Source organism: Bufo bufo, chromosome 3 (assembly GCF_905171765.1).
Source record: "Bufo bufo chromosome 3, aBufBuf1.1, whole genome shotgun sequence".
Taxonomy (NCBI): domain Eukaryota; kingdom Metazoa; phylum Chordata; class Amphibia; order Anura; family Bufonidae; genus Bufo; species Bufo bufo.
Window position 1 is genome coordinate 491,140,641 of NC_053391.1, and position 103,329 is coordinate 491,243,969.

A 103,329-nucleotide genomic window follows, 5' to 3' on the forward strand; every position below is an offset into this window, starting at 1 on the left:
AGGAATCTCAGGCAGTTCCATAGAGCAGAGGTCAGGTATGTACACTGCCACTCCAAAGTCTATGAGACTGCCAGAGATAGCCAACTGCTGTGCTGAGCAATCTCTGCCAGTTCCATAGAGATGTATGGAGCAGAGGTCAGGTATGTACACTGCCACTCCAAAGTCTATGGGACCAGTGATAGCTGACTGCTGTGCTCAGGAATCACCGGCAGTTCCATAGAAATGAATGGAACAGAGGTGAGGTATGTACACTGCCACTCCAAAGTCTATGAGACCAGAGATAGCCGACTGCTGTGCCCAGGAATCTCCGCCAGTTCCATAGAGATGAATGAAGCAGAGGTCAGGTATGTACACCGCCACTCCAAAGTCTATGAGACTGCCAGAGATAGCCGACTGCTGTGCTGAGCAATCTCCACCAGTTCCATAGAGATGAATAGAGCAGAGGTCAGGTATGTACACCACCACTCAAAAGTCTATGGGACCAGTGATAGCCGACTGCTGTGCCCAGGAATCTCCGCCAGTTCCATAGAGATGAATGGAGCAGAGGTCAGGTATGCACACCACCACTCAAAAGTCTATGGGACCAGTGATAGCTGACTGCTGTGCCCAGGAATCTCCGCCAGTTCCATAGAGATGAATGGAGCAGAGGTCAGGTATGTACACCGCCACTCCAAAGTCTATGGGACCAGTGATAGCTGACTGCTGTGCCCAGGAATCTCCGGCAGTTCCATAGAGATGAATAGAGCAGAGGTCAAGTATGTACACCGCCACTCCAAAGTCTATGGGACCAGAGATAGCCGACTGCTGTGCCCAGGAATCGCTGGCAGAGCAGAGGTCAGGTATGCACACTGCCACTCCAAAGTCTATGAGACCAGAGATAGCCGACTGCTGTGCCCAGGAATCTCCGCCAGTTCCATAGAGATGAATGGAGCAGAGGTCAGGTATGCACACCACCACTCAAAAGTCTATGGGACCAGTGATAGCTGACTGCTGTGCCCAGGAATCTCCGCCAGTTCCATAGAGATGAATGGAGCAGAGGTCAGGTATGTACACCGCCACTCCAAAGTCTATGGGACCAGTGATAGCTGACTGCTGTGCCCAGGAATCTCTGGCAGTTCCATAGAGATGAATAGAGCAGAGGTCAAGTATGTACACCGCCACTCCAAAGTCTATGGGACCAGAGATAGCCGACTGCTGTGCCCAGGAATCGCTGGCAGAGCAGAGGTCAGGTATGCACACTGCCACTCCAAAGTCTATGGGACCAGTGATAGCTGACTGCTGTGCCCAGAAATCTCCGGCAGTTCCATAGAGATGAATGGAGCAGGTCAGGTATGTACACTGCCACTCCAAAGTCTATGGGACCAGTGATAGCTGACTGCTGTGCCCAGGAATCTCTGGCAGTTCCATAGAGATGAATAGAGCAGAGGTCAGGTATGTACACCGCCACTCCAAAGTCTATGGGACCAGTGATAGCGACTGCTGTTCTCAGGAATCTCCGACAGTTCCATAGAGATGAAGGGAGCAGAGGTCAGGTATGTACACCGCCACTCCAAAGTCTATGGGACCAGAGATAGCCGACTGCTGTGCCCAGGAATCGCTGGCAGAGCAGAGGTCAGGTATGCACACTGCCACTCCAAAGTCTATGGGACCAGTGATAGCTGACTGCTGTGCCCAGGAATCTCCGGCAGTTCCATAGAGATGAATAGAGCAGAGGTCAGGTATGTACACCGCCACTCCAAAGTCTGTGGGACCAGTGATAGCCGACTGCTGTGCCCAGCAATCTCCGACATTTACATAGAGATGAATAGAGCAGAGGTCAGGTATGTACACCGCCACTCCAAATTCTATGTGACCAGTGATAGCTGACTGCTGTGCCCAGGAATCTCTGACAGTTCATAGAGATGAATAGAGCAGAGGTCAGGTATGTACACCGCCACTCCAAAGTCTATGAGACCAGTGATAGCCGACTGCTGTGCCCAGGAATCTCCGCCAGTTCCATAGAGATGAATGGAGCAGAGGTCAGGTATGCACACCACCACTCAAAAGTATATGGGACCAGTGATAGCCGACTGCTGTGCCCAGGAATCTCCGCCAGTTCCATAGAGATGAATGGAGCAGAGGTCAGGTATGTACACTGCCACTCCAAAGTCTATGGGACCAGTGATAGCTGACTGCTGTGCCCAGGAATCGCTGGCAGAGCAGAGGTCAGGTATGCACACCGCCACTCCAAAGTTTATGGGACCAGTGATAGCTGACTGCTGTGCCCAGGAATCTCCGCCAGTTCCATAGAGATGAATGGAGCAGAGGTCAGGTATGTACACCGCCACTCCAAAGTCTATGTGACCAGTGATAGCTGACTGCTGTGCCCAGGAATTTCTGACAGTTTATAGAGATGAATAGAGCAGAGGTCAGGTATGTACACCGCCACTCCAAAGTCTATGAGACCAGTGATAGCTGACTGCTGTGCCCAGGAATCTTCGGCAGTTCCATGGAAATGAATGGAACAGAGGTGAGGTATGTACACCGCCACTCCAAAGTCTATGGGACCAGTGATAGCCGACTGCTGTTCTCAGGAATCTCCGGCAGTTCCATAGAGATGAATGGAGCAGAGGTCAGGTATGTACACCGCCACTCCAAAGTCTATGAGACTGCCAGAGATAGCCGACTGCTGTGCTGAGCAATCTCCACCAGTTCCATAGAGATGAATAGAGCAGAGGTCAGGTATGCACACCACCACTCAAAAGTCTATGGGACCAGTGATAGCTGACTGCTGTGCTCAGGAATCTCAGGCAGTTCCATAGAAATGAATGGAGCAGAGGTCAGGTATGTACACTGCCACTCCAAAGTCTATGGGACCAGTGATAGCTGACTGCTGTGCCCAGGAATCGCTGGCAGAGCAGAGGTCAGGTATGCACACCACCACTCCAAAGTTTATGGGACCAGTGATAGCTGACTGCTGTGCCCAGGAATCTCTGGCAGTTCCATAGAGATGAATGGAGCAGAGGTCAGGTATGCACACCACCACTCCAAAGTCTATGGGACCAGAGATAGCCGACTGCTGTGCCCAGGAATCTCCGCCAGTTCCATAGAGATGAATGGAGCAGAGGTCAGGTATGTACACCACCACTCCAAAGTCTATGGACCAGTGATAGCTAACTGCTGTGCTCAGGAATCTCCGGCAGTTCCATATAAATGAATGGAGCAGAGGTCAGGTATGTACACCACCACTCCAAAGTCTATGGACCAGTGATAGCTAACTGCTGTGCTCAGGAATCTCCGGCAGTTCCATAGAAATGAATGGAGCAGAGGTCAGGTATGTACACCACCACTCCAAAGTCTATGGGACCAGAGATAGCCGACTGCTGTGCCCAGGAATCGCTGGCAGAGCAGAGGTCAGGTATGTACACCACCACTCCAAAGTCTATGGGACCAGTGATAGCCGACTGCTGTTCTCAGGAATCTCCGGCAGTTCCATAGAGATGAATGGAGCAGAGGTCAGGTATGTACACTGCCACTCCAAGGTCTATGGGACCAATGATAGCTAACTGCTGTGCCCAGGAATCTCCGGCAGTTCAATAGAGATGAATGGAGCAGGTCAGGTATGTACACTGCCACTCCAAGGTCTATGGGACCAGAGATAGCTGACTGCTGTGCCCAGCAATCTCCGCCAGTTCCATAGAGATGAATGGAGCAGAGGTCAGGTATGTACACCGCCACTCCAAAGTCTATGGGACCAGTGATAGCTGACTGCTGTGCCCAGGGATCTTCGGCAGTTCCATGGAAATGAATGGAACAGAGGTGAGGTATGTACACTGCCACTCCAAAGTCTATGAGACCAGAGATAGCCGACTGCTGTGCCCAGGAATCTCCGCCAGTTCCATAGAGATGAATGGAGCAGAGGTCAGGTATGTACACCGCCACTCCAAAGTCTATGAGACTGCCAGAGATAGCCGACTGCTGTGCTGAGCAATCTCCACCAGTTCCATAGAGATGAATAGAGCAGAGGTCAGGTATGTACACTGCCACTCCAAAGTCTATGGGACCAGAGATAGCCGACTGCTGTGCCCAGGAATCGCTGGCAGAGCAGAGGTCAGGTATGTACACCACCACTCCAAAGTCTATGGGACCAGTGATAGCCGACTGCTGTGCCCAGCAATCTCCGGCAGTTCCATAGAGATGAATGGAACCGCAGTGCACCTGCTTAACCTGTCACTCCATTTATTTGGGAGCACAGGACCTCCCTGTTCTTGTGATCAGTTGGGGTTCCAGCAGTTGAAGCCCCACCAATGTCCTGTCCTGTCTCCTGTCCAATGGATAGGGGATAACTTGTTCTACGTTCAGCTACTGCTTTGGGATCATAATCTGTTTTAAATCTGGGCCAATTTTTTTGTTTGCACTTTTTTCCATTTACAGATCTATATGACGGCTTATTTTTTTGCAAGACAAGTTGTATTTTTAATGGCGAGATTTAATTTACCTTGTCTTGTATTGGAAAATGGGAAAAAAATTCTGATGGGGTAAAAATGAAAATTTCTGTCATTTTTTTCTGGTTTTGTGTTTACGCCGTTCTCTGTGCACGAAGAAAACGACATGCCATTGTTATTCTGTGGGTCAGTATGATTGCGGCGATACAAAATTTATATAGTTCCTATTTTTTTTATTTTTTATAAATACAGTTAAAAAATGTTTCTTTGCATCATCATATTCTGACAGCCATAACTTTTTTCTATTTCCGCTGCAGAACTATGTGGATAGGGGATACGTTGCTGTCATGGGGCAATTCCTTTTAGGATCGGATAATTTTACACACGTGATGTTTCTATCCGATAGTGGTCCGTTTTGGACTCTGACAAGTCACTGGAGTCATTCACAAACCATGTACGCCATTTTTCTGCTCTACAAAAGGCACACATTTTTGTACATATGCCATTTTGCAGAAAAACTTGTGACTTCTTGAGTTTCTCTGCAGCTTTTGCCACTTTCTTATTACAATAATTTACATCAGAAATCAGGCGTAAATTATAACCGGATTGTCTCCATTTTTTTTCTGATGTTAACAGCTATAAAAAGAAAACTGAAAAAAGACACATCGTCTCCTAGCAGCCACATGTGGGTGCTGTCAATGTGCTGACAGTTTTTTCACTGACCAATCACTGTTATTTTTCCTTTCTTCTGATCCATCAAAAGAACGGGAAAAAAAAACAGGATCCTGTGCATCAGTTATGGACATTTAGCATCCGTTTGAGCCATTTCCATAAGAGACCCGTAATTTTAGACGGATAAAAAAAGTACAGCTAGCAGGGCTTTTTTTCTGTCAAAAAAACGGATATCTGACGAAATAGCTCAAATGGATGCCAAATGTGCCTAACTGATGCACAGGATCCTGTTTTTTTTTTTCTGTTCTTATGACAGATCATAAGAAAGGAAAAATAATGGTGATATGAACTCTCCCTAAGGGCTCATTCACACGGCCATTGCCCCTCTGTTGTCGTATTGCGGCCCGCATACGGCAGGTCTGCAATACACGGGGCACTGGCCGTGTGCATTCCGCATCACGGATGTGGACCCATTCACTTGAATGGGTCCGCAAATCCGGAGTTGCGGTGTGAAATATAGAACTTAGGCCTCATGCACACGGCCGTTGTTTTGGTCCGCGCCCGAGCCGCAGTTTTGGCGGCTCAGATGCGAACCCATTCAGTTTAATGGGGCCGCAGAAGATGTGGACAGCACTCCGTGTGCTGTCCGCATCCGTTACATGGTCTGCAAAAAAAATATAACCTGTCCTATTCTTGTCTGCGCTTTGCGGACAAGAATAAGCAGTTATATTAAAGGCTGTCCGTGCCGTTTCACAAATTGCGGAACGCACGCGGATGCCATCCGTGTTTTGCGGATCCGCGGTTTGCCAACCGCAAAACACACAATGGTCGTGTGCATGTAGCCTTACTCTATCTTTTTGCGGAACGGACGGATCGCAGACCCATGCGGCTGCCCCACGGTTGGTGCCCATGCATTGTGGACCGCAATGTGCTGTCCACAGCACGGGCAGCACACGGATGTGTGAACAAGCACTAACTCTGTTGGTTTTTACTAAGACTGGCGAGTACAATACCAGTCTTTAGTAAATGACCCCAATCATTTCTGTTCCAGTTTCCGATTCCTATGTCAGTTTTTTTTTTTTCACTGACCTTCTGTCCGTTCAGGGAAAATCACATCATGTTCTATCTTCATCAGTTTTTTTTTTACACAGGAGTTGCCTATTCAAGTCAATGGGTCAGTGAAAAAAACTGAAGCACACTGAAGGACAGTCCATCTTTCACTGCTGGCTGATAGGAGATGATCTGCTTTAGTGCTCATGCTCACGACCATTGTTGTTTTGCAGTCCGCAAATTTCGGATCCGTAAAACATGAATACTGGCCGCGTGCATTCTGTATTTTGCGGAACGGAAGGACCTTCCACTAATAGAACGGTCCTATCCTTGCCAGTAATGCGGACAATAATAGGACACGTTCTATTATTTTATTTTTTGCAGAACGGACATGCAGACACGTACTGCACACTGAGTCATTTCCGTTTTTTTGGCGCCCCATTGAAGTAAATGGTTCCACATATGGGCTGCAAAAAACAAATGCTATGGACATGGGAAAAAAATACGTTCTTGTGCATGAGCCCTTAGGCCTCATGCACACGGCCGTTGTTTTGGTCCGCATCCGAGCCGCCGTTTTGGCGGCTCGGATGCGGACCCATTCACTTCAATGGGGCCACAAAAGATGCAGACAGCACTCCGTGTGCTGTCCGCATCCGTTGCTCCGTTCCATGGCCCCGCTACCCCGCTAAAAAAATATAACCTGTCCTATTCTTGTCTGCGCTTTGCGGACAAGAATAGGCATTTATATTGAAGGTTGTCCGTGACGTTTCGCAAATTGCAGAACGTGCACAGATGCCATCCGTGTTTTGCGGATTCGCGATTTGCGGACCGCAAAACACACCACGGTCGTGTGCATGCGGCCTTAGAGTATGTTCACACGGAACATACAATCCTTTAGAAAATCCTATGCAAATTTCAACAGGGATCCACTGCTAAATCTGTGATGAAGTCTGCAAGAGATCCATCAGGAGTTTTCGACTGCAGTAAATCTGCTCGATGTGGCGGTACACTAGTAGTGCAGTTCTCAACCTGCGCACTACACCGTAAGGGGTTTGTACTGTTTCAGAGTACGTGCTATCATAGAGTATCTGAATGCCGGTTACTTCCAACCGGTCTACAAGGCACATTCCCTGTAGCATTTCTTCTTATTGTAATATTCTTGAGGTTGCTGATGAATCTGAACGTTCACGTGTCTAATGAAGCGAGTATCTCAGTTAATGTTCAGAAACGGCACATTCCAGCTTATTATGGCGCTATTGATGTCAGCCACTCATGGGTACTAATCCCTGTGGTATAATCTGCTTCATGGATACGTTGATTGCCCACAATCTGCTATGAAGTGACTTTGCCGAGGTTGGCTGAAGCACAAGACCCTGCTCAGCTGGGCGGCCATAATTGTTTTATGCTTATGGAATTTCGAATATCATCTGACCCGATATCTTCAAGCATATTTTTTATTTTTTTTCATCAAGATGTAGGTGTTTTAAGAAACAGACACAATAGATTTGAAAAGTGTTAAATCTCCCCTAAAAAAATAAATACTTCTCAGCGTTTTAAAACTATAAGCTTATGTTCACTAGTGTTGGGGCGCGAATATTCGAATCGCGAATATAGGCACTTTGAGAATTCGCGAATATTTAGAATATAGTGGTATATATTCGTAATTTTGAATATTGTAGATTTTGTTTTCATTAGTAACCTCCCTTCTTGCTTGTGGGCCAATGAGAAGGCTGCAATGTCTTTGTCAGAGCTTAGCAACATCCCTAGCAACCAATAGGAAAGTTGCCTACCCCTTACTATATAAGATCCTCCCCAGCAGCCATTTTCTACAGTTTTATGGAGTTCTGAGAGAGAGAGCAGTGTCATTGCTGTGCTCTGTGCTTTCCACACTACAGTAGATAGTTAGATAGCTTATATATATAAAAGGCCTCATGCACACGGCCGTTGTTTTGATCCGCATCCGAGCTGCAGTTTTGGCGGCTCCGATGCAGACCCATTCACTTCAATGGGGACGCAAAAGATGCGGACAGCACTCCGTGTGCTATCTGCATCCGTTGCTCCGTTCCGTGGCCCAGCAAAAAATTATAACCTGTCCTATTCTTGTCCGTTTTGTGGAGAAGAATAGGCAGTTATATCAATGGCTGTCCGCAAAACACACAACGGTCGTGTGCATGAGGCCTTATACAGATAGTTAGTGGGAGATAGTCAGTGTTATATCCTGATATAGTGTAGCTGATAGGTTCTGCTGTCCATACATACATGCAGACCTGCTAAAATGTGAAGTTTTATGTATTGCGACAAAATATTTGCATCATTAGTGCCGATTAGCGCAATTGCGACTATATTGGAGCACTCTAACTGCATATAAAGCCATTTTTAATGTTCTGCCCTGACAACCATTTTCTCCAGTCTCAGGAAACTTCTAGCAGCTTGGAAAATTTAGCAAAAGTGACCCACGCCTGTATTTCGCGCGCATTTCGCAAATATTACATTGACGATTTTTCGCAATCAGGAAAATAATCTCGAATTTGTGAATATATGACAAATATTTGTAAATTATAGCGACTTCGAATATAGCCCCTGCCGCTCATCACTAATGTTCACATAGAGCTTTTGCGACGTAGATTTTGGCGTGGATTTCGCTCCTAAAATTCACACCCACCTCCCATTAATTTCAATGGGAAAATGCCATGGAGATTTACATGCCATGTTTTTTTTTTTTGCACTTGCAATTTTAAAAACTACAACGTGGAAAAAAGAAGCAACGTGTTCATTCTTGGTGCGAACGCCCTCAGTCAATGCTTGCTGCAGTTGTGACGTGTGACAATGGGGAAAGAGGAAGTTTACCAGTGGGGAGCGAAGGAGCTGAAACCCAGTATGTCTAAGGTTCAGCAACATGGGTGGGAAAGGAGAGGGGGGAGTCTGCTTGAAATGTCCCCTGAAGGTGGACAACCCCTTTAAGCCATGTATAAATATACACCGACAGACATCAAAGCTGGAGCACTATGAGGCCTCCGGTATGTGCAGATTTCTGTGCGTTTCTGCACCAAAAACTATATGTGTTTGTTGCGTTTTTTTGTGCGGATTTGATTTTCCGCAGATCTCATCCTTCCATTGAAAAGTGTGAACACCACACAAAAGCATTGCACAAAGAATTGACATCCTGCAGATTTCAAAGTCCTCACAGCAGGACAAGAAAAATAGCAAAGTGTACACGAGATTTCTCTAGTCTCATACAAGTTGCTGGTACTGAATTAGGCCTCATGCGCTAAGCCGTAGGACCGTAAGCGTATGCACTCTGTATTACGGATGTGGACCCATTCACCCGAATGGGTCCGCAATCCGCCAGATACAGTGTGTAGCGGAGCCACAGAATCGAAGCACTATGGAGCACTTCTGTGGGCTTTCTGTCAGTGTCTCCGCACCGCAAAAAAATAGTGCATGTCCTATTTTTTTTGTGGTGTGAATGGATTACTGACCCATTCAAGGGACTGGGTCCGCAGACAGCGGGCACACTGACGCCCTATGACCGTGTGCATGAGGCCTTTCGCTGTGGGTTTTCTGCATGAGAATCTGCACAGATAAAATGCACATAATCCACAGTGTGTGCAGGTACCCTGAGGGGGTATGCTATAGAAAATTCTGTATTTAGCCGAGTGGAACTGGTAGAAAACCATGTGCTTATTGCAAAAATAACCCTTTTTAAGACACACCCCATAGTGGTAACAACCAGTAGTACCTTTACTGCAGACTGCTGGCAATGTACAGTCAGGTCCATAAATATTGGGACATGGACACAATTCTAACATTTTTGGCTCTATACACCACCACAATGGATTTGAAATGAAACGAACAAGATGTGCTTTACTGCAGACTGTCAGCTTTAGACCTCTTTCACATGGGCGTGTGCGCCCCGTTGCCGTATTGCGGACCGCATTTGCGGATCGCAATACACGGGCGCCGTTCCTTGGGGATTCCGCATCATGGATGCGGACCTATTCACTTCAATGGGTCCGCAAATCCGGAGACTACGGAGTCCCGTACTTCCGTTCCGCAAAAAGATAGAAAATGTCCTATCTTTTTGCGGAACAGCCGGATCAAGTGAATGGGTCCACGATCCGCTGCGGCTGCCCCACGGACTGTGCTCGTGCATTGCGGCCCGCATTTTGCGGGCCGCACACGCCCGTGTGAAAGAGGCCTTAATTTGAGGGTATTTACATCCAAATCAGCTGAACGTTGCAGGAATTACAACAGTTTGCATATGTGCCTCCCACTTGTTAAGGGGCCAAAAGTAATGGGACATAATAATAATCATAAATCAAACTTTCACTTTTTAATACTTGGTTGCAAATCCTTTGCAGTCAATTACAGCCTGAAGTCTGGAACGCATAGACATCACCAGACGCTGGGTTTCATCCCTGGTGATGCTCTGCCAGGCCTCTACTGCAACTGTCTTCAGTTCCTGCTTGTTCTTGGGGCATTTTCCCTTCAGTTTTGTCTTCAGCAAGTGAAATGCATGCTCAATCGGATTCAGGTCAGGTGATTGACTTGGCCATTGCATAACATTCCACTTCTTTCCCTTAAAAACTCTTTGGTTGCTTTTGCAGTATGCTTTGTGTCATTGTCCATCTGCACTGTGAAGCGCCGTCCAATGAGTTCTGAAGCATTTGGCTGAATATGAGCAGATAATATTGCCCGAAACACTTCAGAATTCATCCTGCTGCTTTTGTCAGCAGTCACATCATCAATAAATACAAGAGAACCAGTTCCATTGGCAGCCATACATGCCCACGCCATGACACTACCACCACCATGCTTCACTGATGAGGTGGTATGCTTAGGATCATGAGCAGTTCCTTTCCTTCTCCATACTCTTCTCTTCCCATCACTCTGGTACAAGTTGATCTTGGTCTCATCTGTCCATAGGATGTTGTTCCAGAACTGTGAAGGCTTTTTTAGATGTCGTTTGGCAAACTCTAATCTGGCCTTCCTGTTTTTGAGGCTCACCAATGGTTTACATCTTGTGGTGAACTCTCTGTATTCACTCTGGTGAAGTCTTCTCCTGATTGTTGACTTTGACACACATACACCTACCTCCTGGAGAGTGTTCTTGATCTGGCCAACTGTTTTGAAGGGTGTTTTATTCACCAGGGAAAGAATTCTTCGGTCATCCACCACAGTTGTTTTCCATGGTCTTCCGGGTCTTTTGGTGTTGCTGAGCTCACCTATGCGTTTCTTCTTTTTAAGAATGTTCTAAACAGTTGTTTTGGCCACGCCTATTGTTTTTGCCATCTCTGATGGGTTTGTTTTGTTTTTTCAGCCTAATGATGGCTTGCTTCACTAATAGTGACAGCTCTTTGGATCTCATCTTGAAAGTTGACAGCAACAGATTCCAGATGCAAATAGCACACTTGAAATGAACTCTGGACCTTTTATCTGCTCATTGTAATTGGGATAATGAGGGAATAACACACACCTGGCCATGGAAGAGCTGATAGAAAATTGTCCCATTACTTTTGGTTCCTTAACAAGTGGGAGGCACATATGGAAACTGTTGTAATTCCTACACCGTTCACCTGATTTGGATGTAAATACCCTCAAATTAAAGCTGACAGTCTGTAAATAAAGCACATCTTGTTTGTTTCATTTCAAATCCTTTGTGGTGGTGTATAGAGCCAAAAATGTTAGAATTGTGTCGCTGTCCCAATATTTATGGACCTGGCTGTATTTGTAAACTTCTAGCAGGAATAATACAGGAATGGCACATCATAGAGCCATAAGAATAGATGCTCCAGAATTGTTATTACAAGGGGAACGCAAGTCGTTACTAAAACTGACATGACAGGAGAGGTGACAGGTCCACTTTAAGGCCCCATTCACACAATGGTATTTTCAGTCCACATCCTATTCACAGTTTTTGTGTATTAGATGCGACCCATTCATTTAAATAGGGCCAGAAAATATGTGGACAGCACACTGTTTGTGTTCCGCATCCGTATGTCCGTTCCCCGACACCCGGAAAAAAATAGAACATATCCTATTCTTGTATTATTGCCTGTTTTGCCGTCTTGGCCGAATGTTCTGATCCGCAAAATGCAGAGCGCACAAGACCGGTATCCGTGTTTTGTGTATCCGTAATTTGTGGTCCGCAGAAACGCATACAGTCTTGTGAATAGGGCCTAAGATCAAGTCCTGTTTTTGGTTTACAAATACTGATGCCAAGCACTTACTAAGCCTACAATATGTGGATAATGCCTTAGTACATATATGGAAAATAGATTTTTCCACGCTTTTTCTAGTCAAAGTTAGCTCGCTGCATGACACACAACAAAGTCTGCAATTTTAACTGCACAAACTGTATCCAAGAGAGGTCCAGGCAGATAGACGGACATGGCGTGATGTTAGTATAGGCACTCCGTTCTCCCGTTATGTCCTCCGGTATGTTCGGGGACTTGGTTATAGTAGGCGGAGTCTGCCCTTGTTCTGCTGGCGTCTCCTTCTCCTAGGCTGTAGCGCTGGCCAATCGCATCGCAGAGCTCACAGCCTGGGAGAAAAAAACAAGACTCCACCTACTATAACCAAGTCCCCTAAGTCTCTGCCTACTATAACCAAGTCCCCGAACATACCGGAGGACATAACTGGAGAACGGCGCGGCGCCCAGGGATAATAGTAAGTGCAGTGAGATCCCTGGGCACCGCTGTATATGTCATGATACTTGGTTCACAATGTCAGGATCGGTGAAAGGTCCTCTTTAAATCAAACCGGAAAGGAAATCGCAAGTGTGAAAGTAGCCTTAGTGAGTCACAGTGCTGGCGCCATTAGACAGGATTATTAACACTGTCAATCTCAGAGGAAGGGGAAGTGTAAGGAGCACCAGGGGCGTAGCTGTACTCAAAGTGCTTACAGCCTGCCCCATGGTGCTCCAACTGCCAGATTTGCATAAAGATAAAAATCCTCATATCTCCACAATGTTGCAACCTACAAAGATAAATAAGGCATCGTTTTAACCACCTCCGGACCGCTGTACGCACAGACGCGTCCTGGAGGTGGTTGATTCATTCCGCCTGGACGCATATACGCGTCATCTCGCGAGACGCGAGATTTCCTGTGAACGCGCGCACACAGGCGCGCGCGCTCACAGGAACGGAAGGTAAGAGAGTTGATCTCCAGCCTGCCAGCGGCGATCGTTCGCTGGCAGGCTGGAGATGTGTTTTTTTTTAACCCCTAACAGGTATATTAGACGCTGTTTTGAGAGAAATATCTTGGCAAAAGACAACTTTTCCCATTTTTTTATACAAAGTTGGCATTTGACCAAGATATTTATCTCACCTAGCATGGGTATATGTAAAAAGACACCCCAAAACACATTCCTCAACTTCTCCTGAATACAGAGATACCAGATGTGTGACACTTTTTTGCAGCCTAGGTGGGCAAAGGGGCCCATATTCCAAAGAGCACCTTTTGGATTTCACAGGTCATTTTTTACAGAATTTGATTTCAAACTCCTTACCACACATTTGGGCCCCTAGAATGCCAGAGCAGTATAACTACCCCACAAGTGACCCCATTTTGGAAAGAAGAGACCCCAAGGTATTCGCTGATGGGCATAGTGAGTTCATGGAAGTTTTTATTTTTTGTCACAAGTTAGTGGAATATGAGACTTTGTATGAAAAAAAATAAAATAAAAAAATCATCATTTTCCACTAACTTGTGACAAAAAATAAAAAATTCTAGGAACTTGCCATGCCCCTCACGGAATACCTTGGGGTGTCTTCTTTCCAAAATGGGGTCACTTGTGGGGTAGTTATACTGCCCTGGCATTCTAGGGGCCCAAATGTGTGGTAAGGAGTTTGAAATCAAATTCTGTAAAAAATGACCTGTGAAATCCGAAAGGTGCTCTTTGGAATATGGGCCCCTTTGCCCACCTAGGCTGCAAAAAAGTGTCACACATCTGGTATCTCCGTACTCAGGAGAACTTGGGGAATGTGTTTTGGGGTGTCATTTTACATATACCCATGCTGGGTGAGAGAAATATCTTGGCAAAAGACAACTTTTCCCATTTTTTTATACAAAGTTGGCATTTGACCAAGATATTTCTCTCACCCAGCATGGGTATATATAAAATGACACCCCAAAACACATTCCCCACCTTCTTCTGAGTACGGAGATATCAGATGTGTGACACTTTTTTGCAGCCTAGGTGGGCAAAGGGGCCCATATTCCAAAGAGCACCTTTCGGATTTCACAGGTCATTTTTTACAGAATTTGATTTCAAACTCCTTACCACACATTTGGGCCCCTAGAATGCCAGGGCAGTATAACCACCCCACAAGTGACCCCATTTTGGAAAGAAGAGACCCCAAGGTATTTCGTGATGGGCATAGTGAGTTCATAGAAGTTTTTATTTTTTGTCACAAGTTAGTGGAATATGAGACTTTGTAAGAAAAAAAAAATAAAAATCATCATTTTCCGCTAACTTGTGACAAAAAATAAAAAGTTCTATGAACTCACTATGCCCATCAGCGAATACCTTAGGGTGTGTACTTTCCGAAATGGGGTCATTTGTGGGGTGTTTGTACTGTCTGGGCATTGTAGAACCTCAGGAAACATGACAGGTGCTCAGAAAGTCAGAGCTGCTTCAAAAAGCGGAAATTCACATTTTTGTACCATAGTTTGTAAACGCTATAACTTTTACCCAAACCATTTTTTTTTACCCAAACATTTTTTTTTTATCAAAGACATGTAGAACAATAAATTTAGAGCAAAATTTATATATGGATGTCGTTTTTTTTGCAAAATTTTACAACTGAAAGTGAAAAATGTCATTTTTTTGCAAAAAAAATCGTTAAATTTCGATTAATAACAAAAAAAGTAAAAATGTCAGCAGCAATGAAATACCACCAAATGAAAGCTCTATTAGTGAGAAGAAAAGGAGGTAAAATTCATTTGGGTGGTAAGTTGCATGACCGAGCAATAAACGGTGAAAGTAGTGTAGGTCAGAAGTGTAAAAAGTGGCCTGGTCTTTCAGGGTGTTTAAGCACTGGGGGCTGAGGTGGTTAATCAGCACGATCAATTATACCAGACAATATGCCTGGTTTAATAGGGTTGATCATGCTGACAGAGGTTCTTAGTAGAAGTTGTTATAAGACGCTTCTAAAATACTAATCATTTTTTAACATATTTATTTTAGCAGATCTCTGTTCTTTCCCACTGGAGGTTCTGTAATTTGAGCTCTTTAACAGTACTCTGTCTTCCATTCATTGACCTCGTATTGACTCTTGCTCTATAAGCCACTAGAGGAATTGCAGGTAGCTATTTCCGAGCTACAATCTAAATACACACTTATTTATCCTAACATGCACATCCAGGTTATAAAAAGGATTCCAGTATGTGGCCTACGCAATATTCCTGAGAGTTATGCTCTACCTCATCATAATAAAATTACCCTGTTTCTCCTTTTATGAGCTATAAATGTGCTATATATACAACACAAGCATAAGCCATGTAAAGCCTATAAATATTAACCTAAAGAAGACAACTATTTAATTCACTGCTGGAAACCTCCAGATCTCTAGGTGCTGACATCATTTCTACCGATTACTGGAATCTTACTATTTACACACAATGGCCCACATTCACTATTCTGGCTGCGCCTAAACTACGGAGTCTTTTGTGCCAAAATTTGGCTCAAAAAGGATAATCTACTGTGCCTTGCCCATGGCATTTGAGGGGTTAAAAGTCTGTGACTGCCGTTCTCAGTGGGTGTCTGCTGTGTCTTCTTCTAAATGGGCACCATCTTTACAGACCCAACATCGCGGATGTCAGAAAAGGGTTAAAGTTTAGAAAAAAAAAAAAAAAAACAAGACCACCCAGTACAATAAAACATGTCAATTGGTTTTTGTTCAGCCATTTTTTCCCTATAGAGAAGGAAATGGAAAATGCCTGAAAAATGCCATTGCTTCAACCTGCTGCGTTGAAAAAACAACAACTCCAAATTGAAATAGACGCTAAAAAAATGTCCTGACTTTCATCATTTCTCTAGACTGGAGTTGGTGTTTTTTCAGCAATAAAGCAAAAAGAACACGTCCAGAAACTAGTTAAAGGGAATCTGTCACCTAGAAAATGCATATTAAACCGCCAGCAGTACCTTATTGCAGCCTGTAGCATGATTATAAAGGTGTCTGTGCAATGCGGCAAAAGTCTGTAAAAAGACTTTTATTCAACGGGCCACGCTATGTAAGGGTCCATTCACACCATTCATTTCTATGGGGCAGCACGATGTGCTGCCCGTATCCGGAATTGCGGATTCGCACTTCCGGGTCTGCAATTCCGATCCCGAGAAATATAGAACATATCCTATTCTTGTCCGCAATTGCGGACAAGATTAGGCATTTTCTGTTAAGTGCCGGCGATGTGCGGTCCGCAAAATGCGGAACGTACATCGCCGATGTCCGTGTTTTGCGTATCCGCAAAACACACACGGACGTGTGAATGGACCCTAAAGGATAGTCTTGAAGTCAAGTCCAAAGCAAACACAGACGGCACTCCGTTGTTCTCAGTGGCGTGGTGCACGTGTCAGGGGTCGACTTCCCCTACGCATACCAAGAGATAAGACCGGCACTCACTGAATAGCATTGCTATTGCTATTCAGTGAGTGTCGGTCTTATCTCTTAGGGCTGTTTCACACGAGCGGATGCCGTGCGTGACATCCGCTCCGTGAATGACAGCCAAGACCCGATGCAGACTGCAGAGGCACGGAGCATTAACATGACTGATAATGCTCCGTGCCTCTCTGTGATCTCTTTACTACGAAATCACAGTGAGATAAAGTTGTCACTGTGATTTCGTAGTAAAGAGATCACAGAGAGGCACGGAGCATTATCAGTCATGTTAATGCTCCGTGCTTCTGCTGTCCGCATCGGGTCTTGGCTGTCATTCACGGAGCGGATGTCACACACGGCATCCGCTCGTGTGAAACAGCCCTTAGTCATGAAGTCAAGGGGGCAGCGGCTTTCTCGCCTAAAGTCAAGCGCGCTCCTCCCCCTTTACCTCCCCATAGCGTTTGATTGATAGGATGCCCGATTCCTTCACTGCCGGTTGCTTGAATGTAGTCTCGCGCATGCGCGGGCTCGCGAGTGCCTGAGCATTGAGCTTCTGAACAATACCTCAAAGCGGAATGGAACAGTGCGCAGGCGCCGGTATTGCAGGGACACAGCGCAGGCGCAAGACTACTTTCAAGCGTCCAGTAGTGAAATCATTCGCAAGGCATCCGGACCTAATCCGCGCACGCTCGTCTGTAAGGGGCCTTAACGGAGAGACAACGATGCAGATGGGAAGTCAGCTGGACTTTATATAGCTTTTATCTCTTCATATGTGTATTACGTCACTGAACATGATTATTATGTTCTCAATCTAACTTTACAACCAGAACCCTATGGTCTTACCCTGTCAGCAGCTTCAGTGTGAGGTAGGTAAGGATCAGCATTGTCACACAGTCACCTAGGAATGCAGGCTGATCCGCACTTCCTATCTTGCTGACATTTATACCTAGTAAAACTTGTGAATCAGATTTGATGATTTTTAGAGCTGTCAGGTATTCTTGTGTGGTAATTGGTAGGGATGGGTTCTCCCTCTGTGTGTTTCATAGTGAGGTAATGTGGTTGTGATCACGCAGGGACTATGGAGTGCAGCCGCGAGGCGATCCAACCCCTGCACACGTATCCTTGTCTTTACAGACTCGCGTTCTGTCATTATGGTGTTATACATGTGGATGTTACATAGAACCATACGGCACCTTTGTGTGTCTCCAGTTTCCTTACTTTTCATACATTTCTTACGTTTCATATATCAATGCTATGCCATGTAACTGGGAACCGGTGCTTACCTAACAGCGGCCATCCACGTAACAGATCCACTTCATTCATCTTCCTCTTTAGGCTAGGTCTACTCGACGACATGTGTCGCACGACAGATAGGGTACAACTACACTGCAACATTTGTCGCACGACATTTTGTCACACCAACGCGACAGTCGCAGAAAAATCCATCTCGAATTGATTTTTTGCGACTGTCGCGTTTCGACACTATAAACTATCATTATAAAAATTGTCGCACGACATTGGTGCGACAAATGTCGTCGTGTAGACCTAGCCTTACATATGTCCAGGCATCTGGTTTTGTTTCACCCTTAGGCCCCATTCACACTCCGTGTGCTGTCCACATCCGTATGTCCGTTCCGTATTCCCGCAGAAGAGACAGAACATGTCCTATTCTAGTCCATTTTGCGGAATTTTTTTTTTTTTTTTTTTTATTTATATATAAAAAAGATTTTTAGAAAAAATTTCTTATTTATACAATTTTATTTTTATTTTTATATTTATTTGTAATTGTAGCCATATATAAATGACAGGGGACTGTAGGGAATGATTGTTATTTAATCTGTAAGGGCTCTTTCACACTTGCGTTATTGTCTTCCGGCATAGAGTTCCGTCGTCGGGGCTCTATGCCGGAAGAATCCTGATCAGGATTATCCTAATGCATTCTGAATGGAGAGTAATCCGTTCAGGATGCATCAGGATGTCTTCAGTTCCGGTACGGAACGTTTGTTGGCCGGAGAAAATACCGCAGCATGCTGCGCTTTTTGCTCCGGCCAAAAATCCGGAACACTTGCCGCAAGGCCGGATCCGGAATTAATGCCCATTGGAAGGCATTGATCCGGATCCGGCCTTAAGCTAAACGTCGTTTCGGCGCATTGCCGGAGCCGACATTTAGCTTTTTCAGAGTGGTTACCATGGCTGCCGGGACGCTAAAGTCCTGACAGCCATGGTAAGTGTAGCGGGGAGCGGGGGAGCAGTGTACTTACCGTCCGTGCGGCTCCCCGGGCGCTCCAGAGTGACGTCAGGGCGCCCCAAGCGCATGGATCACGTGATCGCATGGATCACGTCATCCATGCGCATGGGGCGCTCTGACGTCATTCTGGAGCGCCCCGGGAGCCGCACGGACTGTAAGTATACCGCTCCCCCGCTCCCCGCTCCTACTATGGCAACCAGGACTTTAATAGCGTCCTGGGTGCCATAGTAACACTGAAAGCATTTGGAAGACGGTTCCGTCTTCAAATGCTTTCAGTACACTTGCGTTTTTCCGGATCCGGAGTGTAATTCCGGCAAGTGGAGTACACGCCGGATCCGGACAACGCAAGTGTGAAAGAGGCCTTAGCTATAACCCTGTGATTAATAACCAAAACCGCATAGATACCGCAAGGGATTTTCTGTAGACGAATAAAACCATTGAAGTGTATAAATAAATTTATTTGATGGAGAAAGAAATGAAATCAACATAACATGTAGGGTTAGGAATGGATTGTATTAGTACCTATAGGAATCGGATTATTATGATGTGTATTAAACAGTAGGTTATTTGAAATTTAAGTCTTTTTTGTGGATAATTGGGTGGATCTGAATGGAATGGACTCTTCTACTCCGTGCCAGCTTTTGAGCCAAATGAGGAGGCTCATCATGTGTTTGAACAATTACCATTTGTAAGACACTATAAAAGTAGGCAGTTGTGGGGGAACCTGTACCACTGAAGAAGGGGCAAGTACCCCGAAACGCGTTTGGTGAGGAGCCCCCCGGAACAACCTCAAGGAGTACAGTACGTGCTTGAACTATCCAGAGCCGTGCGGCAATTCAAAGTCTTTGGAAACTCCGTGCCTTACTAAACCCCTGATACGCCGGGACCTACAAGCGCAAACACACGAGGAGTGTGTCGCATAACATACCGACGAGGGGAAAAGCATCTTGAGTCCCAGCGCTGACCGGCTTCCTGCTACTACGGAGCGGCAGCCAGAGGACCGCAAGGGCACAGAGAAAAGACACAGTATCTTTCAGTTGCTACAGCAGCAGCTGATAACGACAATTTGTTTCCAAGTTTACCTACATAAGGAACCGCACAGCACAGGGAGTATTAGCGGGACGCCGCAAGTATACTCACTTAAGTGAATTCTGCTGTACCACAGTTACATTATCCTCTTGCAGTGAATCAGGACTGTGAACTTTATAGTACTTGGTTAAGCTAGCCACTACATTAGCTCAAGCCACCAGCTGGGCTTTACTTCTATTTGTTCTGACTTTCATATGGACTGATTTTTTACCATCCCCAGCCTATCCACCATTGGTCCTAGTATTTATTCTATATCTATATATTTTATTGTATCCATGTGTTCTTATATTGCTTGACTGTATTTTATATGTGTTTTTTAAAATAATTGATTTTACTTTACCTTACATGTCCTTGAATAAAATATATGACTCTACATAAGTGAGTGTGCCCAGTATACTTTTTAACAAGAATAAGAATTGTTGCAATGGGTCCGCAAAAAAAACTTATGCAACACGGACGTTACACAGACGGCATCAGTATTTTTTACGGACCCCCGCAGACCGCAAAATACATACGGTCGTGTGAATGCACCCTTAGGGAGTCTTCACATGCTGCAGATTTTGTTGGCGAAATTTCTACAATTAAAAATTAGTTCCAATTATCTGAATGGGGTTGTTTTGGTGGCAAGCACATGGATTTCTGCAAGCCCTATTCAGATGAATGTACTGTATTTTTTGCCCCATAAGACGCACTTTTTCCCCCCCAAAGGCACTCTTAGGCCTAGGGGTGCACCACCAATGAGGCCAGGTGAAGCGATGTCAGGCAGCACAAGAAGGGGACAGCAGAAGGGCCATGGGCAATGAGCGCTTTCATTGTGGCAAAGGGGTCAGGTTAAGAAATTGGCATGGGGGGGGGGGGCGTTTCAGTTTTCGCCTCAGGCGGCAGAAAGGCCTCAGGCGGCAACCTAGGACATGTTCTATCTTTTTGCGGAATGGAAGTACGGGACAAAACCCCATGGAAGCACTCCGTAGTGCTTCCGTAGGGTTCCGTTCCGCATCTCCAGATTTGCTGACCCATTCAAGTGAATGGGTCCGCGTCCGTGAGCGGAATGCCCACGGAACAGCACCCGTGTATTGCGGATCCACAAATGCGGTCCGCAATACGGCAACGGGAAGCACACGTCCGTGTGCAGGGGGCCTTAGGTTGAGAATTTGGTATGAGGGGTTATGCCTCATGCAGACGTCAGTGTTTCACGGACGTGTGCTGTACGTGTTCTCCACGGACAGCACACGTCCCTATTCATTTTAATGTGTGTATTCACACATCAGTGTTTCAGCACGGTCCGTGGGTCCGTTTTTTAACCACGGATGCATGCTCTATTTTGTCCATCACGCCCATTATACTCTATTGGTCCGTGAAAACCATGGATGCCATCCGTGTTTCACGGATCATTAACAAGAGATTCTTTGAAAATTATTTTTCAGCTGTTGAGTGTTAGTGAAACACGGGTGCAACACGGACAGCAAAAAACGGATCCACGGATCTGTCACGGGAGAAAACACGGATTTAACACGGTGTTACCACTGATCCAAAACGGACACGGACGTCTGCATGAGGCATTAGGGCGCGGTTTCAATTTTTGCCTCAGGCAGCAGAAAGGCTAGGTGCCCCCCCTGCTCGGGCCCTGGATCTTTTAGGCTGGGTTCAGACCTGAGCATATTCGATATGCACGTTTAACGCGCGTTTGTGTCGCGCGTTTTTGTCCATAGTCAATGCGCGTATTACGCGCGTTTGTGTGATTAACAGTAGTGTCCTATGGCTGCAAACGCGCGACAAAACGCCCCAAAGAAGCTCAAGAACTTGTTTGAGCGTAGGGCGTTTTTCAGCGCGTTCAAACGCGCTGTAAAATGCTCAAGTGAGAACCAGGGCCATAGGGAAGCATTGGTTTTCATGTGTTGAGCGCTTTACAGCGCGTCTGAACGCGCTGTAAAACGCTCAAGTGTGAACCCAGCCTTAGGGCACACGTTCAGGTTTCCTAATGCAGGTTTGGAAGCCAAAACCAGGAAGGAATTCAAAAAAGGAGACGTCATATCTGTCCTTTCTACTTTCTCTCCTTTTATCATCTACTCCTGATCATGAAACCTGAGCTTATGGCCGTAGGTTTGTGTGCCTAGCGGACCAACTGTGGACCGGGCACGAACATCTCATCAGTTGTGTCTATATACACGGGCGGAACTACAGGGGGCGCAGAGGTAGCGGTCGCTACGTGGCCTAGGAGCCCCAAAGACCCCTGTGCCACATAAAAAGACACAGGTATTATACACAGTGCATGCTGGGAGGGCCCCGAATCTTCAAGTTACACCTCTGGCTGGAGGGAAGATCAAGTATTTGGCATGGGGGTGCACAAAGCACTGACAGAAGGGGGGCCCAAGCTGAACTCTTGCACCAGGGCCCATGATTAGTGTTGAGCGAACTTCTGTTTTAAGTTCGGCGCCTAAAGTTTGGCTTCCAGTTAGCGGAGAATCCCGATATGGATTCCGAATTCCGTTGTGGTCCGTGGTAGCGGAATCAATAATTGGCCATTATTGATTCCGCTACCACGGACCACAACGGAATTCGGAATCCATATCGGGATTCTCCGCTAACCGGAAGCCGAACTTTAGACGCCGAACTTAAAACAGAAGTTCGCTCAACACTACCCATGAGCCTTTGGCTACCATCCTGACTAGACTGTCCTTCCTGTAACATCAGTGAGACCCCTAAGTACCTGAGAACCGCGTGGTCCTCACAGCTGAAGGCACATTATCCTGGCCACACAATGTGGACATTCTTCCTATAGGTCTGTCAGATGTCATCACATGAACGCTGCTGGCAGCAATAATCCCAATAGGAAAGCTGGGGCATCTGAGGCTTTCTGCTGAATGAACAAAAGCCTGGGAAAGGCTTGTCCTCCGGGATCACGTGGAGCATCCGGGGGGATTAGAGGAAATCCTTCTGACACATGAGGCACGTTCTTCAGCTGAGAGTCATGGGCAGGCTGGTAATTAGCCCGTCCATTCATCAGCCCAGTCCTCCCAGCTGACGACAACCTCCACCATCTGCTGAGTATAAGTGAGTGGCTCCTCCAGTACTACTACCCCAGCCATCATGGCGTCTTCTCTGTGGGCTGTGGTGCTAGCCGTGGTCTGCGCACAGGTGGCCCGCGCTCAGTTCCCCAGGGCTTGTACCACGGTGGAGGCGCTGCTCAGTAAACGCTGCTGCCCAGCGCTCGGTTCAGACCCGGCCAATGCCTGCGGCTTCCTGCAGTCCCGCGGCCGCTGCGCGTCTGTAGTCGTGGACGAGCGCCCGTGGAGCGGACCGTATACCTTACGGAATGTGGACGACCGGGAGCGCTGGCCTCTCAAGTTCTACAACGCCACGTGCCAGTGCACAGGTAGGTGCCCCCACTACTCGCCCCTGCAACCAACTGCTCAGCCCCCAGACCAAAAGTCCGCAGGTCCCTGCCCATTGTGATCGGTGGTTTCCAGGGACCGGGAATGTATCCGTATTCTGACTCCATGGAGGTTACTAAACACGGGTATAATACGGGGCTCGCACGTGGATTTCTGTGTAGATGCTTGTTTTAGTTAAAAGATCCCTTTTTCATTCATTGTGATGGGTTTTGACAAATGTTCTTAATGAGATGAATTGGTATTATAATAATATTATTATTAGAATTACTACTGGGGGGGCGTCACACTGCAGAATTACTACTGGGGGGCGTCACACACTGCAGAATTACTACTGGGGGGGCGTCACACTGCAGAATTACTACTGGGGGGGCGTCACACTGCAGAATTACTACTGGGGGGGCGTCACACTGCAGAATTACTACTGGGGGGGCGTCACACTGCAGAATTACTACTGGGGGGGCGTCACACTGCAGAATTACTACTGGGGGGCGTCACACACTGCAGAATTACTACTGGGGGGCGTCACACACTGCAGAATTACTACTGGGGGGCGTCACACACTGCAGAATTACTACTGGGGGGCGTCACACACTGCAGAATTACTACTGGGGGGCGTCACACACTGCAGAATTACTACTGGGGGGCGTCACACACTGCAGAATTACTACTGGGGGGCGTCACACACTGCAGAATTACTACTGGGGGGCGTCACACACTGCAGAATTACTACTGGGGGGCGTCACACACTGCAGAATTACTACTGGGGGGCGTCACACACTGCAGAATTACTACTGGGGGGCGTCACACACTAAAGCCAGTTCCATCCATCCGCATGGGCTGTTCCGGCAGCAGTGAGGAGCTGGAGTTCTGCAAGCTCCGTTTAGGTAAATGGAAATGACTTTAACTTGCAGAAAACTTCTGCACCACAATCTGCAGAGGGTGATGGCAGCCATCCTTCTGAGGAGCCAGCCTACAATCGGGGTCTGAGGCTTAGTCCCAAGCGGTGCATTCGCGTGTCTCGTCTGGCATCTGTAAGGCTACTTTCACACTGGCGTTTCTGGGTCTGCTTGTGAGATCCGTTTGAGGGCTCTCAGAAGCGGCCCAAAACGGATCAGTCCTGACTTAGGCCTCCTGCACACGGGCGTTTTTTTCCCCCGTTTACTGGCCGTTTTTTGCGTTCCGTATACGGAACCATTCATTTCAATAGTTCCGCAAAAAAAAACGGAATGTACTCCGTATGCATTCCGTTTTTCCGTTCCAAGATAGAACATGTCCTATTATTGCCCGCAAATCACGTTCCGTGGCTCCATTCAAGTCAATGGGTACGCAAAAAAACGGAACACATACGGAAATGCATCCGTATGTCTTCCGTTCCCGTTCCGTTTTTCGCTGAACCATCAATTGAAAATGTTATGCCCAGCCCAATTTTATCTATGTAATTACTGTATACTGTATGTCATACGGAAAAACGGAACGGAAAAGCGGAACAGAAACAGAAACACAACAGAAACAAAAAACGGAACAAAAGATCCGTGAAAAACGGACCGCAAAACACTGAAAAAGCCATACGTATTTCCGTTTTTCCGTTCCGTTTTAACATAGACCATGTCCTATTATTGCCCACAAATCACGTTCAGTGGCTCCATTCAAGTCAATGGGTCCGCAGAAAAACGGAACACATACGGAAATGCATCCGTATGTCTTCCGTTTCCGTTCCGTTTTTTACTGAACTATCTATTAAAAAATGTTATGCCCAGCCCAATTTTATCTATGTAATTACTGTATATCCCATACGGAAAAACAGAATGGAAAAACGAAACGGAAACACAACGGAAACAAAAAACGGAACAACAGATTTGTGAAAAACGGACCGCAAAACACCTAAAAAGCCATACGGTCGTGTGCAATAGGCCTTACAATGTAATCAATGGGGACGGATCCGTTTTTCACTGACACAATATGGTGCAATTGAAAACGGATCCATCCCCCATTGACTTTCAATGTAAGTCAGGACGGATCCGTTTGGACTTAGACTTTTTTTTAATGAATAATGCAAACGGATCCGTTCTGAACGTATACAATTGTTTGCATTATCGGTGCGGATCCGTCTGTACAGATACAAGACGGATCCGCACGGAACGCCAGTGTGAAAGTAGCCTATGTCGTCATTTCTGAAATGGACGAAAACTGTTCAGTTTCTCCTAGCGAAGCTTCCAGGGCAGATACGCGTCTAACTGGTCCGTTTCACATGATCAGCATTTTGCGTCCGTATTTGTAAGTAATGGAAATATTTGTGCCTCTTCTGTTCCTACTCCTGGTTTTGGCTCCAATACTGATGGCAGATACTGACCGTGTAAGGCTCCATTCACACGTTTGCAAATGGGTCCGCATCCGTTCCGCAATTTTGCGGAACGGGTGCGGACCCAGTCATTTTCTATGGGGACAGAATGGATGCGGACAGCATACAATGTGCTGTCAGCATCCGCGGAGCGCGGCCCCGATCTTCAGCTCCGCAGAAGATAGAACATGTCCTATTTTTGTCCGCAGCTTGCGGACAAAAATAGGCATTTCTATAGGGGTGCCGGGCGGGTGTGTTGCGGGTCCGCAACACACCACAGACGTTTCACAGGTTCTGATCAGAAATGGAGATGCTATTTTTGTGTTTGGGGAACAGGATCCAGACAGATCTGTGTTGAATGTATTTTCTTTCTGTGTCCGTTCCGTGTGTGTTTTTATTTTTTTTTATTTTATTTCTTTCGACCCGTAAGGGTCGATTCACACGTCCGCATTCGTTCCGCAATTTTCGGACCCATTCACTTTCAATGGGGCTGGAACAGATGCGAATCCACATTTCTGGGATCCACATCTGCAACTCTGTTCCTAAAAAAATCAGAACATGTCCTATTCTTGTCCGCAATTACGGACCAGAAAAGACATTTTCTATTAGTGTCTGTGATGTGCGGTCAACAAATTGCGGATCGCACATTTCAGGTGTCCGTGTTTTGCGGATCCGCAAAACACTTACAGACGTGTGAATGGACCCTAAAGGGAACCCTTCATTTCAATGGTTTTAAAAAAAAAAAAAAAAGTAGGTACGGAAGGTACTCCTTGTGCATTCTGTTCTGCAAAAAAATAGAACATGTCCTATTATTCTCCGCATTACGGACAAGGATAGGACTGTTCTATTAGGGGCCGGCCGTTCTGTTCCACAGAATACACACTGATGTCGTCCGTGTTTTTTGCGGACCGCAAAATACATACGGTTGTGTGCATGATCCCTAAGGGTGATGGCACATAGTGCCGCTCGGATATGCATTCAGGATGCAGCCTCGTTAACCCCTGGTATTCTGCATTGTGGGAATGATTTCATTCATTTTGGCTAGCTACAATAAAATACTGTCAGAATTGCCCCGTGTACCAGCACCATTAGGCCCCTTTCACACGAGCAAGTGTTTTTTTTTTTTTGTTTTTTTTACGCATCAGTTCTGCGTTGCGTGAAAAACGCAGCATGTTCTATATTCTGCGTTTTTCACGCAGCCTTGGCCCCGTAGAAGTGAATAAGTGTTTCAGTGAAAAACGCATTGCATCCGGAAGCAAGTGCGGGTGCGATGCGTTTTTCACGGATGGTTGCTAAGAGATGTTGTTTGGAAACCTTCAGTTATTATCACGCACGCGCTGCACCCGTGCGGAAACAACTGAACGCAATTGCAGACAAAACTGACTGAACTTGCTGGCAAAATGGTGCGAGTTTCCCTGAACGCACCCGAAGCTAATCCGTCACGCTCCTGTGAAAGGGCCCTTAGTCTATGAAAACTAGAGGCTAATACAAGTCTGCATCCTAGCTAGGACAGACGCCCCATTGAAGACTTACGGATCTGTTATCAGATTTGAGGGGAAACAAATCAAATGGCTATTAACACTAAAGTGTGATCTGTGATCAAGGCGTGAAGGGAATTTACTGCATCTTATGAGAAGTATCAGGAGATGTTTCTACGGACATGCTGAAGTCGCTGCTCAATCAGCTCAAAATCCTAACCATTAATTGGCTCAAATTTGTCAAACTTGCCTGATTTGAGGTGTAAAATTTGACTGGTGCATTTGATTCTTGTCGTCTTTATTGCTCTGGTGGTTGTTCTTCAGTTATAGCGTGAAAATAGAAAGAGGGGGCGGCACTCGCCCCTGCCGAATAAAAGCATCCAGGCAGGAGCGTACAAAAATAGACTTCACGGACACAGGAGCGGCGACCGCCTTTTTTCGCGCTGGCTTGCGCTTCGTCTGGCCACTGACCTCACTGCGCTAATGTGTGTCAGTATTTATTGACCTAGCGTCTAGTTGTTATGACAACCTATGCGGCAATCAAAAAAATGACTCCTACATAAAATGAAGAAATTGCAACAAAACAAAGTATACTTGTAATTTTGACCGATAATGACAGAAACCAACATTAGGCCTCATGCACACGACCGTTGTGTCCCGTTCCGCAAAATGGGGTTCCGTGATCCGGAGGCCCACCAGACATAAAGGAATGTAAAAAAAAAAAAAGTCTAAGACAGGTTTGCCATGCAAATGATAGGAAAAAAAACGGATGCGGACGACAATCTTGTGTGCCTCCGCGTCTTTTAGCGGTCCCATTGACTTGAATGGGTCCGCGAACCGTTTTCCGCAAAAATAGGACAGGTTTTTTTTAATTCCCCCCCCCCCCCCCCCCCCCCAAATGGACCGCTTGAAAGTCATGTTATAATGGAAAATAATATCTATACAAACCCGAACTACAGTGAAGAAGGTCGGGTCTGGGTACCACATTCAGTTTATCACTCACGTGCAAAACGCATTTCACCTGCACGATAAAAACTGAGCAACGCAATCCTCAGTCTGATTGAAATTGTGTGCGCACTCGCGCGGGTTTCCTGCAATGTATCTGGGACACATCCAGAGCAAATCCAGGACGCCCGTGTGAAAGAGGCCTTAAGTAGACGCCAGAGCAGCAATCGGCAGGTCCGCAATACACGGGACACCGGCCGTGTGCATTCCGCATCACAGATGCGGACCCATTCACTTGAATGGGTCCGCAAATCTGGAGATGCAGAACGGAAGCACTACGGAGTTCCGTTCCGTGCTTCCGTTCCGCAAAAAGATAGAACCTTTTTGCGGCACGGACGGATCTTTTTGCGGCACGGACGGATGGATCGCGGACCCCATTCAAGTGAATGTGTCTGTGATCCACATGCAGCTGGCCCACGGTCGGTGACCGTGCATTGTGAACTGCAATTTCCTCAGTCTCAGAAATTTTCTGCAACAAAATCTGCCCTGTGTAAAGGCACCCTTAGGCCGCTTTCACATGGGCGTCATGTTTTTTGCCCGGTTAAGATGCGGGTGCGTTGCGGGAAAATGTGTGATTTTTTTTTTTTTTTCCGCGCGTGCGCAAAACATTGTAACATTCACAGGCGTTCGGGTTTGGGTTAGGTGTTGTGTAGATTGTATTATTTTCCCTTATAACATGGTTATAAGGGAAAATAATAGCATTCTGAATGCATAGTTAAATAGGGCTGGAGGGGTTAAAAAATAAATAAAAATAATTTACTCGCCTTAATCCACTTGATCGCGCATCCGGCATCTCTTCTGTCTTCTTTGCTGTGCACAGGAATAGGACCTTTGACGTCACTGCTCATCACATGGTGAGGGACCATGTGATTGGATCATGTGATGTCACCACAGGTCCTTAGCCGGCAGCTCAACATTAGGCCTATTGCACACGGACGTTTTTTTTTCCCGTTTACTGGACGTTTTTTGCGTTCCGTATACGGTCCGTATACGGAACCATTCATTTCAATGGGTCCGCAAAAAAACCGGAATGTACTCCGTATGCATTCCGTTTCCGTATTTCCGTTTTTCCGTTCCGTTTTAACATAGAACATGTCCTATTATTGCCCGCAAATCACAGTCCGTGGCTCCATTCAAGTCAATGGGTCCGCAAAAAAACGGAACACATACGGAAATGCATCCGTATGTCTTCCGTTTCCGTTCCGTTTTTTGCTGAACCATCTATTGAAAATGTTATGCCCAGCCCAATTTTATCTGTAATTACTGTATACTGTATATGCCATACGGAAAAATGGAACGGAAAAACGGAACAGAAACGGAAACACAACGGAAACAAAAAACGGAACAACGGATCCGTGAAAAACGGATCGCAAAACACTGAAAAAGCCATACGGTCGTGTGCAATAGGCCTTACAGTAGAAGACAGAGATCCGCAACTACGCGATCAAGTGGACTCGGTGAGTTATTTTTAACCCCTCCATCACTATTTTACTTTGCATTCTGTATTCAGAATGCTATTATTTTCCCTTATAACCATGTTATAAGGGAAAATACAGATCGGGTCCCCAGCCCGATCGTCACCTAGCAACCACTTCTATGGGGCCTGCGTTGCATGAAAAACGCAGATTATAGAGCTTGCTGCGATTTTCACGCAACGCACAAGTGATGCGTGAAAATCACAGCTCATGTGCACAGCCCCATAGAAATGAATGGGTCAGGATTCAGTGCGGGTGCAATGCGTTCAACTCACGCATTGCACCGTAAAAGGGGCCTTAGGCATCACTTGTGCATTGCATGAAAATCGCAGCATGTTTTATATTCTGCGTTTTTCACGCAACGCAGGCAACCATAGAAGTGAATGGGGCCGCGTGAAAATCGCAAGCAAGTGCGGATGCGGTGCGATTTTTCACGCATGGTTGCTAGGTGACTATCGGGCTGGGGACCCGATCTGTATTTTTCCCCTCCCCCACGACAGCACCACTGAGAGATGGCTCCGCCTCCAAGGAAAGGAAACCTGTAGCATAAAAAAGGTGGAGCCACTCTCCCACCTCAGTGAGGTTTCCTGTCCCTGGAGCAGGAGACTTGTAGTTTTTATTTCTAGGAGGCCCATGGCTTGGAAGTCCTAGGAAAGCCTAGAGAGTCATGGGTCTTACCAGCCTGAGACCGGGTGCCGGGTCTGTTTAGGGACGATGGAGGTCGGTCCGGGGCCGATTCTTCATTCCAGAGGCTGAGGACACCGGTCCCTCAAAGGAGTGAGACCGCGTGGGGCCGCACGAGCGGCTCGCATGGAACACGCCAGAGGGCGATAGTTCCGGGTGCGCACGTGTGTGCTGCAGACTGCCGACGCAGGAGCAGTGGAACGCACCGGAGCAGGAACCGGAAGTCGCGGAATGACGTCACAGAGGTGAGACGTGCGTTCCAGATACAAGTTCCGGTCAGATGACCGGAAATAAAAGGGGAGACCAGGCGGTGCAGCGTTCTCAGTGTTGGCAGGCACCATTGAACCTGCAGAGATTTCTCCTAACGCTGGGCTGCTAGTCATTTTTCCTTTCAGAAAGCACTCTGCATCCGGACCAGGTTGGTGACTTCTGGCACAAGAAAGCTCCCAGGGAACATGTGGAACTCTCCAAGGAGAGGTGCTGTTCCCTGCTTCATATTTTTCCTAAAAACCTCTATGCCTCTAGGTATATTATGGAGGAGGACAAGAGGTCAGAAGAAGTGGACGCTGAAAAGCAGATGCCGGTATAGAATCTTCTGAAGGGGTAAGAGGCAACGGTTGATGTAAATACTGATGGTGTTCTTTGTATCTGCTGTCATTTCTTAGGTACCACCTAAAAAGGTCGCATCAAAGAGAAAGAATAAGGAATGTGCACTATGTAGATGCCCCTTGTCCTCATCTTATTCTAAAAAACTATGCCAGGAATGTATTGACAGAACACTGGCAGAAGAGTCCCCGAATTTTATGAAGGGTATTAGAGCACTCATTAGATCGGAGGTTAAAGAGTCCCTTAAAACCTCAAAAAAACCTAAAAAAGCAGCGGAAAGAATAGATTCAGAGGTGGAGTCAGTAGATGATAGTGAGGAGGATAAGGATGAAGAGTCTGAGCATTTGGGTCACAAACATTATGATGGAAGGTTTAAGACTGCAATTCAAGAGACATTACCCACAAAGATTTGTGGTCACCAGAGAATCCAAAAGATTGACAGAAGAGGTAGATCAATTAATAGTCAAGAAGGTGTTGATACCAGTACCAGAAATGGAGTGGGGGAGAGGTTTTTACTCGACTCTGTTTTTGGTGAGAAAACCGGACGGTTCATTTCGGACTATAATAAATTTAAGACAATTAAACAAATCCCTAGTCATAAAAAAATTCAAAATGGAGACCATAAAATCGGCAATTCATTTAGTCTTCCAAGGGTGTTTCATGGCAGTGTTAGACCTAAAAGATGCATATCTGCATATTCCGGTGCATCCTTTCTTCCAGAAATTCCTGAGGGTGGCGGTAGTCAGGAAGGGCAGGACCAGACATCTACAGTTCCAGGCTATGCCTTTCGGACTATCAAGCGCACCAAGAACCTTCACCAAGGTAATGGCAGAAGTGGCCTCATTTATCCGCAAGGAGGATATTCTTTTCCTGCCGTATCTAGACGATTTTTTAATAATAGCAGAATCACAAGAGAAGTGTCAGAAATCTGTCCAGAGAGTGATTCGGATTCTAGAGCATCTGGGGTGGATGATCAATATGAAAAAATCGAGATTAGAACCCAGCACAGTACAGACCTTTTTGGGATTGCGGCTAGATTCCCTGCGACAGAGGACCTTTCTTCCAGTAGAGAAAATAGAGAAAATTCGGAACGAGGCCCGGAAAGCTCAGAAAAATCCGGGAATGTCGGTCCGGAAGGCCATGTCTCTACTAGGCTTGATGACAGCTTGTATACCAGCGGTCCAGTGGGCACAGTTCCATTCAAGACAGTTGCAGGAGAATATTTTGCAGGTAACTGGACGGAAGGAGATTACCTTGGACTCCCAGATGAATCTGTGCAGGAGGACTCTTATCTCCCTCAACTGGTGGTTGGAGGTAAAGAATTTAGATCAGGGTATCCCATGGAATTACCCAGATCCGGTAGTCATTACGACAGATGCCAGCCCATGGGGGTGGGGGGGGCACTTCCAAGATCAGTTAAGGCAGGGAAGGTGGTCCCCGTTACAGAGACTATTCTCTTCAAACAGGAAGGAGTTGAGAGCAGTGTTTTTGGCCCTAAGAGCAGCCCTTCCAGAGATTCATCACCAGCATGTCAGGATCATGTCAGACAACAGGACGGTAGTGGCATACCTGAACCGTCAGGGAGGTACGAGATCCCGATCTTTAATGAGGGAGACAGAGTTGATATTTTGGGAGATAAGAAGTCAGGTGACACACATATCCGCTCTTCATATAAAAGGAAGGGAGAATGTCCAGGCCGACTTTCTGAGTCGCCACCGATTAAGACAAGGAGAATGGTCTCTAGATCCCTTGATATTTGCAAAAATTGTAAGATTATGGGGGGTCCCAGAGATAGACCTCTTTGCCACCAGAGAGAACAGGCAGGTGGAGAAATTTTGCTCTCTCAACCCTTACGAATCTCCGGTTTCGGTGGATGCCTTCCTTTTGGAATGGAAGTTTCATCTAGGGTATGCCTTTCCCCCTCTTCAGCTCCTTCCCAGAGTGCTCAGGAAAATCAGAGAGGAGAGGTCGGACATGATAGTGGTCGCCCCCTTTTGGCCAAAGAGGGCATGGTTCTCCCTCCTCAGGTCCATGTCAGTAGTGGAACCTTGGGTTCTCCCCGAGATCCCGAATCTCCTAAGGCAGGGCCCAGTAATGCATCCGGAGGTAGAGTCCCTCCATCTCACTGCTTGGAGATTGAAAGGGCACACTTAATCAGGGAAGGTTTTTCAGAGGCTCTCGTTTCCACAATTCTGAAAAGCAGGAAAAAAGTGACCAACACGATTTATGCTAGAATTTGGAGAAAATTCTTATCCTTTGCAGGCCTCGACATTAATGTTTGGCCAGAAAGGATTTCCACTAGACAGGTGTTGGAATTTTTACAACAGGGATTAACCTTAGGTTTAGCGAAAAGCACCCTAAAGGTTCAAGTTTCAGCCCTCTCGGGATTAAGTGGTAGAAGTCTGGCCATGGATCCCTGGATAGTCAGATTTTTCAGGGCAGTAGATAGGATTGTTCCAGTGAGGGGGCCTAGGTTTCCTCCCTGGGATCTGAATTTAGTTCTGAAAGCCTTAACTTGTCATCCATTTGAGCCTATCGAGGATAGCTCCATAAAAAATCTAACTCTGAAACTGGTGATTCTGATAGCCCTCACTTCAGCACGAAGAGTTAGTGAGATCCAGGCCCTGTCCATTAATCCACCGTTTATGACTATACGAGAGGATAGGGTAGTGTTAAGGCCAGACCCAAAATTCGTTCCTAAAGTCCCTTCTAAGACCAACAGGTTACAGGAGATAGTTCTCCCAGTTTTTTTTCCAGATCCAAAGAATGAGGATGAAGAGAAATGGCATCTCCTAGATGTAAGAAGGTGCCTGATCCAGTACCTAGAAAGATCCAGGGACTGGAGAAAGTCCTCATCTTTGTTGATCCTACATGCGGGGGTTAGGAGAGGTAATGCTGCCTCTAAGAGTACCATCGCTAGATGGATTCGAGAGCTGATTTCTCTAGCATACTCTTGTTCTGGGGTTTCTCCTCCACTATCCTTGAAGGCTCACTCTACCAGAGCGGTATCTACCTCCTGGGCAGAAAGGTCCAGTGTGTCAGTTGATCAGATCTGTAGAGCTGCCACCTGGGCTTCTCCATCTACCTTTTATAGGCACTATAGATTACAACTTGATTCTATATCTGACCTCCTTTTCGGCACAAAGGTGTTAGAAGTTGGTACCCACCCTTAGATTCTATGAAATCTCTCTCAGTGGTGCTGTCGTGGGGGAGGGGAAAAATGATGATTACACTTACCGGTAATCGGATTTTCCTGACCCCACGACAGCACCCATCTAATTCCCTCCCTAAGGTGGTGGTTGGTGTTAAGTTTTCACGTGGTGATATGCAAAAAAAAAAAAAAAAAAAAAGGATTTAGATATTGTATTAACCAAAAGGGGAGTCCCTCTCATACTCTGTAAACCCACTGAGGTGGGAGAGTGGCTCCACCTTTTTTATGCTACAGGTTTCCTGTCCTTGGAGGCGGAGCCATCTCTCAGTGGTGCTGTCGTGGGGTCAGGAAAATCCGATTACCGGTAAGTGTAATCATCATTTTCCCTTATAACATGGTTATAAGGGAAAATAATAGCATTCTGAATACAGAATGCATAGTAAAATAGCGCTGGAGGGGTTAAAAATAAAAATAACTCACCGAGTCCACTTGATCGCGTAGTTGCGGATCTGTCTTCTGTAATGCTGTGGTGACGTCACATCACATGATCCAATCACATGGTCCCTCACCATGGTGATGAACCATGTGATTGGACCATGTGATGAGCACAGTGACGTCACCACTGGTCTTTTGCCAGGTCCTGAAGCTAGAACAGAGACCGGCAGCTATGGATCAGGTAAGTTAACTTTTTTTTTTTTTTACCCCTCCAGCCCTATTTTACTAAGCATTCTGTATTAAGAATGCTATTATTTTCCCTTATAACCATCTACACAACACCGAACCCAAACCTGAACTTCTGTGAAGAAGTTCGGGTCTGGGTACCAAACATGGTGATTTTTCTCACGCGCGTGCAAAACGCATTAAAACGATTTGCACTCGCGTGGAAAAATCACGCGTTTTACCGCAACGCACCCGCATCTTATCGGGCCCTCACACGCCACGCTCGTGTGAAAGAGGATTTAGTCTACCTGCACACCTTGCGGAGTCTCATGTGTAGTACAGAACCATCAAAGTGTATGAGAAGATATAAATCTCGTGTACTCTGTTTCCGTGCTGAAACGTATGAGCATTTAGGATTTCCAAATCCACAGTTTGTCAATAATTGCAGTTTTAGCTGTGGATTTCACCCTTTTCCAATGAATTAGTTTGGATTTTGGTGCGGATATGATGCAGAAACTTGGAAATTCACGTGGATCGACTTTTACTCCATTGGCTTTAATGTAATTTGTGTGCTCGTACAACTTGCCTGTGTTTTTAAAACCAAATCCCAGCTCTAAAACAGTCGTGCGACAACAAGTTATACATTTTTAGTGATTTTTGTCATGACTTTTCTGTAAGACCTGTCGCTGTGTACCCTGATTCACATATGCTGACTTCTACCAGCAAGCTGAATGGTGAGCTACGGATTTGGTTATGTAAAGCTGACGATACACGCGGGCCAGCAGCGGCTTACCGTATTTCCATCTATTTTGAAGATGGGGAAAACACCCATTGAATTCTGTGAACTCCTCCAAATATGGCTGCGTCTTTCATCAGTCTTTTTATGTTAAAGGGATGACTGTCAATGATCTCAATTACAGACAACCCATCAGTGTTCTGGAATACTGATACTTAACTCCTTAACCACTTCCAGACCGGGCCATTTACCCCCTTCCTGACCAGGCCTAATTTTGCAAATCTGACATGTCACTTTGTGGTAATAACTTTGGAACGCGTTTACTTATCCAAGCCATTCTGAGATTTTCGCGACTCATTGTACTTCATGTTAATGGTAAATTTGAATCCATATGTTTTACCTTTTTAGTCACTTTGTGGGGCTTACATAATAGAACCATCCCATAAATGACCTCATTTTAGAAACTATTCAAAACTAGTTTTAGAAATGTTGTTAACCCCTTTAGGTATTCCACAGAAATTAAAGCAAAATGGAGGTGAAATTTCAAAATTTTCACTTTTTCCAGATCTTCCATTTTAATCAAATTTTTTTATTTTTTTTTGGCCTGGAACACATCAAGGGTTGACAACAAAACAAACCAATATTTATTACCCTGATTCTGCTTTTTTTTTTTTTTTTTTTTTTTTTTTTTTAGAAACACCCCAGATGTGGCTGTATACCGTTTTTGGGGCACATGACAGGGCACCGGAGGCAAGGAGCGCCATATGGTTTTTGGAGGGCTGATTTTGCTGGAATAGTCTTTGGGCACCATGTTGCATTTGAAGAGACCCTGATGTATCCCCACAGTGAAAACCCCCAAAAAGTGACCACATTTTGTAAACTACACCATCCAAGGAATTTTTAAACTGTGTAGTGAGCACTTCACTCAATAGGTGTTTCATAGAATTGTTAATACTTGGGTGTGAAAATGAAATTTTTTTTTTTTTATACAAGAAAATGGTGCTTTAGGCCCAAACTTTGATTACAGGAGAATATTCCCCCCCCCCCCCCCCCCCCACAATTTGCTGCCAACTTTTTCCTAAATACAGTAACATCCCAATTGTGGTCCTAAACTGTTATTTGGGTGTACGCCAGGGCTCAGAAGGTAAGGAGCGGCATCTGACAACATGGAATTTTCTGTCATGGTTTTGAAGAGCGATAACTTTATTTTTTATTTTTGTTGAATGTGCTGCGTTAGGGCTTATTTTGTGCGGGACAAGCGGTAGATTTTATTGGTACATTTTGCTTTCTGGTTGCTTTTTTATCATTTTTTTTGGGAGGTAAAGTCACAAAAAAAGCTGTTTGGTATCATATTTTTCAAAATGATTATTATTATTTATTTTTTCTATTACACTGTTCACTTGATGGGGTAGATCATGTGATATTTTTCTAGATCCGGTCATTACGGACACAACAATACCAAATATGTCTAGTGTTTTAAAAAAAAAAAAATATTTTCATGTTTTACACAATAAGAACGTTTTTAGAAAAATCATGTTTTTGTGTGTGTATATAGTCTTGTGTGAGGGCTTGTGTTTGTTTGTTTTTTTTTGCTACAGTTTTTTTTTTTATGCTACCATTTTGGGGTACATATGACTTTTTTTTATTTTTTTTGTGAGGTGACTATATGAAAAAAAAAAAACTGTTTTGGCACAATGTCTCTATTTATTCTTTACTTGATGGGGTAGATCATGTGATATTTTTGTAGAGCCAATTGTTACGGACACGGTGATAGACATATTTGATATCTTACACAATAAGGCCTCATGCACGCGGCCATTCCGTGCATTGGGGACTGCAATTTGCAAAAAATTAATTTACATTTACAAAATGATGTAAACCTGAAAGTGGAAATATGTGAAATGTAAAGCAATAACTTTTTTTTTTTTTTTTTTTAATGATGTATCACGATCTGCCTTTTAAAAGAAGATAAATTCAAATTTAGAAAATTGCTAATTTTTCAAAAGTTTAAGTAAATGTGGGATTTTCTTAATAAATAAAGGTGAATTATATCGACTAAAATTTTTCACTATCATGAAGTACAATCTCAGAATCGCTTGGATAAGCAAAAGCATTCCGCAGTTATTACCACATAAACGACACGTCGGATTTCCAAAAAACGGCCTGGTCATTAAGTTAAAAAATGGTAATGTCCTTTAAGGTGTTAAAGGGGTTATCAGACCCCTGAAATTCCCCCCCCCCCCCCCCCCCCCCCCCCCCCACATATACCTGGGCCCTCACACACCATGTATTTACCTCGATCCCTGGCACCTGCACCGCAGGGTCGGGGGGTGGCATTGGTCAGCCAATAGCAGGCATTGACAGGGACTAGCGTCACCCGCGATGCTAGGGAGGCTCATTCCTGTCAGTCTGCAGGACCCCCCCCACTCTTAAGACGGATGTTTTCATCCACGCTACAGGGAGATGTAGCAGTGGCCGTGCGGGCTTCAGAAGTGACTTGTGTGTGGGGGGGCATTTCAGGGGTCGGATAACACCTTTTAATATATGGGCTGTAATCTGAACATGTACACATTTACAAATACACTTGTGTGAAAGACTTTAAAGGAGTTGTCTCACTTCAGCAAGTGGCATATATCATGTAGAGAAAGTTAAAGGGGTTGTCTGGGTTCAGAGCTGAACCCGGACATACCTCCATTTTCACCCAGGCAGCCCCCCTGACTTGAACATCGGAACGGTTTGCGCAGAGCTAACTCACGCCAGGCAAAGTCATTTTTTTGGGAGATCCGGTGACGTGCCAGGAAGCCAGTAAAACGGCTAGGGCAGCGCTAAAGCCCGCCCATCAGAGCCAGTGACGGCACCGAACACACTGCCGGGCGGAAGTTTCTGCCCGGCAGTGTTATTGAAAACAAAAGAACCCGTGCCCTGCGCAATTTAGCACATCGGAGCATGAGATGCTCCGATGCTAGCCTCAAGGGGGCTGCCTGGGTGAAAATAAGGGTATGTCCGGTTCCTTTACTACAAGGCACTTACTAATGTATTGTGATTGTCCATATTGTCTCCTTTGCTGTCTGGATTCATTTTTCTATCGCATTTAGGGTCCATTCACACGTCCGTTGTTTCTTTCCTGATCTGTTCCGTTTTTTGTGGAACAGATCTGGACCCATTCATTTTTCAATGGGTCCTGAAAAAAATCGGCTCAATGTCTGATTTTTTTTTTTTTATTTATATTTTTTTTTTTCAGGACCCATTGAAAATGAATGGGTACAGATCTGGTCCAGATCTGTTCCGCAAAAAACGGAACCGATCAGGAAAGAAACAACGGACGTGTGAATGGACCCTTACACGTTGCTTAGTTATGGCCAGCCTATGCGCACTCCCACAGCCCCAGGTATAGTGTGTAAGCATGTCCACTACTGCTGGACTGCAGGGTGGTCATAACCATGGAAACGAGCAGTGTATAATGTGATGGAAAAATGAATCCAGACAGTGAAGGAAGCGATATGTACAATCAGAATATTACTAGATTGGTCGGGTGGTCTAGCTTCTAACTCGGCATTAGTTCCTCTTGTACATAGGGGATTACAGCAATGTGGAGGTGTGATATGGAAGGAACTATATGATGTCATAGGTCAGATGGCTAGTTTTGCTTTTGATTCTAGGCATGGAGTTGACCAAATTAACCATTTAGAAACATAGTATAGAAGGCTGAGAAAAGACATTTGTCCATTCAGTTCGGACTGTTATCCTGTAAGTTCATCCAGAGGAAGGCAAAAAAAACTGGTAGAAGCCAATTTTCCCCACTTAAAGGGAACCTGTCACCTGCAAATCGCATCTTAAACCGACCACAGTACCTTACAATATCCCCCACTGTGTTGCTAATCATGTTTTTCTTTCCTCTTTGTGTTTCTTCAGAGGAGGGCAACTAAAGTAATAACTGGAATGGGGCAACTACAGTACCCTGAAAGATCAAAATTAGGGTTATTTACTTTAGAAAAAAAGACGACTGAGAGGAGATCTAATTACTATGTATAAATATATCAGGGGTCAGTACAGAGATCTCTCCCATCATCTATTTATCCCCAGAACTGTGACGAGGGGACATCCTCTGCGTCTGGAGGAAAGAAGGTTTGTACACAAACATAGAAGAGGATTCTTTACGGTAAGAGCGGTGAGATTATGGAACTCTCTGCCTGAGGAGGTGGTGATGGTGAGTACAATAAAGGAATTCAAGAGGGGCCTGGATGTATTTCTGGAGTGTAATAATATTACAGGCTATAGCTACTAGAGAGGGGTCGTTGATCCGGGGAGTTATTCTGATTGCCTGATTGGAGTCGGGAAGGAATTTTATTCCCATTAAAGGGAACCTGTCACCTGTAACACGCATATTAAACAGACCACAGTACCTTACAATATCCCCCACTGTGTTGCTAATCATGTTTTTCTTTCCTCTGTGTTTCTTCATACCCGTTAAAAAACGCTGTTTTAATGTCGGTTGGCGCCGTCTCCGAGTCAGGCTTGAAGTCAAGGGGAACTCTCCTTTTAAGATAGTTTTCTAATGCAGCTTCGTTCGTCTCCGGAGTGAAGTCAAGGGGGCAGTGGCCTCCTTGCTTCAAGTAAAGCTAAGCCCGCCCCTTACCCCTCCTCTCTACAATTAGATGGACATGCTGCTGCCTCCATTTTGCTGACTGCGGATGCGTCGGATGGTTCGATCGCGTGCCCGGCCGTCATGCTGTAACAGGCAGCGTGCCGCACATGGACATGCTGCCGTCATCGCGCTCTAGCTCATCTAATCGTAGAGAGGAGGGGTAAGGGGCGGGCTTAGCTTTACTTGAAGAAAGGAGGCCGCTGCCCCCTTGACTTCAAGCCTGACTCTGAGACGGCGCCAACCGACATTAAAACAGCGTTTTTTAACGGGTATGAAGAAACACAGAGGAAAGAAAAACATGATTAGCAACACAGTGGGGGATATTGTAAGGTACTGTGGTCTGTTTAATATGCGTGTTACAGGTAACAGGTTCCCTTTAATGGGAAAAAAATTTCTTCCCGACTCCAATCAGGCAATCAGAATAACTCCCTGGATCAACGACCTCTCTAGTAGCTATAGCCTGTAATATTATTACACTCCAGAAATACATCCAGGCCCCTCTTGAATTCCTTTATTGTACTCACTATCACCACCTCCTCAGGCAGAGAGTTCCATAGTCTCACTGCTCTTACCGTAAAGAATCCTCTTCTATGTTTGTGTACAAACCTTCTTTCCTCCAGACGCAGAGGATGTCCCCTAGTCACAGTCCTGGGGATAAATAGATGATGGGATAGATCTCTGTACTGACCCCTGATATATTTATACATAGTTATTAGATCTCCCCTCAGTCGTCTTTTTTTCTAAAGTAAATAACCATAATTTTGATCTTTCAGGGTACTGTAGTTGCCCCATTCCAGTTATTACTTTAGTTGCCCTCCTCTGAACCCTCTCCAGCTCTGCTATGTCTGCCTTGTTCACAGGAGCCCAGAACTGTACACAGTATTCCATGTGTGGTCTGACTAGTGATTTGTAGAGTGGTAGGACTATGTTCTCATCACGGGCATCTATGCCCCTTTTGATGCAATCTTGGCCTTGGCAGCAGCTGCCTGACACTGTTTTTTGCAGCTTAGTTTGCTGTTCACTAAAATTCCTAGGTCCTTTTCCATGTCAGTGTTACCCAGTGTTTTACCATTTAGTATGTACGGGTGACTTTATTCCTTCCCATGTGCATAACCTTACATTTGTCAGTGTTACGCTCCATTCACACGTCCGTGGTGTGTTGCGGATCCGCAACACACCCGCCCAGCACCCCTATAGAAATGCCTATTCTTGTCCGCAGCTGCGGACAAAAATAGGACATGTTCTATCTTTTGCAGAGCTGTGGACCCGAAGATCGGGGCCGCACTCCGCAAATGCGGACAGCACATGGTAAGCTGTCCGCATCCATTCCGTCCCTATAGAAAATGAATGGGTCCGCACCCGTTCCGCAAAATTGCGGAACGGATGCGGACCCATTTGCGGACGTGTGAATGGACCCTTAAACCTCATCTGCCACTTCTCTGCCCAAGCCTCCAATCTATCCAGATCCCTCTGTAGCAGTATACTGTCCTCTTCAGTGTAAATTACTTCACACAGTTTAATGTCATCTGCGAAAATTGATATTTTACTGTGCAAGCCTTCTACGAGATCATTAATAAATATATTGAAGAGAATAGAGCCCAATACTGAACCCTGAGGTACCCCACTAGTGACAGTGACCCAATCTGAGTGTGTACCGGTAATAACCACCCTCTGTTTTCTATTACTGAGCCTGTCTGTTCTAGATGCAATTAAATGTATCCACCAGTAGTCCACTAGACGGATGGCACAATGTGTTTCTGCAAACTGTTCTCAACAGATGTTGCAGATGTTCCATTTCCCTGGACTCGACCTTCTTCAGTGAGGTCTTAAACAGTCATAATTTACAAAGCTTTGGCCTTTTTTTTATTTATTTTTATTGTGCATGAAATTACAATATTTAGCTAGGTCTCAATGTATGCATCTACTTTAAGGCATTTTGTACCTGTCTCCTGTATTTCTGCAACCTCTATTTCCATTAAAAGGAAACTTGACAAAAGGATAAATTCTTAATGACTTTGTCGCTGTTATTTAACCCCGTCTTAGGCTACATGCACACGACCGTATCCGCATAAAAAAAAAACATCCGTATGCCACCCCCTCCTTCTTTGCAGAGCTACGGAACGGACATACTGATGCGGACAGCACATGGTGTGCTGTCCGCATTTTTTGCGGACCCGTTGAAATGAATGGGTCTGCATCCTATCCGCAAAAAGAACGGAAACCAACAACGTTCGCGTGCATGTAGCTTTAGCAAAATGAAATTAATCCATCATACATCCTGATGTACTGAAAAGAATAGTCCCAAGTGTTTAGTTAACCAGTTTAATTGTGCCAGGATCCGTTCATGGGAAAAACGGACGGTTTTGCACCGAAGTTCAATCGTTTTTTTTTTTTTTCTGTGATTACATTCAGTGTTACAGTTTTCTGTCTGGCGTGCGTGTGTTTTCACACAAGCTTTTTTTTTTTCAATTCTGTGGTGCCAGAGCCATATAGAACAAGCTTAGTCCTGAATGCAGAGATGATGCATTATAAACGCCGATCGTGTGCACAGACTCCTTGAAATGAATGGGTCAGGATTGAGTTCACAAATCTTCTTCTTTTTTTTTTTTTTTTTTTTTTAAAGAACATGTGTCTTTAAATGCCATAACTTTTGTGACCCTTTTTAAGTCCTATATGGTGCTCTATTGTGATGTATTTTTATTTTTTTATTTTTTCTCCACTAGCACAAAATGCCAGTAAAATACTTTTTTAAACTATGCCCCCATTCCATTTCATAATGGGCAGTTTTGTGTAGGGTATGTATCGGTTATGGTTTACACTTCGTGGGCATTTAAACATTTTATTGCTGATTTTCTCCTGCAATTGGGCATTTTAACACCATTTACAGGGTTAGTACAGCCTCCAGAGGCTGTATAGTACTGTAAAGCCTTACTGCAGATCTGATCCGATTAGAGGAAAGCCTTAGGCTAGGTTTGTGTCGCGCAACATTTTTTTTTTATGATGGTGGTCTATGGTGTCGCGCTACGACTGAGACAGTCGCGGAAAAATCTATCTTGAATGGGTTTTTTGCAACTGTCGTGTTGCAGAGCGACACCATAGACTACCATTATAAAAATTGTTGTGCGACAAATGTCGTCGTGCAGACCTAGCCTTAGGCCCCTTTCACACAGGCGAGTATTCCGCGCGGATGCGATGCGTGAGGTGAAGGCATTGCACCCGCACTGAATCCTGACCCATTCATTTCTATGGGGCTGTGCACATGAGCTGTGATTTTCACGCATCACTTTTGCGTTGCGTGAAAATCGCAGCATGCTCTATATTGTGCGTTTATCACGCAACGCAGTCCCCATAGAAGTGAATGGGGCTGCGTGAAAATCGCAAGCAAGTGCTGATGCGGTGCGATTTTTCACGCACTGTTGCTAGGAGACAATCAGGTTGGAGATCTGATCATTATTTTCCCTTATAACATGGTTATAAGGGAAATTAATAGCATTCTTAATACAGAATGCATAGTACAATAGCGCTGGAGGGGTTAAAAAAATAATAATTTAACTCCCCTTAATCCACTTGGTCGCGCAGCCCGGCTTCTCTTCTGTCTTCTTTTTTGCTGTGTGCAGGAAAAGGACCTGTGGTGACGTCACTCCGGTCATCACATGGTCCATCACCATGGTAAAAGATCATGTGATGACTGGAGTGACGTCACCACAGGTCCTTTTCCTGCACACAGCAAAAAAGAAGACAGAAGAGAAGCCGGGCTGCGCGACCAAGTGGATTAAGGGGAGTTAAATTATATATTTATTTATTTTTAAACCCTCCAGCGCTATTGTACTATGCATTCTGTATTAAGAATGCTATTTTCCCTTATCTACCCAGCACCTAACTTCTGTGAAGAAGTTCGGGCTTGGGTACCAAACATGCCGATTTTTCTCACGAGTGCAAAACGCATTACAATCACGCATGTTCCCGCACCTTTTCCCGCAATGCCCGTGTGAAAGAGGCCTTAGAGTATTAAAGTTCTTGCCCAGGATTAGAAAAAAATGTAGCTTCCAGAAGTTGTTCCAACTATCCATGGGCCGTGTGTGGTTTTGCAGCTCTGCACCTCTGACTTCTAAACTTTCACACCCCTTTAAATGATTTGTCTGATCTTTTCTGACTACCCCCCCCCCCAATAAACATGGTAAGTTTCAAGGCTTCTTTTAGGTTATGTTCACGTGGGACTGTGAATTTTAAGAAATCACATCTACGCACAAACAAAAAATAAAATTGGCGGATTTTTAATATTTCAATATGTTAATTTATAATGGGTGTTTCACCCTTTTTCAGTGCATAGTGTGCAATCATGGGAATGCTGCAGCGGAGCCGTGTAAAACAAGCAGCTATTGCCATGTATTTGTTTTGCTGCAGAAATTCCACCTTGTGTGGCAATCTTCATATGTATGGAGGAATAAACCACCTTGTTTAATAAAATACTGTAATTTTTAAATTATTATATTCACAGTTCTGTTTTGACGTTCATTTTAAATTGGCAATATTTCTTCTTCTTTTCTTAGGAAACTTTGCAGGCTACCATTGTGGAGAATGTAAATTTGGCTGGACGGGAACTAACTGTGACCAAAGGAGGCCACCAGTCGTCCGGAAGAATATTCACTCTCTAACGCCTCAAGAGAGAGCTCAGTTCTTGGATGCTCTGGATCTTGCCAAAACCACCATTCATCCGGACTTTGTGATTGCTACCCAGCATTGGCTTGGAATTCTTGGGCCAAATGGAACCGAACCACAAGTGGTGAACACCAGCATCTATAACTACTTTGTCTGGCTCCATTACTATTCTGTCAGGGACACATTACTAGGTTTGTTAATCTCTTTTTATCTTCTTTGAAATTGGAACAGATTTTCAGTCAACGTTTTTATGTAGCTTCACATTAATGCTGATGGCTACTAAACCCAAATAAGCCTGTGTAATCAGCAGAACATGGCCATGTAGACCATCTGCTTACAAATTAAGGGACGCTCGTTTAGGTGTGGTGCACAGACAGATTTATGTCCTATAGAATATGATCTTTTGTTTTGATGAGTATTTGTTCTAGTTTTATGTGCCTTCCAAATGTAATTCGCCTAAAGATCAATATCCTATTCTCTTCTGCCATCCACAGACCATTAAAATGCAGTGGACCTAAAGCTGAACCCTGCGGCGTCATTAGTCTGTTCTACTAGGCTAATCATAATCGGTTCTATCAAATTACTAAATGGACGTCCAATTAATCAGTTCATTGTCCTAAAGAAAATGGACGCTGAACTCATTTATCCTTCTAGGGAACCTTTTGGTGCTGTGATTGAACTGTATTACGGTATATATTGGAAGCATATGGTAAAATTGTACCCATTTGTTTTTATAATATAAATATTTTTATGCTTCAGGGCCCGGGCGTCCATTTAAAGCTATTGACTTATCTCATAAAGGACCTGCCTTCGTCACATGGCATCGATACCACCTGTTGTTGCTAGAGAGGGATTTGCAGGTAACCCTTCACTGTGGACTCATTTTAAGAGGTTGTCCAGTTTTTTATTTTTTTTTTTTTATTCACCCCTTTTCCCCAGCTAGAAATGCATGTGAAGAAATATATACTGTAAGTGTCGGCCTAGGGCCCACCAGAAGGTAAAATTCTGGGCATCCACTGTACAGCTACATGCAAATATTGTCTGCTCACACAATGGCAGGGAGCAATAAGATGATGGGTACATCCAAAGTTGATTTGCTAAAAACTTTGTTCTAATACTGTACGGAGAGCCCTCTCCTTACAGTGTTAGAATGTATGGGATCCGATGATTACTGTAGAAAAACCTTGAAACTGAACTCTGGTTCGGTTCTAAGGTATTTTTTACAGTAATTATTCCTGAAGTAATAACTTCAGCTCATCGGAGCCCATACATTCTAATACTGTATGGAGAGGGATCTCCGTACAGTATTAGAACAAATCCGAAGTCCTGAAGCAGTGAGACCACAAAATATGAATGTGACCCCCCAGTCCTCTCATCTACTGTGTGCTGTCCGCATCCGTTGCTCCGTTCCGTAGCCCCGCAAAAAAAATATAACACTTCCTATTCTTGTCCGTTTTGCGGACAAGAATAGGCATTTCTACAATGGGCTGCCCATTCCGTTCTGCAAATTGCGGAAGGCACACGGGCGGCTTCCCTTTTTTGCGGATCCGCTGTTTGCGGACCGCAAAAAAGCGGAACGGTTGTGTGCATAAGGCCTAAATCAGTGTGCGCTTTGGGGGAAGTTCATCCGCATGACCGTTTCTGCTCCTTACCTTTGACAAACATAAGCATAACCTTCCACGTTCAGCAGCTCTGAAGTCGATGGTAACAGCTTTGAGATCCTATGATGTTTTTATGGACTGCAGCAATTCGTTTGTTTTGGAATTTCCAAAATTTTTATAAAACTTAATTATTTTATTTTTTTCCTCCAGAGGCTTATTGGTAATGACTCGTTTGCTTTACCATACTGGAACTTTGCTACTGGAAGAAATGAGTGTGACGTGTGTACAGATGAGTTGTTTGGTGCTCCTAGGCTGGAGGATTCCACATTAATCAGTGTTGGTTCAAGATTTTCAAACTGGGAAATTGTGTGTAACAGGTAACCTATTGCCTGGGTTTGCTGTACATGGCTAGTGTATAGCATATAGAACAATTTGTAGATATCAGGGGTCATTTATGAATTTTTACACCAGTTTTTGAAAACTCCCTGCACTCCAGGCGGAAGCCGCTAATTTAGGACTAGGACAGGCCTCGTCATAAATTAGGCACATCCTCCTAAAGACCTTGAGGGAGATTTCTCAAACTCTGTAAAGTAGAAAAAAGTAGAACTGGCTTATTTGGCCATAGCAACATACCAGATTCCACCTTTCATTTATCACCGCTCCTTTGGAAAATGAAAGGTGTAATCTGATTGGTTGCTATGGGCAGCTAAGCCAGTTCTACTTTACACCAGTTTGCTAAATCTCCACTCTTGTGCCTAAACTGAAATTTACTCTAGCCCCTGAGAAGATTTCAGTCGTCAAATTACGGTATATTAAATTTGTCAGGGCTGATGGCCCAGCCCCCACCACTCCCCAGTGTTGAGGGTGGCGTAAAAACGTCACGTGTATCTAACTTCATGCAAACGGGCACAAAATGGAACATTTGACTTTTTAACAACAAAAATTGGCATAAGGGGCCATTAGAAATGACCTTTTAATGTGTATATGTATAAATTTGGCCTTGGCAGACTTTGGCGCACACATTTTTGTGAAACAAATAAAAAAGAAATTGCAAGATTTTATTTTTAACACTACTCACCACTTGTGAGTGGGAAACTGCAATTAAAAAATACTGAAAATGTTTGGTTTTACTCCACCGGGGGGGGGGGGGGGGGGGGGGGGGGGGGGGGGTGATATAGAAACTAAAGAAATGTCACTGTGGGTAGCATGGTGGCTCGGTGGTTAGCATTGGTGCCTTGCAGCGCTGGGGTCCTGGGTTTGTTTCGGACCAAGGACAACATCTGCATGGAGTTTGTATGTTCTCCCTGTGATTGCCTGGCTTTCCTCTGGTTTCCTCCCACACTCCAAAGGCATACTGATGGGGAATTTAGATTGTGAACTCCACTGGGGTAAGTAATGATGATGTCTGTTAGGCTCAGTTCAGACCTGAGCGTTTTACAGCGCGTTCCTACGCGCTGTAAAACGCTCAACAAGGAGAAACCAATGCTTCCCTATGGGAATGGTTCTCACCTGGGCGTTTTACAGCGCGTACGATCGCGCTGTAAAACGCCCGACGCTCAAACAAGTACAGGAGCGTTTTTTTGGGCGCTTGTCGCGCGTTCCCGTACATAGACTTTCGGGAACGCGCGACACTGTGTACGCTTGTCTCTGTATGCGCGATTGTAAACGCCCGTACAATCGCGCATACAGAGCGCTCCTTTCAGAACGCTCAGGTCTGAACTGAGCCTAAAGCAATTTGGAATATGTTGATGCTACATAAATAAAATTTAGCACACCTTTTAAATATGTCTTTATCAAACTATGTGCAATGTTTGATAAATTTGTTGCCGATTATGGTAAAACTGACTTAAGTTCCGCTCCTGATTAATCTTTCCTTTCTACACTGCATCTATTTTAGCCTAGATGACTACAATCGTCAGGTTACCTTGTGTAATGGAACTAATGAAGGTTTTCTTCAAAGAAGTCCAATTGACAGGTCTGGTGGGCAACTGCCATCAATGGAAGATGTACAGAAATGTCTTTCACTACAAAATTTTGACAATCCACCTTACTTCTCAAACTCTACATTTAGTTTCAGGTATGGTTGTGAGTTTTGTGTACACAATGTGCAAAATGTGTTTCTTATGGTTTTTATGGGATATTCTGAAATGTTTGTGTGCGTTTATATTTTGATTACATACATTTTCGAGTATTAGGCATGACTCAATATTATTGCCCAAATATTTTGCGACCTGAATAAAAGACTCTGGAAATATTTCTAAAAATTCTTTTGATGGTGGGATTTGTCATGGATTTCACCCTATGCTTTTGCAAAGGGTCAAATCCGGTGTGGATATCTGCACTGCAGGTCATTTAAACTGGATTTCCCAGTTTAAAGGAACACAAACTAAGAATGGATGAAAACGGCAAACAAGAAATCGAGTTCTCACTGTTTCAGTCGGCAGCATTTTCTGTATGATCCTGACAGTCTTGTAGAATCCTGCGAGAACGAAAGGGCTATGCTGCTGGTCTGCTCGTTCCTGGGCCTCATGCACACGACTATCCGTTTCTGCAGTGCGTATACTTGCTGTGTGCTTCCTATATTTTGGTCCTGCATCATCTTTCAAATTTTTTTTTTTTTTTTTTGTGTGCTGTCCATATCTTTTGCGTCCTCGTTAAATTTGAATGGATCTTCATCCAATCCACAAAAATGCGGATCGGGTGCAGACTTAAACTGTGATTGTGCAGTAAAGAGTGTCAGCATGAGCAACCATATTAACAAGGCTAGACATCAGCATGCTGAGGGCAGAGCCCGTAGCATATGATATGTACCGTAGCCTTACCATAATGAGAAGAGTAGGTTTCTGTGTCTAGAAAGCTAATATACATATTACTGCTTTATTCACATACACAATATATGTTTATAAAGACACCAGTATTACGTGTTAGCTCAATAAGATAAGGCTGTAGCCTGGAGGTAACTGGGCAGCCTTGGGAGAGACCTTCAAATTTTTCTATTTCTTCAGATATTGTTTTTCTCCCTCACTTAACCAATAGTAAAAGTTTATAGCTTTATCATTGAGTTTTTTTTTTTTTTTTACTTAAAAGCTAATCCATGTTACTGGGTTCTTTTATAAGCATTGTTGTGCCTGTGAATAAACAAATTATATGTTTTAGGTCTCATATTATGGCTATAGCCTTTTATTATGGGTTGAATGAGAGAGAAAAAATAGCAGAAAAAACCTGTCTCTTCTGGGAACTTAGGATCTCTACATTCAAGGCTGACTACTTGCCTCCAGACTATAAGCTTACCACATAAAGAATGTTTTTTTTATTTTTTCTATACTTAGAAAGCTAATACATATTATTGGTTTCTTTGTAATTATACATTGTGCTTGTTAATAAAGCAGTAATATGTATATTAGCTTTCTAAACATAGAAATCCACTCTTCTCGTTATGGTAAGGCTACAGCACATAAAATATATATATATATATATATATATATATATATATATATATATATTATATACTACATACTACATACATGTTAGACAGGGGACAATCAAGGGGAGGGGAGAAGCTTGCAGCGCACGGGGTGTGGCGAGGTGTTGCAAAAGCAGTGTTCCAAGGATTCAGCCCTGGCCCAGTTACTCCAACTTCCTCATTTGCATATAAATAAACACATGTATCTCTACAGCTGTTTATCATGCAGACAAAAGAAAGGTATCATTTTTTTATTAGCATGATGAGCCCTACCAGGCAGTATACCTTGTTTATCAGGGTTGATCATTGTGCCAGAGTTTCTTTTAAGGTGGCCATATGCATTAAATAGAAAATGAATGTATGACATGGCCGTACACCTTTTTAGTCCATATTGGCTATGAAAGTTTAAACACCCCATATACTTGAAACCAAGCCATGAAATTTTTTTGGGGGGAATGTTCTTTCAAAGACAGATCTTTTGTCCGACTATCGAACGAAAATATTGGACAAGACCAACTTTTCAAACAATAATAATTTAAGCCGATGATAGTCTATCGTTCCTTGTTAAATTTCACCCCACAAATGTTCGTTTTGGCTGAAACCATCAATTTTGATCAACTTTAGACTAATGTGTATAGCCACCTTTTTAGGCTGGAAACCAACTGAATGGGTGGGGTTTAGCTAACAATGTTCTTAAAAATCTTTCTCATACTGTAGACAGGACATAGTTGAGTGCTTCCTGCTCCAGCCATTTGTCTTACAGCTTGTCACTGGACAATGAGGAGGAGGATGGAGGCCATGGATGGGACTGTTTTTGGCACTTTTTCTGTGTTTAGTATTAACAATATCAGTGGCTACATTGGCAGAAGATATGGCAGGAGGCAACTATTATTGAATGTGTAAAACAAGCTGCAACACGAGTGTGGATGATTACACTGAGGGCAAAACAACAAGTTATTTGATGTGGATACACTTCTAAGTGGTCATATAGCAAACACATTAACCGTACATTGATGTATGGGGAACTTGTGTATGCTAATTCTTCCATTGCATTAACAATTTCATTAAATACTGGTGTGTAGTCAAACATTTAATATTTTATTTTTTTACATGCAGGAATGCACTTGAAGGCTTTGAGGAGCCAGATGGAGAATTGGACCCACCTGTAATGAATCTACATAATTTGGTGCATGCATTCTTAAATGGAACCAGTGCTCTCTCACACTCTGCTGCCAATGACCCCATCTTTGTGGTATCTATTTTCATCTTAATTTTCTGTTGAAACAATGTTGCATTGAAACATGAGCTCAAAGGGAACCTGTCAGGAGGTATGTGCCCCCAAAAGCACCACCAGTACCTGGCACTTCTGTTCATCTAGCCTCCAACAATGTTCTTGGCCCAAAGACTTGCTTCATTATGATAAAAAATAACTTTGAAACTTTGATGCATCCATGTTCTACATGCAGATAAAATCCATGATGTTTGAGGTGGAAACGCAGCCAGAAATCAAGGTCTCCACACTCCAATCCTTCCCCTCGCTGCTTTTGACATCCTTTAGGACAGGGGATGTCCTTACAGGCTGGAACAAAAAGTTCCACATGTCAGTTACTAGTGGCGGTTTTGAGGGCACATACCTTCTGACAGACTCTCTTTAAACAAGCAGTACATTCAGAATATAGAGGGCCTTCCTCTTCCGCTAATTTCACTATCTCTTTCTGCATAAACGTTGCACATACTCACAACTTCCTTTGGAAAGCATATAACTATAAGAGTATGTTCAGACGCTATTAATACATGGCGGAGATATCAGACCTGTATTTGCAGTTGAGTCCATGATAGATATCCACAGTTTGCATGACCAAGACCCACCCTACTGAGTGGAGCTAAATCTGAGTGCAGACATCTGCTGCAGTTTCTATGCAGAATCAACATAAAGAAGGTGCATGAAACTTTTTTTTTTTTTTTTTTTTTTTTCTTTCCAAAAGGTAGTTTTACGGACCATATGCAGCAAAATGAGTATAAACTGCATGGATTTTTATTTTTTTTCCCCTAAAGTGGGGAAAATTAGCTTCTACCTCACAGGGGTGTTTTTTGTTTTTGTTTTTTTGCCTTCCTCTGGATCAACTTGCAGGATAACAGGCCGAACTTTATGGACAAATGTCTTTTTTCGACCTTATGTACTATTTTACTATGATTTCCAACTGAAAGTAATAGGAGGTGAATTTTGGTACAGAATACAGTCAGAAATTAATTCGGCTCTGTAGGAATATGTATACAACTGTATAAAGAGCATAGAGAAATACTGCATGCTCCACTTACTTTGCAAAGTTAGCATTTTCATCCATATTAAGTGATGCCGGACATGATGTCTAAATTAATGTACGAGTTGGGACTAGTGCGAATTCTCAAATCTGAAGATCCGTTTCACTTTTGGCATTGCCTTTGAACAACTAATTTCATCTATTGTCAATATGAACCAATGTGGAAAATGACAGCATGTGTCTGTTCTAGATTCTATGCATATATTTAGATTGAAAGGGGGAGGGTCGCTATTCCATGCCATTTCTGGATGCTGGTAGGGTGGTCAACAGTGTGCAGTGGCCATAAGTGTGGCAGATAATGAGACTGGTTTTCTATAAGGCCAGTTTCAGACCAGATGATCAGTCAATGAAACACGCTCTGTGTGTGAGCGGTTTTCCTGGAATGCACACTACTCATCTGAAGGGGATTTTCCGCAGCATAATGATTTATGTGAATTCCTTCCTGACTGAGTCTGCTGAACTGTAGTCAAATAATCCAGTAACTACGGTTCAGTAGACCAGCAGTAAGATGGTAATTGACAGCATTATAAATCTGCTTCATATGAGCAGTGTTCGTTCCAGGAAATACCGCTCACACACACATGTTTCCCGGAGGAACATGTTTGTCTGAAAACCTACATTAAATCAATTTGCTTTTCAAATCCCACATCGAATGTCTTTTTGTGTTTGAGACTTGGTCTGGCAGTCCTATTTCCTCCCATTCTGTTATCGTGATTAGAGACTATAGGTGAAGCGGAGAGTACAAGAGCTGTAACTTTTTTTATAATTTTATTACCATATTTTTCGCTTTATAAGACGCACTTAGGTTTTAGAGGAAAATTAAAAAATATTTTGACCCAAGTAAAATAACAGAATAATATTTCACTGTCATGGGAGGGATCTGCGGATGACGCGCTGTTTATGCTATGTGACTATAGCTCCCCTGATCCTTAGGAATGTATCCAGGCTCTGCCGTACATGGATTCATTCTTGACCCCCCCCCCCCCCATCCTTAATTGACACATTTAATATAAACACTGATTACGGTACAGTCCCTTAAGTGTTTATATTAAATATGATTGTAACCTCCTTCATCCTTAAGAATACACCCATGTACTGCAATGAGGGGGGGTTTGTAGTCACACATTCAATATAAACACTTAGGCCAATAATGGTACAGTCCCTGGACAGGGTTTATATTAAATATGACTATAACCCCCCACCCCCACCTCCTCTTTAAGAATGAGTTCATGATCTGCAGGCGAGTGTCACAAAGTTGAAGCATGCTTTTACTTTTTAGGTACTTCATTCCTTCACTGATGCAATATTTGATGAATGGATGAAGCGATTTCAACCTTCTGATGTGGTTTGGCCTCAGGAACTGGCCCCGATCGGACACAATCGCTTGTTTAACATGGTACCTTTCTTTCCTCCAATAACTAATGACCAACTCTTCATATCCGCTGACCAGCTGGGATATACATATGCTATTGACTTACCAGGTAACTCTTACTAGAAGTAGATCATGTTCTTTTTTTCCTCTTGGATTCATTGAAAACCATCTTGAATGAAGTGTTTAAAAGCTCCAGAACTTATTTGTGTGTTTTTCATTTGTATTTTGCTTCACAACTTTTTTAAGACATTAATGTATAGTTTATTATTTATTTTAATGGCATATGGGCTGCTTGAATGGCTTGCCGTTTAGCTCCGGGATGTTAACGACTATCAATTTCTTATTACTTGGGAAGTAATAATTTGTAACCGGAAATGACCGTAATTGTAGACCATAAATGTTACCAGCAATAATGAACATCTCCCCCCCAGTAAACCTCTTCTATGTTACGTTTCTCCTCTTCCAGCTTCGGATGCAGACGGCCGTGCAGTCTCCGTGGTGATTGCGTCAACTGTTGGTGGAGCGCTTATTGCCTTGCTTGTCGTTTTGGTGTTGCTTGTTCTCTTCACACACAGAAAACAGCGTCAAGGCTTTGAACCGCTCATGAATGCAAGATACAACAGTACCAAGTACACAGAAAATGCCTAATGGAGCTGTAGTCCAGACGTGCACTATATTACAGAATCTACCGTTTTTACAGTATCTGTCTCATCGGTAATATAAGTTGGTGTACGAGGTAAAAAGTGGAATAAACCCCTCATACGCTGCTTGGATAAACACCAATACTATATTGTCTTAGACATTGCCTGCTATGAGCAAATTATCTTTGAAAGTCCATTATAGCATTATGGAAATCACTTCTTGGTAGTGTCTGGTTTATATGAGTGCAGTATAAACCGAAAAGCCAAAAATCTCTGTTCACTGCCTGTCTACCCACCCATACTGTATTGACCTAAAGGAACACAAATATACAAACCAGATTGAAAGCCCTCTTACAAGGGGTAAAGTATTGGATGAGAGTTTGTATAGTCGCTCGTTCCTAACTGCCCCGTGTAAATGTCGCCAATCACTAGAACAAACGAGCAATGCTCATTCGTCCGGCGATTGTTTCTTTTGAGCGGCACCTAATATCGTTTCCTGGCAGCACCTTGCTCTGGTGTTCAGCTGGCAAACACAGAGTTTGTATGGGTGAGAACTATTGTGGTAGTGATCACCTTCGTGCAGTGATCAGGCACTTATTGGAAATGTTCAGTTCAAACCTGATAATTGCCTTTGCATGAGGCCATATAAAAAGGCCTTGAGGTCAGGATCGCACTGTTTGAGCACTTCTCCAATTCTCCTGATATAATCATTTAAAGTGGCCATGGAATCTATTAGCCAGGTGTATGCCAAACATGTATTAAACTGTAAAAAACAAAAACAGAATGAACAAATTTTTTCCATTAAATAATTTTTGCATAAATGTATGTTTTGTCTCCTTGCATTTACTTTCTGTGCTGTATTACCCCTATAAGGGCAGAATTGAAGGAAAGGCACCCAGGGCGCACAACCTAAGGCCTTCACTACTACTGAGGAAGTGGGGGGCCTGCACCAGAATTCAACTGCAGGTTTGGACTGATGTCCAAGCTGAACCTGCAGACCTTAAACTACATAAACAGTCTTTAAATAGGAGCGAGCGGTGGCTTTACCTATTGTCTGTCCACTCCTATAGCACTACTCGGTACAGGGAGGAAAGGAGAGGAGCCCACATTGCTGGCATGAGCAAGCCGTAGTAGTAATGACCTCTCTTCTGTTCTAAAGTTATTCTATCCAGTAGGTGGCAACGTCAGTGATGCTGTTGAACTTGCTCATTGGTGGCCACCTTTACTTTTCTGGCGGCACAAAATAGTAAGGGTGTTCTCATACACTGTGGATTTTGTTGTTGCATTTTCAGTCATTGAAAATCCGTTCCATTCCCCTTAATGGGGTTTGCAGAAATCCATGCCTGCTGCCCCATTTAAATGAATGGAACAGATTTTCAGTTGCAGAAAATTCTGCAACAAAATCTGTAGCTTGTGAAGGCACTCTTAGTATTGTTCAGCCAGAAAGTAAAGTAAGAGCAGGGGAGGAGAGAAGTCCTCAGCATTAAGCCTCATTCACACTTCAGTTTTTTGTTTTTTTTTGTCAGTGATTTCCATCAGCGATTGGGAGCCAAAACCAGGATCGGAACCTCCACAGACAAAGTATAAGGGAAAGAGCTGCACCTGGCTTTGGCTCCCAATTACTGATGGAAATCGCTAACCAAAACACTAACTGTGTGAATGAGGCATTACTCCAGTATTCCATTCAGAAGAAGTGGTTGCTATAACAAAGGACTTCTCCATGGTACTGAGATTTCACAGGTGGCTATATTTTTGGTGGGTGACTGGCAGGTGGGCCATGGAGCTCCTGAAGCTGCTGCCTGCTGGTGTTCACTACAGGCAACAGCTTCAGCAGAATTATATCTTTTTGTTTTCTTGGTGCACCTCTACAACCCCACTCAGCACCTGCCATTGTTACCCAACCTACACCCTTACTTCCAGCCCAACTATTGTCCCTTCCTTTACCAAGTTGTCTCCCCTTTGTCCCTCTTTTACACCAGAGAGTCTTTGGCAGGTTTTGTTTCCCACTGACCCTTTCTGTTCCTTTCCTCTTCTCCCTCAAGGAACCTGACCCTTTGTGCCTCACCTAAAATGCTCACAGCACACCACATCTTGCGCCCTGCATTCCCCAAAAAGGCCTTACCAAATGACATCAATCCTCTGCACCTCTGGTTCTGCCACTTTTTCATTTCCCCATCTAGCCCTGCCACTTTGTTTCTACCCTACCCCCCAAAAAAATCCAGTCTCCATAAGAGTCTACAGTAGACTGTGGACTGACTGGCGGCATTTATACTAGTCAGAAATTGGACACCTTAATGTCTCCCCTTAACAACTAGGCCACCACCAGATTGTGTGTGGGGTTTAAGCTTAATCCACCTCTGACCCCAACTATATTTTTAATGTTTTAAGAACTTTTTTCTTCTCTGTACATAATTATAAAATAAATTTTTACTACTTGCTTGCACATATACTAAAGGCCAGTGATGGATCCTTTTTCTATCATTGTGATCCCCTCATTTTGAAATCTGGCTATGAATTCGTTGCATACTGCAGGGCAAAAACAAGGCTGATTAAATGTTTTGCAGAATGAAATAATTTGATTCCACAGGGTCTATAAAAAGGCAGATCAAAGCGTTGAATAAAAAAAAGCAACTGTGAGACCATCAAAATGATTGCAATAAATGGTCCATAGCTTTTTTTTGTAGATCACTGTTATGTGCTACAATAAAGTATGCATTCATATTTTACCAGATTAATAATTTAGCTAGATAATGACATCTCTAGACCGTACTGCTCCTTTTTAGCCTCCTGTGAAGAATCTCCATAATTAATAACTTTAATATTTGTTGCTCCATTATCTACCATCTACAAGAAGCAAATGATCTGTAAACTCGCTAGGGTTGTGGAATAGTCTATTGCTCGATTTTTAGACTCTGCTTAACCACCTCAGCCCCCAGTGCTTAAACACCCTGAAAGACCAGGCCACTTTTTACACTTCTGACCTACACTACTTTCACCGTTTATTGCTCGGTCATGCAACTTACCACCCAAATGAATTTTACCTCCTTTTCTTCTCACTAATAGAGCTTTCATTTGGTGGTATTTCATTGCTGCTGACATTTTTACTTTTTTTGTTATTAATCGAAATTTAAAGATTTTTTTGCAAAAAAATGACATTTTTTCAGTTGTAAAATTTTGCAAAAAAAAACGAGATCCATATAGAAATTTTGCTCTAAATTTATAGTTCTACATGTCTTTGATAAAAAAAAATGTTTGGGTAAAAAAAAAATGGTTTGGGTAAAAGTTATAGCGTTTACAAACTATGGTACAAAAATGTGAATTTCCGCTTTTTGAAGCCGCTCTGACTTTCTGAGCACCTGTCATGTTTCCTGAGGTTCTACAATGCCCAGACAGTACAAACACCCCACAAATGACCCCATTTCTGAAAGTACACACCCTAAGGTATTCGCTGATGGGCATAGTGAGTTCATAGAACTTTTTATTTTTTGTCACAAGTTAGCGGAAAATGATGATTTTTTTTTTTCTTTTTTTTTTTTCTTACAAAGTCTCATTCCACTAACTTGTGACAAAAAATAAAAAGTTCTATGAACTCACTATGCCCATCAGCGAATACCTTGGGGTCTCTTCTTTCCAAAATGGGGTCACTTGTGGGGTAGTTATACTGCCCTGGCATTCTAGGGGCCCAAATGTGTGGTAAGGAGTTTGAAATCAAATTCAGTAAAAAATGACCTGTGAAATCCGAAAGGTGCTCTTTGGAATATGGGCCCCTTTGCCCACCTAGGCTGCAAAAAAGTGTCACACATCTGGTATCTCCGTACTCAGGAGAAGGTGGGGAATGTGTTTTGGGGTGTCATTTTATATATACCCATGCTGGGTGAGAGAAATATCTTGGCAAAAGACAACTTTTCCCATTTTTTTTTTTATACAAAGTTGTCATTTGACCAAGATATTTATCTCACCCAGCATGGGTATATGTAAAAAGACACCCCAAAACACATTCCTCAACTTCTCCTGAGTACGGGGATACCAGATGTGTGACGCTTTTTTGCAGCCTAGGTGGGCAAAGGGGCCCATATTCCAAAGAGCACCTTTCGGATTTCACTCATCATTTTTTCCTGAATTTGATTTCAAACTCCTTACCACACATTTGGGCCCCTAGAATACCAGGGCAGTATAACTACCCCACAAGTGACCCCATTTTGGAAAGAAGACACCCCAAGGTATTCCGTGAGGGGCATGGCGAGTTCCTAGAATTTTTTTATTTTTTGTCACAAGTTAGTGGAAAATGATGATTTTTTTTTTTTTTTTTTTTTTCATACAAAGTCTCATATTCCACAAACTTCTGACAAAAAATAAAAACTTCCATGAACTCACTATGCCCATCAGCGAATACCTTGGGGTCTCTTCTTTTCCCCTCCCCCACGACAGCACCACTGAGAGATGGCTCCGCCTCCAAGGACAGGAAACCTGTAGCATAAAAAAGGTGGAGCCACTCTCCCACCTCAGTGAGGTTTCCTGTCCCTGGAGCAGGAGACTTGTAGTTTTTATTTCTAGGAGGCCCATGGCTTGGAAGTCCTAGGAAAGCCTAGAGAGTCATGGGTCTTACCAGCCTGAGACCGGGTGCCGGGTCTGTTTAGGGACGATGGAGGTCGGTCCGGGGCCGATTCTTCATTCCAGAGGCTGAGGACACCGGTCCCTCAAAGGAGTGAGACCGCGTGGGGCCGCACGAGCGGCTCGCATGGAACACGCCAGAGGGCGATAGTTCCGGGTGCGCACGTGTGTGCTGCAGACTGCCGACGCAGGAGCAGTGGAACGCACCGGAGCAGGAACCGGAAGTCGCGGAATGACGTCACAGAGGTGAGACGTGCGTTCCAGATACAAGTTCCGGTCAGATGACCGGAAATAAAAGGGGAGACCAGGCGGTGCAGCGTTCTCAGTGTTGGCAGGCACCATTGAACCTGCAGAGATTTCTCCTAACGCTGGGCTGCTAGTCATTTTTCCTTTCAGAAAGCACTCTGCATCCGGACCAGGTTGGTGACTTCTGGCACAAGAAAGCTCCCGGGGAACATGTGGAACTCTCCAAGGAGAGGTGCTGTTCCCTGCTTCATATTTTTCCTAAAAACCTCTATGCCTCTAGGTATATTATGGAGGAGGACAAGAGGTCAGAAGAAGTGGACGCTGAAAAGCAGATGCCGGTATAGAATCTTCTGAAGGGGTAAGAGGCAACGGTTGATATAAATACTGATGGTGTTCTTTGTATCTGCTGTCATTTCTTAGGTACCACCTAAAAAGGTCGCATCAAAGAGAAAGAATAAGGAATGTGCACTATGTAGATGCCCCTTGTCCTCATCTTATTCTAAAAAACTATGCCAGGAATGTATTGACAGAACACTGGCAGAAGAATCCCCGAATTTTATGAAGGGTATTAGAGCACTCATTAGATCGGAGGTTAAGGAGTCCCTTAAAACCTCAAAAAAACCTAAAAAAGCAACGGAAAGAGTAGATTCAGAGGTGGAGTCAGTAGATGATAGTGAGGAGGATAGGGATGAAGAGTCTGAGGATTCATCCTTATCAGAAGACGAGAAAGAGAAAAAATTTCTGTTTCCAGTAACGGATACAGAAAAACTCCTGAAGACCATTAGAGCTACTTTGGAATTGGAAGACGTCAGAGAGGACATATCCATGGCCGATACAGTTTTTGAGGGACTACGGGAAAAGAAAAAGAGATGTTTTCCCTTACATAAAAGCATTTCAGCCCTAATAGATCAGGAATGGAAAAAACCTGACAGAAAGGCGTTTATAAGTAAAAATTTCAAAAGAAAATACCCTTTTGAGGAAGAGGCCACTACGTCCTGGGACAAAGCGCCCAAATTAGATGTGGCAATATCCAAGGTGTCCAGAAGATCTTCCCTACCATTTGAAGATATGGGGTTTTTGAAGGATCCATTAGATAAAAAAATAGACTCTTGCCTTAAAAATACATGGGAGGCATCTACGGCTTCCTTCAGGCCCAACATAGCCGCAACGGTCACAGCTAGGTCATTAGCCATCTGGCTTGAAAGACTAGAAGGACAGCTAAGGGACAAGTGTCCTAGGGAACAAATTCTAGCTTCTTTACCCACCTTACAGAAGGCGGCGGATTTTTTATCCGACGCCTCGGTTGAGGCGGTTCGTTTATCGGCCAGGTCTGCTTCCATCTCTAATTCAGGCCGTAGAGCTTTATGGCTGAAGAACTGGAGGGGAGGAGACATGGCTTCTAAGCAGCGCTTATGTGGTATTCCCTGTCAGGGTCAATTCCTGTTTGGCCCAGAGCTGGATGCTCTCCTAGAGAAAGCAGCGGATAGGAAAAAGAGGATGCCACAGGAATCCTCTTTTTCACAATTTAGACCCTACAGGCGTCCCTTTCGGAATACATCAAGATTTCAGGGAAGAGGACAGTCGGGAGACAGGGATCAATTCACCAGACCCAGGGGGTCAGGAGGTAGGGGCTTTATGTTCGGGAACTCCTCCTCCCAGAAGGATAAGATGTCCAAAAAATGACGCCAGACTACAGGTAGGGGGGAGATTAAGATTCTTCCTTCCTGCCTGGAAAGATGTAGCAGGCATTTGGGTCACAAATATTATGATGGAAGGTTTAAGACTGCAATTCAAGAGACATTACCCACAAAGATTTGTGGTCACCAGAGAATCCAAAAGATTGACAGAAGAGGTAGATCAATTAATAGTCAAGAAGGTGTTGATACCAGTACCAGAAATGGAGTGGGGGAGAGGTTTTTACTCGACTCTGTTTTTGGTGAAAAAACCGGACGGTTCATTTCGGACTATAATAAATTTAAGACAATTAAACAAATCCCTAGTCATAAAAAAATTCAAAATGGAGACCATAAAATCGGCAATTCATTTAGTCTTCCAAGGGTGTTTCATGGCAGTGTTAGACCTAAAAGATGCATATCTGCATATTCCGGTGCATCCTTTCTTCCAGAAATTCCTGAGGGTGGCGGTAGTCAGAAAGGGCAGGACCAGACATCTACAGTTCCAGGCTATGCCTTTCGGACTATCAAGCGCACCAAGAACCTTCACCAAGGTAATGGCAGAAGTGGCCTCATTTATCCGCAAGGAGGATATTCTTTTCCTGCCGTATCTAGACGATTTTTTAATAATAGCAGAATCACAAGAGAAGTGTCAGAAATCTGTCCAGAGAGTGATTCGGATTCTAGAGCATCTGGGGTGGATGATCAATATGAAAAAATCCAGATTAGAACCCAGCACGGTACAGACCTTTTTGGGATTGCGGCTAGATTCCCTGCGACAGAGGACCTTTCTTCCAGTAGAGAAAATAGAGAAAATTCGGAACGAGGCCCGGAAAGCTCAGAAAAATCCGGGAATGTCGGTCCGGAAAGCCATGTCTCTATTAGGCTTGATGACAGCTTGTATACCAGCGGTCCAGTGGGCACAGTTCCATTCAAGACAGTTGCAGGAGAATATTTTGCAGGTAACTGGACGGAAGGAGATTACCTTGGACTCCCAGATGAATCTGTGCAGGAGGACTCTTATCTCCCTCAACTGGTGGTTGGAGGTAAAGAATTTAGATCAGGGTATCCCATGGAATTACCCAGATCCGGTAGTCATTACGACAGATGCCAGCCCATGGGGGTGGGGGGCACACTTCCAAGATCAGTTAAGGCAGGGAAGGTGGTCCCCCGTTACAGAGACTATTCTCTTCAAACAGGAAGGAGTTGAGAGCAGTGTTATTGGCCCTAAGAGCAGCCCTTCCAGAGATTCATCACCAGCATGTCAGGATCATGTCAGACAACAGGACGGTAGTGGCATACCTGAACCGTCAGGGAGGTACGAGATCCCGATCTTTAATGAGGGAGACAGAGTTGATATTTTGGGAGATAAGAAGTCAGGTGACACACATATCCGCTCTTCATATAAGAGGAAGGGAGAATGTCCAGGCCGACTTTCTGAGTCGCCACCGATTAAGACAGGGAGAATGGTCTCTAGATCCCTTGATATTTGCAAAAATTGTAAGATTATGGGGGGTCCCAGAGATAGACCTCTTTGCCACCAGAGAGAACAGGCAGGTGGAGAAATTTTGCTCTCTCAACCCTTACGAATCTCCGGTTGGGGTGGATGCCTTCCTTTTGGAATGGAAGTTTCATCTAGGGTATGCCTTTCCCCCTCTTCAGCTCCTTCCCAGAGTGCTCAGGAAAATCAGAGAGGAGAGGTCGGACATGATAGTGGTCGCCCCCTTTTGGCCAAAGAGGGCATGGTTCTCCCTCCTCAGGTCCATGTCGGTAGTGGAACCTTGGGTTCTCCCCGAGATCCCGAATCTCCTAAGGCAGGGCCCAGTAATGCATCCGGAGGTAGAGTCCCTCCATCTCACTGCTTGGAGATTGAAAGGGCACACTTAATCAGGGAAGGTTTTTCAGAGGCTCTCGTTTCCACAATTCTGAAAAGCAGGAAAAAAGTGACCAACACGATTTATGCTAGAATTTGGAGAAAATTCTTATCCTTTTCAGGCCTCGACATTAATGTTTGGCCAGAAAGGATTTCCACTAGACAGGTGTTGGAATTTTTACAACAGGGATTAACCTTAGGTTTAGCGAAAAGCACCCTAAAGGTTCAAGTTTCAGCCCTCTCGGGATTAAGTGGTAGAAGTCTGGCCATGGATCCCTGGATAGTCAGATTTTTCAGGGCAGTAGATAGGATTGTTCCAGTGAGGGGGCCTAGGTTTCCTCCCTGGGATCTGAATTTAGTTCTGAAAGCCTTAACTTGTCATCCATTTGAGCCTATCGAGGATAGCTCCATAAAAAATCTAACTCTGAAACTGGTGATTCTGATAGCCCTCACTTCAGCACGAAGAGTTAGTGAGATCCAGGCCCTGTCCATTAATCCACCGTTTATGACTATACGAGAGGATAGGGTAGTGTTAAGGCCAGACCCCAAATTCGTTCCTAAAGTCCCTTCTAAGACCAACAGGTTACAGGAGATAGTTCTCCCAGTTTTTTTTCCAGATCCAAAGAATGAGGATGAAGAGAAATGGCATCTCCTAGATGTAAGAAGGTGCCTGATCCAGTACCTAGAAAGATCCAGGGACTGGAGAAAGTCCTCATCTTTGTTGATCCTACATGCGGGGGTTAGGAGAGGTAATGCTGCCTCTAAGAGTACCATCGCTAGATGGATTCGAGAGCTGATTTCTCTAGCATACTCTTGTTCTGGGGTTTCTCCTCCACTATCCTTGAAGGCTCACTCTACCAGAGCGGTATCTACCTCCTGGGCAGAAAGGTCCAGTGTGTCAGTTGATCAGATCTGTAGAGCTGCCACCTGGGCTTCTCCATCTACCTTTTATAGGCACTATAGATTACAACTTGATTCTATATCTGACCTCCTTTTCGGCACAAAGGTGTTAGAAGTTGGTACCCACCCTTAGATTCTATGAAATCTCTCTCAGTGGTGCTGTCGTGGGGGAGGGGAAAAATGATGATTACACTTACCGGTAATCGGATTTTCCTGACCCCACGACAGCACCCATCTAATTCCCTCCCTAAGGTGGTGGTTGGTGTTAAGTTTTCACGTGGTGATATGCAAAAAAAAAAAAAAAAAAAAAGGATTTAGATATTGTATTAACCAAAAGGGGAGTCCCTCTCATACTCTGTAAACCCACTGAGGTGGGAGAGTGGCTCCACCTTTTTTATGCTACAGGTTTCCTGTCCTTGGAGGCGGAGCCATCTCTCAGTGGTGCTGTCGTGGGGTCAGGAAAATCCGATTACCGGTAAGTGTAATCATCATTTTCCAAAATGGGGTCACTTGTGGGGTAGTTATACTGCCCTGGCATTCTAGGGGCCCAAATGTGTGGTAAGTAGGTAAATGACCTGTGAAATCCGAAAGGTGCTCTTTGGAATGTGGGCCCCTTTGCCCACCTAGGCTGCAAAAAAGTGTCACACATCTGGTATCTCCGTACTCAGGAGAAGTTGAGGAATGTGTTTTGGGGTGTCTTTTTACATATACCCATGCTGGGTGAGATAAATATCTTGGTCAAATGCCAACTTTGTATAAAAAAATGGGAAAAGTTGTCTTTTGCCAAGATATTTCTCTCACCCAGCATGGGTATATGTAAAATGACACCCCAAAACACATTCCCCAACTTCTCCCGATTACGGAGATACCAGATGTGTGACACTTTTTTGCAGCCTAGGTGGGCAAAGGGGCCCATATACAAAAGAGCACCTTTCGGATTTCACAGGTCATTTTTTACAGAATTTGATTTCAAACTCCTTACCACACATTTGGGCCCCTAGAATGCCAGGGCAGTATAACTACCCCACAAGTGACCCCATTTTGGAAAGAAGAGACCCCAAGGTATTCGCTGATGGGCATAGTGAGTTCATGGAACTTTTTATTTTTTGTCACAAGTTAGTGGAATATGAGACTTTGTATGAAAAAAAAAATCAAAAAAAAAATCATCATTTTCCACTAACTTGTGACAAAAAATAAAAAATTCTAGGAACTCGCCATGCCCCTCACGGAATACCTTGGGGTGTCTTCTTTCCAAAATGGGGTCACTTGTGGGGTAGTTATACTGCCCTGGCAGGGGCCCTAATGTGTGGTAAGTAGGTAAATGACCTGTGAAATCCTAAAGGTGCTCTTTGGAATATGGGCCCCTTTGCACATCTAGGCTGCAAAAAAGTGTCACACATGTGGTATCGCCGTATTCAGGAGACGTTGGGGAATGTGTTTTGGGGTGTCATTTTACATATACCCATGCTGGGTGAGAGAAATATCTTGGCAAAAGACAACTTTTCCCATTTTTTTTTATACAAAGTTGGCATTTGACCAAGATATTTCTCTCACCCAGCATGGGTATATGTAAAATGACACCCCAAAACACATTCCCCAACTTCTCCTGAGTACGGCAATACCAGATGTGTGACACTTTTTTGCAGCCTAGATGCGCAAAGGTGCCCAAATTCCTTTTAGGAGGGCATTTTTAGACATTTGGATACCAGACTTCTTCTCACGCTTTGGGGCCCCTAGAATGCCAGGGCAGTATAAATACCCCACATGTGACCCCATTTTGGAAAGAAGACACCCCAAGGTATTCAATGAGGGGCATGGCGAGTTCATAGAAATTATTTTTTTTTGGCACAAGTTAGCGGAAATTGATATTTTTTATTTTTTTCTCACAAAGTCTCCCGTTCCGCTAACTTGGGACAAAAATTTCAATCTTTCATGGACTCAATATGCCCCTCACGGAATACCTGGGGGTGTCTTCTTTCCGAAATGGGGTCACATGTGGGGTATTTATACTGCCCTGGCATTCTAGGGGCCCTAAAGCGTGAGAAGAAGTCTGGAATAATAAATGTCTAAAAAATTTTACGCATTTGGATTCCGTGAGGGGTATGGGGAGTTCATGTGAGATTTAATTTTTTGACACAAGTTAGTGGAATATGAGACTTTGTAAGAAAAAAATAAAATAATTCCGCTAACTTGGGCCAAAAAAATATCTGAATGGAGCCTTACAGAGGGGTGATCAATGACAGGGGGGTTGATCAATGACAGGGGGGTTGATCAATGACAGGGGGGTTGATCATCGACAGGGGGGTGATCAATGACAGGGGGGTGATCAGGGAGTCTATATGGGGTGATAACCACAGTCATTGATCACGCCCGTGTAAGGCTTCATTCAGACGTCCGGATGCGTTTTGCGGATCCGATCCATCTATCAGTGCATCCGTAAAAATCATGCGGACGTCTGAATGGAGCTTTACAGGGGGGTAATCAATGACAGGGGGGTGATCAGGGAGTCTATATGGGGTGATCACCACAGTCATTGATCATGCCCCTGTAAGGCTTCATTCAGACGTCCGGATGCGTTTTGCGGATCCGATCCATCTATCAGTGGATCCGTAAAAATCATGCGGACATCTGAATGGAGCTTTACAGGGGGGTGATCAGGGAGTCTATATGGGGTGATCACCACAGTCATTGATCATGCCCCTGTAAGGCTTCATTCAGACGTCCGGATGCGTTTTGCGGATCCGATCCATCTATCAGTGGATCCGTAAAAATCATGCGGACGTCTGAATGGAGCTTTACAGGGGGGTAATCAATGACAGGGGGGTAATCAATGACAGGGGGGTGATCAGGGAGTCTATATGGGGTGATCACCACAGTCATTGATCACGCCCCTGTAAGGCTTCATTCAGACGTCCGGATGCGTTTTGCGGATCCGATCCATCTATCAGTGGATCCGTAAAAATCATGCGGACGTCTGAATGGAGCTTTACAGGGGGTTGATCAATGACAGGGGGGTAATCAATGACAGGGGGGTGATCAGGGAGTCTATATGGGGTGATCGGGGTGATCAGGGGCTAATAAGGGGTTAATAAGTGACGGGGGGGGGGTGTAGTGTAGTGGTGCTTGGTGCTACTTTACTGAGCTACCTGTGTCCTCTGGTGGTCGATCCAAACAAAGGGGACCACCAGAGGACCAGGTAGCAGGTATATTAGACGCTGTTATCAAAACAGCGTCTAATATACCTGTTAGGGGTTAAAAAAAACACATCTCCAGCCTGCCAGCGAATGATCGCCGCTGGCAGGCTGGAGATCAACTCTCTTACCTTCCGTTCCTGTGAGCGCGTGCGCCTGTGTGCGCGCGTTCACAGGAAGTCTCGCGTCTCGCGAGATGACGCGTATATGCGTGACTGTGCGCAGGGCTGCCACCTCCGGAACGCGATCCTGCGTTAGGCGGTCCGGAGGTGGTTAAATGATAAAATTCCCCATCTATTTTATTTTTTTTTTTGTTTAGTTTTGACTCTTAGATGTTCTGTTTATTAAGGCAGTACAAGGGTTGTACTCCTGTCAGGATTCCAGGCAAATGAGTCCAAAAAGTTGTCAGTGCTCCAGACTAAAAAAAAATACCTAGTAGCCATTGGCTCCTGAACTGAAAAATTTAGGAGCCAAATAAAATTTTTAGTCGCCAAATCTAAAACGAATCAAAATTTGGGTATTGTGACAACGCTACGGCGTAGGGTTGTTTAGATACCAAAATTTTTATTAGCTTTAGTCACCATAAAAAAGTATTGCGATACTCAATACCACGCAAAAAAAAAAGGCGCGTGCATTTCGCATTTTATGAAACGTTCGGCCCATAATAGAACAGTCCTATCCTATTTTTTGGGGTGACAAGGTGACAAAAAAAATTATGAATCGCGTGGCATTTATTTCTGTTACGGCGCTCACCGCATAGATTTTTTTTATAATTTATTAGTTTGGACTTTTCAGACGCAGCGCTATGTAATATATTTATTTATTGTTTATATATTTTATATGTAAAATTGGGAAAGGGGGGATTTAAACTTAATATTTTAGGGTACTTTCACACTAGCGGTTTTTCATTTCCGGCACGGAGTTCCGTCCTAGGGGCTCAATACCGGAAAAGAACTGATGAGGCATATCCCCATGCATTCTGAATGGAGAGTAATTCGTTCAGGATGTCTTCAGTTCAGTCATTTTGACTGATCAGGCAAAAGAGAAAACCGTAGCCTGCTACAGTTTTATCTCTGGTGAAAAAAAACTGAAGACTTGCCTGAATGCCAGATCCGTCTTTTTTTTTTTTTCCCCCATAGGAATGTATTAGTGCCAGATCCGTCCTTCTGGTCTGCGCATGCGCAGACCAGTAAAAATGTGTATAAAAAGATAAGACTGATCCGTCTGTCTGCATGACAAGCGGAGAGATGGATGGATTCGTTCTTGCAATGCATTTGTGAGATGGATCCGGATGCGTCTCACAAATGCTTTCAGTCACATCCAGATCGGCGGATCCGGCCGCAGTTCCGACGACTGAACTGCCCGCCGGATTACACTGCCGCAAGTGTGAAAGTAGACTTAGTGGGGTTTTTTTTTGTTTGTTTTTCTAACTATTAGCCCCTTTTAGGGGCTGGAACCCTTGTCCTATTCACCCTTAGGCCCCTTTCACATGGGCGATTATTTGTGTGCGGGTGCAATGCGTGAGGTGAGCGCATTGCACCCGCACTGAATCCGGACCCATTCACTTTTATGGGGCTGTGCACATGAGCGGTGATTTTTCACGCATCACTTGTGCGTTGCGTGAAAATCGCAGGATGCTCTATGTTGTGCGTTTTTCACGCAACGCAGGCCCCATAGAAGTGAATGGAGCTGCGTGAAAATCGCAAGCAGGTGCGGTGCGATTTTCACGCATGGTTGCTAGGATGAAAGTATATTCACTGTATTTTAAGTATATTCAATGTACATGGTCAATTGAGGGTTAAAAAAATAAAATAAATGAACTCACCTCCTCCAATTGATCACGTAGCTGCCGGTTTCCTGTTCGTTCTTCAGGACCTGTCAAAGGACCTGTGGTGACATCACTGTGCTCATCACATGATCCATCACCATGGTAATGGACCATGTGATTAGCTCAGTGACATCACCACAGGTCCTTTGACAGGTCCTGAAGAAAGAACAGGAGACCGGCAGCTACGCTATCAATTGGAGGAGGTGAGTTTATTTTTTTAACTAATGTTAATTATACTGCGGTGTTGGGGGGGCACGCACGCACTTCGCCACCAATGTAGATAAATAACCTGTAAATACAGGAGGCGGGTGCTGGAATTAAACACCCGACCTCTATGACAGGGAGCTGCTATCTGCTGCAGTTAACCCCTCAGGTACCGCACCTCAAGGGTTAACTGCCGCTGATCGCAGCTCCCTGTCAAAGAGGTCGGGTGCCGGCTATGTGATTCCGGCACCCGCCTCCTGTATTTGTATTAACAGGTCAGTTATCTACATTGGTGGCCACAGCCTCTCCCCTCCTCCTGTCTCTTTTCTTATTGGCGGCAGCACAGGGGGGAGGGAGAGACTCCTTCTCCACTGCGCTGCTGAGAAGAACATCGGCGGCGGGGCAGAGAACTATCATCTCCGGTGCCCGCCGCTGTATTCAACCTCAGAGCTGCCGTGGCGGGTCTAGGGGCAAATGGCGACAAGACTAAAAAGTCTTGTCGCCATTTGTAAATTCTAAATCGCATTGGCGACCATTTTGGTCGCTATCTGGACTCCTGTCAGTTCTTTCTTTCGACCAAGTAGGCTTCCCATGGAACCTGCACAATAGGGCTTATTTATTTCCTTAGAACCACCAAAGTCTTCTGTTTCCCCATGTTACTGGGATCTATGTGTAGATCCCACAGATAAGTGGGCTACGACGTGGGAAGGAGGGTAATGCAGCATAACACTTGCTGGGAACGGAGTAAGTAATCCTGCAAAAGTAAATGGGGTCCAAGATGGCCCAGCTATTACTAATGACAGCCTTCTACCATCAATACAATATCTTCTGTTCATCATCTGTGTATCTCCTTTTATATGCGCTGCTACTTGGGTCGATTGGTTACAATGATTTGTAATTGCCTCCAAAGCCACCCCATTTAGATAAATGAAAACCATTTTCAGAGGCAGAGGTTTCAGCAACACATGTGCTATGTGTCAACTCAAACCTTGGACTCTCTTCACACTGCTGACATTACTTCCCGGAACCAAAATGGGCATACATATAATGGACCCATTGCATGATGGATAAAACTTACCAGGGAAGATTAAAGGACCTTAACATGTATAGCTTGGAAGAAAGACGAGACAGAGGTGATATGATAGAAACTTTTAAATACATAAAGGGAATCAACAAGGTAAAAGAGGAGAGAATATTTAAAAGAAGAAAAACTGCTACAAGAGGACATAGTTTTAAATTAGAGGGGCAAAGGTTTAAAAGTAAAATCAGGAAGTATTACTTTACTGAGAGAGTAGTGGATGCATGGAATAGCCTTCCTGCAGAAGTGGTAGTTGCAAATACAGTGAAGGGGTTTAAGCATGCATGGGATAGGCATAAGGCCATCCTTCATAGAATATAGGGCCAGGGGCTATTCATAGTATTCAGTATATTGGGCAGACTAGATGGGCCAAATGGTTCTTATCTGCTGACACATTCTATGATCCTATTTTCTTGTAATGGGTCTTTTTCTGGTGTGTGTGTGTGTGTGTGTGTCTGTGTGTCTGTCTGTGTGTCTGTCTGTCCCCCCCCAAATAGACTATCCTGATCCAGCTCGGAACACACGGAGGGTGCATTCACACGACCGTATAAATGGATCCGCATCCGTTACGCTATTTTGCAGAACGGGTGCGGACCCATTCATTTCAATGGGGCCGCAAAAGATCCGTTGTTCCGCGGCCCCGCAAAGAAAATGGAGCATGTCCTATTCTTGTCTGCGGTTGCAGACAAGAACAGGCCTTCTCTATATAGCGCTGGCCATGTGCGGTCTGCAAAATGCGGAATGCACACGGCCGCTATCTGTGTTTTGTGGACCGCAAAACACTTACGCTTGTGTGAATGCACCCTCAAGGTGGATGATGTTGAACTTTGCGCAACAAAATCCACGCCATTAAGACATCTATGTTAGCCAATAGGGATGAAAAGTGTCAATACCTGTGTTCTCTTCCACTGCAGCATTAATATTTGTTTTTGCCTTTTCCATCAGATCCATTATTTTAGACTGGTGCAAAACAGTGTATAAGGCCTCATGCACACAACTGTTTTTTTTTTGCGGTCCGCAAAAACAGGTTCCGTAGTTCCGCGATCCATGTCCGTTTTTTGTTCCGTGGGTCTTCCTTGATTTTTGGAGGATCCACGGACATGAAGGAAAGTTTAAAAAAAATAGTTTTGGTGTCCGCCTGGCCGTGTGGAGCCAAACGGATCCGTCCTGAATTACAATGCAAGTCAATGGGGACGGATCCGTTTGAGGTTGACACAAAATGGTGCAATTGCAAACGGATCCGTCCCCCCATTGACTTTCAATGTAAAGTCAGGAGTCCCTATTAATATACCATCGGATAGGAGTTTTCTCCAATCCGATTGTATATTTTAACTTGAAGCGTCCCCATCACCATGGGAACGCCTCTGTTAGAATATACCATCGGATTTGAGTTAGATGGGGACGCTTCAAGTTAGAATATACTAAGAACTATGGACATAACTGCCCCCTGCTGCCTGGCAGCATCTGGTCTCTTACAGGGGGCTGTGATCCGCACAATTAACCCCCCCCCCCCCCTGTTGTGGCCATCTTGATTGAAGAAAACACATCAAATCTTGTGTGCAGACGTGATGTCACCACGCCTGGGAAGCATAATGACGTGGTGATGTCACAAATCGGCAGGCGCGAGATTTGGCACGTTTTCTTCAGTCAAGGAAAAATTGATTCTTTTCCACAAAGTGCGTGGGAATTCTGCTTTTTGACAAATTGAATTTTTCCAGAAATTTGGATGGAGGTCCACTTCGTTAACTTTGATTCACTCAACACGAATTACAACCAATGCTCAGTAAAAGTGCTGGTAAGATCAGCTTTATTCATACGCTTGTCATGATACAATAATTGCCTGCCATTCATAACGAGCATACCTGTTGTGTTGTTAAGTAGTAATATACACGTATATAAAATGATATATATATATATATATATATATACATACATACATACACACAGAGGGGAAAATAAGTATTTGATACACAGGTGATTTTGCAAGTTTTCCCACCTACAAAGAATGGAGAGGTTTGTAATTTTCATTGTAGGTACACATCAACTGTGAGAGACACAATCATGGCATTTTATTGCGTGAAATAAGTATTTGATCACCCACCAACCAGCAAGAATTCTGGCTCTCACAGAACTGTTAGTTCTTCTTTAAAGGGAACCTGTCATCAACTTTATGCTGCCCATACTAACGGCAGAATAAAGTAGAGACAGGCGAGTTGATTTCAGCGGTCTGTCATTTGAAAGTTAAAAGTAAATGGTTGCCGAGAACCAACATCACAATCATTGCAGACTGGGCCTGGAAAAGAGTAATGGCCACCTGAGAAGAGTCATGGTTATTCATGAATTCCTGCTCTCCTCCCCACCTGCTGATGATTGACAGACATCTACCTAGTTTTCTCCCTTTCTCTCTAGGAGAGAACTGCCAATCATCAGCAGATGGGTGAGAGTTCAGGAGATTATGAATAACCAGGACTCTTCTCAGGTAGATTTGACTCTTCAAGGCCTGTGCTGCAATGATTATGATGCTTGTTCTCGGCAACCACTTACGTTGAGCTCATGAGTGACAGAGCGCTGAGACCAGCATTTCTGTCACTATTTTATGCTGCCCTCAGTGACCTAAAGTTGATTAGTTTCCCTTTGAAGAAGCCCTCCTACTTTGCACTCATTACCTGTATTATTTGCACCTGTTTGAACTCATTACCTGTATAAAAGACACCTGTCCACACACCTAATTACACTCCAACCTCTCCACCATGCCCAAGACCAAAGAGCTGTCTAAGGACACCAGGGACAATATTGAAGACCAGCACAAGGCTGGGATGGGCTAAAGGACAATAGGCAAGCAGCTTGGTGAGAAGCCAACAACTGTTGGTGCAATTATTAACAAATGGAAGAAACTGGGCTCCATCTTGCCTCATGGAGTAAAGATGATTCTGAGAAAGGTCAGGAATCGGCCCAGAACTACACAGGAGAACCTAGTCAATGAACTGAAGAGAGCTAGGACCACAGTCCTAAAGATTACTGTTAATAACACACTATGCCCTCATGGATTAAAATGTTGCAGGTCACGCAAGGTTCCCCTACTCACGCCAGCACATCTCCAGGAACATTTGAAGTTCGTCAATGACGATCTGGTGATCCAGAGGAGGCATGGGAGAAGGTCATGTGGTCAGATGAGACCAAAATAACTTCTTGGTATCAACTCTGCTTGTCGTGTTTGGAGGAAGGAGGATGAGTACAACCCCAAAGAACACCGTCCCAACTGTGAAGCATAGGGGTGGAAACAACATACTTTGGGGGTGCTTTTCTGCAAAGGGGACAGGACGACTGCATCGTAATGAAGGCAGCATGGGTGGGGCCATGTATAGTGAGATTTTGGCCAATAACCTCCTTTCTTCAGTAAGAGCAGAAAAAGGGTCATGGCTGGGTCTTCCAGCATGGCAGTAACCCAAAGTACACAGCCAGGGCAACTAAGGAGTGGCTCCTTAAGAAGCACTTCAAGGTCCTGGAGTGGCCTAGCCAGTCTTTAGACCTGAACCCAATTGAAAATCTTTGGAGAGAGCTGAAACTCAATGTAGCCCAGCGACAGCCCCTAAACCTGACAGATCTAGAGGAGATCTGTGTGGAGGAGTGGCCCAAAATCCCTGCTACAGTGTGTGCAAACTTTGTTTAAGAACTACAGGAAACGTCTGACCTCTGTAATTGCAAACAAAGGTTTCTGTACCAAATATTAAGTTTTGTTTTTCTATTGTATCAAATAATAATTTCATGCAATGAAATGCAAATGTAATTCTTTAAAAATCATACAATGTGATTTTTCTGGATTTTTTTTTTGATTGTGTGGTTTAGCATATAATAGTGACAGAAATGCTGATCTCACAGTTGAAGTGTACCTACAATAAAAATTACAGACCTCTCCATTCTTTGTAGGTGGGAAAACTTGCAAAATCGCCAGTGTATCAGCTACTTATTTTCCCCACTGTATACTCATACTGCCTACATGTACCAACCCAAGCCTCATGCCCACTGCCTCATCATGGATTTGGAATACAGTACCCAGAGACTCCTGTGGGCTTGTATTTGTGAAGCTTTAAAAAATGTACATCAATTTAGTGTTGTGTTTGAGCATTTTTAGTAATTAGAATTAGATATTTCTGTACTAAATTCTGATCCCTGAGCAATTTTCCTAATGGTTACAATCAAAGTCTTCAAAGTTACATTTATTAATAGTACGAGTGTCTCACCACACAGGAAGTTTTTAAAACCTGCAGTAAATATTTAATTGGCTATTAAGTTGACTCGAGGTATGTCATTATGGTTTGACTCACTAAGACTTTAGAACTCCGGGGCTAATTCCACAATTTGACATGTCACCTTTTTTGATCTTCTCTCCTTAAAAAGGCAGAACTTGTTTCGCAGTTCTCTCTGTGTCGCATCGATGCCGGTAATTAAACTATTTGACTCATTGCCACAAGGCATCGGTGATTGAACGCCAGAGATGTGGGTGTCTGATAACACAGCTTCTCCCAGCTGGAGTGGTTTGTGAGAATAAAAATGCCAAGCTATTGGCAGGCCATGAAACTATCACTGCTTAATATCCTATCAATCGTTCTTGGAGACAGGTGTTCATTCTTCCATTTGCCATAGCCTTGGATAGTTTACATCATGGACTTGTCATAATGTAAAGGACTTACAAATACATTAATCATTATTGTATTGAAGACCATATTGCAGTTTTGACGCAGTTCAAAAGTCGAGTGACAGTCACCAATAGAAGAGAATGGTGTCGGATGGAGTTGCGTGGCATTTCCCATTCATGTGTTGTGCACCCAAAGTCACAGTGTACAGTCGTGGCCAAAAGTTTTGAGAATGACACAAATATTTTTCACAAAGTTTGCTGCTAAACTGCTTTTAGATCTTTGTTTCAGTTGTTTCTGTGATGTAGTGAAATATAATTACACGCACTTCATACGTTTCAAAGGCTTTTATCGACAATTACATGACATTTATGCAAAGAGTCAGTATTTGCAGTGTTGGCCCTTCTTTTTCAGGACCTCTGCAATTCGACTGGGCATGCTCTCAATCAACTTCTGGGCCAATTCCTGACTGATGGCAACCCATTCTTTCATAATCACTTATTGGAGTTTGTCAGAATTAGTGGGTTTTTGTTTGTCCACCCGCCTCTTGAGGATTGACCACAAGTTCTCAATGGGATTAAGATCTGGGAAGTTTCCAACCCATGGACCCAAAATGTCAACATTTTGGTCCCCGAGCCACTTTATAATCACTTTTGCCTTATATCACGGTGCTCCATCGTGCTGGAAAATGCATTGTTCTTCACCAAACTGTTGTTGGATTGTTGGAAGAAGTTGCTGTTGGAGGGTGTTTTGGTACCATTCTTTATTCATGGCTGTGTTTTTGGGCAAAATTGTGAGTGAGCCCACTCCCTTGGATGAGAAGCAACCCCACACATGAATGGTCTCAGGATGCTTTACTGTTGGCATGACACAGGACTGATGCTAGCGCTCACCTTTTCTTCTCCGGACAAGCCTTTTTCTAGATGCCCCAAACAATTGGAAAGAGGCTTCATCGGAGAATATGACTTTGCCCCAGTCCTCAGCACTCCATTCACCATACTTTCTGCAGAAGATCAATCTGTCCCTGATGGTTATTTTTTGGAGATAAGTGGCTTCTTTGCTGCCCTTTTTGACACCAGACCATCTTCCAAAAGTCTTCACCTCACTGTGCGTGCAGATGCGCTCACACCTGCCTGCTGCCATTCCTGAGCAAGCTCTGCACTGGTGGCACTCCGATCCCGCAGCTGAATCCTCTTTAGGAGACGATCCTGGCGCTTGCTGGACTTTCTTGGACGCCCTGAAGCCTTCTTAACAAGAATTGAACCTCTTTCCTTGAAGTTCTTGATGATCCTATAAATTGTTGATTGAGGTGCAATCTTAGTAGCCACAATATCCTTGCCTGTGAAGCCATTTTTATGCTATGCAATGCAATGATGGCTGCACGCGTTTCTTTGCAGGTCACCATGGTTAACAATGGAAGAACAATGATTTCAAGCATCACTCTCCTTTTAACATGTCAAGTCTGCCATTTTAACCCAATCAGCCTGACATAATGATCTCCATCCTTGTGCTCGTCAACATTCTCACCTGAGTTAACAAGACGATTACTGAAATGATCTCAGCAGGTCCTTTAATGACAGCAATGAAATGCAGTTTTTTTTGGGATTAAGTTAATTTTCATGGCAAAGAAGGACTATGCAATTCATCTGATCACTCTTCATAAACTTCTGGAGTATGTGCAAATTGCTATTATAAAAACTTAAGCAGCAACCTTTCCAATTTCCAATATTTATCTTATTCTCAAAACTTTTGGCCACGACTGTATGTGTTGAGACTGGAACGGCAAAATAGTTTTTTGCCTGCAAATAATTTCCAAAAATAACCTAATTGTATGTTTTAGGGGTTTTTTCTATAATAGATTTTAAGCGCTTGCGGGCAGGGTTCCCCCCGTACCAGTCTGTTAATAGTTTGTTGCCTATTGTGTTTTATCTTATATATTTGTAACCCCCTCTCGCTGTACAGCGCCATGGAATTAATGGCACTTTCAAATAATAACTGTATGCTATAATATGATGTATAATAAGCTGCCATGGTCAACATGGACCTCTTTCCCTTTCCAGATTCTACATGTTGGACTATGAAATGATAAAACTCCCTACAAACGCTTTATTTTTTTGTAGCTGAAGTGTAAAGACTGTTTTCTAGCATTTTATTGTGGCATGAATTATTATTTATTTTTTTTAAATCGCAGCACAGTCTGGTTTTTCAAACTGTTTCTCATAGACTTCAGAGAAAAACATCAGAAAAAGCACAAAACATTGCGTGACTAAAAAGGCAACCCAAAAAAAAGCTTGTAAAAGTGCATGAATTTTATTTTTAAAAAAAAGTACAAAAAATACATTGCCCCAAGGCTGAAAAAGTACAACAAATGCATTGCCCCAAGGCTGCTTTTTTTTCGATTTAACACCTTCCATCCTGTAGTTTTACACAAAGCACTTACCATATAAAGCTTTGCTGTTTCTTCAGAGGTAGTGGACACTCTACAAACAGTGTGAATACTAAGTGGCTCGAGCCACATGGATTTCCTGTTCACATTAGTATAGGGGCACTGTTTCTGGCACATATCAATAGGCACTGGTATTCACTGCCACAGTTATACTGTTATTTCTGTGTGGTAGAAATGGTATAGACAATTCTATGTTGATACATTTTGTAGTCACTACTGTTTGACCTATACTCCTAGTGACCAGTGTTAAATATCTGATCTGTACTGTCCAAGATTATTTTGATGCTTCTGGATAAGTCAGGAGTATCCGTTTTGAATGGGGTATTCCTTTTAAGTAACAAATTTTTTTATTGCTAGCAATACACTGTATACACAAAAATATTGGGACATCTCCTTGGTTTTGGGTCCCCTCTCCCAGGCACTCGTCACCGTGTTGATTCACCCATTTGCAGGCTCTCCTGCACTCAGTTGTATCTGTGTCCACAGGAAACCGATATAATTAATTTAGCGTCCTCCTCAGCACTGGCGGGAAACCAAAAGGATTGGTTCCCGATCCTGCAATTCAATCCTTTTTTGTGATGCAGGCAGTGCGGTGACATCACTGTGCCACCTGTGATGTTCTGCATCTCTGAATGACTTTGTGGGACAGGGGACAGATGAGTAGGTTATACAGGGGCACATAGTGTGGGCACACAGCATGAGGTAATATATGCAGGGCATGAGGCACTATTCTAATGGGGGCACAGAGGGTGTTGCAATATCCACAGGGGACACTACCTTTGGGGGCACTTTATTTTCAGAGCATAGTATGTGATGTGATTGTATTCAGCGACACAATGTATGCTGCGATTATATTCAGGGCGCAGCATGTGGATCTAAGGGCTCATTCACACGACCTGTATCCATTTTTGCGGATCTGCCCATGTGTCTTCCACGTTTTGTGGAACGGAATGTCCTTCTCCATGATGGAAATTCCTATTTTTGTCTGCAAAAGACAAAAATATGACCTGTTCTATCTTTTTTGTGGGGTCATGGAATGGACATACGGGTGCAGACATCACACAGTGTGCTTTCCACATGTTTTGTGGCCCAGTTAAAATGAATGGGTCCGCATCTGATCCGCAGAAGTGCGGAATGGATGCGGGAAGAAAAATACGGTCATATAAATGGGTCCTAAGAGATATGTGTTAGTATTTAGGGTGTGGATGCGTTCTTAAAGCGAGAAGACATCTCTGCAGCAAACTGAATATGTGGTACCACAAAATGCCTATTACAGATATTTTAAATTTAAACATTTAAGGCTATGGGAGATGTTCAACAATTTTATGTGCGTGTCGGAGATAGTTAACGTGTGAAATATGGGAAAATGAAAGGGATGGTTGCTAGTATTTATTGAAGTCTTTTGGATGAGGGTGTTAAGGGAATGAATAATGTGTCAAGGCAGAAATTGGATTGGGTAATGGGATACTTAGAGGATGATGAATGGGATGGTTCAGTGTTTGTCTGGAGTATCATTTCATAAGTCAGGTTTGATTACTCATTTTTGTATTGCTAACAGACTCTATTAGACTCCTAGAAGTTGGGAAAGTATAAAAATAATGTAAGTCTAAAGCAATATACCATGTGTAGGTTTTTCACATATGTACTGATATTGTATACTGTAGGTATTACAATTTTTGGACAAGCACATGTTTCAAATCTCAGTGTAACTTATGGTACATCACTTAGGTTGTTGTGGAATATGAAATGGATAAAGTCTCAGGCTAATCATAAACAACCCTTCTAAAAAGAATCAGGAAGGATAAGGAGAGAGTAATTATCTGGGCCGCCATCTGCAAAACCCTTCCCTTTCCTGGGAGTTGTCTTGCTGTTGCTTTTCCAGTGCACCTGTTGTCACTCATGGGATTATAAATCATATGAATGTACCATAAAATATATATTCACATCCATAAATAATAAAACACATGGACAAGTATTTCGGTGGAATAAATTAGGCCACGGCCAGCTTTATTAAAGATCATCTTAATCTAAATTAGAACTGTATCAATCATACCAATAACTTAATAAACAATAATTAGACCAGCCATAAGCTCGGCCTAAACTTCGGACTTAACTTGTCCGCTCACCTTCTCAGTGAGCGACTTTACAGCTTGCATGTCCAAGTTAAAAATGTCCAAACCAATCTCTGACAAATAAATCTTGTCTAAAAAATATAGGCCGGGCAAACCACCTTCAAGGTCCACGTGCCTAAAGAAAAACCCCCAAATTAAAGGCATAAAACGAGCCATAATTCTATTTAAGCGTATCCTAATCTTATACAAATATTAAAAATTTGAATAGGATAACCAAAGTAGACGCGGAATCATCTCAGAAAAAAACTAAACGGGCATCAGGGAACAATCGTCTGCCCCTAACCATAGTACGCTTCATACAAAAGGCCAATTCAATGGTACCGAATTTGCCCACATCATTGGCCCCTGCATGAAAAATTATTATATCAGGACCTGGGTACAGTGAACACATTTCTAACAGCACGTCCATCAAACCTTCCCAACAAAGACCCCTGACTCCATTCCAGTAGATTCGAACAGCATCTGTAGACCAAGAGAGATTGTCACTGTACGATCTTTCTAAAGCTCTGCGATGGGCCCAATATATGAAAGAATGGCCGATGATCCATACAGTGAGTCCTGTGAAAACTATAACATAAAGAATCATCAATCCATAGAAATATATCAGGACGAACATACAGTTTAAAATGATTAGACGACCATCTTCCAATCTGTTTAATCACAGACGCACTCAAACCAGACCGAGCCGTGGCGGCTCCAATCCGGAAAGAATGCGACGTAATCCGGACACCATCCAAACCCAGCTCCTTTAAACATTTAGCCAGCACAGACCTAAATTGATATTGAGTTAAAGAAGAAGCATCCGCATGCACAAAGAAAGCATTACCACCCCCAGGTCTGCGAGATAACATACTCACCGGACAAATACCACCCTACGCAACTCTGTTCACTCGAATCCAGATACCCTTACCTGACTGATCCCTTTTTGACGTCGGGAGACAGAACAGGACATAATTAACATGAATATGGACATGCTTCAAGGCCAGACCCAAGCTTGACCCTCAATTCACTAATTCTAAAAGCACCAAAAAACATACAACAAAACGCAGTGGAAAAAGAAGCAACTCTTCAAAACTATCAAAGCAAACCAAAGAAGTAACTTGACCTAATGATCTTAACAGCGTGGGTGAAATAGGACACCTATTGTCAGGAAAACAATTACCGTGTTTGTAACCCTTTAACATCTGCTTAATCAAGAAATGATCTAACGTATAAGGAGAACCCAAAACCCGAAGAAAAAAAAGGAAACCTGATTGAACCCTTAAAACAGTAGCATAAGCCAGACCCTCCCTAAATAACGCCACACAAAATGCCAATGCAGCACTAGAATGAGAAGACCAACCTCTAGCTGCTGTAAAACTACACCACCTAAGCCAAGAACGGACGTAATCCGACCACATTGCCAGAGCCACAGATGACTGTAAGTAAGACATACCTAAGACCAAATCAGATTCCACAGGTACGCAGGGCACAACTCCCCTTTCAGATCGGCCCCTTCTGCCAATTGCCAGAATCTCTGAAACTGAAAACAGGAAAGCAATTCAGCAATCGAATTATCTATCCCAGGGACATGACGAGCTTTCAACCAAATATTTAACTTTAAACAGAGAAGCACCAGATGACGACAAACAATTATCTGCAAATAAAACACCCTTATTGTCAGTATTCAAAATAATTCTCTTATTGGAAAAACAACTCCCCCATAAAACTAAAGACACCACAACAGGAAAAAGCTCCAACAAAACAATATTCTTAGTCACCCCCATTCATACCCAATCCGGATGCCATTCTGATGCACACCAGTGACCATTCCAATGTGCACCAAAACCACAAGAGCCAGCTGCATCCGTGAATAACTCCATAGAAGAAGCCAAAACAAAATCTTCCTGCCAATACGACCTGCCATTATATTGCTGAAAGAATTCTAACCAAGCCATAAAATCCTCTTTAACCTCCTTAGACAAACTAACAGGAAAAGACGGGTTCCTCACACCAGAAATCTATGCCGACAAAACACCCGGCCAATCGGCATAACCCTACTAGCAAAAGCTAACATACCCAAAACCAACTGAATTTCTTTTAACGTAGCTTTACGCTTTTTTAACAACATAGACAACACCATGCAAATTCTGGACACCTTTTGCAACGGAAGACAAAATTCACCTTTCACAGAATCAATGACAATCCCCAAATATTCTAAACAATTAGTAGGGTAAACTGTCTTCTCTTCAGCTAACGGAACAGCAAACTCAGAACAAACGGCAAAAAAAGGATTCCAAAACCTCTGAACATGAGGGGGGCTCTAAAGATGTTCTTCTCACAGCAGGAGCTCCCTGGGACCCAAGGTGCTGCAGGACAGAAGCGGAACCAATCTGCTGCTCCAAGTTTCCTGGGGGCACAGATCCCGAACGCACCTCTGACTGTGACGTCCTCCCTATGCGGCTACATCCGGCTTGTTCCACATTAGAGCCGCGCCTCTCTGCTTTCCTTCTATCCGGAACAGACCTGCAGGGGGAAGGAGAGAAACGGGTGCCCTGCCTCTTCTCTCTTCTTGAAGAGCGCAGCACAGGCACAGCAGGGGAAGCTCCAGCCTCTTCTGATTCAATCACCGCCGAGCCTGGGACTTCACAGGGATCGCTGACTACTGCCGGAACCGCCTCAGAAGAAGCCCAGTCGGCTATGCAGGACGCCATCTCTCCATCTCCAGCACGCCTCCAGAGCTCCGCGACGAATCCCTCCATCAGGTAAGCGGACGGGCAGCACTTCCTTCAGATGCTGTCGGGATGACAGCCCAACACTGCCCGCTACTGCCACTAAGCCGGGGGGACCTTGAAACCAACCCACCTACCTGTTCCTGGGCATCTATGGCTTCTTTGCCCCGCACTACACTACACCATAGGTCACTTGCTGACCCAATGAGTGACCTCTGCCCCAGACCCCCAGCAACCATCTATTTTTCTCTTTCCTACACACATTTTAGGCGGGAATTTTTCCCACCCAAAACACCATGGAGGATAATGGGATGATTATAATCCCATGAGGATCCCTCCATATATTTTCGGGATCCTATGATTTGCACCAAAGCAGATTAAATTGATTCACAATCGCTTATGGTTCCTGAACAGATTGATATCCCTGACATGGTTATACTGTGATTCTTCAATAGGTTGCTTCATCTTGTGCATTTGGCATCCGTTTTAGCTATTTTCCTCTGAGATCCGTTTTTTTTTAGAAGGAAGAAAGTACTGCATGCAACAGACGGAAATGGCCTAAATGATTGCCAAATGTGCATAACTGACCAGTCTCCCAGCGTGAACAACCGGCTTGACGTAGGGAGACTGGCTGCTGCAGCCAATGCGGTAATGTGTGCCCCATGCATTAGGTCGCTGGGTCATATGACACATAGAACACGCGTCACTACTGCAGCAAGTCATTGGCTGCAGCTGCCACATACCCAAGTAAAATGGGATGTTCATGCGGGGCCGGCAATCTGCAGAGGCAGCGGGAAACCAAAGGAGCTGGGACCCAGTGGTGGGGATCAGGTAAGTATGATTCCCTCGACAGGTCCAGCCATGCTGGGATTCTACCAGAAAGGCCCCCGGAGGTGAAGAACCCCTTTATATATATATATATATATATATATATATATATATATATATATATATTATCCATGTTATTTTGGGGGCCGCTCTGTGCATGTTTGTTTACACACATTTCTGACAAGCAACATAGATGGAGGTTTCTGGAGCGCGCCTGGCCTATAGTTTTATATAGTTTATATGTTCTGTATGCTGAGGGCAATTAGCACGTGCATTTCCTGACCATTGTAGCAGTAGATGCTGTTATCCAGCAGGATGCTGTATGATCTGATTTTCCATCAGAGCTCAATTTTAAAGGCTTATGAAAAATAGGCTTGATCTCAGCATATGGTAAGCAAAAAAAAAGTACAAAATAAAATGGGTACATTCTTTATAACAGCTATGCAGGCGCTCATGCTGTCAATAGAGAAAACTAGTTGTATCAGCCTTTTAATAGGACAAAGCAGTGCTTGCTGCATGTACAATTATATACTGTTACTTTATGAATAGAAAAACAATTTGTTCAGTTGCCGACACTGAATGTGAAAGGCTAGTGGCAAGGAAGCTTGATGGTTCAAGTACATTTATTTATTTTTTGTAAAATGAATGCCTTAATGTTGGAGAATTCATATTGCGTGCACATGGTAGTAACATTTATGGCCACCAGGTGGCACTGGCAATATGCGCAATGAAGATATTGATGGTAACTTGAAGACTATACAAAGGAAAAACTGCGAATTTACTTTAAGCAAAGAGAAGTGTTTTCTGATTGTTGTAAAAAAAGAAAAGGTTCAGTGGCAGCAGAAGAATGAACTCCCAGCTGGTGACACCTTAAGTAAAGAACTTTTACTGCCAAACTTTGTTACGCTTGCTGTTCATGAAATCCACTGCTGGTCTGGTTTAATTACTGTGAAGTGTGCTGATTGCAGCAAAAGCTAAAAATAAGTTGTATTCAATGACATACGGGGAACTGATTTCATTATTAACGCACATGACAAAACGTATTAGTTTCTGTGTCCTATGTTTTTTTTAGATAAATCACTGGGAAAGGTGCACCACAATGATATGCAACTGACAACACTGGCTAATCCCTCAAGCTGATGTTAAGAACTGAGACTTTAGCCAATGTATTCCTGTCAGGAACACATCAGAGCCCTTTTGCACCACCGTCAAGGTATCTCAGTGTGGCATGGGTTCCTACCACTAGACTACCTACGGTGTGTGAACACGGTCTGAGAGGTGCTAAGATACAACTTACAGCCAGTGGCGTCGCTACAGGGGGGCAAGGGGGGGCAATTGCCCCACCCTTGGTTATTCTTGCCCCCCCGCTGATTCCCGGCCGTACCGCTGTCTTTCCCTTTAAAACGTAAGGCTCCGATCCGAATCTTCAGTGATGCGCAGCGGCAGAGCACACTGACGTGACGTCAGACGCACGCCGCCTTTAGATTCGCGCTCCGCCGCCCGCTAGTTAATTCTGGTTTGCAGGCGCGCCATTAGCCAGGAGTCCAGACTAGGAGGAACCAGACATACCAGTGAGTTAAGTAAGTCAACCAGGACCAGAGTACACAGGAGCGCAGTGCCTGCACGACAGCTGCGCTGAGGAGGAGGTAATTCGATCATTTAAGTTGAGGACTGAGGACGGAGAATCTCCTCTATCAAGTTTAAAATGTTTTCATACATTCTATTAAAGTGGGATAGATGGGGTTTGATCCCGTGGGCTGGGAATAAAGATGGGGGTGTCGCAAAGCCTTGGCGTCTCTACAGAGGGGCAATTATATATCTCCTCAGGAGTATATTGATATAGTATATATAATTCTATAATTTATCTATATGACAGCAGACAGCCTGATTGCAGCTTGCAGCCCATAGACTTGTATTATGACGGAATGCAAAACGGAAGGCTTTAAAAGGCATTCAGTTAGCTTTCTGTCATAATAGAAGTCTATGGGAATCAAAACTGATCCGTCTGGTTCCCTTTATGCAAGACGGAAAACAGACTTTGTTTTCCGTCTTGCGTAACGTGACCCAGACGGATTGGTTATGTTTTCCCATAGACTTCTATTAGGACAGAGAAAAACGGAATGCCTCTTAAAGGCTTACGTTTTGCATTCCATCTGGCCATTCCGTTATATTCCGTTTGAATACACCGTTATATTCAGTTTGACCTCAACCCTGATACCCCTATAACTTAGGGGTATCAGGGTACATTATACAGGGGTAATATAACTGAGGACCCCTGTATAATGTCCCCTGATAGCACTGAGTCCTCCTCAGTTATATTACCCTTGTATAATGTACCCTGATACCCCTTAGTTATAATATTACCCATAATGTCCCCTGATACCCCTCAGTTATATAACTGAGGGTAATCAGGGTACATTATACACGGGGTAATATAACCAAGGGGTATCAGGGTACATTATACACGGGGTAATATAACATATTACCACTGTATAATGCCTGATAGGCCTCCTGAGTAACTTATATTACCCTTGTATAATTATGTACCCGGATACCCCTTAGTTATATAACTAAGGGGTATCAGGGTACATTATTATTCAGGGGTAATATAACTCAGGAGGCCTATCAGGCATTATACGGTGATAATATAGCTTACATTACCCATGTATAATGTCCCATGATAGCACTCCTCAGTTATATTACCCCTGTGTAATGTACCCTGATATCCCTTAGTTATATAATATAACTAAGGGGTATCAGGGTGCATTATACAGGGGTAACATAACTGAGGAGTGCTATCCTATCAGGGACGTAATACAGGGGTAATGTAAGCTATATTACCCCTTTATAATGTCTGATAGCCCTCCTCAGTTATATTACACCCAATGTACCCTGATACCCCTTAATTATATTACCCCGGCGCCAGGGGCGTAGCTGCAGGAGAAGCGGCTGCTTTGGGGCCCTGACCTAGAAGGGCCCATCCAGGAGGAGGAGGACTAAAAGATTTTGTCAGGGCCTCCTCAACAGTATTGCACTATGAAAAAATATACAGATAGTACAGACAGAGTAGGAAAAGGATGGAACAGCTGCCGGGCCTGGTCTGAGAGAGAGATCTTTACTAGCCACAGGAATGGGGGCGACATGAAAGGAAGGGGTTGCGAAAAAGTTAGTGGAGGAGGGGGGCCCTATTCAAAAAATTGCTGTGGGGCCCAGCCATTTCTAGCTACGCCACTGCCCGGCAGGGTCATATAACTAAGGGATATCAGGGTACATTATTATACAGGAAAATTATTGGTGCCCCCCCATTTTTGACTGTGTATCTTCTGTGCCCCGGAAAATGCAAATGTGATCGCACACTACATCCAGCACTCTGCCCTCCATGCTGGACGAGACATTGGTTTATATTTTGGCCAAAGCATAGTAAGCCACTCACCGCGTCAAGGTTGTCTCATGAGTGGTCCCTAACTCTTGTTCCTACCTGTTCATGGGCCATGACAGCCACATAAAATCCAGGGAATGCAGGTCAGCATGCAAGCCAAGTACACTTTGCTTGTAACCCCGTCCGGTGCCATTACAGCTTTCATCGGATCCAGGGATGCAAGTACCAACATGCATGCTGAACCCACCATATACTTCTCCTGGAGCCAGATGGCTAATGGTAGGTTCTATACAAGCAGACTCAGTTTTATACTGACTTTAAAACCAGCCTCAAGGACAGATTAACTGGTCAGGTGTGCAATGACTCCAAGGAGATCGCCACGCCTCCAATATATACTACAAAGAAAAAAATAAGGGGTTGGGTCAGCACAACCTGCCTGTAGGTGCACATCACTATGGCGAAATACATATACAAACGGAAAATGCAAATGTGATCGCACACTACATCCAGCACTCTGCCCTCCATGCTGGACGAGACATTGGTTTATATTTTGGCCAAAGCATAGTAAGCCACTCACCGCGTCATCTGGAAGCGCTCATCTCCATAGTCATCTGTATCGCCGTCCTCAGGACAGCGATACAGATGCCTGTGCTGTGGGGCAGGGGAGGGAGAGGCGTCTCTCTCCCCTGTTCCTCTGATAGGCTGCCGGCACAAGGCCCGCAGCCTATCAGAGGCCGGTGCAGGCAGCGCAATGATGTCATCGCGCCTCCTGAGCCGTACAGCGCGGGACACTGGCCGGAAGAGGCCTGCTTCGCATCGCTGACATAGAGGTAAGTATAAGTGTTTTTTTTTGTTTTTTTTTTAATACCGGACTTTTACTGCCACATGGGGGGAGCGGGAGGCACTTGATCCTGGCACATGGGGGGGGGTTGGCACTTGATAATGGCACTTGATCCTGGCACCTGGGGGGTTTGGCACTTGATCCTGGCACCTGGGGGGTTTGGCACTTGATCTTGGCACCTGGGGGGTTTGGCACTTGATCCTGGCACCTGGGGGGTTTGGCACTTGATCCTGGCACCTGGGGGGTTTGGCACTTGATCCTGGCACCTGGGGGGTTTGGCACTTGATCCTGGCACATGGGGGGTTTGGCACTTGATCCTGGCACATGGGGGGTTTGGCACTTGATCCTGGCACATGGGGGGTTTGGCACTTGATCCTGGCACATGGGGGGTTTGGCACTTGATCCTGGCACATGGGGGGTTTGGCACTTGATCCTGGCACATGGGGGGTTTGGCACTTGATCCTGGCACATGGGGGGTTTGGCACTTGATCCTGGCACATGGGGGGTTTGGCACTTGATCCTGGCACATGGGGGGTTTGGCACTTGATCCTGGCACATGGGGGGTTTGGCACTTGATCCTGGCACATGGGGGGTTTGGCACTTGATCCTGGCACATGGGGGGTTTGGCACTTGATCCTGGCACATGGGGGGTTTGGCACTTGATCCTGGCACATAGGGGGGTTGGCACTTGATCCTGGCACATTGGGGGGGGGTTGGCACTTGATCCTGGCACATTGGGGGGGGGCACTTGATCCTGGCACATTGGGGGGGGGGGGTTGGCACTTGATCCTGGCACATTGGGGGGGGGGGGTTGGCACTTGATCCTGGCACATTGGGGGGGGGTTGGCACTTGATCCTGGCACATTGGGGGGGTTGGCACTTGATCCTGGCACATGGGGGGGTTGGCACTTGATCCTGGCACATGGGGGGGGGGTTGGCACTTGACACTGGCACATGGGGGGGTTGGCACTTGATACTGGCACATGGGAGGGTTGGCACTTGATACTGGCACATGGGGGGCATGGAGAGGCACTTTTTACTGGCACATGGGGGGCATGGAGAGGCACTTGTTACTGGCACATGGGGGACATGGAGAGGCACTTTTTACTGGCACATGGGGGGCATGGAGAGGCACTTTTTACTGGCACATGGGGGGCATGGAGAGGCACTTGTTACTGGCACATGGGGGCATGGAGAGGCACTTGTTACTGGCACATGGGGGTGGAAGAGAGGCACTTGATACTGGGACATTATTATGGGCACTATGGGGGCTTCTACTGAGGCCACAAAGAAGGAGTATTTTATATGGGGGGCTTTGTGTGGTACTAGTATTATCAGGGGTATTATCTGTTTCTGCAGTATAGTATTGGGGAGCACAGCGGCACAGTATTGGGGGTAGTAGGATGATTTGTCCAGAGGATGATGAAAAAGTAGTGAACTAAGATTTATTTATTTTTGTTGTCAAACTGCAGAGACGGAAAATGGCTGAAAAATGGTGGTCTGGTCTGAAGGTCTGAGAACAGAGAACATCTACATCAAAGGAGACGTCACTGGATGTAAGGCCCCTTTCACACGGGCGAGATTTCCGCGCGGGTGCAATGCGTGAGGAACGCATTGCACCCGCACTGAATCCGGACCTATTCATTTCTATGGGGCTGTGCACATGAGCAGTGATTTTCACTCATCACTTGTGCGTTGCGTGAAAATCGCAGCATGCTCCTCTTTGTGCGTTTTTCACGTAACACAGGCCCCATAGAAATGAATGGGGTTGCGTGAAAATCGCAAGCATCCGCAAGCAAGTGCGAAAGCGGTGCAATTTTCACGCACGGTTGCTAGGTGACGATCGGGATGGGGACCCAATCATTATTATTTTCCCTTTATAACATGTTATAAGGGAAAATAATAGCATTCTGAATACAGAATGCCAAGTAAAATAGGGCTGGAGGGGTTAAAAAAAAATATATAATAATTTAACTCACCTTAATCCACTTGTTCGCGCAGCTGGCATCTCTTCTGTCTTCATCTGTGAGGTAAAGGACCTTTTGATGACGTCACTACGCTCATCACATGGTCCATCACCATGGCAATGGATCATGTGATGGACCATGTGATGCGCGCAGTGACGTCACCACGGGTCCTTTTCCTCACAGATGAAGACAGAAGAGATGCCGGCTGTGCGAACAAGTGGATTAAGGTGAGTTAAATTATTATTTTATATTTTTTTTACCCCTCCAGCCCTATTTTACTTAGCATTCTGTATTCGGAATGCTATTATTTTCCCTTATAACATGTTATAAGGGAAAATAATACAATCTACACAACCTTGAACCCAAACCTGAACTTCTGTGAAGAAGTTCGGGTCTGGGTACCACCGTTAGTTTTTTTATCACGCGCGTACAAAACACATTGCACCCGCGCGATAAAAACTGAACAACGGAAATGCAATCGCAGTCAAAACTGACTGCAATTGCGTACCTACTCGCGCGGGTTTGCCGCAATGCACCCGGGACGCATCCGGACCTAATCCGGACACGCTCGTCTGCAAGGGGCCTAAGAGGTATGAGGCGCTGTATTTCTGTAGTGATGGGGGGACGTTAAAGTCAGCAAGTGTCGTGTGTGTGTGTGTGGGGGGGGCCCCTAATTGTTTTTCACCCCAGGGCCACATTTCACCTAGAACCGGCCCTGATTGTGGTACATGTGGTCCGCTGCCGACTTCCTCCATTGTATGCATTTTTGCTGGGGATTGCTGTTAGCAACGGATCACATGCAGAGGAATTGCTCCCCCGGGTATAAACACGCCACAGTGTTTGGGTTTTTTGAGCAATTCCTCCCATTTAGGCCACTTTATTTCAGTTATTTTTCTATGTTTTTTAGGGTTCATGCACACGAACATGTTTTCTTTCCGCTTCCATTACGGTTTTTTTTTGTGGACCGTATGCGGAACCATTCACTTGAGGCTGTAGAAAATACAGAAGTTACTCCGTGTGCATTCCGTTTCCGTTTGTCTGCATGGCCGTTCCGCAAAAAAGTAGTGCATGTCCTATTATTGTCCGCAAATCAAGGTTCCAAGGCCCCATTCAAGTCAATGGGTCCGCAAAAAATACCGAACGCACATGGAACACATCCGTATGTCATCCTTATTTCATCTGTATTTTGTGGATCAATACTGTAGAAATGCTATGCCCAGCCCATATTGCTCATGTGTTTGGTGATTAATAAGTTATTGTTTCTGTATACGATCCACAAAAAAACGATCTAATACGCAAACCATATGGATAAGTTTTGTGCAATAACGGAACGGAAGATGACTTAAATCAGAGGAAAAAAAACCTCAGATCAGATCAGTGAAAAACGGACCGCAAAACAACAACGGTCATGTGCATGAGCCCTTGGATACAGTTCCTTAGAATGCAATATTATAGCTTACAAAAGGTACTCGGGTGCAGGGGTGGACTGATCAATATGGCTATTTTATGACTTGCTTCTGTTACTTTCTATACTTTATATTTTTGATTATGCAGCACATCATTTTTTGTGTAGCATGACCTGATGTGTCCAGGCATAGGCAGAGAATCCATACTTCCACTGAAGAGCTGACAAGGTGCCATGTGTAACGATATCCTATCATTGAAATGATCTCCATCTTAACAGTCCTGACAAGACAACCTTGCACCACTGTGATGATTAGAAATGAGCTAATCGAATCAGATGAAGTGGAATGTGATCCGAATTTCAGGAAAAATTCGATTCGCAACTATTGCGAATTTCCTCGCGCTTCGTGGTAACGAATCACAATTGTTTCTAAAATGGCGGCTACACATGTGAGGACATGGGGCAAGGAACTCTAGAAAGGCGGGCTGACCCATAATGTCACAGCCCTATAAATACGTCGGCCATCTTAGAGTCAGACATTTTCCAGCGTTCAGAGTGCAGGGACAGACGCGTGAAGGCGCTAGGGACAGCAATAGGAAAAACCTCATTGTGAGAAGAAAAAACGATAGGGAAAAGATAGGGAGGAATCATTTCACAGCATCTTAGTGCAGGGAGAGACGTCAGAAGGCGCTAGGGACATTGATAGGAAAGTGATTTACAAGTGCAGTGAACGATTATTTGGGGATTCAAATAGTCATTAGACAGCTCTGTCATTCAAGCTTTTGTTATTGGGCTCCAAGTGTTATGTTGGAAAGCCTTTAGTGGCTTACAAGAAAAATATATACGCAGTTCACTTCTGCAGTTATATCTGTTGAAAGCGTACAGAAAGAGAAAAAAATATATACGCACTTCATTGGTGCACTTATTTGTGGCAAAAGTGTTTAGTGGCCTATTTCAGTACAAAAATAAAAATATATTCTCAGTTCACGTCGGCGGTTATATGTGCTGAAAGCATGGCTGGGAGTCAGCATGGTGGCAGCAGTGGGAGGTCGAGAGCCAAACGTGCCCGGGGTAGACCACCTGCTTCGCAGCAGCCTACCTACCCAGGAAGTGGTGCAGGGGTTAACGGAAGCAGCGGCGGTAGCAGTCAGTCAGTGCGGGGGCTATATGTGTTGTTTTGTATTTCAGTAGAAAAAGAAAAATATATTCTCAGTTCACTTTGGCGGTTATTTGTGCTGAAAGCATTTAGTGGCCTATTTCAGTACAAAAAGAAAAATATATTCTCAGTTCACGTCGGTGGTGGTTAAGGCACACCTGTGCAATATTCATGCTGTCTAATCAGCACCTTGATATGCCACACTTGTGAGGAGGGATGGATTATCTCGGCAAAGGAGAAGTGCTCACCAACACAGATTTAGACAGATTTGTGAACAATATTTGAGAGTAATGGGTCTTTTGTGTATGTAGAAAATGTTTCAGATCTTTGAGTTCAGCTCATGCAAAATGGGAGCAAAACCGAAAGTGCTGCGTTTATATTTTTGTTCAGTGTACTTGAGTTATTTGGTCAGTTTTTGCTCCGTGACTGCCCTAATAAGCAAAGTGTGCAGAGATTCTAAGAGCGACTCCTGCCATCTGTATGTCATACGGGCTCACAGTATTATTTCACTACCACAGCAGACTCCCTATGTGTGTTACTGCAAGGCACAGTGTTCTACACCACTGTAAAGGCTCTCTGCAGCCAGGAAGTAGCTGTTTATTAACGTAATTCACCGCAAATATATTCGGATCGAAACAAATTTTTCCCAAAAATTCTGCGAACCGACGAATCAAATTTATGAATAAAATTCACTCCTCTCTAGTGATGATGTACTCGTAGGGAGGAAGTAATTAAAGAGGACCTGTCACCTCTCCAGATATGTCTGTTTTAGTAACTGCCTGCATTCCCCATGTATTAACAAGATATAGAACATCTATTCTTATGGCTCTATTTTGTGCCAATTCTCTATTATTTCTACTGGAAGTTATGAATGAATTGTCAGTAGTAAAGGTAACATAGTGCATAAGGTACAGATAGGTGTTCCCATTTGGGGATGTGTCTCTGTACAGTCTGACATCAGCAGCACTGACTGGACAGAGTCAGACACTCCCGATAGTGGTAACACCCACTGGTATCTTTAGTGCAGACTGTTGGCAATGTATTTGTAAACTTCTAGCAGGAATAATAAAGGAATGTCGCAATATAGAATCAGAAGAAGAGATGTTCCAGAATCGTTATTGCAGCACGCCAGACCTGCAGGGTATATCGAAGCGAGGTCACGGTTATGGGCAATCGAGGGTTGCTCACGGTATTGGAGAACCCTGGGCAGGCATGCGGCAGTGAAGGAGAGGTAGACACAGTTCCTCTGGGGCACACTCTGTATGTAGGGACCAGGCCTGATGGTGGATGAGGTGCCCTGGATGTTACAGGTATTTTGAGTGCCTGGGGCAAGGTCCCTTTTGGATTCGTGACGCCAGTGCCTGTAACGGTGGCACACCGACTTATAGTTGGAATAATTGAGGTACACAGGTGGTATAGTGAACCAAACGTTGCTTTACTTAACAGTCCAACTTTGTACATGCAGATGGTAATACAGTCCTTTAGATCACAGCTTTACAAGCAGGCTTTATTCCACAAGATGGCAGGTATTGATTATGCAAGATACTCAGAGGGTAAATCCACAATGTACTCAGAATCAGGTTGTACCTTTCCTCAGAAATAGCGTACACTGTCCTTTCTAGAACTCCTGTCTGGTTTCAATCCCAAGGCCCGGATGCCTAAATGGTGGCTTAAATCCTTGGTATATATATATCTTCCTCTCATATTAAATCCTTGCTTTTCTTTCTAAAGCATCTGCCCATCAGTGTTACTTATCTTTGCTTGGATGAGGAAGGACTGCGGGTTTCTCCCAGGAGGTGCTGTCCTGCAACTGGGGTGCCTCTACTGAGCTAATCCTAGCCTCAGGAGCTTCAGGTGGACGAAGTAACTCCTCTAGTCCCCTGGAATGAACTAACTTCCCCTGTCTGGGCCTACCTATATATAACCAGGGCTCTCTGGCTCCCTCTAACGTCTGGGAGGCTAAACTGCACCCTGACAGGCCTGACACCAGTTAACACAGGGAAAATACATACATATGACATTAAATGCAATTCAGACACATTAACCCCTTTTGTGCAGTGCCCACCTTCACCTAGTGGGACACTACATTATTACATGGGGAATGCAAGCAGTTAGACACCAGACATGTCAGGAGAGGTTACAGATGCTCTTTAACGTTGGCTCATAAATGTTTTAGTTTTTATTCCAGAATGCAGACATTCTAAAAGCATGAAATAATTATGGTCTCTTTTCCAATAGTAGTGTAAATTCAGGTGTTATATTTTAAAAGTATTTTCCATGAAGTAAATATTGATGGCCAATTCTCAGGGTAGGTCATCAATATCTCATTGGTGTGAGATCCGATTCCTGCTGATCTGCTGTGTGAAGATGCCACAGCACATAGATGAGAGCTAGGACCTCTTTGTAGTATACCAAGCAGTGCTTGGTACTGAAGCTCAATCCTACTCATTTGAGTGGGGTTGAGCAGCTAAAAGGCACTGGTGGCATGTGGATATGATGTCCACGGCCCCTTCAAACAGCTATTGCTGGGGGGTGCATGTAGTTGAGTATCATACACTACTCACTAAAAGTTGGGGATATTTGGCTTGCAGATGAAATTTCAGGATGAATTTTAAATGCCCTCTAACCTTTACAGTTTAACTTAATGTGACCTTCTTTAAACTTTTGAATGCAACTTTTGAAGTCCAACTGTTCAATGTTTCAGTGCTTTTTGCACAACTTGCTGTTCTCTACCAAGGAGCTTAACTGCAAAATTCACAACAGGTGTTGTCCTGGTTCAATTAGAATTTGCATTTAAACAGTGCTCCTCCTCATGCTGTTCACATTTTGACATTATGAGACCAAGACGACACCTAACAATCGATCAACAGTACCTCGCCATTGCCCTTTCAGGGAGGTGAGAGGCACCCAAGTGTCACGTTAAGACCATTCAAAACCATTTACATCAGTGTGGTCTGCGAGCTATATGACCTGCAAGGATACCTGACCACACCACCAGGCACAGACATCGTTATCTTGCATGGGCCAGGGATCATCTATGCTGGACGAGGGACCAGTGGACCTTAGTGCTGTTAACGCTGAGCAGAAATGATGGCTACAAATGATGTTGGAGACAACAAGGAGAGAGTTATGCATCAGTCACCCTTGTCACCATATGAACCTTTGGTGGTGGTGTTACAGTGTGGGCAGGTGTGTCTAGTCAATACAGAAAGGCCCTACACTTTGTGAATGGTAGTGACAAGCCATACTACTTGAATAACATCATTAATCTAGTAATTGTGCCACTGTATAAGCAACACAGGCCTAATCTTCATGGATGACAATGCGCCAGCTCATCGAGGTTGCATCATTAGGGAACGGCTGCTGGAGACTAGGGTACCTCAAATGGAATGGCCTGCACTTTCTCCTGACCTGAATCCCATTGAAAACTTATGGGATCAGATGAGTCGCTGTGTAGAGGCTTGTAACTCTGAACCCCAGAACCTCAATGACCTGAGGGCCGCCCTTCAAAAATAGTGGGATGCCATGTCTCAGCAGACAATAAGTTGACTTGTGAACAGCATGAGACGTCATTGTCAAGCTGTAATTGATGCTCAAGGCCACATGACAAGTTATTGAGACATTGACATTTTTTGTGGGGTACCCCCACCACTGATGTTGGCTTTTGTTTCACTAAATTGAGATAAAATGAGGAAATCACCATTGCATGCTTCTACTTAAATGCCTTACTTTCATGACTATAATTTTTTATGTTCCATAATTTTCACACAAAAGCCAAATATCCCTAGTTGTGTATACTTCTTTTGCTGCACAGCATAGTGTACTATGTTTTGCATCCTTTTTTCTCAACGTATAGGTTAATTGTAGGGCAAAAATGTGATGTGAATAGCTCCTTAGATGTGTACTGTGATGTCACAGACCTGTTTTATGATTGAATCCTACACAGATCTTTGCAGTGACCAAGAGATCTTTAGAGGAGGTGCACCTTTGGACTATTGCAAAATATATAACCTGGCCCCCACCCACCATGTACCTTTTTAATACTGTATTGTTATGTGGCACCAGGGCCCAAATACATCTCTATTGCCTCTTTTTTGTAAGAAGTTAAATGGAAAGGCAGACACTATATTCTGTTATTCAGCAATGGCATTCATTGACTTCAGCAGTTACCCAGGTTAAGGCTGAGTTCACATATTTATTGCAGAATTTCAGTTTCAGAAAATGTTTTTGCACCGCCCCCATCAATTTTAAGTGAGCTTTTATGCTGGTATACATAGTCATACGTTATTGATGCATTTTCATCTTCCGTCAGAGCACGTGACCTTCCAAAGACTCCCACAGCGTCGGGTCTGGTCATTACACTATTCATTCTTATGGGATCCTCAGTGTCAGCTTCTGTACCCCATAGGGACCCGTGCAACATGATTGTAGGGTCCCGATGGTGGTCATGCCAACTGACTCTGCCAGAGCGAAAGTCTAATAGGAGAGCTGTCAGTGTAATACACAGTCAAGTCACATTATTATGACCACTTCGCGTGTTGCTGTGGTGAATGTGTATCATGAGTGGACAAATGGCACGGTTGCGAATAAGCGACATGGAAACTGCTGCGCTATTGATGGGAGAGGTGAACATCAGCTACGAAGGTGCGCGAGGTTGGACCAGCACACTAGTGGAGCAGCTCACTTCCAAAATGAACCAGGAGGCTACCAGACAGTTGTCTAAAACAACCGTTCAGAGAACCCTACTGGGTATAGGGCTCCAAAGCACACAGATGATAACTGCAGCTCTGCTAAAGAAGTTGCATCAGCAGAAAAGGCTTTAATTTTCGCAGCAGTATCGGAATTGCACCTCCAATGATTGGCAAAGCATTGCCTTCTCCCGTGAGTCATGTTTTCTGCTTTATCAAACGGAAGAACTTTGGTGCATCAGGCGAAAAAATAACAGAGATCAAACACCCTGCAACCATTGCTGGAAGAACACAAGCTGGCAGTGGCAGCGTTATGGTCTGGCATTCTCTGGGTTCATTCATCCATGTGGAAGGCACTCTCAACCGATTTGGGAATGATCCATCCTTGCAGATAACATACACCCATACATGCTGTTTGTCTTTCCTGGTGCAGATGGGATCTTACAGCATGAAAATGCGACATATCACATGGCTAGAAATGTCTGACATTGGTTGAAGGAGCATGACCAAGACTTCCAAGTACTACCCTGGCCCCCTAATTCCCCAGACTTGAAGCAAATTGAGCATCTGTGGTACCATCTTGATTGCCATGTTCACTCTATGGATCCTCTCCCATACACCCTCCAGCAGCTGTGGACTGCAGTCTACATGGCTCCAGATACCTGTGACAACCTACCAGGACTTTACTGAGTCACTTCCATCTGTCTAGCTGCAGTCCGTGCTGGATACAGTGGTTATTCCGGATATTAGCTGGTGGTCATAATAATGTGACTCGACGGTGTACATTACAATACAGAACTATTGTAATATATTATTACCACCAATTGGAACATTGTACGTTCAAGTCCCCAAGGAAAAGATTAAACCTAAAAAAAGTTAATTAAAAAAAATCACCTTTTTTCAACTTATCCAGTTGTTTATTATTTTTTTTAAAATGAAGAAGTAAAGGATATTACACATAATTGCTATTGCTACATCCATAACGACCTGATATTAAAACAATCACATTATTTATCCAGCACTGTGAACATCGTAAAAAAATAAATAAATAAAGCAAGAATGCTGGAACTGCTGTTTTTGATCAACTCGTCTAGTGAAAATGGTATAAAAAGGAATCAATAACTCATATTTATGCCAAAATGATACAAATAAAAACTATAGCTTGTCTCGCAAAAAACAAGCCTTCACAACAGTTGCCTTGAATAAAAATAAAAAATGTTATGTCTTAAAATATGGCAAAACAGAAGTAGTAAAACAAATATAAATTTGCTATTGTCATTATTGTATTAGCATGCAGAATAAAGTTATCATATATACCACATGGCGAATACCTCTTAAAGGACATCTGTCAGCAGATTTGTACCTATGAAACTGGTTGACCTGTTACATGTGTACTTGGCCACTGATGGTGCCATGTTCATTTGTGCCCGCCCGCATTGCTGAGAAAAATGATCTAATATATAAAGCCGAGTGTCACATTTACAATCATGAAATATGGCACACAGGTACATCAGGTGTCCTGGAAGGTTTTAGATCAGGTCACAGCTCTCTAGGACGAACCATTCCTGAGATTTCCCCCAAAAATGCAAATATGGCACATCACATGACCTACATTAGCCAATAGAAGCCTGCTGATCTTTCTTCTCCTATCCCAACTGCCATACACACAGTCACATGTCCCTTCTTAGCCAATAGAAGCTCGTAGTCTCCACATACACACAGTTTTACACCAGGTTTCCATAATAACCCAGCCATTTTTCTTCACTGCTATAGGTCAGCTTTAAAGGGGCAGGGTGCTGTGGATGACACTGTTAAGGGAGCAGAGTGCTGTGGAGGTTACAGTTAAGGGGCCAGGTAGGGTGGCCATTCAGGCCACCTTCAAAAGATAGACTTAAAAACCCTGCCCCCAGGTCCCGCTCCCCATGCCCCCAGGTCCCGCTCCCCACACCCCGACCCGGTTAGTCCACATCCCCTCCCACTCCGCAGCTGGGCTTGAAAAGATGAAGGTAAAAATCTACTTCTGTCAGCTGCAGGGATGCGAGGGAGGGTGACTTTCTCCCGGCAGTTCACGCTCAGACAGCACAGTGCTGCTGTCTGAGAGTGAGCTGTTCAAAAGGACATCCCTGTGTCCATCCATGCCCTGCGACGGATGGTGGACAGGGAGTCTGAAAGCAGGACTGTCTGACCTTAAACTGGACCTCACAGTTAAAGGGATTCTGTCCTCCAGATAAAAATATGGTTATGTTCAGGGAGCTTTCACGATTCCTAATGTGGTCTTATAAATGTAATCTGTAGGCTCATTTTGCTAAAAAAACGCTATTACTAACCTGTCATTCAACAAAATAAGGTGCCCAAGGGGATGTAAATGGATCCAAGCTGCCGCCCGCACCCGCCACCGTTCGTGCCCAGCTCCGCCTTTCCCGACCTCAGCGCCGCCTCATAATCCTGTGTGACGCCTCCGGCTCTCCCTCCCTCCCTCCCCCCTCCTTCTGCTCTAACATCTCGCGCGTGCGCACAGCGGCGTTGAGGTCGGGAAAGGCGGAGCTGGGCACGAACGGCGGCGGGTGCGGGCGGCAGCTTGGATCCATTTACATCCCCTTGGGCACCCTATTTTGTTGAATGACAGGTTAGTAATAGCGTTTTTTTAGCAAAATGAGCCTACAGATTACATTTATAAGACCACATTAGGAATCATGAAAGCTCCCTGAACATAACCATATTTTTATCTGGAGGGGGTGAAACCTGGTGACAGAATCCCTTTAAGGGGACGGTCTGCTATGGAGGTCAGTGTTAAGGGGCAGATTACTATAGAGGCCACTGTTAAGGGGCGGGGTGTTGTGGAAATCACTGTTAAGGAGATGGGGTACTGTGGAGGTCACTAATAAAGGGGTGGCCGCTGTGGAGGTCACTGTTAAATGGGCAGGCCGCTGTGGAGGTCACTGTTAAGGTTGTGGGATGCTGTGGAGGTCACTGTTAAAGGGACGGGCGCTGTGGAGGTCTCTGTTAAGGGGCAGGGAACGGTGGAGGTCTCTGTTAAGGGGGCAGGGAATGGTGGAGGTCACAGTTAATGGGATGGTCTGCTATGAAGGTCAGTGTTAAGAGGCGGGGTGCTGTAGAGGTCACTGTTAAGGAGGTGGGGTGCTGTGGAGGTCTCATTTTAAGGGAACGGAGCTCTGTGGAGGTCACAGGTGGGTTATTGCGGAAATCACTGTTAATGAGATTGGGTACTGTGGAGTTCACTAATAAAGGGGCAGATGCTGTGGAGGTCACTGTTAAAGTGGAGGGCGCTGTGGATGTTACTGTTAAGGCGGCAGGCCGCTGTGGAGGTCAGTGTTAAAGGGACGGGCACTGTGGAGGTCACTGTTAAGGGAGGAGGGGCCTGTGGAGGCCACTATTAAAGGGGCAGTGGGGTACTGTGAGGTCACCGGTAAGGGAGCGGGGTACTGTGAGATCACTGTTAAGGGAGCGGGGTACTGTGGCAGTCACTGTTAAAGGGGCAGTTTTTGTGGAAGTCTCTGTTAAGGGGGCCAGGAATGGTGGAGATCACAGTTAAGGGGACTGTAACCTATGGTCAATGTTAAGGGGCAGGTGCTGTAGAGGTCACTGTTAAGGGGACGGGCCCCTGTGGAGGTCACTGTCAAGGGGGTGGGGTGCTGTGGAACTCACTGTTAAAGGGGCAGGCTTCTGTAAAGGTCAAAGTTAAGGGGGTGGGCTGCTGTGGAGGTCCCATTTTAAGGAGACGTGGCACTGTGGGGGGGGCAGTGTTAAGGGGTGGAGGGCTGTGGAGGTCACTGTTAAGGGTGCGGGGTGCTGTAGATGTCATTGTTATAGTGGATAGTGTTGATATCTTTTAACGATACACACAAACATTAAATGAAATAGATGAAATATACCCGAGCAAAGCCGGGTCCTTCTGCTAGTGTTTTAATAGATGTAAATGTGTCTGTAGGAGCAGTGGGGGTGTTGTCATTACACCTATAAGCTCTGTTCTCTCTGCAACTGCTGCACCAGTGATGACCCCACTCAGTATGATGCCCTCTTAAGTTTCCCCTCACAGTGGTGCCACACAATATTATATTCCTTTAAGTGGCTCCCTTACAGTGATGCCCTCTTAAGTGGCACCCCAACACAATATGATGCCCTCTTAAACGTCCCCACACAGAGATACTCTCTCAAGGGCACCCCCACAAAATATGATGCCCTCTTAAGTGCTCCTCCAAAGACTGAAGAGTGATGACTTGCATCGCCCCTACTTTAAATACTCACCTTCGCCATATTCCACCTGCTGTTAGCTCCCTGCTAATCCATTAGCGATTCAGTGCTGGCAGGCGCAATGCAACGACATGATGCAATGAGACCTGGCAGCGCTGAACCACTGGAGGTAGGGGAACACCGCTATATTCACCTCTTCACCGCTATATTCAACTACACTGGGTCCAGTTGAGTACACCTGCCCTAAACTCTTTCCTGACTCCCCGCTCCTGTTAGTGCTGTTTGGCAGAGGCCGAACCTTTCTCTCAATCTCTTCAATCTCTGTCCTCGCCACCATGGAAGTCATTTATCAAATGATGAACAGAACTGCAGGAATGATAAATGCTATGCAACCAAACTGCAGTAAGCAATTGTAAACATACAGGGCCAGATTTATCATTAGCTCAAGTCAGAATAATGGAGTGAAAAAGTCGCAAATTTTTGCGCAATCGCTATAACTGCGCAAAAATTAGCTACTTTTTTCTGCTCTGCACTATGCTCGCCAGTTTTCTGATAGTGGGCGTGTTTTCTTATGTAAATGAATCTCTAGACAGATTTACTATTGCGACTATTTAAAAAGTCGCAAAAAAATGCGCAATTTCACTCCACTGAGGACCAGGCTCATCTTATTAGACTTTTTAATAGAAGATGCGACTTTTGTAAAGCCGCTTACTGACGGATAAACTGCTACCGTTAAACCACATTTATTACAGTCTTAAAGAGCCGATCATAAATCTGACTTGGCTAAAACTGACTTTAGCCATATGTGAAAGTGGAATGAGTTGTCAGAGTCATGATAAATCTGTCCCACAGAACACATCTGAAAGCAGGATTTTCACTATTCATTTACAGTCTGTGTGGTATTCCAATGGTTTGGTGTGAGGTAGTCACCAAGTCCAAAACACAATAGAACCCACTCTCAGGCTAACAATGTTAACAGTCTCCGGCCTCATGCACACGGCTGTAGTTTTCTTCCGCATTCGATATGCATTTTTTGTGGATCATATGCCCCATTTATCTCATAAGTCAGTTCTGTGGCCCCGCAAAAAAATAGAACATGTCTTATTCTTGTCCGTTTTGCAAACAAGCATAGGACATTTGGCGGCAGACTTTTAGACGGTATCTGTGTTTTGCGGATCCGTGATTTGGGGACTGCAAAAACTGATATGGTCGTGTGTAGGAGCCCTCACTGCAATAAAATTGTTTAAAAGCCCTGTTGGCTCATCCAATCCTGCAAGAGCATATATATTCAGGGTGACTCTTAGGGCTTATGCACACGACCGTATGTATTTTGCAGTCTGCAAAAAACTGACCTGCAAAAAAATATGGATGACGTTAGTGTGCATTCCGTATTTTGCGGAACGGAACAGCTGGCCCTAATAGAACAGTACTTTCCTTGTCTGTAATGCGGACAATAATAGGACATGTTTTATTTTTTTGCGGATCGGACATATGGAAACGGAATGCACACGGAGTAACTTCAGTTTTTTTTTGCGGATCCATTGAAATGAATAGTTCCGCACATGGTCCACAAAAAAAGAGGAACAGACATGTAAAGAAAAAACTTTCGTGTCCATGAGGCCTTAGCTTAAGGGTCCATTCACGCGTCCGTAATGTATTGCGGATCTGCAAAACACCCGGCCGGCACCCCATAGAACGGCCTATTCTTATCTGCAATTGCGGACAAGAATAGGACATGTTCTATTTCTTTCCGGAGCCGTGGACCGGAAGTTCGGGGGCGAGCTCCGGAAATGCGGATAAGGAAAGCACACTGTGTGCTGTCCGCATCCATTCCTGCCCCATAGAGAATAAATTTGGTCCGCAATTTGCGGAACGGATGCAGACCCATTCTACGGACGTGTGAATGGACCCTAATGTTCTTCTTCCTCTCGGCTACAGCAAATTGAATATAAATGCTGATGTCTCCACTCCAGCAGCAAAACTAGAGATCAGTTTCAGTAAGTAAACATATATGATAAATTAGTACCACAGAATCATGTAAAAACTCTGACTGTATATGTGCATGAATGTATTAATCACTGAACAATTAAAAATAAATAATTCATATGCATTTTAAAAACCATAGACACTAGATATTACATGGTCCCAAAAAATAGCAAAAGTGTGATACTGTACTCATCCAGCATGCAGAGCCTCACACAATGTCTTGGTGTTGCACAGTATGTCAGCAAAAGGGAGGTGGAACCAAAGTTCAGGAAGCAGCTGGGAAAGGTTTTCAGCCTGCACATTAAAAGGTTTTACACTGTAGTAGACAGAAAGTCTGCTGTGTGTCCTGGCATAAACAGAGGGAAGGGAAGCAGCGTGATATCTGTACAATCACTGGACTTAAATGAAGAGCGAGTCCAAGTCATTAAAGGGGTTTTCCTTTTGGATAGAGGATAACTATTAGATCAATAGGACCACTGGGACTGCCACTGTTCATGAGTACGAGTACCATGTAGCACTCGTAACCTCCCAAAATGAGCGGACTGGAAAGTCAGGCATGCACGCTGCTGTTCCAATTCATCTCTACAGGAGTTCCAGGTACAGCAACGTTTAGTGCTAGGCTATTCCTGGAACTCTCATAGAGATGAATGGAGCTGCAGCTTGCAAGCCTGACCTGCTGCTCTGTTCATTTCAGTGGGCTCCAAAGAGGTCGGTGTAACAGTGCTCGTGGCTATTGGGGGTCCCAGCAGTAGGACCCCCACTGATCTAAAAGGGCACCTGATATAATTACAGTTTAACTGTATCCTATAGAAGAATATGTACAGCTTTGCACTGCTGAGGTTGTCCCTGACAACTGAATATTGTTTCCATGGACTGTTCAAATATAGAAGTTTAAGAGACATTCAAGTTGTGTGCTGGTTGTTCACATTATGTGTTCAATCATAATGCCATTCAGTAAAGAATTGCAACTTGCAACACCTGCATTAGTGTTGTCATCATCATCCACCTGCAATGTTGCAATACCACTGT

The 103,329-nt window shown here is 44.4% G+C and overlaps 1 protein-coding gene across 2 annotated transcripts; it reads left to right on the forward strand.

Moving 5' to 3' along the window:
• Positions 1–17,412: 17,412 nt before the first annotated feature.
• On the forward strand, positions 17,413–54,778 carry DCT (dopachrome tautomerase). Of its 2 annotated transcripts, none has more exons than XM_040425316.1 (8): positions 17,413–17,617; positions 44,805–45,104; positions 45,673–45,773; positions 46,725–46,891; positions 48,412–48,591; positions 51,094–51,229; positions 53,578–53,779; positions 54,137–54,778. In XM_040425316.1, the coding sequence occupies exons 1-8, from the start codon at positions 17,581–17,583 to the stop codon at positions 54,316–54,318; spliced, it is 1,305 nt and encodes a 434-aa protein (XP_040281250.1). In that variant the 5' UTR covers positions 17,413–17,580; the 3' UTR covers positions 54,319–54,778. The 2 variants fall into 2 exon arrangements, with proteins under 2 accessions (XP_040281250.1, XP_040281249.1); XM_040425315.1 differs by lacking the exon at positions 17,413–17,617 and adding an exon at positions 23,085–23,457.
• The last annotated feature ends 48,551 nt before the right edge of the window (positions 54,779–103,329 follow it).

Bases quoted from the DNA above. Each gene is read 5' to 3' on its own strand.
- DCT (XM_040425315.1), top strand. From the start codon at position 23,172: ATGGCGTCTTCTCTGTGGGCTGTGGTGCTAGCCGTGGTCTGCGCACAG. The intron at 23,458-44,804 runs GTAGGTGCCCCC...TTCTTTTCTTAG, and splicing joins CGCCACGTGCCAGTGCACAG to GAAACTTTGCAGGCTACCAT. The intron at 45,105-45,672 runs GTTTGTTAATCT...TTTATGCTTCAG, and splicing joins TGTCAGGGACACATTACTAG to GGCCCGGGCGTCCATTTAAA.